The 127,302-nt window shown below is 36.7% G+C and overlaps 9 protein-coding genes and 2 pseudogenes across 10 annotated transcripts; 4 read left to right on the top strand and 7 right to left on the bottom strand.

Moving 5' to 3' along the window:
* Nucleotides 1-810: 810 nt before the first annotated feature.
* On the bottom strand, nucleotides 811-6,410 carry LOC127808662 (terpene synthase 10-like; annotated as a pseudogene).
* A 10,172-nt stretch (nucleotides 6,411-16,582) lies between these two features.
* LOC127807307 ((3S,6E)-nerolidol synthase 1-like) lies at nucleotides 16,583-19,579 on the top strand. The gene is made up of 7 exons (XM_052345024.1): nucleotides 16,583-16,854; nucleotides 16,968-17,232; nucleotides 17,330-17,702; nucleotides 17,795-18,013; nucleotides 18,110-18,248; nucleotides 18,361-18,609; nucleotides 19,158-19,579. The coding sequence occupies exons 1-7, from the start codon at nucleotides 16,669-16,671 to the stop codon at nucleotides 19,446-19,448; spliced, it is 1,722 nt and encodes a 573-aa protein (XP_052200984.1). The 5' UTR covers nucleotides 16,583-16,668; the 3' UTR covers nucleotides 19,449-19,579.
* On the bottom strand, nucleotides 19,373-121,573 carry LOC127807311 (pentatricopeptide repeat-containing protein At3g13150-like). 2 transcript variants are annotated; one of them, XM_052345028.1, is made up of 2 exons: nucleotides 119,446-121,573; nucleotides 19,373-19,492 (listed from the first exon to the last, which is right to left on the bottom strand). In XM_052345028.1, exon 1 carries the CDS (start codon nucleotides 120,970-120,972, stop codon nucleotides 119,785-119,787), a length of 1,188 nt encoding a protein of 395 aa, XP_052200988.1. In that variant the 5' UTR covers nucleotides 120,973-121,573; the 3' UTR covers nucleotides 19,373-19,492; nucleotides 119,446-119,784. The 2 variants fall into 2 exon arrangements, with proteins under 2 accessions (XP_052200988.1, XP_052200989.1); XM_052345029.1 differs by lacking the exon at nucleotides 19,373-19,492 and adding an exon at nucleotides 90,574-90,653.
* On the bottom strand, nucleotides 20,147-21,340 carry LOC127808661 (pentatricopeptide repeat-containing protein At1g55890, mitochondrial-like). The gene has a single exon (XM_052347229.1). The coding sequence runs from the start codon at nucleotides 21,338-21,340 to the stop codon at nucleotides 20,147-20,149; it is 1,194 nt and encodes a 397-aa protein (XP_052203189.1).
* Nucleotides 21,852-23,199, bottom strand: LOC127807313 (pentatricopeptide repeat-containing protein At3g13160, mitochondrial-like). Its single transcript, XM_052345031.1, has one exon. The coding sequence runs from the start codon at nucleotides 23,112-23,114 to the stop codon at nucleotides 21,969-21,971; it is 1,146 nt and encodes a 381-aa protein (XP_052200991.1). The 5' UTR covers nucleotides 23,115-23,199; the 3' UTR covers nucleotides 21,852-21,968.
* Nucleotides 40,019-41,453, bottom strand: LOC127807312 (uncharacterized). The gene has a single exon (XM_052345030.1). It carries the CDS (start codon nucleotides 41,136-41,138, stop codon nucleotides 40,164-40,166), a length of 975 nt encoding a protein of 324 aa, XP_052200990.1. The 5' UTR covers nucleotides 41,139-41,453; the 3' UTR covers nucleotides 40,019-40,163.
* LOC127808660 (uncharacterized) lies at nucleotides 69,029-69,951 on the top strand. Its single transcript, XM_052347228.1, has 2 exons — nucleotides 69,029-69,390; nucleotides 69,483-69,951. Exons 1-2 carry the CDS (start codon nucleotides 69,029-69,031, stop codon nucleotides 69,949-69,951), a joined length of 831 nt encoding a protein of 276 aa, XP_052203188.1.
* LOC127807309 ((3S,6E)-nerolidol synthase 1-like) lies at nucleotides 87,838-90,910 on the top strand. The gene is made up of 7 exons (XM_052345027.1): nucleotides 87,838-87,954; nucleotides 88,075-88,339; nucleotides 88,433-88,805; nucleotides 88,897-89,115; nucleotides 89,216-89,354; nucleotides 89,472-89,720; nucleotides 90,319-90,910. The coding sequence occupies exons 1-7, from the start codon at nucleotides 87,892-87,894 to the stop codon at nucleotides 90,607-90,609; spliced, it is 1,599 nt and encodes a 532-aa protein (XP_052200987.1). The 5' UTR covers nucleotides 87,838-87,891; the 3' UTR covers nucleotides 90,610-90,910.
* Nucleotides 93,208-97,250, bottom strand: LOC127808659 (pentatricopeptide repeat-containing protein At1g55890, mitochondrial-like; annotated as a pseudogene).
* On the top strand, nucleotides 116,647-119,532 carry LOC127807308 ((3S,6E)-nerolidol synthase 1-like). The gene is made up of 7 exons (XM_052345025.1): nucleotides 116,647-116,814; nucleotides 116,928-117,192; nucleotides 117,286-117,658; nucleotides 117,750-117,968; nucleotides 118,066-118,204; nucleotides 118,313-118,561; nucleotides 119,111-119,532. The coding sequence occupies exons 1-7, from the start codon at nucleotides 116,752-116,754 to the stop codon at nucleotides 119,399-119,401; spliced, it is 1,599 nt and encodes a 532-aa protein (XP_052200985.1). The 5' UTR covers nucleotides 116,647-116,751; the 3' UTR covers nucleotides 119,402-119,532.
* Nucleotides 121,574-121,717: 144 nt separating the features above from the next.
* LOC127807314 (DAG protein, chloroplastic) lies at nucleotides 121,718-126,392 on the bottom strand. Its single transcript, XM_052345032.1, has 5 exons — nucleotides 126,017-126,392; nucleotides 122,855-122,952; nucleotides 122,697-122,762; nucleotides 122,424-122,602; nucleotides 121,718-121,993 (listed from the first exon to the last, which is right to left on the bottom strand). The coding sequence occupies exons 1-4, from the start codon at nucleotides 126,358-126,360 to the stop codon at nucleotides 122,442-122,444; spliced, it is 669 nt and encodes a 222-aa protein (XP_052200992.1). The 5' UTR covers nucleotides 126,361-126,392; the 3' UTR covers nucleotides 121,718-121,993; nucleotides 122,424-122,441.
* Nucleotides 126,393-127,302: the final 910 nt, after the last annotated feature.

The following is a 127,302-nucleotide window of genomic DNA, read 5'->3' as shown; positions in this document are numbered from 1 at the left end:
TTTTTGTTATTTAAAAAAATTATTTTTTCAAATAAAAAAAAGTTAAAAATGAGTTTATTTTGAAATTTTAAAAAAAATTATTTTATAATATTTTATTTAATAAATTTGATTATTTAGTAAATTAGAACAGATTAATGCTAGTATATATATTATTAAGTAATATATATATATTTTGAAGTTGGTGAATTTTATAATTTTATTTTCTTATAAAAATAAAATACAAACAAAAAATAAATTAACTTTTGCAATTCGTGGTTGAAGAGACGATCAAAGTAAGGTGGGTTGTTGATGGCCAGCCTAGACGAGAAGCAGAGACGAATAGCATAGGCGAACAACGAAGATGAGGTGAGGCCGCAATTCAAATGGTGGCAATGGCTGAAGGCGGATGATGATGGCCATTCGGTGGTTGGAGGCGATGGATCTGGGTTGTTGGTTGCAATGCAAGATGAGTGAACGACGTTGACGACGGAAGGCATGTGTGGCCAAATAATGGGGGTGATCGACAACTGCTCGCAATGGCAAGCGCGATTAACTGCTGAGTCTTGAAGAGAGAGAAGAAAGAAGAGAGTAGGAAAAGAAGAGAAGAGTCAATCTAGATCTTGGAGAAAGAAGATGAGAGCAATCTTTGCTGTTTTTTGGGTTCTGAAAATTTGAGTGTTTATGATGAAAATCGATAAAATGATTTTTTATTATTTTAATTTTTTTTATTTTTAAAAATATAAAAATAAACACATTTTTATTATTTTAAAAATTAAAAATTAAAAATTAAAAGGGATCTGAAAATTGCATAGAGAAGAGAGCCTTTTCTTTTCACAAGGGTATAGGCTCAACCAGCAATGACAGTACACGATTTTTAGTTTCACCATCTTGATTACTGTACCCATCTCCATACTGATACATATAATGTGCCATTCTAACAAGATTCAACATAATCTCAATGAAAGATTTTTGCAATGGAGAATTTGCAACACGGTACCAATTCACCTTTTTCCATGTCTGCCTCATCAATTCTCTCATGTGCTTGAGAGAAACTTCCTCAGAAGCGCCAATCTCATTTACATGTGACACTCTATTGATTTTGGAACATCCCCTTTCTTCAACTCATCCTGTGCCCATCAAAAACATTGAGAAACTTGAATCATTAGAGGAGTTATTTTACAGAGGGCTCCCAAAAGTACTCCCAGTTGATGCTTCCCATACTGTTGAAGTTCCATAGTCATCACAAAGTCGAAAAATCACTGATGACCAGTATAGTATCTCTGGATTGCTTTCTAGAAATTCTAATGCCTCTGTTTTTATTGGTTTTGTTACAGAGAGGTAAGCCTGAACTGCTATCACAGATCCTGTTATTGAAATCCATCCATTGTTAATGTATTCATCCATCGTTGGTTTATATCGACTGTGGTACCATTGCGCTTCCACCAAGTATGATTTGAATAAACCTATCCACTGAATAAGATATTGAAATTGCATGAGGAAAGGTAAGAAGACATGGAAGGGAAGAATAAATAAGAAAGTAGATACAACACTGCTTTCTTAAGGTGCAGTAAAACATCTGAGTCCTGTTCTTTAAGGATATCATAAACCATTTCATTCACCAAGTTGTAAAGTGCCAGGAAACACATCTTCATGTAGTCTGGTAATTGCTTCATTGCATTGATATCCCATCTGAAAATACACAAAATTTAGATGAAAAAAGATTCACTGGCAGAGTCTTGATGGAAGAACTAGACAATGGTGCATTTCTTTTCTTCTTTTCTTTTTTCCTTTTTTTGAGTTGTCTGCTAACCTCTCAATGGCATCAGTCAAGAGCTCAAGTTCATCCAAGGTACCATAGAGATCATATATATCATCTGTCACTGTAATTAGAGCTATTGCCCTTGTCAACATTCTTCTGCAGTAGCTATGTTGAGGCTGTGAAGTTATCCCAACAGTCCACAGATAAGATTCGACCAACCTATCTCTAGCAAAGCTCATCTTCTCTCCCAGACCAATGTTCTTCCACCACCTGCACTTTGATGGAATTTATCACTGTCAGTCAAGGTAAAATAGATTTGAGAGTCTTTGCAACTAGAAAAATGGTCTTGAAGACTACTTTTCTACCTTAACATATCTTTTAGTTCTTCCTGGTGCAATCCTTGCACAATATTGAAATCCAGCTTAGCAAGCTCAAGTAGAACAGGATTCATGTCATCCTTTTTCCCATATGCATCTATGAAACCATCTTGTCTCTAATCTTGGCATCCTCCAATGTAGTGGAAGCTCCATTGCATGGCTTACTTCCATGGTGAGATTTCGATCTTCATCCTTTTCAAGGCCTTTTAAGTGCTTGCTAGTGAAGAGCCAAGCATCCTCCATGATAGTTTCATCTTCTAAAGAGAAGTAAGAGGCTTCGTACAAACTCAGCATTCCTTTGATATCTCCAGAAATGCTATCCTTGAAACTTTCCATCTTCTTGAACCTGTCAAAAACCTCTGTGCATACAGGAAAGGACAAAAGAAAAAAGGTCATCCTCTATGCTATGCTATTTCTCCATGTGGTTTTTGTTTATGCTCACGTTACCTTCTGGGACATGGTAGCCATGTTGCCTAAGAATTCAAAATTCTATTGTTGTCGCATACAAATCACCTTTGTTCCAATTATTCTTCATGTTTCTGTTGATGTTCTTCAATGTATTCGTTATCTCCTCCTCAAAATGATAAGCCAGTCCAAGTATTTGGAAGGTATCAATAAACTCCAGTTGATCCAGTGGCTTGACCATGCTGCTTAGAATCTTCTTGGCATCTTCCTTTAGCTTATCTGCTTTTATTTTGTATGCCTTTCCCTGCGGAATTATGTTCTTAGCTGGTGATCAGGATATTAAACCGAGGATATCCAGTAATTGACCTAGACAAAAACAGGTAGTCTAATACTTGCAATATCACAAACATATGTGTGTGTGTGTGTATATATATATATATATATATATATACTTACCGCATAATTGTTACATAGAGACAGCGGATAGTTGTAGTCCCAAATGCATGGTTGGTAGTTACCTGATCGCCTTACAATTGGTGCAACCATTTTTATACGACTGTCACAAGGGACAATCTTTGTAACCTTGAAATTGAAGCAAGCTTCCAGTGAGCCAAATCTAGTAGCTTGTAATTTAGGGGAGAAGTTTAGAGGGATTGAAGTAAGGAGACAAGCAGCCATAGAACTAAGCTTCTAGCTTTAGCTGCAATACTGTAAAGTCCCCTTGGGCTTTTCTAGAACCAAACAAACAAACTCAACTGAATGTTCCAGATCTCTGGATTGCAGTCACTCATAAAACTACATAGTATATGACTGTAGATATAACTACATAATCTGAGGCCCATATCTCAATTTTTATACTTGTTTTAATTTTAAATGGGTAATTGGGGATGCATTGCCATCCCTGAACATAGATAATTTAATTCATTGTTCTTAACATAAGATGGTGTGGCGAGTTATACTCTCAATGCTGTTGCTGACTTGATACAAATTTTGTAGGAGCCAACAATGTTCCTGTGGCACAGCAAACTATGAGGGCCTGATATGTTCGATTTCTACTTACTTCTAGGTGCCGAGTAGTGTCATTACTAAATGCTTTAATCCCAAGTCTTGGAGCTCCTAATGGAGGAAGTTCAATTGTTAACTCTGTAGCATCTGATGTATCAGAAGATCAGATGATCCTGTTCCCCAATGCTTCAAACATTGTGTTTTGGTTCTTGGTTTGCCTCTCTCGAGGCATCATGCGCACTGGAAGATGCCTCTCTCGAGGCATCTTTTAGTGTGAAACTATCTGGTTTGGTTTTTTAATTATCTATCTTTTGTTTTGCAAACTAGCAAAACTCTTTTCCTATTGAGTAATGCTATTCATCTAGATTGGAGATAGATTTTTACTCTAGGTGGCACCTTTTCATTGGACAATGAACAATGCTATTCATTATGCACCTTTTCATTACCTAATGAAAAAGTGTCACCTAGATCCATCTCTAGTTTAGATAAATAGCATTATTCTTTCCTGTTGAATAGAACATAAATTTGGTTGGAACTATAAAGCATGTGCTCGTATGATTCGAATTTGGATTTGAGGATGCGGGCTGTATTTTGTTTCACTTTCTTATGTACATCTTGAATTTGTGGCTATTTTTACCCATACCATTGGAACTCCTTTATATTGATTGAACCTGTTGTTGAGAAATAACACCGAATTAGAGTAAAGTCGTAACTAATAATTTGAGAAAAATAATTGGACACACAAATTTTACATGAAACTCCCTCAAATAAATTAAGGTAAAAACCACAGGCAATGATAGAAGAATTCTCTATAAAAAATAATAAGAGTTACAACTTTCTCTTTAAATTATAAAAAGATAACAATAATATTCTCTCTTAAAAATAAGAGAAAATACTCTTTAATTTTCTCTCTCTATTTTTCTCTCTCTCTGCAAATGGGATATTTAGAGACTTGGGATGCTCAACAAATGAGTTGGGGAGCCAATTTATAGGCCTCCCTTATGCATTAAAAATGTGTTTGGCAGTAAGGGGCACCGCATTCCACCAATTTTTATTGCTACACCCACTTCTTTTGATTTTCTCTTTTCACATTTGGTAAACATTTCGGCGCCCTCCTCGTCCACTGTTAATTTCTTTTTCAGAGCTTCCAATTTTTCTTTGCTTATTTTGTGGCTGGGCACCTTTCACTTTTTGACTTTTCAACAATCTCTCACTTGAAGATTTGATTGAGGATCAATCAATCTTTATACCATTATTTTTCCTTACCATTCCCTATTGCTTATGTCTCTGCTAGGCCACTAGAGGGTCGACACCAAACAAACTTGTCAGTATTGATTGCCCTTGTCATGAAATCTGTTAGGTTATCTTTAGTATGAATTTTCTACATATCCATTATTTCCTCCTCCACTTTCTCATGAACGAAGTGGTATTGAACTCGAATGTGTTTTGTCTTTGAATGAAATAATGGATTCCTTGCAAGATGCAAGTCACTCTGACTATCACAAAATAGATAAATCTTCTCTTGTTCGTGCCCGAGTTCCTCCAATACCATTTTCAACCATACTACTTCTTTACTAGTTCATGTAGTTGCTATATATTCTGCTTTTATTGTTGACATAGCCACAACTGACTATAGTTTTGAAACCCAACTTACAGCTTCGCCAGTAAAAGCAAACACATATCCTGTGGTGGATTTGATTTTGTCAATATCACCTGCATAATCTGAGTCAACATATCCTCTAACAATAAATTTTGATCCCCTATAACACAATGCAACATTTGTGGTCCCCTTAATGTATCTCATGACCCTTTTCACAGCATTCTAATGCTCTCTACTAGGATTCGCGCTATATACCAACTAACCACTCCCACTGCATGTGCAATGTCTAGTCTTGTACACATCATAGTGAATATTAAACTTTTTACTGTTGATGCATACAATACTTGAGACATATCCATCATCTCTACTTCACTACTAGAGCTTAAACTGGAGGATAATAATTTGAAATTAACAGGAAGTAGGGTAGAAATTCATTTACAATCTTGTATATTGAAGCGCCACAAGATTTTCCTTAGGGAGTTCCTTTGAGAAAGCCAAATCTTCCTGCTATTTTTGCCTCAGTGAATTTGCATCCCTAGAATCTTGTTTGTCGGTCCTAAGTCCTTTATTTCAAACTCCCTAGCCAACTATACCTTCAATTCTTTAATACGATCTTTTTTGGGGACTGTTACCAACATGTCGTCTACATATAATAGTAAAATAGTATAATTATTTTCACCAAACCTCTTGAAATATGCATAAGGGTCTACATTAAGTTTGCTGTATCCAAGACTCATAATGAAGGAATCAAATCTCTTATACCAACATCTTGATGCCTATTTGAGACCATATAAAGATTTGTTTGACTTGTAAACTAAGTTCTCTTTTCCTTTTTCTTCAAAACCTTCTGGTTGAAGCATATATATTTATTTTTCAAGATCTTCGTGAAAAAAAACAATCTTCACATCTAGTTGCTCTAAATGTAAGTCAAATATAGCACACATTGCTATGACTACTTGAATTGTAGTAATTCAAACAACAGGAAAAAATATCTCATTGAAATCAAACCCTTTTTTCTGAGCGTATCTTTTTACCACTAGTCTTGCACAATGCCGCTCCACTTAATCATTGCTATTATGCTTGATCTTATACACCCATTTGTTACCAATAGGCTTTCTTCCTTGTGGTAACGACCCAAGTTCCCAAGTTTGTTCTCATGAAGAGCTTCAATTTCTTCCTGCATTACTGCCATCCACTGAGATGCATCTGAATTGCTCATTGTTTCTTGAAGAGTTGATGACTTGTCATTCTCTGTTAGAAGACAGTATGCAACATTGTTCTCCATAATATAATCCGAGTGTCAACCTGACCATTTTGTCAAGTGACTTGATAGACGAATTTTTGGTGCCTTTAATACAATTGGTTCTTATTCCTCATGCTTTGGTGCTGTTTCAGAAGAATCCTTTTGTTTAGACTCCTTTTCTACTTATACCACTATAATATTTGAATTTTCTTTTACTGTGCTATCATCGCCTTCTTTCTTCTGTAGTTTATCTTTTACAAAGATAACATCTCTATTGACTATAATCTTCCAGGTAGTAGGATCCCACAAACGATACCCCTTCACTTCGTCAGGATACCCCAAGAATAAGAATTTTCTGGATTTTGGATCCAGCTTTATAGTTTTTTGGGCATTATACATCACGCACACTAGACTTCCAAATATATGGAGGTTTGAATAATCAACTTTCTTCTCAACCCACATCTCTATCGGTGTCTTTAACTCAATTGTAGTTAATGAGGCTCAATTTATCATATAACAGGCAGCATTAACAACTTCTTCCTAGAAAAACTTTTCTAAACCTACAATTCCCAACATTGCTCTTATTCTTTCTAACAAGATTCTGTTCATCCACTCTGTCACTCTATTTTTTTGAGGAATGTATGCCATAATAAACTATTTTTTGATGCCTTCTTGATTACAGAATTCAATAAATTCATTGGTAGTATATTCTTATCCGTTATCTGACCTCAAACACTTGATCTTTTTTTCAGATTCAAGTTCCACCCATACTTTATATACTTTGAAGACTGGAAACATATCTGTCTTCATCTTGATAGGATACACCCAACATCTCATTGAATAATCATTTATGAATAACACAAAATACTTTACTTTTCCCAAGGAAAAAATTGGTGCTTGCCATACATCAAAATGAACCAATTTGAGCATTTATTTGCTTTTAGAATTCAGTGTTGAACTTCAACCTGTGTTGCTTACTCATAACACAATGCTCATAAAAAGGTAATGATACCTTTGTGAGACCCAGACGTAGATTTTGCTCTACAAGGATTTTCATTCCTTGTTCAGAAATATGTCAAAGTTTTTGATACCATACTGTTGTAGATCTTTCACTTTAATTACTTGAAGCAATTGATGCTTCTCCTTTCAACAAAGTCTCTCCTTTTAACATGTATAACCTCACAACCACATTTTCTCCCTTCATTAGTATAAGTGCTCCTCAAATCATTTTCATGATCCATTTTTCAACCACAATTTTGCAGTCAAGTTCATCCAATTGTCCTAAAGACAACAAATTCTTCTTCAGGCCTTCTACATGCCACATTTCTCGAATGGTGTGAACTGTACCATCATGGAACTTCAACTTGATGGTTCCAATACCGATAATCTTTAAGGCATGATCATCATAGTTGTACACAGATCATTTAGATATTAGTTCATAATGATGGAACCATTCTTTTCGAGATGTCATGTGAAATGTGGCTTCAGAGTTAATGAACTATACATTCGTAAATCTTTTTCTGCTTTTATAAGTCGTCGCTGCTTCATAACATAGTGTATCACCTTCACCTGAGGTACTTGCTACATTTTCTTGAGGATTAAATTTTTTTTTGTTCAAACGTGTTCTTTCTTGCAATAGTGGTAGCACTTCAGGTTCTTCTTACATCTTGACTTTGACCTACCATGATTTTGACTCTTATTTCACATTCCGTCGATCTCCCGCTCACCACCGTTAATGGCTTTGCTTGTTGTAAACTGGTCAATTTGTCTTCTTTGTTTTTGTGCCGATTTTTTTCTTCTAGAATAGCAGCTGTAATATCATTAACAACTAGGATTTTCGTAATGGAAGTATTTGTTAGATGATGAATTAATCATACGAATCTAGTATACTTTAAAATAAAAGTTCAGCATGTTCATTTGTCTCTATGTGAGTTAAGAAAATAGAGCATTCAAAGTGTTGATGTGCTCTATCACCAAATTAGATTCTGACATCCGTAGAGTATATAATTTTCTCTTAAGAATTTTTTTTTTGTGAAGTGTTTTGGGTTCGTACAATTTTGTAAGATGATCATAAATATCATTTGTCATTTTCTTATTTTCTATGCTCAGTATCTCATTTGCTAGTGCCAGATGAATATTTGCAACAACATTTTTGTTCATCTCATTTCACTCGTCATTATCTATGAAGTTACTCAGCCAGAGCTGGCCTTGGGCCAGGGCTACAGCCCAGGGCCCACAACTAAGGGAGGCCCAATTTTTTTTTTAAACTTATGTATATATGTGTATAAAAAATTAAAAAAAAAATTAACAAAAGAAGTTGTCGCTTGCACCCTGTCAAAAAAAAATTTCATTGTTATTTTTATTTTGTTGGTACATGTGATGATTGTTTTCGGTTCAATTAATTGTGGAGGATGAAAGTAGGGGTGCCAACGGTTCGGATTGGTTTGATTCTATAGGAATCTAGTAACCGAACCATTTTTAACGATTCTAAAAAAATAAGAATCGTAACCGAACCATTACATATATAAAACCAAACCATGACCAATCCGTCTCACCGGACCGATTTCGGTTCTATCTAATTAACATTTAGCTTCTAAATATTTTTGCAAAATATGAAATTACAAACAAATTTGTTAATTAAAATAAACCCATAACTTCATTAATGCTTCAAGTCTTGAAGTAAAAGTAGAACAAAATAATCCATAGACTATCTTATCAAATGAGATTACATCGACCTTTTAGTTTAGCAATAAAGCATAAAAGCCTAGAAATAAAAGAGTTCATGAATCTTGCTAGTTTAATAAGAAGTGATACTATTTATGCATATGTACATATATATATATATATACCAAAAAAATTATAATATATATATATAAGTATAATATCGGTTCCGGTTCGATTCGAACTATGGTTTGAAAAAAAAAAATCAGTAACCAAACCAAATATATCGGTTCTTAATTTTTTAGAGCCAAAACCTAACCATTGAACCATAGAACTAATCCAAAAGGCACGGTTCAGTTTGATTTGGCCCGATTCATCGATTTTCAGATATTTTTTGACAACTCTAGATAAAAGGAAGATTGATCAAATCAAGAAATACTTACGGAGATTCGGTGTAACACCCGAGAATAATTTTGAGGATAAAAATTATATTTGATAAAGGGCATAATTGGAATTTTGGGAAAAATAAGACTATAGGTCACACTAACACAACTTTGGACCACCGAATTAATCAGATGGAGTACCTCGGACCCTAGATAGCCAAGGAAAATGGTATAGTATCGACGAGAAATTAAAATTATGATTTTTAGTGATAAAAGAGATGAGATCGGGAACAATTTTCGGTACAACAAAAATACAGCTGCCAATTAGGTCGTATTACCGAATTGTTGTAAACGACAGCCAAAAAGTCAACGGAGAGTTACAAGGACTAGTATTCGATGTATAGAACAACCCTTAAGTGGTTTCAGGTTGAATCGAGTGGATTTGAGGTCAAATAAATCAGTTGGGCCTAAGTATAATTTCCAAAAATTGCCCGAGGGAGGTCTAAACGGCAATTTTTCAAAAGTTTCAAGGGAGAAATGAGAAGTACTAATCTTGAGGGTCTTAGTGAGGGTGTTAGAAAGATCAGGGGCTTGAGGTTAAGGGCCAAAATGCAAAAGAAAAATTTTAGGGGGCTAAAGTGCAATTTTTAGAAAATTGCTCAGAAATGGCAGATCTGGCCGAGATTTTGGCCGAAAAATCCGGCCATTTGGACAGCCTAGGACCGTCATGGAATGGCCTAGGGTGGCCTAGGAGGCGTGGGGAAGAAGGCTTGGCCGGAAATCGGCCACGTGGGGGTTATTTTTGGCTATAAATATTGAAGGTATTCGATCGAGAATGAAGCACCAAATCGAGCTCATTTTTGAATGATTTTTGGAGCTTTGATAAAGGGCTTTTGGTCTCTAGGCATCAAGGATCATTTTGGGAGTATTTTGAAGCATTTTGGTGAGCGTTTGAGGGGGTTTCGAGTTTGGCCAAGGGTTTGAGGCGGTCCGCCTAGCCGGACCTGTAACCGGCCATTTGGGCCATTTTTCGGTGGCCTTTCGGCCTGATTTTTGTGGCATCGTGATCGATTCTCAAAGAGATTTTGAACGGCATCGGTTTCATGGCCATCGGAGCAATTGCCGGCGACCGGCTAGAGGTAGAAGACGGTGGCACGTGACTGCCACGCGCCAGCAAATTTTGTCCAACCACTCACCCGCGCGTGAGGGCGCGTGAGGCTTCAGGTAATTTTGAAAATTTTTATTTATTTTAAGAAAAATAAAATAAAAATTATGGTGGAAGAAAATTTTGAAAAATGTTAGAGAAAATGGTCATTTTGAAATTTTCAAGGTAAATAAGGCTTATGAAAAATAGGAGGAGATATTGAAATTTTTTTAGAAAATTCCAGAAGTTAGGAAATATTTATTTATGAATTGTTATGAAGAGAAATCAAGGAAAAATCTTGAGTAGGCATTTATTAGAATTTTTGAGGAAAAATATAAAGAAAATAGGAAGAAATTATGGAAAAATTGAAAAAATAGATATTGATATGATTTTGAACAAACGTGATGACTAGGGTATCGTTGAAGCTCGAGGTTGAAGTATAAGAGCGTCAGGCGCAAGAATCGAGGTCAGGCACGCAAATCGAGGCGACTCGCGCTCTTTAAGAAAGTTGAGTTACAAGGTGAGTGTTCACCCCCAACTTTGTTTTGACTTGTGAGTGGTTCTACCCAAAAAGACTTTGAGTGACATGTGAATGGTTTACTGTGAATGCTCATCCCTATGGTTTGATTTATTATGGTTGTCCAAACAGTTATTTACACATGCATTGAATTTCGTACAGTAAATTGCATACATTGAGATGTTGATTTTATGCATGTTATGATTTTTTGGCATTGGCATATTGTGTGGTCCACGTGGGGCGTGGGTTGTTAACTTGTGACGTAGCCCAGAGTGATAGCACTCGGGATGCGTACCTAGGATTAATGCTAGGTGACCTACTTGGGACGGGACTGAGACGGACTTCACCCTACGGGACCCAAGTGGCGGGGCTTAGAGTGGACACCACCCCGGTTGTTGGCTCAAGTGGTGGGGCTAAGAGTGGACACCACCCCAGGTTCCTTTGAGCAATAGCATTAATGCCGAGGTGACGTCGATTCCGAGGATAGTGCTGATGTGACACACTTGGGGCTAGGGTTGCATTGGGTTTTGGAATGCTTTTGAGTTGGAGCGTAAAGCCTAACAATGACAATGGGGTGATTCCCGGGTTCATATGTCGAGATTGTCCCTCTTAAGCATGATTGTGTTTGCCAATGGGTCGATGGGATCGTGTCGCCTTTAGAGAGATTACATTTTCTCCGGTTAGGGTTAAGTGGTATGCGAGATTCTCTTAGGCTGGTGCATGTCGGGACTTGTCGGTTTATATATGATTTTGCATATCTGCATGAAAATGTTTTGAACTCTCACTTAGATGATTCAGCATCTAATTTGGACTATGTCCCTGGAATATTCAACGTTCTAGGTGAATGCAGTGGCGCCAAGGGAAAGAATGTCATCGAGATGTAGCTGTTATGATTAGTTTTCATAGGTTTTGTCTATGAATACGATGTTCAGAGGTTATGTAATATTTTGATATTTTCATGTGAAACATCGATTCGGTTATTATCTGTAAAGGAAATTGTCAGTTATATATCATTGAGGTTTCGATCTTGCTTCCGCTGATGTGATTGATATTACTTGTCTTAGTCTATTAATTATTCAATTTTGATATATTAAGAATGTACGATCGGGATTGTCGGGAAATGATTATGTCGAGGGTATGTATATCGAGGGACTTATGTTGTGTGTTTGATGTTGAAAAAAAAATATATTCCCTAAATCTCGAGTTAACGCACGCTTGGGGAAAAGTGGGGCGTTACATTCGGGAGGAAGCATGTAGACTCAAATATGTAGTTTTTATTTTTTAATGCAATATTTACAATGCTGGATACTCTTTTTCCTTTGTTTGAGGTTTTGTCCCATTGGGTTTTCCCCAAACAAGGTTTTAATGAGACCCCAAATTATTCTTCTTTTATCTTTTATAAATTCTTAAAATTTTAATAAAATTAATTAGTTGATAATTTTTATTTTTTTATTTAATTTGTATAAAGGGGTATACCTGAAAAAATTTGCCTTAGGATCTCAAAAAACCTAGGACCGACTCTGTATTCGGCCTATCGTTGATGGTTGCTAGGTAATTATCTTTTCTCAAGATAGCCTTGTCTTCAACTTCCACACTAAGAAATTTTTTTCGTTAAACTTTTCAATCTCAAATTTTGAGCCATTGCTTTTATCACGAACTAGTCTAAGCACAAAATTAACTCTCACTATTTTAAGTGAACAGTAATTGTATGGAAAAATTTTCAAACAAATCAAGGTAAAAATTACAGGTAAGGACAGAAAAATTTATTATAAAAAAATAATAAGAGTAATAAGTTTTCCTCTAAATTATAATAATAATAATAATAATAATAATAATAATAATAATAATAATAATAATAATAATAATAATCTCTTAAAAAAATATTCTTTATTTTTTTCCAGTTGCAAATCAGATATTGGGAGACTTTGAAATGCTCAACAAATGAGCAGCTAGAAAAGTCAATTTATAAGTCTCCCATACGCATTAAAAACATGTTTTTGGCAACAAGGGGCGTTGCATTCTACGAATTTCTGCGGCTGCACCTCCGCCTTTTGATTTTCTCTTTCACATTTGGTAAATATTTGGAACTCCTTCGTATTGATTGGACATGTCTCTGTCCTTTTCTTTTCTCCTGTTCTGCGTTCGGCTTTATCATTATAGATCTTAAATAATGTAAAAAGGTATTATGATCAAAATATCCCTTATCACTAGTACGGAGGGGAAGAAGCCGCAAAAGCCTTGATTTGAGTGAGAAGGATCGACGTTTGATCAATTGCAAGCAGCAAAAGCATTGCCAGAGTTGTCCACCATCCACGTGTTTCCCATGGATCTAATAAGTTCACTTTATTATTTATATATATAAGTGTTTATTAAAGTAACAATTTTATGAAGAATTTTGTTATAAAGGAGCATGAAAAACTAAATATTCACTAATTAAAGTGATTTATAATTAATTACAAAAATAATATACCATTTTAAAATCACTCTTTTCATATATATATATATATATATAAGTTTATATAAATTGTCATCGCAGCATAACACCACCAATCAATCACATAAAAATTTGTGATAGTTGCTTCAATCAATCACTGGATTGGTAGTTGCTTCAACAAAATTTGTGGCTCACTGGATTGGTTCTGGGTGGTGGGGTTGGGGTTGGTGGAATTACTATTAACATGGGGCAGCTTTATGATCGACATTATTTTAGTCAGTGCTTCGGCTTGTTAGAGTACTGTAGTACCAAGCAAATTGCTATCAATGATTGTACTTCTATACGCGTTATTTTTTTAAGTTTAGACTAATTCTAAGATTTATTTTTTATATTTAAAAAAAATATATAATGAGTATTCTTAAAATTTAATGTTATTTTATAATTCAAGTGGAAGAATTGAGGAGATTGTTGGATTGAGAAAAAGAATTCAATAACTTTGAAAGAGTTGAATGAGGAGCCCCATGAGTAGAAAATCTCATTTATGATTTTGTAAAGTTTTTCATTATCGTAGTAAGCATGGTTAAATATTTAAAATTAATTAAAATATTTTTATATTTAAAGTCTTTATTCTTAATTTTTTTCTCATGGCCAATGACGATAACGTTGTCTAATTTTCTCTCTCTCTTCTCTAAGATGAACCTAAAAAATCTAGATTCATTCACGATGAATCCAAGTTAAGCATTTCGATTCTCAATCTCTCTCTCTTTTTGAATAACTTAATAGTTGGGGTAAACAATCACTAGTTGTTTGTTTGTTTTTTTTTTAATCAAAGGTGAGAAATGCGAGAAAGAGAAGAATGGAGAGAGTGAAGGAAAGTTAAAAATTATTATTTGATCTTTTAATTTATTAGTAGAGATGGTTATTTTGATTTTTTTGAATAAATTCATATTTTTATTCTTATACTTTTATGTTTTGTTCATGTGACTATTTAAATTTTTTGTTATTTCAATCACTCATGTATCTCTATTTTAAAGTTAATTTAACTCTTGTACATTGATATTTTTTTCATGTGGCAATTTAAGTTTTTTGTTATTTTAATTATACTATTGTATCTGTATTTTTGAATTAATTTAATCATTGTACTTTGACATGTAAAAAAAAATTAAATTAACTCATCTCACTTTATTTTTTTTAACATATCAAAATAGAGAGTGACATTAAAAATATAGGTACATAGATATAATTAAAACAATAAAAAGGTTGGATTGCAACAAAAAAAAAAAAAATCAAAATATAAAAATTAAATTAACTTAAAAATATAGATTTAAGGGTGTAATTACCTTAACTTTCGGTAACTCCTTGCAAATGGAAAGAAGGGAAAAGGCCATCAAATCATCTAAAAAATCCATTAAGTATGAAAGAATTAGGTATACTTACCTTAACTTATACGGGCATTGATAATGGTTGAAATTGATCATAAGATTTTTTTTAAAATGAGTATTTGTAAAACAAGATAAGGTTGAGATTCTGAGTTAATCTCTAACGTTCAAGTTAGTAAAGTGATATTAGTAAATAGTATGTAATGGGTAAAGACGAGTTAGGTTCATATATTTTTACCGTGAGAGTTTTCTTTACTCTTTATATAAACTTAACGAGATTGGATATTCAGTGGTAATTTTTAGATTTCTAAACTCAACAAATAGCTAATGAAGGATTTGTGGGACCAGATTTAGATAACGACAAATCTATCTTAGATACTCCACAAATGATGTCCACGAGTTAAATATTGATTTTTCTCTTAAATTTAGGTTAGATACAAGGACATGTGTCATTTTTTATTGTCAATAATATATCCCAATGATATGAGATTCATTATTTTCAAGAATAACTTAGTAATTTTATTGTTTTGGTATTCTCTAGTCAAGCATGTATATAATAATTTGGCATGAAATAATTGTAATCTAAAAAGAAAAATAATTCAAACATGATTTTTCATAAAACAATTATATGTTAAATTTGTATTTTATTATATAAAGTTGAATATATAAAATTTAACATGTCATTTCTTTTATTAATTTAAATTTTATGTTATTTAATCTGACAAATTATCTATATAAAGTAATTTTTGACTTTTATCTTTTTGTTCGAACTTAAAATTGACTATATATATAAATTTGCAATTGGAGTTTCATATCTGATTAGTTACAGTTTATAATATCCAATGATTGATTGATAATTTAATTTATATATGTGTGTTCGCGTACTACCTTGTACGAATACAAAAATAGAAAATAGAGACAATATGAAGTGAAAATAAAAAAAATGACATTTTTCAAAATAGTAAAAACTAAAAACATAGGAGAAATATATAAATAAAAACTATATAGGAACTTTTTGTAAATATAAATTTTAATATAAAAAATTATGAAAAATAGTTATTCAATCTAAAAATAAATATAAATTTTAAATTTGTGAAACAAATTAACTTGGTTAGAGACATAATTTTTCTCCTTTTTAATCTATTTGTGGATAAAAATATTTTTTTAATATTACGAGATGGCCCCAATTTTTTTTAAAATGACCCAAAAATGTTTTTTTTTTTCTTTTTATCCTTTTTAACTTTTCAAAGATGAAAACGTATTGTCAAAAAGAAACATCTTATAAAATGATCATAGTGTGTGTATTATATTATTTTTACGATAAACTACAATGAGTGATGAAAAACATAGGATATCGCTAACAAAATATGAGCAAAGGACAAGTTTACGAAAAGGTATTATTTCATTGGGGGCCCTCATAGGAGGCCCATAGGCAACCCTAGGGGCGAGCAAGTCGAATCTAATCAGTTCATTGGATTAACCGGCCAAATTTAAATTAAAATAGATGAAGAAGAAATTAACAATGGCATATATGGAGTTGAGACACGTTTAAAATAAACATATAATTGAAACGTTTAAAACATTCCACAAAGGGCTCCAGCCCTGCTGCATGGATTAACCAACTAGAGGATCAAACCTCTCTATAAATAGTTCACCCTCGTCAATTTACTCGCTCCATCCTTCGCTCTATCAATCTTCTGTACAAATTGAAGGAAGAAGAAGAAGAAGAAGAAGAAGAAGAAATATACTTTCATTTGCTTAAATCAACATATATTGTCGAACATGGCTATTTCTCATCATCACATTTCTGCTATTTCTCATCATCACATTTCTGCTTCATCCCGTCCGAAAATCCCACAAAACAGCGACACTTACCAGCGCCGCATTGCAGTTGCTTCATCCATTTCCATGCCGGCCAAATGGCACCTCTCCGGGGATAACTTTCTCACTGGAAAAGGCAGCATCACCGTTAAGTGTTCTCGTTTCTTCTTTCTTTAATTATCATTAACAAAACGAAATTCTTGCATAAAAATTCTGTTTGTACGGCAATATATACTGACAGAATTAAACATGCTTTGCAGGAGGAGCTCTCAGTTAAGCATGAGCGGAAGTTGAAGGAAGCCAGGCAAGTGTTGGAAAAGATCGGCCCTGACACGTCAGAAGGTCTGGTAATGATCGATACCCTCCAACGCCTAGGCATCGACTATCACTTTCAGAACGAGATTGAAGCTGTTTTGCAGAGCCAATACATGAATCCTGGCAGTTTCAGCCATCCTGAGGGTAATCTTTACGACGTTTCAACACGCTTTCGGCTATTGAGGCAAGAAGGTTACAACGTACCCACCGGTAGGCGTATTCAAATTTAAGCTACGTACGCACATTATAATCTTTGTGATTATGCAATTAAAATGTTGATGAAAATTTGACTGGTTAATTCTCACAGATGTGTTTAACAACTTCAAGGATAAGGAGGGAAGGTTCAGATCGGAACTAGGAGCAGATATCAGAGGGTTGATGGGTTTATACGAAGCCTCACAGCTAAGCACAGAAGGAGAAGACATTCTTGTTCAAGCTGCAGACTTTAGTAGCGAACTCCTTAATGGGGGGATAAGAAATCTTGATCATTATCAAGCCAGAGTTGTACGTTGGACGTTGAAGTATCCTCATCACAAGAGCGCCAGCCGATTCATGGTTCAAAGCTTCCTCGGCGAGTTCAAGGGGGCAAATGGATGGGCAAATGTGCTGCACGAGCTAGCGAAACTGGACTTCAATATGACTCAGAGCACGTATCAGAATGAGATACTCCGAGTTAACAAGTAATATTAAAAGTTACAACAATATGCTTAATTTTGTAGTACCTGAGGTTTGAGATTATTGCTCTCTAAATGTATGCTTTTTGTGGGCTCAGATGGTGGAAAGACACAGGTTTGGCGAAGGAGTTGAGACACGCGAGAGACCAGCCACTGAAATGGCATATGTGGTCGATGGCTGCTCTCACAAATCAGAGCAACTCGGAGGAAAGAGTCGAGCTTACGAAACCCATCTCTTTTATCTACCTGATAGATGACATATTTGATGTTTACGGCACATTAGACGAACTTACTCTCTTCACAGAAGCTGTGAATAGGTATTGCCTCATGGCTTTGATCATCTTCTTCTTCTTCTTGCTTACTCGCAACAATATCGCCACCGATAATATTTAACTAGAAATCACTGCAAGCAGGTGGGATCTTGCCGCTGCAGAGAAACTACCTCACTACATAAAGATCTGTTTCAAGGCCCTTGACGAGGTCACAAACGGAATTGCCTATAAAGTCTACCAAAAACATGGATGGAACCCCATAGATTCACTCCGAAAAACGGTATCTATATATTTGTGTGACGAACCATTGATATTACTGTTGAGAACTATATGAACTCAAAAGCATGTCAACTTGGAATGAGCAAGTTCGTATATGATTGCTGTTGTTGCAGTGGGCGAGGCTGTGCAATGCGTTCTTAGTGGAAGCAAAATGGTTTGCGTCGGGGCAGCTGCCCAAGGCGGAAGAGTATTTGAAGAATGGGATTATCAGTTCGGGCGTGCATGTGGCTTTGGTTCACATGTTCTTTCTGTTGGGGCATGACATCAACAAGCATAGCGTCAATCTTGTCGATGATAATCCAGGGATTATGACTTCTACAGCCGCGATTCTTCGCCTTTGGGATGATTTGGGAAGCGCCAAGGTAACCCACATATATATACACTTCATCGTTTTATCATTATGAAACGAGGAGGATTTTAGTTTTAGAAATCTATGAACTCAGATAAAAGAGATGAAAAGTGATGACGAGTGGTGTAACATACAGGTTGTATGTACATGTTAACTTAAAAAGCGTTGTCGCAGGTGTCTAAGAGTGTGATATTTGAAAATGGGTAGAAAACCTGTCCCCTCCCGAATGACTGATGATAATGGTCCCCGCTGTTCTTATCCAACAGAAACGATTGGCAACGGTGTAGACCCCATGACAAATACAACGATGATCACCACAAATGAGAAGGAAGCGACGGGCGACCCTATAGACTTTATGTCCATTTGCTCGCTCAACCACAATATTACCCAAACAACAAGAATAGTGTCGTAAATGCCCCCACAAAAATACTAAAGCAGCTAATAATTAAGACATGTACCATTAGATTAGCAGAGATTTTCTTCTCTCTTCCGCATGCAGGTGCAGCATGACAACCTATTGTGATTTCAGCTCTAAAACAAGCTTTGGGCTTGAATTTTCAGGATGAGCTTCAAGACGGCCGCGACGGATCATATGTAGTGTGCTACATGGAGGACCGCAGAGGCACCTCGGTTGAAAGTGCAAGAAAGCAAGTCGTGCAAATGATTTCAGATTCATGGAAAAGACTCAACAGGGAATGCCTGCGTCCAAATCCATATTCAGCAACTTTCACAAAGGGTTGTCTTAACATGGCCCGGATGGTTCCTTTGATGTACAGCTACGATGACAATCAAAGGCTTCCAATCCTTGAAGATCACATGAAGTCAATACTCTCTGGCAGTGTTTCCTTCTAAGGATCCAGGAAAAATACGAGCCTACATTAATTACTAATTAGAACCTGCAACTGTTTCCCCTTTAGAGTGTACCAGCAGCATGGTGAGCAATGCTATATAATGAAAAGAAGCAATGAAGAGCAACTTTATTAGATTGCAGAGTAAATATGCTCCCTTCCCAGTTCATTGACAGTAATTATATTGATGCTCTAGGTGAAAAACGATTCAGGCCGGTAAGCGTGAAATGTAAATCTTAATCGAGTAAGTTGGTTGACTGCTCAAACATAATTACCCAAAAATATAATCTTTTATGGCTAAGGCAAAAGAAAAACCACTAACAATCTATTGATAGACCAAAAACATAAGTCATTTTCACTTTGTTATTTTCAACTCATTTTTAGTTTTTAATTTTTTAAAATAGTAAAAACGTATTTACTTTTCAAATTTTAAAAAACGTATTTTTGAAAACAAGAAAAATGTTTATAAAAAAAAAGTTCAAAATGACAAAAAATTATTTTGATTGTTTTCATCATAAACATGTTCAAAGTTCTCAAAACACGAAAAACACTACAAATAAAAAGAACGCCTTTTTAGCCACCTTAAAACAAACACTTAAAATACAAAATTTAAAATAAATTTAAAATTCAAAACAGAAAATTAAAACACAAAGATAATAGCTCCTAAACTTTTATAGTTAAGGTACGAGAAAAATGACTTGACTACTTCTCCATGGATATTTGAAGCTTGCCAAGCTCCACAAGCTCCTTTGCATCTTCTATCTTGGACTCTTTAATCAATCCATGCACAACAAGTTGCATCATCGTCTTGTAAGGAATACAGCCTCCACTGATAGCCTCTTTGCACAACTCGAGAGCAAAATCAAAGTCACCCATTTTACAAACAAAATAACCAAGCATAGAAACTGTCGCAATATCTAGTTCACAACCATCTTTCGCCATTTCCTTGTACCACCTCTTGGCTTCCTCCAAATTCTGACTATCAACAAATCCTTTGATCACTGCATTGTAGGAAAACACATCAGGATTGGATCCCTTACTCCTCATTTCTTCAATCAGCTCAACTGCTTCAGAAATTCGATTAGCAGCAACCAGTGCTCGCAGCTTTGGATTGTAAGTTCTCACATTAGGAACAATTTTCTTGTCTTCCATCAATGTCCACAGCTTATCTGCATCAGCAAACTTGTTATTCCGATGAAAAGCACCTAAAAGGATATTGAAGGTTATTACATCAGGCTCCAACTCGTTCTTCTCCATCTCATCGATCACTGATAAAGCAGAATCAAAAGCACTCAATTCACAAAACGATTTAATAACCGTATTGTACGAGACCCTGTCGAGCTGAATAGATAGTTTCTCTGGTACCTCGCTCAAAAGCTCCCGAACTTTGTCAAATTTCTTCGCTTTTACGCAAGCAGAGAGGAGGGCATTGAATGATCTGACCGTGCGCTCACAGTTCAGTTGGGGCAATTCGTCGAACAACTTGCGCGCATGATCGAACATGCCAGCCTTCCCATACAAAGAAATGAGACGAATGGCGAAGCCTTCATTGGTGATGTCTTTGTACTGCTTTTGGTGCTCGAGGATATCCTCAATGTACGAGAATTTCTGAGCGGCAGAGAGGCGCCTAACAATGAATTGATAGGCTCCGTGGCCGGAAGGACGGCGAAAGCGGCTGGAGTCACAGTCTTTCTTGAATTTTTTGACTAGGGCTCTGAGTTTTCGGTCCTCGGATGGTGATTCAGACGGATCAGACTGCGGTGGGCTGGGAGCGGTAGCTGCTGCTTCCGTGGCGGTGGCGGTGGCAGTGGCGGGTTTGGGAGATTTGGGTAGAGTTGCGGTGGTTTTCCGGGCGATAAAGAGACCGTGAAGACGGCTGCATACTGTAGAAGGCATGGCCGTTCGCTATTTCAGATCGTGTATGGCAATCGCAAACAAAGGGAGGGTTTTTACAGAAGGTTAACGGCATTTGGAGCCAAGCCCAATGCACAAGGTCCAGGCCCAACCAAATAGGAGTTTATCCCAAGCAAGTATCTGGCCCTAATTCTTTACTTCGTTTTCTATTTCCAGCGACGATTCTGATTAATTTATACACTATACAGCCGTTCATTTTTCGGTTCTCTCTTTATGTTACTTCGTATTGTGCTTAGCTCGTGTTCACCAACAACCTCAACTTATTTGCTTTAATGAACAAACACGAACAAAACAAATTTTTGTCGAACCGAGTACCCGAGCTATTCGCGAATGGCTCGGTTGATTTGCTCATTTTAGACGCTAGTAATGGGCTGGAAACCCAACAAAGAGAATAAGCTCAGTGGAGTCATTCCTCCGAAGCATTCACCTGAATTCCATTAACAAATTTGCAGAAAGAAAAAGAAAAAACAAACCAAATTTTCAACCAACAATGTCTGCAGAATCCCTCGCCTCTTAAAAAGTCAATCACAGCCAAAGAAGGGCATTTCAGTTGCCAGGAAGGGCATACCATACAAAAGACCAAACAAGAAATATAGCATAGAGAAGAACACTACTTCTCCGATGACAATTTCAGTTTATACCGAGAGTAATTGTTTGACTTTCCCAGCTGCACAAGCTTCTTCGCATCTTCAATCTTGGATTCCTTCACCAACCCATCCACCACAAGCTGCAGGACCGCCCCATCAACCAGGCATCTCCGATCAAAGATGTCCTTGCACAGTTCAAAAGCCCATTCAAGATCATCCTTCTCACAGGCAAATTGAATCACCGCCCCAAAAGTTGCTCTATCTGGGTGACAATCGCCTTTTGCCAATACTTCAAACCATCTCTTAACCTCCTCCAGATTACCATCCTTGCAATAGCCCCTAATCAAAGCACTGTAGCTAAAGACATCAGCTTTCAACCCCCTGGCTCCCAGTTCTTCAACTAAGCCAACTGCTTCTGACATCTTCTTCTCAGAAACCAATCCAACCAGCTTTGCGTTGTAACTCCTAATGTCAGGAACTACATTCTTCTCCATCCGAGCCCAAATCTTCTCACCCTCCGGAAACCGGCCATTTCTGTAGAATGCACCGAGCAGCGTGTTGAAAGTAATCAAATCCGGCTCCAAACCCTTCTTCTCCATCTCATCGACCATAGAAACAGCCATATCCAGCGAGCCCATCTCGCAATATGCCTTGATCACCGTATTATACGAGACCGCGTCCGGCTTAACGGCCAATTTCTCCGGCAACTCGCGGAAATACCCATCAACTTTGTCGAATTTCCTCGAATTCACGCACGCCCCGAGAAGGGCATTGAAGGATTTGACCGTTTGGTCGCATTTGTGCTCGGGCATTTCGTCGAACACCTTAGAGGCCTGATCGAACATGCCCGATTTCCCGTATAGAGAAATCAGCCGCACAGCGAAGCCTTCCCTGGAAATGTCGCGGTACTTCTTTTGGTCCTCGAGGATTTCTTCGATCCAGCGGAAACGCTTGGCGGAGGCGAGGCGGTGGACGGTGGACTCATAGATGCCAGTCTTGGTACGGAAGCGATCGAACTCGGAGAATTTCTTGAATTTCTGGACGAGTTTCTTGAGATTGTGTTCTTTGTAGAGGTCGGTGGATAGAGATTTGATGGGGTCAGGGTTCGATTGGGTTTTTGTAGAGAGAGAAGAAAAGGTTCTGTAGAGAAGGCGATGCAGAGAAGACATGGTTGCGACGGCAGAAGAGCGATCGCAGAGAAAGGAGCACAATATTGCTAAAATGGGTTGATGAGCAGAGCGGCTGCGGGGTTTAGGGTTTTGGGTGGGGTGGGGGGGGGGGGGGGCGGGGTTGGGAGGAGGGGGAAGAGAAGGGTAGTTTTGTAAATAAGAGTAACGCGAAGGCCCTTTTCAATCAAGAAATGGGAAATTCTATTCTATTTTGGGAAAAATGTATTGCAATCACATTTTTTACTTTCCGCAACTTACTTTTAATATTTTCGGGGGGGGGGGGGGAAGAGTAACGCGAAGGCCCTTTTCAATCAAGAAATGGGAAATTCTATTCTATTTTGAGAAAAATGTATTGCAATCACATTTTTTACTTTCCACAACTTACTTTTAATATTTTTAAAATATTCTAAAATAAAAACTCATATTTATCCTTCATTTAAATCGTTGATGATCAATAACTCACCATTACTCCTTAAGCGCTGATGAGGAGAACGCCTTCGATCCCATAATTATGCCAAGACGGATACTTAGTGGCGGTCAAAAGACACATGGCAGACAAGCATCGCCACGTCAATCGGATAAGCACTCAGTAAAGAAATCTCCGAGACCTCAGGAACAGGCTAACCCACCGAAGATCACGGAGGCAACAGCTATCCCGAACTCCTCGGAGACGGATATTATCGCGAAATCTCTATCGGGAAAGTTCTGAAGAAGGCGGAAGGGAGATCCCGAAGATCTCTCCATGATCCCTATCCCGAGAAAAGGTAAGAGAAAAAGGTGGGAGATTCTTCTTATCCTTTTCTGAGAGATATAGTTTAAAAGGGACAATTAATCCTAGATCAAGGACTAACTTAATCATCGGAGATCGACCGGGGGAGCAAGCCCCGTCTCCACTATAGGTACCTTCGGAGAGGCAAGAAGGGAACGTGCGGCTACCACTTCAGAAAATCTATCATCAATTGGCGCCCACCGTGGGGCCGACATTCTTCTCTTCTATCTCTCCAGTGCAGCAGACAACCTTACCTTTTTTCTCTACCTTGAATGGCAACCAGAAGACAGACGTCTAGGGCCGTGGGGAGCAACCCCGTTCCAGAGCCTAGTCAGCAGAATCCTCCCCGAAGCCCGCCGAGGAGAGCTCGGAGTCCGGAGGGCCCTCCGCCTCCCCCCCGATTGGATAGCACTCCTGGAGGGTCAAGTACAGCGATTGGCGGAGTTACTCATGGGTTTTCTAGATCGCCAGCATCAGCAAGCCCAGCATTCTCGGGCGGAAGAAAGGCGCGAGCCCCCAAGAGAAGAGGAGTCCTATCAACGGGATGAGAATCCGCCGAGGCCGGGACAAGATGATGGTCATGGCGAGGCGGCAGAGTTTCTTGACTTGTCGTTTGTGCAGCAGCGGCAGGAAAGAAGATTGCAGCAGTTAGAGGAGGAGATGGCCGCCCTAAAACCGAAGGCCGGAGAAGCTCAGGGACCAAGGATAAATCTGCCCCTTAGCCCAGAGATCATGGCGGTCATACCACCAGAGCGTCTCCGTATCCCAGCCATTAAGCCTTACGCAGGGACCTCTGACCCGGTGGATCACCTTGATCTCTTCACCTCGCATATGATGGTACAGGACGCCTCAGACGCGATGTGGTGTAGGGTTTTCTTGGCCACCTTGGAGGGGCATGCACGGGCTTGGTATTCAAATCTGGCTCATCATTCCATCGTAAGTTTTGCGCAACTCCGAGGTAGCTTTCTGGCGCATTTTGCACCTCTCCGAAGACACCGAAGGTCCACCATGGCCTTGGTAAGTATGAAGCAGAACCAAGGAGAGCCCTTGAAGGATTTCGTTTCACGATTTAATATGGAAGCCTTGAGCATTGAGAACTTTGACCACAGCGTAGCTATGGTGGCATTCCAGAACGCCCTGAGGCCCGGCCATTTCGCCCAATCGTTAGCCAAAACGCCTCCGAGTACGTTCACGGACATATTGGGCCGGGCCACGAAGTACATAAATGCCGAGGAGGTCATGCAGGCTAAGAGGGCGGAGCATGTGGAAAATAAGGATAAAAAGAAGCATCCCGAGGAAAGGAGGAGCGACGACCGAAGGGAAAAACATCGCCCTCGGTGGGATTTGGGGGGCTTCACTCCTCTGAATGCCCCGAGGGCAGAAATCCTGGCTACTATTGAGGGAAAAGACTATTTGAAAAAGCCTCGGCCGATGAAGGCACCATCCGACAAAAGGAACGAAAGTAAATATTGCCGATTTCATCGAGATCATGGTCATGACACTGAGGAGTGTCACCAATTAAAGAAGGAGATTCAGGAACTTATCAATCGGGATTTCCTGAGGAGCTACGTGGCTAAAACAGGTGATTCTCGGGGGAGAAAGGATCGACGGTCGCGATCGAGAAGCTCCCCCAAGAGGGACCACCCGGAGGATCGAAATCGGGCCCAGCGGGAGAGATCACATCGAAGAGAAGACGATCATCCTCAGCCTCCGATATTTCATACACTCGCAGCAGGGGAGGTCCCAGTCATGAAGGATGAAAAAAGTAGTGCGGTCTGGCTGAAAAGATCGAGGAATGTGGATCCAATCTCTTTTTCAGATAGTGACCTCCCGGGATACCCGACTCGAAATGACCCACTGGTGATAACAGCTGAACTCGGGAAGTGGGAACTTCGGCGGATCCTTGTGGATCCAGGAAGCTCTTCAAAAATCTTGTATCGGCAAGCCTTCTTGGGCATGGGGTATGAAATGACACAGTTGAGGGCAGCGAAGGTCCCTTTGGTAGGATTTGATGGTGAAGCCGTATACTCAGAAGGGATCATTCAGCTCCCATTGACGATAGGGAGAGGTTCCCGGACTTCTCGAGTTATGCTAGACATCCTGGTAGCAGACGTGCCTTCGGCTTACAACATGATTCTAGGAAGATCTGGTCTCAATGCCCTTCGAGCCATCCCAAGCACATATCATATGATGATAAAGTTTCCCACAGATAGGGGGACGGGCGAAGTGCGGGGAGATTTACGCTTAGCCCGTGAATGTTACATGGCCTCTATAGGCATTGCGAAGGGTAAAGAAGCAGGGTCGCAGAAGGACGCTGACCCCCCGAAGGAGGTCAGTTTTCTACTAGAAGGACCCGAAGATCCCAAAACAGCAGAGCCGGTGGATGAATTGGAAGAAGTACCTCTGGAAGAGGATTGCCCAAGCCGATGCGTAAGAGTGAGTATGGAGTTAAAGGACCCGCTAAGGAGTCAAATAATATCACTCCTTAGACAGTATGCGGATATCTTCACATGGACAGCCCGGGACATGCCAGGAGTAAATCTAGAAGTAATGACACACAGGCTGGGGGTCCGATCAGTTTTTCAGCCCATCAGGCAGAAGAAACGAAGCTTCGCCCCAGATAGGGCTCGGGCAATTGAGGAGGAGATCGCAAAGTTAGCAGATGCGCGCCACATTCGGGAGGTGGATTATCCAGAATGGTTAGCAAATATCGTGCTGGTTCCCAAAGGGCAGAGCAAGTGGAGACTTTGTATCGATTTCACCGATCTTAACAAAACCTGCCCAAAGGATAGTTACCCACTCTCGAGGATTGACGCCCTAATTGATGGAACTGCTGGATGTTCGCTCATGAGTTTCCTAGATGCTTTTCAGGGATATCACCAGATTCCATTGCACCCGGAGCACCAGGAGAAGACAGCATTTATCACCAACAAGGCAACCTACTGCTACACCGTAATGCCTTTCGGTTTAAAGAACGCAGGAGCCACTTACCAACGCTTGGTAAATAAGCTTTTTCACCAACAGTTCGGGAGAAATATGGAGGCATACATCGACGACATGCTGGTGAAAAGCCTGGTAGCCGAATGTCATCCGGAGGATCTGGAGGAATGCTTCAAAACCCTTCGTAAGTTCCATATGAAACTTAATCCTGACAAATGTGCTTTCGACGTTTCTGCAGGAAAGTTCCTGGGCTACATAGTACACCACCGAGGGATCGAGGTAAACCCTGCGAAGGTCAAAGCTATCATGGATATGCCGGCCCCGAGGAATGTGAAAGAGGTACAGAGCCTTACGGGCAGGATGACAGCCCTTGGCAGATTCCTTTCTCGTTTGGCAGAAAAAGGCCTTCCTTTCTACAAGGTCTTATCGAAAGCAAACAACTTCGAATGGAATTCTGAATGCCAACGAGCTTTCGAAAAGCTGAAGGAGCACCTAGGGATTCTTACCAAGCCGAAGCCCGGAGAACCATTATACATATATCTGGCGGTGGCCAATGAGGCCGTAAGCTCGGTATTGATACGAGAGGAAAATAAGATCCAGAGGCCTGTTTATTATGCGAGTAAACGATTATCGAGAGCCGAGGTTTGGTATCTTCCTATGGAAAAACTGGCTTTCGCCTTAATAACATCGGCGAGGAAACTCCGACCCTACTTTCAAGCTCATACGATTATAGTGCTTACTAATCAACCTTTGAAGCAGGTTCTTAGCAAGCCAGAGCTTTCAGGTCGGATGTTGAAGTGGGCAGTGGAGCTCACCGCCTTCGACATTGAGTATAGGCCGCGACCGGCCATTAAGGCGCAGTCGTTAGCAGACTTCATCGCCAAAGGGATAGGAGCTCCCGAAGGCCCCGAAGAAAATCAGAGACCATGGTTGGTAGCGGTAGACGGAAGCTCGACCTCGGGCGGTGGCGGAGCAGGATTAATGATAAAAAGTCCCGAAGGGCAAATATGGCCTTATGCGTTACATTTTGAATTCCGAGCATCTAACAATGAAGCAGAATATGAGGCCTTATTAGTTGGGCTGAGATTGGCTGAGCAATTGGGGGCTCAAAACGTCGAGGTGAGTTCAGATTCTAACTTAGTGGTGCAGCAGGTGAATGGAGAATATGAAGCCCGAGAAAGTCACATGGCGCGATACTTGACCATAGTCAAAGAGCTGATGGCACGTTTCCAACACGTAAAGGTGGAGTACGTCCCTCGGGCTATGAATACAGAGGCAGACTTGTTGTCCCGAATCGCTTCTTCCTCTTTCCCTACGAGCTCTCGGGAAATTCGGATCGAATCTCTTCCACAAAAGAGTATCAAAGAAGTCGCGGACCAGTTATGTGTTGATGACGAGCCTAGCTGGATGGACCCCCTGTTGTTATATTTGAGAGAAGAGAAACTCCCCGAAGACGACTCGGAGGCACGGGAGGTCAAACGAAAAGCCCGAAATTTCGTATTAGTTAGTGGGGAACTATACATGAGGTCTTTTTCACAACCGCTACTCAAATGTATCCGACCTTGCGAAGCAGATTATATCCTGTGGGAGATTCATGAAGGAATATGTGGAAACCACATCGGGGCTCGGGCTCTTAGTCAAAAGGCCCTACGACAGGGATATTATTGGCCAACGATGGTACGAAATTCTGAGCAGCTAGTCAGGACTTGTGATCGATGCCAGAAAATGTCTAATTTGGTCCATGTGCCGGCAGTCGCACTAACTCATCTCGCTACACCATGCCCCTTCGCTCAATGGGGTATAGACATCCTGGGGCCTTTTCCCCCAGCAGCTGGACAAGTCAAGTATATCATGGTTGCTATCGATTACTTCATGACTGCACTCTCACCCTGCAATTAAAACACAATAAAAACAAATCATAATAAAACTTTTATATATTTTTTTTTATTTTAGTGAGAGGTTTATACTCGCCAGTGTACGAGTGCAGTTGTAGTCCAAATTTAAATTTATATTTTCTGGATGATTCCAGGTCGTCCACTGAGAGATTTATTTATGGCAAAAGAAAAAGAATGTCACACACACACACACACGCATTTGGACAAATTGACAACAAGATTTTTTATGATTTTGTTTTTAGACAACAGATACTAGAAAATAAAGTAAGGCAAAAATTGAAATAAACATTAAACGTAAAAATATGAATTTGGATAGTGCTTGAGTTAAGACAATTTCAGTACCAACCCGTTGATTCCCAAATTTTAGCATAAAAGATTAGCAACATTAATTTAATTTCAGATATGAGGGTTTGTTATTAAATGCAATTAGAGATGATGATAGTTCTAGGTTAAGCAATCCCCATACATGATATGCGGGATTCTAATTTAAGCAACTACCATAAATCCAATTACAATTAATATACAAAACAACTAAATTAATCATCCGGGTTTGGGTATGATAGCGTTTCTAGTTCTAGTAACTCTCATACATGGCATGAAAGCTCTAAGTTAGGCTTACGCTCCAATCCAAATCTAGTGATTTTTCAATAATTAATACACACTCATACTGAAATTTAAATTAATGTTACTTATTTAAAACGCAGCTTTCTTTGGGAATCATTGGCGTTGGACACTGTCCTTGCCTTAACCCAAGATTAGATTTAGCTACTCATCTCCATTAAATTAATTGACAGGAATTTAAATGACATAATTTAAATAACAGAATTTAAATGACAGGAATTAAAATAGAAGAAACTAACCAGCCATTTAGGCGGTAGATAATTAAAATACAAGAATTTAAAGGCATAAACTAACCGTCCATTTAGGCGGTGAACAATTAAATGATAAGAATGAAAATTGCAAGAATTTAAAGGCAAAAACTAACCGTCCATTTAGGCGGTGAATAATAAAGTAATAATAAATGACATAAGAATTTAAAAGAAGAAAGGAAGGAAGTAAGATCACAAGAGAAAATACTAAAGAAAATGAGAGAGAACAAAAGCAATTCTCAAAGAGAGAATTCTAAGGAAATAACTAAACTTTTATTCAAGAATAATAATCACACTTACAAATGCAATCAACTGAGCTATTTATAGGCCACAAGATGCAATACAAACCACACAATTTCAATTATTCAATTAGACATAATTATATCTAATGGGCACTCATACACTTAAAGTTAAATGGATTTTAGCTATAATACACACCTAATATTAAATGGATTTTAGCTAAAATACATACCTAATAAAGCACTTATAAAGTTAAATGGATTTTAGCTATAATATCCACCTAATAGTTAAATGGATTTTAGCTAAAAAAACACACCTAATAAAGCTCTCACATAAAAAATAAAAATAGATTTCTATAAATTGGTTTTTAATCTTCATTAGGATTAAAAATAATCCTTGGGCCTTCTCCAAATAATATTTTCCATGGGTTGCTCAAATTGGGCCTTAATTCTTCATGGGCTTGAATTCTTCATGGACTTGATTTCTTCATGGGTTTGATTTCTTCATGGGTTTGAATTCTTCATGGACTTTAATTTTCATGGGCTTGAATTCTTCATGCCTAAAAAAAAAATAATAATTTAATGTTATTAATAAATTATATATTATATATATGTATTACACATGGCACATATATATATTAGATTATATTATATTATATATATATATATTACATGCATGCATATAATGATGTATATGTATTATATATAATTTTATATATTATTATTATTATTATTAAATTTTACTTTAAAATTTTATTTCATTCATTTTTCAATTTAAACTTGCATATAACCATAAAATATATATTAATATCTAATTTAAACCATTTTTAAGATCGAAAGAAGGGTATAATTATAACAAAATTTTTACAAAATTAACCACTAATCACTTCACGATGTGGGTCGAAGCTGAAGCAGTGGCCTCTATTACTTCTCGACGGGTGAAACAATTTCTATGGAAGAATGTAGTCTGTCGCTTCAGAGTTCCTCGGGTGCTGATCTCAGACAACGGCACCCAATTTTTTGATCGGTTTGTTCGGGAATGGTGCCAGGAGTTAGGAATCAAGCAACAATTCACCTCTGTAGCTCATCCACAGGCTAATGGCCAAATTGAACTCGCTAGCAGGACTTTGTTGCGCGGTTTAAAAACAAGAGTAGATAAGGCGAAGGGTAGCTGGGTGGAAGAACTATCGAGTATTCTATGGTCCTACCGAACCACGGCGAAGGTCTCCACGGGAGAAACTCCTTTCAGTCTATGCTACGGCTTAGAAGCGTTAATCCCAGTTGAAATTGGAGTGCCTACGCTGCGAGTAGAGCTGTTCGACCCCGAATCCAATGAGCAAAGTTTAAGGGACAACCTAGACCTCCTTGATGAATTTCGTGATCAAGCGAGGATTCGTCAAGCTGCTTATAATCAGCGCATAGAGAGATACTACAATCGACGAGTAAGAGCACGAAATTTTCTACCAGGAGATTTGGTATTAAGGCGAGTAGATGTTCAGGGAGCCCGAGAAACAGATAAGTTAACACCAAATTGGGAAGGTCCTTACAAAGTAACAGAGGTTCTCAGCCCGGGGGCATACAAACTACACACCCTCGAGGGTACACCGGTGAAAAACGCATGGAACGTGTAGAACTTAAGGAAGTTCTATCAGTGATAACTCTTTATTATCTTCATATGATCTGTTAGTAATAATTTTCCATTACATGTCTTGGCATTTTTTCTTTTTGTTGCTTTGCGTATGCTATCCAGGAATAAATTCATTTTTTCTCCTATGCGTAAAAACTCATCATTTCCAAAGATCTGGGAAGGCACATCAGAGCAAAGGGAAAGAATTGACATACCCTCAACGGGGCTAGACCCCTCAACAATAACAAAGGATCAGATGTGATCCTCGGGGGATCCGAACCCCCGACAAAAGCAAAGGATCAGATATGATCCTCGGGGGGTCCGAACCCCCGACAAAAGCAAAGGATCAGATATGATCCTCGGGGGGTCCGAACCCCCGACAAAAACAAAGGATCAGATATGATCCCCGGGGGGTCCGAACCCCCAACAAAAACAAAGACAAGGAATCAGATATGATCCTCGAAAGGCTTAAGATTACGGGGATCAGGCGCGATCCTTGGGGGGCCGGAGCCGAGCCCTTTTGAGCAAGCGACAGCAAGCGACGAAGACCAAGTCCTGCGATAAGCAGGGGTGGTAAAAAAGGAAGGATCAAGCCTGATCCCAAACGGCCTTCCTTTTCTTGTTTTCGACAAAAAACAAAGGAAACAAGAAAACAAAAAGGCGGTAGCGAAAGAAAATTGTGTGAAAAATCTAACACTTTTATTATTACGACAACAGGTTTGAATACAAAAATGTCTACTCTAAAGAGGACAAGGCGGCGACAACATCGAAGGGGATGGAGTCTACATCCAGGTTCGGGAAGCGCTCTTTGATAAGTTTTCTCATATGCTCGAACCCGCCCCGAAGAACTCCTTTTAGTTCCGCGGCATAAGCTTCGGAACTTCGAAAATCCTCGCGACCATTTTGAAAAGCCACTTGGGCATCCTTGAGGGCGGATTGGAGTTGGACATGAGCAGTGCGAAGGTCTTCTTTGCACAGAGAATAAGACTCCAACGCTTCGACCTGTCCCTTCTTGGCTTCCTTCAGCTCTAGAGTAAGTCTTTTTATATCCTCCTGAAGCTGGTGATTAACAACCTTAGTGGAGTCCAGCTCCTCCCCAAGTCGGGAATTGGCCTGATTAGCCTCAAGCATGTTTTTCTGGACCAACTCCAAATCCTCGCGCACTTGAGCTTCGGCTTCGTTGGCAAGTCTGGCATCTTCTTGCGCCAGCTCAACAGACTTAGTTAAAATATGAACACGGTGCTCGAGACTCGACAGTTGGGAGGAAAAAGACTCAAACCCTCGAAGCCTTTCGACCTCAGACTCCAGGGAAATGATCCGGGCTCGAAGTTCGGATTCTCGCCGAGAGACCAGACCTTGGAACTCTGTAAGGTTCTGAGGAAGTAAAAACAGAATATAGATTAAGACCTACTCACATAGAAAAATGGCAAAGTCAAAAGAGAAAGGAGTACAGTCGCACCATCAGAATCTCGGCGCAATAGTCGGTTTCGTTCGGAGTTCGTAGGGTCTCCGGTAGGACTAAAGCTGTTGAAGGAGCATTGGTGGCTTCAGGAGCCGGAGGCTCGGAGGGAGTAGCAGCCGGGGAGGTGGCCTCCATCCTACGACGCTTCGTCCGGCGTGCTAAAATCTCCTTCGTCGACAACGCCGAAGCCTCCTCCAGCGAAGCCTCCCCTGTCAGCTCCGAACGCCCCGCTGGTGCTAATGGCGTTAAAATTCGTTTAAAAATCGAACTGATAGGGATGCTGGGAGGCGTAGCACTGGACTCCGTACCTGTCAAGGTTTGCCTTTTCTGGGCCTCTGCGCGAGCCACAGCAAGCACCTGTGCGATGGTCGCTGAATCGTCTTCGTGAGAGATCGGCAAGGGCGCAGGCATGGTGGAGGCTTCTCGCCGCGCGGTCGGAGAGTCTCTGGTCTGAGAAGTGAGGAGCTAGGAAGATGGGTCCCCCGAACCCCCAGCAACGCCCCTCTTGGAAGCCTCTTGGAAAGTCCCAGGATCTTCCTCCACCGCTCTTCGCGACCTGGACAGTATTGAGTTTTTCTTATTATTCTTCTTGCTCTTTGGAACTCGCTCAGGAGGCGCAGCCCTCTCCGACACTCTCTGGTTGTTGGAAGATGCCGAGGGGCCCTTACTCCCAGGGAAGTCCAAAATCATTCCTCTGGTGATAGTAGAATACGATATCTCCCAGACCTCTTCAACTAAGAAAGAGATACCAACGAAAATCAAGTACAGACAAAGGAAGAAGAGAGGGTAAAAGAAAAAGATGAAAGAAGAAGAGCTCACAGTTCTCGCCGTCCAAACCTGCTTGGGTAAGGCTGGGATTGGAAAGCCATCCTTCTTCCCAGTTCCGACTGTTCTTCATAAGTCGGCAGGCGAAATCTTCAATGGTCTCGACGCTCGGACGCTTGTGCTTAGTGTCTAGAGTCCACTCGTTGCAGACAGACCAGATCTCTTGAGAAGAGCTGGATGGCCTGGGGCGGACGAAGACGAAACGCTCCTTCCAATCATCAGAATCTTTCGACCCGCCAGATTGCATGAGAGTCGAGGCAGAAATCTCAAGTCTGGAGTATCCCTTGCAGGCGAGGAGACGGCCATCTTTCACGATCCGAGGGGAGATGGAGATCCACCCCCCGGGGTCGTGGTTGGTTGTGAAGAAATAGTCGAAGAGGTCCCCAGTTGGCTCAATTTTGCCAGAATGACAAATAAGGAGGAACCCCATCAAGTATCGCCATCCGAAGGGAGACAGCTGGGCGGGAGCGATAGTGAGATGTTGAAGTAAGGACATCACTATTCTTCGGGGAGGAAGCCGAAAGCCCTTGTCAAAAGCACACTTATAAATGCAGAGGCGGCCGGCAACGGCATGACATGCTCGTAAATGGCTATTGAACTCTACCTCCCACTCTTCGGGGACGTTGTACTTTTCTCTGAACTGTTGGCATTCCGCCTGGCTCATCCATTGGCATGGAATCGAGGCAGCAGGGTATTTTTCCCACTCAATAAGCTCTGCGCCGGTAGGATTAAACCTCCCAGAACCAATTATCGCCATGGCAAAGAGCTAGAAGAAAGAGAGGCGGAAGTAGCGGAAAACGCTTGCCGGCACAAGAAAAGCTAAAACTGAAGGAAAGTCGTGCGGTAAGAGAAGTAGAGGGACTAAGGAGTTCCCATTTTAAAGGTTCAAACTGTGGGAATAAGAGACCAAAGGGCGAGCAATAATGAGCATTGATCACCCCGCACTGACAGAGCTCGAAAGACGAAAAGGCCTCAGACAATGCATAGGGAAGGGATACCGTCGTCAAAACCAATCGATTTTCGCGTCCGCCAGACACACAAAAAAAAAAAGAAGAAGAAGAAAGGAAAAGAAGAAGTTAGATGGAAGAGCCTCAGGAGCTTTACTATTCCTCGAGCCCTTCAAGCCGAAGAGCTCAAGGAGTGGGGGGGCAAGTGATGAGGAGAACGCCCTCGGTCCCATAATTATGCCAAGACGGATACCTAGTGGCAGTCAAAAGACACATGGCAGACAAGCATCGCCACGTCAATCAGATAAGCACTCAGTAAAGAAATCTCCGAGACCTCAGGAATAGGCTAACCCACCGAAGATCACGGAGGCAATAGCTATCCCGAACTCCTCGGAGACGGATATTATCGCGAAATCTCTATTGGGAAAGTTCCGAAGAAGGCGGAAGGGAGATCCCGAAGATCTCTCCATGATCCCTATCCCGAGAAAAGGTAAGAGAAAAAGGTGGGAGATTCTTCTTATCCTTTTCTGAGAGATATAGTTTAAAAGAGACAATTAATCCTAGATCAAGGACTAACTTAATCATCGGAGATCGACCGAGGGAGCAAGCCCCGTCTCCTCTGCAGGTACCTTCGGAGAGGCAAGAAGGGAACGTGCGGCTATTACTTCAGAAAATCTATCATCAAGCGCGAACACCCACTTTCTCACCCACTATCACCACAACCACTTTACTATATTATTCAAATAGCAACAATTATAGTAGATCAATATAAAATAGTGAATAATTATTAATATTTTTAAAAATTAAAATAATTTCTTAATATTATCAAATAACATACATCTATATAATTTATATTTAAAAATAAAATAATTTATAACATCAATCACTAGTTAAATCACATAATTTACATATACTACGGATAAATTAAATCACATAATTTACCTACACGATAGATGAATTAAAAAAATAAAATTAATTAAAAAATAAAAAATACCCTTTGAAGGTGTCTTGAAGCCCTAAATCTTGGGGTTTGGGGCCAAGGAGATGTCTCGAACCTTGGGGTTCGGGCGATTTGGGGTTCCTTGAACCCTGAGATTCAGGGCATCCCCCAACCCTCGAATCCCAAAATTTAGAAAGTTAAAGGAACCCCGAATCTATGGATTCAGAGAAAATCAATTCTCCTAAAAATATATACATTTTTTTATATATTATAATATGTATGTATATAATAGTTTATGTATATATATATAATATATAATTATAACTATACATATTATACATATAATATGTATGTATATATATAGTTATAATATGTATGTATATATATAATAAAATTTTTATTTTTTCATAAAATATAGTTATAATATATATATATATAATTTTAATTTTTGATACTAATAACTCAACCTAATTTGATCCAAATTTTAGTGTGCAAAATCAGGTAAATTAGAAAACCCCTTAATCCCTGAAAGGCGAGATTTGGGGAACCCCATATCCCCTGAATCTCGTTGTTTGGGGGGGTTAGGGGTTCCCGAACCACGGGTTTCAGGGAACCCCTGAACCTCGTTATTCGGGGGGTGATGGCTTCCCCAGAAGGGCATTTTTTGCGATTCCAGCAAACTCCAATGAAGAAGATGGGTGAGGCAAGCAAATTAGGCGATGACGAGAGGTTGGCTATGGTTTATGAGAGCGGTTTGAAGGAGAAGAATAACAGGGTTTGATGCATGAAGAAGGAGAACAGGAAGAAGATCAGGGTTTGATGCGAAGAAGAACAGCTTGGATGCACGTGGGGTGTGTTTTTTGAGAGATGATTATTTGGAGGGTATATTTGGTATATAAATGGTTGGCAAAGTAATAAATGTGGCTATGGATAGTAAAATTTAATATTTTACTTATAGTGATTGTGAAGAGTGAAACTCATGGTTGCAAATAGAATTTTCTTTTGTTTTGCTCTACACGAATACTTTAGTGGTTATTAAAATTAAATATAACTAAAATAACCTAAAAAAAATTATTTTTATCCTTTTAAATATGCAACTTGGGAACTCCATTTTATCTTTTTCGAATAACTAATGTCGGAAACAACTTATTTTCCCACACTCTAGAAATTGAAAATTTTAATGCATCTCTAACTCTATAGTTCAGGAAGTCTTCTTCCTAACGCTAGAGTTTGGGAGTTTTGCTTTCTCCCTAACTTTAGAGTTTGGGCGGTTTGCACTACAAAAAATTAGCATTTAGGGGTGATTTTTTTTTTTTTTTGTATTTTGCAATGATTAACGTAATTTAGAAAACTGCTGCTAAATCAGGCGTCGCGAAGCATTTAGCGGCGGTTTTCAGCAACTGCTAGAATAACCGTTACAAAATGCTATTTTTTGCAACGGTTTGTAAATCGTCACAAAATAAGTGATTTAGCGACAGTTTTAAAATATTTAGCTGTAGTTTCGAAACTGTTGAAAAAAAGTTGTAAAATATTGAATTTTCAAAAAAATTCAAAATTTTTGAATTTTAGTGGCAGTTTTAAAACCGCCGCTATTTACTACACCAATGCATAAGCAAGGCTGAGTGCCCCGTCGCTCGTGGGACCAGCTGATCTGTAAAGCCTCCTTATTAATTATTCACGCATATAATTTATATACTAAACCAATCCCATTTTCTAGAATTATATTATATATATTTTTAATATAAATTAAAAATAAATTAATGGATTATTTTTTAAAAGGATAATGGAATAAATTTTAAATAAATTAATTAGATTAAATTAAATAAATTAATTGATTAAAAATAAAATAAAGATTTTATATATTTTTTAAACTTTCATTTTAAAATTATTAAAATTTTGCTGCATGTTTTTTTATTTTTTTTTAAAATTAAATTTTTAATGAATTTTTATTTTTAATTATTTAATAATTTTAAATTATTTAATTATTGCAGCAATTTTTCAAAATTGCCGCAAATATTAATTAAATTTTATATAATTATTTAATTTTATTTGAATTTAGCAGTGATTTTTCAAAAATCACCGCAAAATTTAATTTAATTTTTTAATTAATTATTTATTTTCTAAATTTAGCGACAATTTTGTGGTAAAAAAGGGAAATAAACCCAAGGGTTCGGGTGTCCTACCTCTTGTGTCTTTGTGCACGTTTTTATTGTCCTCGCAAATCACCAACGAATGGGCAAGATGTTTAAAGGTGTGTACATTATACAGACAAACGAGCGATTCGATTGGGTTGTTAGGGTTTGAGGGAAAAAGTAGTTGTGGGATAACTGTATATGGTTACTGATGTACGAAAATCATCAACCGGAGTTCGAGAGCCCACAATGCAATAACAAGTGCCGTTGTAAGGAACAGAAGCAAAAGAACAAACAGGAAGCACACAAGATTTTTACGTGGTTTGGCCCGAATCACGCCTAGTCCACGACTGTTCTCTGGTTATTCTGGCAGAGTCACAGTATGTAATTCAGTTATCCATCATTTTACAGTGGCGTATCCTCCTCTATAAATAGAGTCGTGTGGTTTACAATTCGAATCAGTTCTAAGTATGGAAGGAGTCTATTCCGTTGATGGCGTTTTCCCTATCGTTCGGAATATCAGGGATATGTTTCTTGTCTTCAAGGATTTGAATTACTTCTGATAGGCAGGTGTATATCGCTTCCGATTATCTCGCGGTCTTCTGGCGCGTCTTTCGGCGAAGCTGAAGTCGTGATGTTGTGATACTGGGATGTTGTTTTGAGCTCGCTCGCTTAGGGCAAGCTCGTTGTCTTCAAGCGACCTGATTTTTTACCATGAGACTCTTCATTGGTGGCCCTCGATCTCTGGGCCTGGCGGGCCTCTAAGGAATTTCGGCCGGCCTATTGGGCCTTGGGTATTTTGGGTTCGTCTTACGGGACCGAGTCCAGCCCGTTAGGACACCCAAGGGTTCGGGTGTCCTACCTCTTGCGTCTTTGTGCACGTTTTCATTGTCCTCGCAAATTACCGACGAAGGGGTAAGATGTTTAAAGGTGTGTACATTATACAGATGAACGAGCGATTCGATTGGGTTGTTAGGGTTTGAGGGAAAAAGTAGTTGTGGGATGACTGTATATGGTAATATGTGAAAGGGTATTTTGGAAAAATAATAGCTGCAGAGAATAGTTAAATGTTGCTACACAGAACAAATGTAGAAAGTGGCTATGGAGAGAAAAACCCGTTACTGCAAATAGAATTTTCCTTAAAAAATAAATTGCTTAGGATAGAAGATAATTTTTCGTCTCAACTTCGAGGACTAATGCGAAAGCCCATTAGTAACTGTGCTAGCAAAATGAATTGAGATGTTGGGATTTGAAACTCGGTAATTTATTAATGATTGTGATATTAATATATGAGTGTTATTAAAAATATCAAAATTAAGTGTTTAAATAATATTTTTATTTCTTCATGTCTTTATCATGACAGAATGTTGGTACATGTATAAACATGCTTGTTTTTGTAAGTCATGCCACATGAATAATCGATTGGCAATATTTAATTAAGTTGATTGGTTTGTTGTATTCTCTCAATAATTAAGGCATTTGGTTCTTGATGTGTAATATCAAAATTTTACATTTCAACTATAAAAAATTATTGCCTTAGGTTACTTACTTGAGACACAAAAGGAGATATAACAAAGAGAGTAAAAGAGCAATGAAATTAAGTTCAATAAAAAAAAAATGATAAAGATTAGTTCTATCACATTTTGTGATTAAGAATAAAAGAATGTAACATCTTTTGAATTAGTGATTAAGAGATTTAGGTTTTTTTTTTTTTAAATTATGTGTAATTAATTTAGTTTTTTTTCATTAAAGTAAATTTTAATCTAATGTATCTTGTAATTTTTTTTTGACATGACACTTTTTATTTTCTACATATATTTCTTATTTGATCTAGATAACAGTTCTATTGACTTTCAATAAGGATAAGAACTTAAATAAATAATTTTTAATAATTAAGATACAATATCTTGATGTTTTACACATTAGAGATCAAACATTATATTTTTTTTTATTTGTTGAGGGAGCACAATAAACTAGTCAATCTATTTAAATACAATTAATTGATCATTCACTCGACATGCTACTCACAAAAATGAGTACATTTATACGCAGACTAACATTCCATCACCATATAAATTTAAAACAATAACTTTTAATAATTTAAATACAAAATCTTAATATTTTACATATTAAAAACCAAATCTCATATTTTTTTTAATTATTAAAAAGACACCGTATGAATTAAGGCATTAAATAAGATTCGGCCCAAGCTGAATTTAACGTTTCTTTTAATCTTTTTGGGTCTTCAGTTGTTTCACGTTTTGATGGGACTAATATCGTATCATATTCTTACCAATTTTTTTGCATTTGAGTATTACAATAATGTGCAAATTGATGAGCATGGTAGCAACAGTAACATAAATCTATAAGGTACATTGACGAGGACTCAACTATATATCTATAACTAACTCGATTGCTGATAATGATAATGGCCTCCATAGTTGTATCCATATGGACTTCCAAACAGATAATCTGCAGCACTGTTCTTCCACTGGTGGTCTTGGCCTACTTCTCCACCACTGCCAAATTCTTGACAACCATAATACTTCTTCTTCCTGGACAAACACGGCCAGTACCCAAATAGGCTTTCACACAGGTCCATGGCTTCCAAGCCATACCCATATGGGAGTTGATGAGCCACTTCCTTGTGATCATACCCATTTCCTGAACCATAATCATAGCCAGGCCAAGGTGGATCGCAGCCTTCAGAACCATAACCATCTCTTTGATCTTGATCACCTTGACCCGAGTCTGAGGGCTTCTCAGGAGGGATTTCCTCGCCAAGGAGGTGTCCATTATCCCCGGTACTGGGATAGGTTGGTTCGGTTTCTTCTCGTGGTTTGACCGTGTTCCTGGGGTCAGAATCATCTTTCCCATAAGGTGAAGGAATGGATCCATAAGAGAAGCCATCTGAGGGGTGGCCATTAGACACGTGCAGGGAGCGAGGATAGCAGATTTCATCGGAGGGTGGAAGAGGTTTGCCGTAGGTAAGAACAGGGTCATATCCACCACGGAAGGGCGTCGGATCATACTCCACAAAATCAATATCAGGATCATCAGGCTCAGTGGTTTGAGAATAGGAAATCACATACTGTGTTTCATATCCATAATGAGCTGGGTTATGGTACTGGATGAGTTTCGGCTCGGTTGGATTGTAGGTAGAGTAATTGATCAAAGATTGAGTTGGAAAAGGATCACAAGCATCGGAATAAGCAGTTGAATCGTATTCAAAGAATTTAGGCTCACTAGGGTCAGGTACAGAGTACTCTACAGTGTCATGAAATGGAACAATATCATAATTAGAGGTGCAATAAGGGGTACTTACATAGTACTCATCTTCACAGCCATGATAGAAGTTGGAGCTGTAGAAAGAATCCATTGTAGATCAAAAAACTACTCTTCAGGAAGAATCCCAGAACGTGTTCATCGTGCCGGCTAGCCAGGAAGAGGAAATTTCAGATACAAGACGATAGAGATGAACATGGCATGAACGGCGTCCTTGGTTTATTTCGTCACATCACATGGGTGTGGAAACCACCCAGCTCTTATCCGATTGTAAAAGATGAGACAAAAGACTTTGACACTTTAGCAATTAAAGTCAGTTGGCATGTCAAATCATATGATAAGACCGCCTACCTTTTTCGAGCACTCACATGATTTGATGAGTGCTACCATGACTAAAGGTTGGGCAATTCTGGTAGTTTGTTCAGGTTCAAAAGGGTATCGTCAGCTCAACCTTGATATTCAGACCATAGAAGAACAACTTTATCATTGCAACTAAAGCTCGTCTTAGTTAAATTATGGCTTATAAAAGAAAGAATGACTCAATTCATTAAGGAAAACCACCATTTCTGGCCACCGATCGCAGTCTAATGGGCCACCGATCGCAGTCTAATGGGCAATCGATTAACATATCAGAGGGTGATAAAAGTAAAACTGCTTTAATTAAAGCAAACCGCCATTTCCGCAACGAAAGCTTTCCCAGGTGGTCCAATAATAAACAGAGTGAAAGGGCATATTTATTGTCAAAATTAGGCTTTCACAGGTTATCCAAATAAAAGCACAGTGGAAACCCAATATAACTGGCACAATTATCATGAAAATCAAGAACTTTATGAGCATGAACAGTTACCCAACATTCACCATTTCTCTATTTCTAGATTGTTGTGGTGTTCACGGGGGCTGGCCCTGAGGGTAGGCAACCAAGGCAGGTGCTTTGGGCCCCCACTAAGGCCAGTTTTGGCTTTGTTAACATGGGTCCATTTTATATTATATATATATAATATTAAATAATTTTAAGAGCCTGAGATGCTAGAAGATCCATATAAAATTTTACTTAAGACCCCTAACATCTCAAGGCCGACCCTGAGTGTTCATCCAATGAGGTAAATTACTTCACCTACAAATTGAGTAATTATCTCAACACTCCTTGCGGTTGGATATATATATTTTTATTTTAACTTTGTGTTATTTTTTTTTATTTAAAGTGTGAATTTATATAAATTTTACATAATTTAAATTTTGTTAAAAAATAAATAAAGAAATTAATTCAAAAAATTAAGGGTAAAAAATATTATAAATTAATATTATAATACAGTTAAAAATTAATAATCAATTATAGAGAAATTCGAAAGATAAGCAGGAAGAAATCAAATCAAAGTTGGAAATTGAAGCAGGAGATAAAGACAAGGGAGGTGGAGATAAGGAGATTAAAATAATTGAAGTTAAAGGAAGATTGGGATTGAAGCAGGCAGCCAAATAATATAAAAAGGGAGGTGGAGATAAAGAGATAAAAATTGGAGGAGAATTGGAGCAGCAGGAGGGCATCACAGAGAAGGACGGAGCAGCAGCTCACGCAAGCAGCGGCCGCACGGTGGAAGAAAAAACACGGCAGAAGCCTCAAGGGGTTTACCCAGATCTCCAGTCAACATTAATCTATTATTTATTTATCTTTTATGAATTTCATTAAATTTTATCATGAATTAATTTTATTTATTAGGGTTTTTTTGATTGAACTTGAATAGTTGACAATTTATATTTATTATTATTATTAAAAAAATAAATAATAAATATTGATCAGTATATTTGATATCATTCGAGAGAGAATATAAATAACAATTACATAGATAATTAAAATTAAATTATTAGTTAAATAAATTAAATAATTATATCAAATATACCTTCTAGATGTCTCTTGCTGTTGCTAATATTGATGAGTTAATATTGATTTTTTTACTACTCTTTGATCTGTTGAAATTAAATTAATTAATTTTATTTTAATTACAAATTTTCAGAATAATTTAAATAATAACAGGATTAACAAAATTTCAGTAACTAATATACCATCTCAGATATTGACTACTTTATTCCTTGAACAATTTCGTATACTTGTGACCAGCAAGCATCAAAATTCATCAAACTTCTTTCTCATGAATTCTGGACAAACTAACCCCCACCGAATGCGATTAGGCATGTGATTGTTATTGTATGAAGCAATTGCTCAAAATAGGGTATTCTGTTGCTTCCCTTCCCAATCCAGACATATATGGAACTAAGCTGTTAAACTATCAATAAGCTTTAAGTAGATTCAGTCTAGAAGGCTCAGCTTTGCTGAATCCAAGGACTAGTTCTAGTAATTTTACAGTTATTTATTTTAGTAGTCATCTATTCATCTCTAACGAGCTCAAGAACAGCAGCAGCATGAAATGATCGCCAAGCCACGGTAGCACATAGCTGGAATGAAAGCACAAGGAGTGACTTCAAAAGGAGGCTATAAAAGATAGATATGTGCTAAAAATAGTCATTAATAAATGTACAAGTTCAGATACTTATAAATCATTTAAAGTCATAACTTCTTGTTCAATATTGCTGTATGCTCATACATTAACATTGCATACCACTCAGAATCAGGATGGAACTCACCATTGGTCTGAGATATAGCATACACAGCTAGCACTCCACCAGATTGAACAGTACTAGAAGCAAATTTTTGTAACCCAAAGCTATCTAGGCATCGCTACATATGACAATAAATGGCTAATGTTGTTTTTTGCTTCCTAATAAGCCCCAAGGCTATGATGATTTTTCGGGTGGGTTTATCTTCATAGGCTTCACCCCAGGATTGAAGAACCCAAGACCGTCACTACTTTTAGGTAGCCCATTTTAGAAGTCGGGTCACAAGCCCACTCCCTATTTTAGAGGAGAAATGGGTCTCGGCCCATTTGCTCAAATGGGGGGGGGAAGCCCACTCACCTTAGCTCATTAGCCCTCATATAAAAAGGGCACTTTTTGCCCTCCTTTTGGCGTCTTTCTCTCTCGTGGCCGAACCCTAGCCTTTTTCTCTTTCTCTCTCTTTCTCGTGTTTCCTTTTCTTGGCCGATAGCTCAATATCTCTTTCCTTATTCATCCGATTGCGATAGGGGTTTTCTTGTTTTATGTGGTTGATCCTTCTTTCCATGTATATAGCCGCCTTTCTTTGTGTGTGAAAGGCAGTCCCTCTGATGTCCCTAGAAGCCATTACATATTCGGGTTGGGATTATCTTTTTCGGGTAAGCTGTTCTCTCTTTGCTTTGTGTTTCTACCATTCGTCTTTATGATTGATCTATTTTCTGTGGTAACCTACTATGAGTGGTTTTGATCGCTTGAGTGAGAGAAAGTTTCGTTGAGTTTGGCCGAGAGGTGTTGGGATTTTTTGGGCTTACAGTTTGAGAGTTTCGTTTGTGACTTGTGGTTCCTATTCGTTGGCATTACCAAAAGAGGTGATTGGTTCTTTCAGATCCGAGCCTTGAATGCTCTTAAACAGGGAGTTTACATTCTCTTTCTTGCATTATTTACTTTGATATATTTTCTGGTTCGATTTATCGCACTAACCCCTTTCTGTTTTGAAGAGATTTTTCACAACAGCTAACAAGGAACAATCAGCATTTTCCAAATGGCTTCTCTATTACCAAAATATTGTCAGACTACGAAACAGAAGAACACATGAAAACATTGAAATAGAACAATGGAATTGTTTTATGACAGAGAATAATTCACTACAAAAAGAATTAATTTTTTACAGCAATTTTTTTAATATTTTGCGGTGGTTTTGAAAAACTATCGCTAAATTTAGAAAATAATTAAATAATTAAGAAATAAAATCGAATTTAGGGGCAATTTTTGAGAAACTGTTGTTAAATTCAAAATAATTAAATAATTCAAAATTAAAATTTAATTAACATTTGCAACGATTTTGAAAATTGAATTTTGCGACGATTTTTTAAAAATCACTGCTAAATTAAAAAATAATTAAATTAACATTTGTGATAGTTTTTCAAAATCGTCGTAAAATTCATAAAAAAAAAATCGACTTTAGCGGCGGTTTCTCAAAAATCGCCCCTAAATTTAAAAATAATTTAAAATTAAAATTAAATTAATATTTGCGACGATTTTGAAAAACCGTCGCAAAATTCATTAAAAATTTAAATTTTACTTAAGAAAATAATTAAAAATTAAATTAATAAAAAGAAATATAAAATCTTAGAAAGAAATTTAAAATTTAATTTAAATTAATCGTAAAATTATTTTAAAATTTTAATTTAAAAAAATAAAAATAAAAAGTAATTTAACAAAATTTTAATAATTTTAAAAAATATATAAAATCTTTTTTTATTTTTTAATCAATTAATTTATTTAATTGAAATCAATTAATTTATTCCTTTATTCTTTTTAAAATAAAATTAATTAATTAATAATTTTCAATTTCTGACATCGCCACATGGCGTGTGGACATGCGGCCACGTGGCACACAATAATAGTTAATTCATTTTTGTACAGTTCCTTGCAAAGTGTCCGATTGCTCGCACTGGAAGCATACACCCTTCCTAGTGTTTCCTTTCGCTTGAGACTTTTTTTTTATGTGCCCTTCCTCTCCACATGAATAATAGTTAAGAGGTTTCAGTTAAGTATTTTCTCCTTGGATGGTTTTTCTTATATTTGGGGCATCACTTACTACTCTAGGGATTCTTATTTCCAAACTTCTGCTCCATGTTCCCCTTCGACTCTTCAAACCTTATCAACTTCACTCGTAGGAGATTTCTCTTCGTTGTTAGTGTAATACCTTATGTTTGTATGAGTTTGCCACGTAATTTCGATGAGTTTAGAATACCGAAAAATTGGATTGATAGTAGTTATAAGTACCAAATCAATTGCAAAGAATATTTCGGAGCGAAATTGTCTAAGGAAAATTATATGGTCTCAATGAACGTTCCGAGATAGGATTTATGGTATCGAAAGAAATCGAATTGGGAACGATTTTCGGTACAGCTAAAATGCAGCTATTATTTAAGCTACAAAATCGAATCATTATAAGAGACTCCCGAAAAATCAACGGAACCCTAGGGGGGCTCTGGTTTTATGTAACGAACAATCCTTCAGTGGTTTCGGGATGAAACAACAGCCCGGTGAGGACATTGGGACGAAATCGCCAATATCAAGTAATCTTGAGTTATTAATTTTGCGTTTTTGGTATTATAATGCAAATTAATTTGAGGTTTAAGGGCATAATTGTAATAAAAGAATTTCTCAAGTGATATTATGAGGAAATTGAGGATTAATGTGCAATTTTTATATCTAATAATGTGATATAATATATATATGTATATATATAAAAATATGGGCGTGCGTTAGGCCGTTCATTGGCCATGCCCTGCAAATCTATCCCCATGCCCTGTATATTAGCCGTGCTTTTGCATCCGTGATTTGCGCAAATCTCACGCCTCTGCAAATCCATGGCAGCAAGTTGAGTGCCAGACGGCATGGCAATGAGGGAGCAGCGGGAAGCTTATAAATAGCAGCCAGAATGAGAGTGAAGGGGCAGGGAGCTTGGGCTTGGCCGAGAGAGAGAAGGAGAAGGAGGGAGATCGAGAGGGAGAGATCGAGCTTGGGCTAGGCAATCTGAGAGAGAGAGAGAGAGAGAGAGAGAGAGAGAGAGAGAAAGCTGGAAAAAAAGGTTGGTTGTGGCCATGGCAGCCGCGGCAGTGAGCTGGGCATCGCAAGGTAGGAGGCGTGGCCGTGGTGCAGCATCACAGTGGCGTGAGGAAGCTCGAGGAAACGTGTAGCGGTAGCCGAATGGGGCGAGCGCGGCCATGGCAGCCATGGCCGCAGCCAGCTACAGCAAGGCTGCAACCACCCGCGGCCATCAGCGACCACGAATGGCTACCAGCCGCAGCGTAGGGGCCGGGGAGGTCGGCGGAGGCGATCGTGGTGGCCGGTGGTGACCGGCAGGAGCGGGAAGGAAGGGCGGCGAAGCTTGGTTGTGTGCGCATGGCGGAGGCCCTGTGCGCTGGAAGAAAAAGAAGGAGGAGAAGAGAAGAAGAAGAAGAAAAAGAAAAGAAAGAAAAGAAAAGAAAAGAAAAAGAAAAGAAAATAGGAAAATGATGGAAAAAATTCTAAAAAATAGGAAATTATATTTCAGTAATATCTCGGAGATTTTGGCAAGAAAAATGGCTCAGGCACGCGTTTTGAGGATATGACACGCATACCGAGAAAGCTAGAAATGCTAAGTTAAGGTAAGTAAAATTTTTTAGAAAATTTCAGAAATTTAAAAATATTATTTTATGAATTTTCGTAGTGAAATATTTGAGAAAATATTTTAGAAATATTTAGTTTGGATTTATTGAGGAAAAATAAGAAGAAATAGAGAGAAAATTAAAGAAAATACAAAAAATTATGAAAAAAATAGGTTTTAATGCTTACTTAAATAAATATGGTGATTAGGATACTTTGAGGCTAAAGGTGAAGAGACTTGTGCAAATTTTGAGGTTAGCACGCAAATCGAGGTGATGCACGTATTTCGAGGGAATGCGTGAATATCGAGGTAGCTTGATAAGTTTAAAAAGATAAGTGATACTTCCCAGTTAAATTTAGTTTTGTGAAAAATGCTTGGTTTGTAAAAATTCCGATCCTCGGGAATGCTTTCATCATATTGACATACTCTAATATGTACCCATCACGTAGACTACATACATGACATGATTATAAAGTGCATAAATACATGTTGAAATCATTGGTCACACGTATTGAGGCCGTAGGGAGTACGAACTAGCACCGCTACTTTACCAAAGGGTGCCCCCAGACACCCCGGCTTCGAAAGAAGTGGCCGTAAGAACGGTAGGTAGCATGAAGGGTACAGTTGACACCTACAATAAGAGACATTGCATACACACATGATATAACATTATGTACCCTTACTTAGATGATTCATCATCTAACTTGGGCTTTGCCCCTAGAATATTCAAACGTTCCAGATGGAGAGTGTAGCAGATACGAGAATGAATGAGACATGAAATGGCACTTAACAGAGTGCATAATAAATGAAATGTATGTAACGTAACCCCTGTATTTAAATTTTGTTGTTTTAGATTTTGAACGTTTTGAGGAATGTTGAAGATGTAAGAATTTATTTATGATTAATGTTAAGATATTAGGTTTTGATCATTGCTTTCACATTTGATGTGTATAATGATTATCTTTCGAGATAAATGAATGAGAATTGTGGGACGAATTCGGGGAATGATGTGGTTTAGCATTAGTTTGAAAGAAAAAATTTATTGTCCCAAAATTGTCCCAAGTTATAACGCGCTTGAGAAAGCGAGGCGTTACAGTTAGAGCCTTGTTCGGGGCTTCCTCATATGAGTTAACATACCAAGTACTTAAGGCCTGCTGTAGTTCTACTCGTAGTCCAAACAGGAATTTCTGTGCCTTTTCCATTCGTTAACGTCGTACATCAGCACGTACTTGATAAGCTTGGTGAATTTGGTGTCGTACTGGGCTATCGACATTTCCCTAGTCTGCTTCAGGTTCATAAATTTCCAACTCTTTTCCTACCTACAGCTCAGAGGGAAATACTTGGCGTTGAAGACTTTCTTGAATGCCTCTCAGGTCATCACCGGAGCCTCATTGGATTCCGACCCTTGCCTTGAGCTGGATCGCTGCATAGCTCGCTCCGTTGTCTGCCACCATTTTTTGACCTCTTTCTCTAGCATAAAGGTGGCATAGTTCACCTTATCCTGATCATCGTACTGTAAGTGTCAAAGCAATTTCTTTGTTTGCTCCAACCAGTACTCAACCATGCTAGGGTCGTCGCTAGATTTTCCCTTAAAGGTTGGCTGCTATTGTCGCCGGTACTACTCCAACACATTATCAGTATGTCTATTTGGTTCTCCCCTAGTTGCATAGGTCAGGAGGTTCTTCATGACCCTCTCCATTCGGTCCAATCGCCCTTCTAAGACTGCAGACTCCGTTTCTTGATCCTTACTCCCGATGCTACTTGTAACGGTCCGCCTCTCGGAGCCCCTACCACGGATAGAGGATCCGTGAGAGGGTCATTATTAAAATGATATCGAACAATGACGCACCTACAACACACACAATCCCTATTAAAATCATAATCTCTTTTTATTATAACATCTCATAAACATCTTTACAAAACCATTCATCTCTTGGGCCCACCTGGGCTTACACAACATACGACAATCTTAAAAAAACATAAACATTAACCTTAACAGAAGTGCAACGACACCCAGGATCTAGTTTCGGGAGAGCTCTGCACTTGCTATCATGACACGACGGTCTGGACCCAAACCATGATAAACGTACCTGGAATGATGTAAAACAACATGAGTCGCGAGACTCAGCAAGCTCATGAAAGAAAGGTTACAGGTTTAGGATAAGACCCTTCCCATGACACCCCATGCAACTCATGTCAATGCAACCACACCATGCCATGATCCACATGTACCTTACTTCTACATGCATAACATAAAGTTAACTGCACATAAGGAACCAGGGGCCCACATAAGTCACACATTGGCACCCGAGTCACGCATACATACCTGTTGGCAGCCTTTTATAGGCTACCATTTCATTTCCCTTACATGCTCATTCCTGTCACTCACATCATAATCTGTTGCCATGGGTCTCACCCCAAGGTCTTACTGTTGCCGTGGGTCTCACCCCAAGGTCTTTATGTCGTCATGGGTCTCACCCCAAGGTCTTATCGAGTCGGTACTCCCGACACCTGGCACGGTACTCCCGACACCTGGCACGGTACTCCCGTCCAGAATAACAGTAATAATAAAATCATGCAATGCAACACGTAAGAAATGCAATGGCCATTGTAGCATAAACGTGATGTCAAGGCCCCCATAAACCAAGCATCAGGCCCTGCTACGCCTCACATAGGAATACACACATGCAGCATGCTCTAAATGCATATGCTCACATAGGATATCTAAATTGGCTTTTAGACCAACCGGGTCATGCAAATGCTCATACATCCCATCACACACGAAACATGTCCCTACGTGAACGCAACCCAGCCCTTTGTAGCACACACATCATGAAATGCACAAACCAAGGCGGGAATCTAGAGTACCAGCTCTTCTGGCCGTCTAGCGCTTATCGTAATAACAGATGACTGACGCCCATACATCCAGCCATCAACTGCCACGACCCACGGTCAACAGTCAGTGGCTTTGTACCCATACCCTTAGACACACTTACTGACACTATTAACTTTATATCTTTCCAGCTTAACTTTACATAACATCTCTCCATAACTCATAACCCTTCATGTACATATCCACATATCATCACAATGCCATTCTCATTCGTTTTAATTCACATAAAGCCATCTTAATATACATAATAAATTATTAATAAAACCCCATTAAACCATAAACAACTTTTCTAAGAACCTAGCCCAACGGGTACGGCATCATTCCCAAGGGAAGCGGAGTGATACGAAGCTCCGTAACGGACAGAAAGAATGACACCAAATCATCATTTTCCTAACTCATTCCATTAATAATAATCCCATTTAATAAAACATAAGTTATAGGGTGGTTGCCACGCAGAATATTATTATTAATGCATGACACCGAATCAAGGTGAGTGAGGGTTTAGAGTACAAGAAATCTCAAAGACTTTCACGAGAAATAAATAACGCGAGGAGAGGGTTAGGAGCTTGCCTGAAAATAGCTGTTTTCAGCCTCTCTTGTGCTCCCGATGCGAATTAAATCATTTCCTAGCAAATAACACAACCGGGACTTAAATTAATTATTTCTAATCGCGCAAAATTTATAATTTACACATATCACGCTTCTACTAATTTTTACCCACGTACTTAATCACTTTCTATGCCGAAAAATTCCAAAATCCTTTTATTTTTCCTTATTTTCTTTTCTTTCCTCTCTTTTCTTTTCTTTCTTTCTTTCCTTCCTTTTCTTCTTCTTCTTCCTTTCTTCTCCTCCTTTCCGCGCCTACTGCTCCATGCGCGCTGCTTCTTCTCCCTTCTTTCCTTCTTCTCCTCCCTTTCTTTCCTTTCTTCTTCTTCTTCTTCCTCTCTTCTTCTTCTTCTTCTTCTTCTTCTTCTTCCCCGCGCACTACTCCTCCCAGCTTGCTACCCAACTTATTCCATTTGCACACAATTCAATAGCATTAAAGCCATAAAAAGACATGGCCAAGACAAGGCCACACCATGCATACATACATATAAATATATATATATATTAAGTAATTAATTTAATTTGATTTACTTTCTTATTATTACTATTATTATTGTTATTATTGCTACTATATGTTATTTTGTTATTTTCATAAATACATCCAATTAATTTAATTAATCATCTTAATTTCCTATTTCTTCAAAATATCATAAATAAATATTTTCTCAAAAATTTTCAAATATTCTAAAATATCCTCAAACACTCAAATTAATTATTTTTACTTGTCTCCAAATTTTTGGGATGCTACACTACTACTACCAATACGACTATAGTGACGACTCCCACTATCTTCGACATCCTTTATTCTTTAGTTGGGGGTGATAGGAGTCATGTTCCTTTGTCGCCTAGTAGTCACCATTTGAAAGGGAAGAAAAGACAACATCTCATTTTATAAGAAATTCTTTCCAAAAAGGGGATTTCGTTTCATTAATAAGCTGAGGTACAGCATATGACATTGCTAAAGGAAAAACAACAAAAAGCACAACTAACACACTACTACGAGAAAAGAAAAGTCGTCCGAGACTTCTTCTAGGGACTGTCCAACTTCCAGACCCAAGTATCATTGTCCATCGCGTCGTCTCCAGACTCGACCTCTGGACCATTAGGGTCTTCATGTACAGTTGTCCCATCTTCCTTATGATCTGAGCTAAAGTAGTCAACATCCATTACTTTAGCCTCGGCTGTCTCGTCAGTATCCCAATCTCTACCTGAGTCAGAATTATTTGCTTTTTTTTATTATTATTATTATAGCCTCCTCGTAAATATTAATGGCATGATCGCGAAACTGTTGACAATAGAAATATAAGGACACATAGTTTCCTTGATGGCGAATCATTTCAGCTAGGGCTCTCTAATCTCCTTCCAAGTGATTGATCAGGAAATCCACATGGGCATGCGTCAGGCTCGGTCGTATGTAACTATTTGGCAGCACGTCTCTTAAGATACCCTTGAGAACATCTAGACGGTCAAAGATGTCTTCCACCATCGGTTCACTATCCACCCATCGACTGGTCCAGTAAGTCACCCAAAATTGCTCGACGTAGTCTCCTTCCATTCTGACATTTCAATAATTGATTAGATTTCTTAACCTAAGTTTTTTCTAAACCTTGGGTTCATAGATCCCTAATGATCTCTTCTAAGTCTCCAAGTAAAATTTGCTTTGATACTAACTATAACGCCCCACCTCTTTAGGGCGTTATATTATGCTATTTTTTTTCATATACATGAATCATACTAAAATCCTCAACATACCCATATAAGAATAGCATTCCCAAAATAAAACTAAGGAATGGTAAACTTAATCATAAATGGAAGCAAAATCAGAACCTAATGATCTTGTAAATTAATACATAATAGATTCATACATTCATATCACTTCATCCAACATAGTGTACAATAACAGTTAAAAACCAAATACAAAACAAACTAAAAAATCGGTTCTAGACTTCGCATAGGACTCACAAAAACTTCCACCACACTCACGTTTAGATCATCCCTTTGCCCTTCTAGCCGCTCATCTCGCCTGAAACGTGGAATATTCTAAGGACAAATGTCCAACATTAAAAGATGAATCTTCTAAGAGAGAGATTAAAATAACATGAATGTATAATGCATGGACATGTAGAAACAAATACCTTAGTATAACTTCCCTGATAAACCAACTCGGCACGGAACCCTAGGCAGTAATCTCGACTTGCACACAAGACAACATGATACTCCTATATGTTGTTTCAGTAATACCCTTGGGGAATTCTAGCTACACTATCAGGGTGACATTCCATCCCATGCACGAGTGTCAATATGCTAAGAATATCACGTCATATGAAGAATCAAGTTTATCGATGCAATAATATATGTACAAATATGAAAAAATTCTCACAAATTACATATTACTTAGCAAACCTCAGGAATAACATGCATAATATAGGAAACCTTATCACGTATAAGATTTTGGGGTAAAATCACTCACCTTTCGAACAAAATTCTGTACACCTCGAAAAATGTGCCCAACCTCAATTTTCGTGCCAACCCTCAAAAGTCACACAATCACTCAACCTTGACTCTCAAAGTACCCTATCCATCAAATTTATTCAAATAAATATCAACACATATTTTTTCATAATTTCTTCATATTTTTCCTTATTTTCTTCCTTTTTTATCTTGAAAATTTTAAAATAAATACCTACTCAAACATTTTTTCAAATATTTCTATACCATAATTCCTAAAATAATTTTCTCAATTTTTTTAAAAAAAAAAAATAGAAAAATACCTATTGGCCACCCGCCCTGCGCATGAACTAAGAGTGAAGGCTGGCGAGTATGTTTCACGCGCCGGCATCTTCTCTGGCTCTGGTACACCGACAATATTGGTTTTTACTATTGGTTTGATCTAACCCCTAGTCAATCACAATGGTTCCTAGATTGGCTTGAAAGGAACACCGAAGGTGGCCCAACCGACAGATCAAAGACTTGGCCAGAGCTTTCGCCTAGGATTCTGGCGAAGCTTCGATTCCCACTCAAACCTACACGAATGCTCTTCAAACTTTCTAGAAACACTCTTCAACCTTCAAGGAACAAAATTCACCCTCTAATGTCTTCAATTTAAGTTTGAAACTTGTAAAAACCCTCAGCCCCTTTAACTCCTATTTATACCTATTTCTTAGCCTCCAAACATCCATTCATGTCTAATCCAATGTCATTAATACTTCTACTTGTCCTAGATCGATCCATAGCCCTCGATAAATGGCTCCACAATTATTTTTCAAAGGCCCAAAATTTCGGCCATTTCACGGCCAAAATTTCAGTCCCATTAGCCGTCGAGTTGGCCAATTCTCGATCAAGAACCGGCCATGATGGCCTAAGCCTAGCTCTAAGGCCCCCAAACCACTCCCCTCGAGTCTCCCATTGCCGAAATCGGTGATGGTAGAGGTGTGGTCATTGGCTGACAGTGTTCACTGATATTTTACTCTTGAAAAATAAAATAATGGTTTTGATAATGACTATATGAAAATCAATCTCTAAATCTTTATGAGTAAGTATATATATATGGTCAAAGTTTTTTTAATCAATCTATATGAATGAGAAAAGCAATCTTTAAATCTCCTTGAGCAAAGTTATGAAAATTTATATAGGAGATATATTGAAGTGTGGTTGAGTGTATTTAGACTAAAAATAAATATATTTTTAATAATCTCAACTTGCTTCAAAAGAATCGAAATGAGAATTTGTTTAGTTTTTATTTTTTCAAATTGGATAGTCGACTATGTGATTTAATTTTGTTGACTATGCCTGAGAATAGTCGACTATGCTGTTAAGGATAGTCGACTATATTTAAGGATAGTCGACTATGCTGTTTTCATCTGTCGACTATTTTTCAGTCTGTCGACTATCATGTAAGGATAGTCGACTATGGCTTTTCATCTGTCGACTATTTTTGTTCTTAGAATTCAAAAATTTCTTCACATTTTTACAATAGTCGACTATGTAAAAGGATCTGTCGACTATGGAATTTTTGTGTTATAAGATAGTCGACTATGCGTTTTTGTCTGTCGACTATGTTCTGTTTTATTTGTAAAAATAGTCAACTATGCATTTTCTTCTGTCGACTATATCTTTTACAGAAAGCTTCCAACGGCTAGTTTTTCAACTCCAACGGTCACAAACGGCTACATTTCTCTTCAATCTCTTGGGAAGCTTATAAATACAAGTTGTAGATGATCAAGAGAAGGCTAATGGATGGGAACGAGTTGATCTAAAGAGTTAAAATTATTTTTACTCGAGCTTATAATATTTGCGCCTTCACTGTTGTATTTTCTCTCTTCAAGGTTTTGATCCTCACTTGTATTTATTTACTTCAAGCCTTGTATAATTTTTTTGAGAGACATTGTAACTAAGAGATTTATCTCTTAGATCCTCTCTTTGTTATACTTGTTGTATTTCCTAGCTTGTGTAGCTAGAGGGCCTACTTGGTTTAAGTAGGAGGGTGTATTTCCTAGCTTGTGTAGCTAGAGGGCCTACTTGTGTAAGTAGGAGGTTTTAGTGAATTGGTTTAAAATCCTTAGTGGGAGCTAAGGTAGTGGATTAGGCTTGGTTTAAGCCGAACCACTATAAATTCTTTGTGTCATTTATCCTTCTTGCTTTTACATTCATTGAGTGTTACATTTTTCATTTTATATGTTCTATGTTTTAAATCACTAAAACCTCAATTGGGTCAAAAAGTTTTCAAGTTCTATCAAGATTTTTTAAAATATCCAATTCACCCCCCCTCTTGGTGTGTGCCATAGAACCTACTGTTCTAACATTCACACTGTCCGTCTTTTAAAAATTACATTTCTACCCTCTTAAGTTTCAAAATTTCATTTCAACCCTTTCCACATGGTCCTTGGGCTTCCAAAAATTTCTATTGAGACCCTCTAGTTCTAAACCCTTCATTTACACTTCGAAGATTTTAAAAATAACGCCATTTCAACCTCATTCAATCAATTTTAAGAAATTACACTTTGGCCCGATTGAATGATTTGACTGCTAGCCTTTTTGTTTTGACTTGAAATCGCTTCAGCATTGTTTCTCATGCAAAATTTGATTCCTTTAAAGTTTCATTGACTTTTCAAAAGTCTCTTATGACAATTCAATTTTTCAACCTAAACCGTAACTGTATTGAAAACTGATTCTGATATGATTCCTTTAGATGCTAAAAATCATGTCTTGAGACACTCATTAGTAACATACATATTTTCTTAGGTATCTAAGCTCTAGGGAATTCTCTTCGGTTAATTCGATCATTTTTTTGAGCTATTCTGATACTAATTTGCATGAAATTTTATATTTTTTTCTAAATATTTATTTCAAAAGCAACGCAAAACTTCTCGGTGTTACAACAAATCAACATCAACCAATGATTTAGGTACCCATCATGGACTTGTCACCATATCTGGCAACACGACTCACTCATTGACTTCATAATATAAAGGGTATCCTTGCCGTCTCAAAGTTATTGACTATCACGTTGCTGTTTGTCAAACATGTGTTTGCCACCGTTGAGTAATAGACAATTCACTACCTTAGTAAAGAAGGGGGAGCTGCTATTGACTTGAGTGAGGATGTTTGATCAATTGCAATTACCAAAAGCATTGCCATAGTTGTCCACCATCCATGCGTTTCCCATGGATCTAATAGGTTCACTCTCTCTCTCTCTCTCTCTGTATATATATATAATTGTTTATTAAAGAAACAATTTTCTGAAGAATTTTGTTATAAAGGAGCATGAAAAACAAAATATTCACTAATTAAAGTGATTTATAATTACAAAAATAATATACCATTTTAATAGCACTCTTTTCATATATATATATGAAAAGTTTATACAAATCGTCATCGCAGCATAACACCACCAATCAATCACATATAAATATATTGCCACCACAACAAAATTTGTGGTTCACTGGATTGATAGTTGCTTCAACAAAATTTGTGGTCCATTGGATTGGTTGTCTTGGGGGGGGGGGGGGGGGGGGGGGGTGTATTAACATGGGTGATTGACATTTTAATTAGTGCAATGGACGGACCGCGAGTGATAGGGTGAGGTGGGCTGTGGTGGTGGGTGATCGACATTTTAATTAGTGCAACGAACAGCGAGCAATGAGGGTGAGGTGAGCTTTGGCGGTCGGTCAGGCAAGAATGCAGTAAAAGCGACTAGCGACGTCTGGAGAGAGAATGTGAGAGGGAAGAGAAAGGGGTAAAATGGTCATTATAAGAAAGAAAAAAGAGGAAAAGAAAATTTTATTTACAACCACGTTTTTGCTCTTCAGCTATTAAAAATTTATTTTTTTTTTCAAAAATACTCTCTTTTTATCACACCTCCAAAATACATCAACAAATAAAATCACACAAATACATATATTCATATATATACACATAGACACACACACATATATATATATATGCACACATATATATATAGGAAGCGGCGGCCATGGCCGTCGGAGGTGCCGAGCTTCAAGTCATCAAGTAGGGGAAGGAAGCTTCTGACCATTGATTTTCGCCTGAAGAGAGTCTATGTTAGGTATAACGGACATTAATTTTATGTTGATATAGATGAGATGCATAAATTACTTCATGTTTAGGTATAAGATTGAGCCACATGACCAGCTAAGCATTCAATCTGTCATGTGATATAGCTCCCGTCTTCATTTATTTTTTTAAATAACATCACCAGCAACTAGACTTTTCAGTACATGATGATAAATTGTTTTCCAACCACCAAAGGTTTATTATATATATATATATTTGTATATATATAAAGAAATTAAGAGAGCATTCACAGCTAGCTAGCTCTCAAAAATCACCAAGTCATTTGGTGGCCAATTTTTTAGAATTGTTTCCACAATCATGGATCAGATAATTTAACTATTTATTACTCTAGTTGGAGAAAGCTGCGGGCTTGTGGCTGTGCCGCTGTGGGAGAGCCAAGAAAGAAAATGGCTCATCCCACGAAGAGGAAAAAAGCTCAGATCTCTTGGAAGAAAATACAGGGATCGCCCCTTAAACCGTTGGAGGCCTCCCGAACCCCAGTGTTTGAGGCCTTTAGTGCGCCCCAAACCCTAGGGTTCGGGAACCTTCAAGCACCCTGAATACCAGGGTTTGAGGGCGTGAAGCTCGGCGGCCATGGCTGTTCCCATGACCGCTGCTTCCTTCCTATATATATATGTGTGTGTGTCTGCATGTGTGTATATATATATATATTTATGTTTGTGTATGCGGTGTATATGTGACTGTTAATGTATATATATGTGTGCTTATGTATGTATGTGTGTTGTTCTATTGTTATATTTTCATCTATTTTTTCATTTTCGACTGCATTAGATCTGGTATTTTTTGTTGTATTGTCTTAATTATGAATAGGTGAGTGGCAGGTAGGGGTGTCAACGGTTCGGATTAATCCGGTTTTATAAGAATCCAGTAATCAAACCATTTTTAACGGTTCCGAAAAAATACGAATCGTAACCAAAACATTACATATATAAAACCAAACCATGACCAATCCATCGCATCGGATCGGTTTCGGTTCAGTTTCGGTTCTATTCAATTAACATTTAGTTTCTAAACATTTTTGCAAAGTATGAAATTAAAAACAAATTTGTTAATTAAAATAAACCCATAACTTCATTAATGTTTCAAATCTTGAAATAAAAGTAGAACAAAATAATTCATAAACTATCTTATCAAATGAGATTACATCGACCATTTAGTATAACAACAGCGCATAAAAATCTAGAAATAAAAGAGTTCATGAATAACAATAACCAACAACAAAAAAGAAATAAATAAAAACTAGCAGATTAAAATTGCAAGTAATAATATATTTATGCGTATGTATATATATACCCAAAAAATTATAATATATGTACAAGTATAATATCGATTCTGGTTCGGTTCAAACCACGGTTTGCAAAGAAAAACCGGTAACCAAGCCAAATATATCGGTTCTTAATTTTTTAGAACCAGAACATAAACGTTGAACTATAGAACCAATCCAAAAGGCACGGTTCAGTTCAATTTGGTCTGGTTCATCGATTTTCGGATATTTTTTGACACCCCTAGTGGCAGGTAATTGATTGAGGGAGAAAATGGGTGTGAGGGTAAAAATGAGTTTTCAAGAAAGGGTATTTTAGATATATTAAAATATGGCTGTGAAGAGAAAAAATATGACTACGAATAGAATTTCCCAAGAGAAAAATAGTCATTTAAACACCTATATTGCCTGTCGCGAGCCCCACTTCCCCCAAAATGCATGCCCCGCCCATAATTGGCCCCCCCTGAACATACCCCCTCCCCCTACCCTACCTTCTGAATACACCCCCTAAACATACCCCCCAAGTCACATCAAAACTAATACGAGCATTTTATAAAAAATAAATTAATATTATTTAATAACTTAATAAATTAATATAATTTATAAAAAATAAATTAATAATACACTTAACAATTGATTTGTTAAGGACGTCCCTTTATGTGATTTAAGACTCATAAACAACCCTTGTCCCCAATTTCACTCAATGTAAACCCCTCCCTCAAACAACACATGCACGCAAATAATTGTCTTTCCTTCCCCTTCCCCAATCACCCAGCCAGGACCCCCACCCCCAAACACCTAGCCAGGATCCCCCCGACACATGCGCACACAAACAAATAATTGGCCCCCATCCTTATTGTAATACCCGAGAAATTTGGGTTAATTAAGAAGAAGTAATTTATTAGAGAAATGGGATTTCAAAGAAAATTGGTATCTGAATAGCCCAAAAAATTGACCAAATTGACTGCTGGGAGTGTCTTGGAGCCGATATGCCAAAGGAAAATGATGTGGCATTAACAAGCACCCCAAGATAGGATTTATAGTGCTAAAAGAAATTGGATCGGGAACAGTTTTTGGTACAGCAAAAATGCAGCTGCCAATTAGGCCGCAATACCGAATTGTTATAGACGACTTCCGAGAAGTCAATGGAAGCTTGAGAGGGCTTCGATTTTTCATAAGAAACAACTCTTTAGTGGTTTCAGGAAGAAACAAAGAGGTTTAGGGCCAAAACGAAGATTCAGACCTAAGCGCAGTTTTTGGAAACTACTAGAGGGAGGCCGAAACGATATTTTTTCGAAATCCTTAGGGGTCAAATTAATGTTTTAGGATATGAGGGCCTTAAAGGAAATTATGAAATGTTTAAGGGTTAAGCGAAAAGGGCTAAGGTGAGATAGCCCAAAAGTTGAGGGGCCAAACTGAAATTTTTCGAACTTGGCCAAAGGCAAATCCGACCAGCCATTTTTCGGTCACCAAACATTGCTTTCAAGCACAGGGATCACATGGGCAGTGGTCGGGAAAGGCTAAGGAATCATCATGAGTCGTCGTTGGGCGTCGGGATGGCCAGATTTTCAAGAAATTTGACTGAGAAAAGTTGGCCGCGATGTCAGCCCTGCAACTTGGTTTTGTGGTCGGCTAAAGCTCGCTTGAGGTCGATCCAGGGGAGGTCAAGCCTCCTAAGGTGATGGGTAAGGCGGCCAAGGGCATTTGGTCGTTCGATTTCGCCTATAAATAGGCGTTAGTGAAGGCCGAAAATAGGGGGAGAAAAAGCTTCAAATCGAGGGCTTAAACGAACAAATTGGAGCTCCAAATTAAGGGGCTTTTGTTTCCCATGAGGAGAGGAAGCTTTCTGGAGAATTTGGGGTATTTTCATGGAGGTTTGAAGGTGTTTCGAGGGTCGCCGAAGATGGGAGGCAGACGCCATGGCCGAGACTTCAAACGGCCTGTTGACGGCCCTTCCGGTGCTCCTTTCAGCCTCCAAAGCATGCCATCGTGATCGACTAAGCAAAAGGAAGAATCAAGTGGAGTCGAATCAGATCGCCGGCACGGCCGTCGCCAGAGAAGATGACCGGCGCGTGCCGGTCACGCGCTGCACCTCAAGCGCCCCCAATCGCCCTAGCACTTGCAGACGCGTGGGGCTCGGGAAAATTCTGAAAAAAATTATTGAAAAATCAGGAAAAATATATTATGAAGGTCCGTGTAAAAAGATTTGAATTTGAGATTCCCGATGTCTCGATTTTTGCACCAAAGAGCCTCGTTTTGTGTGAAAATGCAACATCCGAGTAAGTTCAGTATTTTTCTTTTGAATTTCATAGCCTATAATAAATTTTTGTGAAATTAGATTTGAGAAAATAGTCCTGAGATATTTATTGGAATTTTTAGAAAGGAAAAATGAAAGAAAATGAGGGGAAAATGAAATAAATTGAATATTGAGGATATTTAGTGATTAAACATTATTTTATGATTGAGGAGATTGAGATGATGTGATGGTGCAACTTTTGAGAGTTGGCACAAAAATCGAGGCTGGGCACGCATATCGAGGCGATGCACGCTTTTCAAGAAAATGCAAGTTTATCTCAAAAGGTGAGTAATTTTATACCAAACATGGTTTTTTGAGTTATCCTACCCTATATGATAGTCATGAGATGATTGTTTATATGCATGCTATTTATGAATACAATATTAATTTTGTCATATTACATGGAAAGTCGTGATAATTGCATGGCACGATATTATTGCCACTTTGATATTTGTGCATGGGAATGGGATGTCGCCCTCAGAGTGTAGCCGTAATTCCCCAAGGGTGTTAAGGGAATAACGTTAGGCTTATTCTACAGAAGTTCGGGATTTGCCTAGGATTCCTAGCCGGGCTTGCGGACTAGGGAAGTTACACTAAGGGAAAATGTTGTTCATGTTATTACATCATGCATTCGTATATATGTTTTGGACTCTCACTAGAAGTTTCATCTTCTAATGGGTTATGCCCCTAGAACATTCCACGTTCCAGTTTAGACTTGCAGCTCAGGCAAGGAGCAGGTTGAGATATGATGGCACGTGATGGCGTGGCCGATGGATTCAGCGAGCTGACTCGGATATATTTTAACTGATACTTTATTGATATTTAGCCTTGTTAGAATATTATGGAATCTCCATGTATTTATGTATTTCAATATTGAGGATATGATGTTAATTATGGTACGAATTCTTATGTTATAAATAAAGTGATTTGATTATGTAGCATATCAGGTTTCGATTATCGCTTTCGCATTTTTAATGATTTGCTGGGGATTTTGTTCGGGACTCGGTACTTAAGGTTTAAGTTATGTACCGGGAAAGAAAGAAAAAAATAAATTATGTATATTTTGGGCCCCAGCATAGTGACACGCTCGGTAAGAGAAAAGCGGGGTGTTACACCTATTTCCCCTCGCCCCGTCCCCATAAAATCTTCCAATAAATCACTCCCTATCTCCCCTTCCCCCTAGGTAGCTGCAAATCCCTCTCATCTTTCTGCCCACCCTATTTTGGCCCCCCTTCCCCATGAACACCCCCCCCCAATTAAATCCCTGAACCACCATTTCTCTTTCCCCATTTAAACCCCACCCTTCCGATGAAACTCTAAGCATCAAAATCTCACTTGCAATTTACATTCATTATGTTCCTTTCTTAATATAATTTACTCCACCATCACCTTTGGTATGTTGCTTATATTTTTTCATCTCTTAAATTTTACCTTGCTCATTTTTTCTAATGGGCATTGTCATTTACTAGTAGTATTAAAGACATACTTTGTAGTTAATTTATCGATATATCTTGTGTTGTCCTAATGTGTTATTTTTAACTGGAGGGTAACTTTTTTTGTAGGGATGGAATCACAAAGTTCTGATAATGTGTATCTTCCTCAAGTTTTCATTGGTCGAATTTTGAATTTTGGCCAGGTATTTGAATCACACGAGGAGGCTTACACTTTTTACAATGTATATGCACGAGAAGTGGGTTTTAGCACTTGAATTGCAAATAACAAAAAGAATAAGGAAACGGGTGAAACTATATGGAAGTTATTTGTTTGCTCTAAAGAGGGAAAAACAGACGAGACCTATTAGATATCTTGTAAAAATGTTGTGCCACGGGTTGGCGAAAGAAATCGCAGACATACACGGCTTGGGTGCAATGCTAGATTGTCGGTGGTGAAGCAACAAACTGGCAATAGTTGGGTGGTTAGCCATTTTGTGGAGGAACACAACCATGGTCTAAGTACTCCTAGCAGAGTACATTTGTTAAGATCACACCGAAAAGTCTCGACGACAAAGAAGGCACTTGCGTAACAATTTTTTGAAGCCAATATACCAACATGTCAACAAGTGCGACTGATGGAGATAGAGTCGGGCAGTCTATCATCGATGGGTGTACTGAGAAAGATATCAAGAATCATGTTAGCTTGTTGCGTCAGGTTCAAATAGGTCATGACGCTGAAACACTAATCTAGCATTTCACATTTGAGAGAGAAAAAAATCCAAACTTTTTCTTTGATTACGATACGGAGTCGGACAATAGGATGCTTCGTTGTTTTTGGGCTAATTCTGAGTCAAGAAGATCATATGCCTTCTTTGGCGATGTCGTGGTGTTTGATACAACCTACAACACCAACAAGTACTCGATGATATTTGCCCCATTTGTTAGTGTAAACTATCATGGCCAGACCATTATTTTTGGTTGCGGATTGTTAAATGATGAGACAATAGAATCATTTGTTTGGTTGTTTTCGAAGTTCTTAGAAGCCATGTCAAACCAAGTGGCCCATATTGTTATAATCACTGATTAAGACGCTGCAATTTCAAAGACTATCTTGATGTTATTGTCGTTCACTTTGCACCGGTTTTTCCTGTGGCATATTTTGAACAAGTTTTCAGAAAAAATCAACGCCATGCTGTATAATGAGCAGTATCACAGGCTGGTAAATATTATTAAATAGTCTGAATTTCCTGAGGAGTTTAAACAACGGTGGACTGAGATAATGGAAACCACCAATTTAGGCAGCAATGAGTGGTTGATCAACATGTATGAAATACGCAATCGATGGGTACCAGCGTATGTCAACCATGTATTCAGTGCAAGAATGTCTAGCAGCCAAAAGGTTGAGAGCAATCACTCATTTTTGAAGAGATATGTCAACAGAAATAACTCATTGATGGACTTCATCACACGTTTCAATAGAGCGTTAGCTCATCAACACCACGAGGAATTAGTTGCCAACCATATTGATCTCAATGAACAACCGAGGCTGACCTCAGTTGTTATGTTGGAGCAACAGATGGTACAGAAATACATGAAGCATATATTTTTGTTGTTCCAGAAGGAAGTTGAACAAAGCAACTTCTACATTTGTTCAAAGAGATTAAACTCCATAAATGCTAAGGTGTACATCGTGGAGCGTTTTGAGCAAGGAAAAAATTTTGATAGGCATCGAGAATTGATTTATCACCCAGAGTATGATTTCATATCATGCAGTTGTAGAATGTTTGAGTTCGACGGTTATCCATGTCGACACATGCTATGCTATTTGAAGAAAAAACAAGTCTTGTTGTTAATTACCAGAAAAATATATTTTAAGGAGATGGACAAAGAATGCAAAGATTGGACTTGCACACAAACCTTTAACTGGTTCATTAGTCAATGATGGTTCTAGTCAATCCTTAATGGCAAGGCATGGGTTATTATCACACAAGACTTCATTGTTGATCAATGATACGTCTTTAACAGATGCTTGCAACACCTTTCTATTAAATGAATTTGAAAGTTTGCACATTAGGGTTCAAGATATTGACAATGGCAGAAATATTGGGATGAGTAGGAATATGAGCAAAAGCCACGAGGAGACCCAAGTGGTACATGATTCGAATGCCGGTAGAACGAAAGGGTGCGGGAAGCGATTAAAGTCATCTAAAGAGAAAGCAATGTCCCAATCTACCATAACATGCCGCATTTGTAATGTTACTGGCTACGACAAGAGGACTTGCCCAACATTGCGTGATAGGTAATGTATTTGTTAAATTATTTCTCCAAACTAATTTAACTCATTTTACAAGTTGTGTTGCGCATCTCATATTACAATTTTTTCCAATCATTTCAGGTCAAATGGGTTGGATGACCCATATCACCCCCAGTTTCATTTTGATGGTACGCATAATGATGGGTTCACTAGTATTACCAATAACAACTATGAAGATGTGAACGTCAATTTTAACAATTATTTTTCGTGATAGTTCAATTTATTTTAAATCGATGTAAGATTAGTAATTTCCTATTTCAGTTGTTATGGATGTTAATATTGTTAGTGATGCATTTTGAATATTGTGTGACTATTTGATTAATAAGAACTATTATTCTTTAATGTAATGGTTGTTAAGTTTAGACCTTAATTTATTCAAGTTAATTAGTATTGTATTAAAAATAATTCAGTCACATAATTTAATTTGAGGGTGGTTCACGTGAGTTCAATTTTACTTGAGGAATGAGGGTTGACGTGATTTAATCAATAGAATTGTATATAAAATCACACGTAAAATAATATAAAATTAAGATTTTAATTATACTTTAAATTTTAAATATCATATTTCAATGAAAAATAATAATTAATTTATAATAATTTTAAAATTACATAAAAGGACGCCTTTAACAAATTATTGTTAAGTTTATTATTAATTTATTTTTTTATAAAATGCTCGTATTAGTTTTGATGGGACTTGGAGTTATGTTCAGAGGGTGTTTGTTCAGGAGAGCCAATTGTGGGTGGGGCGTGCATTTTGGGGAGGTGGGGCCTGCGACGGGCAACATAAGTTTACCCACCATGGGTAACATAGCAATTCTATATTCTTCCTTGTCCAGAAAATTGTTGCTTGTTGCATAAAAAATAGATTTGATTGGATCCATAAGCATGTGTTCATATGATTTTAATTTATGGCTATTTTTTTTTTAATTCATCTGAAATTTTTTAATTTCACCCGACTGATCGATCTTAAGAGCAGACTATTTTTACCCATGGTGCTTTTTATCAAGGGAAAAATTAAAATTTTAAAAATAAATTTTCACTATAATTTCAATTCACTCCCCCCTAACTTCAATCCAGTCTAATTCAATTTTTTCAGTCTACCCCAAGCCAAATTTTTGCATCCCATCCGCCCGCCCCTGTTCTTTATATTGATTGGACCTGTCCTTTTCTTTTATCCTGTTCTGCTTTTTACGTTGGCAAATTCTGCTTTTTAGTGAAGTTCCACCACACATTCAGATACACGGACGAGGTCCTCGAAAATCAGCACCTCCTCAGATTTCCCTGTCTGCTGATTCTTTAGGGTTTAGGGTTTATAATTAATATAAATGAATATAACAGATTTGTTTTTAGTCACTTCACAGGAAAAAAATGTTTCTGAACTCTTAAACAAACTAATTGCACTATCTAGCCACTTTTATGTATAATACCTAAAATATCCTTAATGAGATTTTAAAATGGAAAGGCCACATTACCCTTAGCCTCATTTACCAAAATACCCTTGTCTCTTTCACTTACCTTTCTCCTCTCTTCCAATATTCACACTCCTACATTCTTTTCATTTTGTCGACTTTCTTCTCCATTGGCGAAACCATCAAACTTAACCATTCTTCCTACATTCAATCTTTTGCTTGTTGGGTCATTTAACTTCTTCATCAATCATCGCAGAGACCTCATTGAAGCCACATTCACGAGAAGTTTTCCTTTCCAAGAAGCATTCAAGGTATTGATTTTGATTTATATTTGTTTTGTTTTTCAAAAGTACTTTTTGTGTTGATATTGCTTATTTAAGTTGTGTAGAATAGTTGTGGTTGTGAATAAAATATTTTTGGTAGATATTCATTCCAGATCTATGTGAAAAAAAAGAATTTCAGAAAAGGCACACAGCCATCGAAATTTTCAGAAATGAGACACAGTCATCGGGCTTAGTTGGAGGCACAAAGCCTGATGAGATCCCCATCGGGCTTCGTATTCATCGGGCTTCATTGCCCTATGAAGCCCAATGGAAAATCCATCGGGCTTCATTGCCCTATGAAGCCCGATGGAAAATCATCGCCGACGAAGCCCGATGGGACAAGTCCCATCGGGCTTCCGTAGAGCGATGAAGCCCGATAGTCCGTATATCCCATCGGGCTTCATAGCATACAAAGCCCGATGGGACCCCATCGGGCTTTGTCAGGAGATGAAGCCCGATAGGACCAACTAAGCCCGATAGGCTTCTCATTGGCCTCTGCCCCACGAGACTTGATGGGTTGGCAATAAAGCCTGATAGGACTTTTTATCAGGATTAATTGGCCAATGAAACCTGATAAGAAGCCCTCAGACAGAACTCTCATGTGTGCAAAAATGTGATAAAATAATTTTTTAAAAATTATGTTAAAATCCTCCAATATTTTTATAAATTTTTTTAAAAATTTTCATAAACTTTATTTTAGTTATAATTAGAGAAGATTATAGTAATAATAAAATTGTTATTTTGTAAGTAAAAAAAATCATGTATTTATGTTGTATAAATTCTCTTTATGAATTCGTCCCATTAAATAGTCTAACTTCTTACTTTGAATCTTGTAGCAATGGATAAAGTGCCGTTGGTAATTATGTGGAACGGAGAATGGAACGATGATAAGTACACTGGGGATAATAAAACGTGTATGATGGCTAATAAGAATGCGACTTTTACTCAATTAACTGATATTGTTTACACAGTAACGGGAATTGATAAAACAAGGTACGACATCAACATTCATTTTTTAATGGAACCATCATGCAGTCTTCCAGCCACTAAGCTCCCTATCAAGGACGACTATGGTGTTGAGTTTGTTATGTACGAAGGAAGTAAATATAAGGTGATCTATGTTGATATGATTCGTAGAGATGCTAGAGTTTGTAACATACATAGTGAGCCGCAATACCAATTTCCTTCAAATAGTGGTGGTAATCAGGATTCAGGTGTTGACGTTCCACTTACATCAGCACGTAGTCCACTGCGGAACGATGATTTTGGTATATATGGTATGGCTGATTTGTCAGATGATGCTTCACACACAGATAATAATGGTGATAATGAAACAGATGATAATGGTGATGATAACAGTGGTGATGACAGTGGAGGTGGTGGTGAAGGAGGAGCCAGTCCAGATTATCCAGAAGTAAGATTTTCAGGTTCTCAATTTGAGGACAACCCTTTACATGGAAATTGGGTTGTTCCTGGTGTAGAAAATTATGCAATTGAGGCAACGCGACCCGAAGTGTTGATTCCTTACCAGGGTGATATTTTTTACCAAGGCGCATTATTTAAAAGTAAACAAGAATTGATTTTGGCATTTGGAAAATATTGTGTTGATGTGAAAATAGACTATCGAATCAGACGTTCATGCACGGTTCGATTTGAGGCTGGTTGCAAAGATGTGAATTGCAAGTTTTTGCTTCGTGCAAGATGCAGACCTGGTTGTACATTTTGGCATGTGGTGAAGTTTATGCCGGGTCACACATGTAGTCCGGACATCTACGATTCACATTTTCGGAGTGTGAAGGCTATTGTCATCGGGAGTTTGTTCTCACAATGAGTGACAATTAGTGAATATACACCTGGAATGCTAATGGGAGAGCTGCTTGAGCAGCATGGTGTACAGATCATGTACACTAAAGCTTGGAGGTCTTTACAACATGCAAAGAGACTTACTTATGGCAATGCAGATGAGTCATTTCAGCAGCTACCTTTATATTTTCACATGTTGAAAGAAACAAATCCAGGCACTATCACGGCAATAGAGACATATGAAAATAATCGTTTCTTGTATTCATTTTTTTCTCTTGGAGCTTCACTTCAGGGTTTTCGATCTTACATAAGACCGGTTGTTGCTGTTGATGCCACCCATTTGAAAGGTAAATATAAAGGCGTGATTTTTGTTGCCACTTGCAAAGATGGAAAGGAGATGATTTATCCCATCGCTTTTGGATTTGGGGATGGTGAGTCTGACAGATCATGGATTTGGTTTTTAAGAAAATTGAGAGAAGCTATTAGCGTGCCGGAGGATTTGGTAATTGTATCCGATCGACACCAAAGCATTGGGAACGCGATGAGCCTTGTTTTCCCTCATGTCCCACATGTATTTTGTTTCTTCCACCTTAAGCAAAACCTAAAGAAACGATGTAGACAACGAAAGGATGTGATGGAGACATTCTACCGTGCAGCATACAGCTACACCCAAGTAGAGTGTGATACACACTTGGCAGAAATTCAATTGATGCATCCTCAAGCGCATCTAACATTAGTGGAAGCAGGAATGGAAAAGTGGTCGCGTGCATATTGTTTGAGAAGAAGATATTCCATGATGACCACCAATATTGCCGAGTCTCTCAATAAATGCATGATGAAAGCACGTCGGTTGCCTATAACGAGTGCACATGAATTTTTGAGACATATGCTTCAAAAATGGTTTAGCGACAAACGTGCTACTGCTGACAGGATTGTAACTGAGATTACCTCCGCTGCATTGGCACATGTTAACTTTGCCCATAGCAAAACATTAGATCGAGGATGTAGTGTAGTTCCTATAATACACGGAAACAAGTTCCTCATGAAACATGCAAAGGAAGGTGATGGGATCGTTAACATTGATGCAAAAACATGCAGTTGTCGTAAATGGGATCTTGATCAATTACCGTGTCTTCATGCAGTTGCTGCTGGCAGGTATCATGGTTTGACTTTATTGTTCTTATTACATTCGTTGTTTAATGTGATATATTAACACTCTATCTTGCTTTGTTTATCATACGTGACAGTTTCATGCGGGTGCACTATAATTCGTTTTGTCATCCATATTACACTGCAAGCTGGGTCAAAAAAGCATATGAACTTCCCATCAATCCGCTCCCTAACAAGTCTGCTTGGGTTATTGCTGCACATGTTAGAAGGGTGGTTGTACACCTACCCGTACAAAGAAGACAACCGGGTAGACCAAGAGAGGGTCGGATTCCTTCTAGTGGGGAAGCTCGTCGAAGGAAAAAATGTGGAAAATGCGGTGCACAAGGGCATAACCGTCTATCTTGCCCTAATGAATGGTCTTCTTCCATTAGAGAGTCGAGCACAGCCGTTACTACTATAGAATCAAGAGATGCTGCCGTGGCCACTGCAAGAGCAAATCGAAAATGCAGCATTTGCAAAGAGGCTGGACACACTCGTCGTCGGTGCCCTATACAGTTGAGCAATCAAGGTGATGATAATTTTGGCAATGATCTAAACAATCAATAGAGATGAACTCATTCAGGAATGATAATGTCGTCACTTATGTTAATTGTTAGATTGTTTGAAGAATAATGTGATTCCTTACTTGCATTTACAGTGTGAATGGATTTATTACTGACCATATCCTTCATGTATCAGCAATGCTCAAAAATCACTTCCACAATCAAAACTAGTTTTTGTCATTCTCCACCAGAAATGAATGTTGTGTTTTACATTATTATTTGAATTCAAAATATTTTAGCAATTGTAATCTTTCGGTTTCCTTAATTTAAACTTGTAATTGATGATTGAAATGTGGTTGTTTGTTGATGGAGAGAGAGACTGAGTCTCTAATGTAGGTTGAATGGCCTGAAAACAAAGGAGATTCTGCCAAAATTTTCTAAAATTAAGTGATTTACTTGTTTTCAAACTATTGGGAAACTAGGAAAAAACACCAATACAAAAAAAAAAAAAAAAAAAAAACCTATCGGGCTTCGTGCACCTACAAAGCCCGATAGGGCATCATCAAAGCCCGATAGGCTATTTCTTCAACTTTTTTTTTTAAAAAAAAAAATTCAATTAATTTTTAGGTTCAATTACCACTAAAATGAGCTCTTCTAAGGTTTTTCGTATTAATTAAACACAAAATGCACATCAAACAACTCTATACATCACATTGGAACTAAGGTGGAATGGATGGATGATTAAGTGTTCCTCCTTCTATCTATCAAGTGTTGTTTAAATTGGACCAAAGAGATCTTAGCATATTCTATAAATTAAAATTTGGAATAATGAGTAAGTGATTTACTTGTTTTCAAACTATTCTAGAAAAAAACACCACTACAAAAAAAAAAACCTATTGGGCTTCGTGCGCCTACAAAGCCCGATAGGGCATTTTCAAAGCCCGATAGGGCATCATCAAAGCCCGATAGGCTATTTCTTCCCCCTTTTTTAAAAAAAAAAAAATTTCAATTATTTTTTAGGTTCAATTACCACTAAAATGAGCTCTTCTAAGGTTTTTCGTGTTAATTAAACACAAAATGCACATCAAACAACTCTATACATCACATTGGAACTAAGGTGGAATGGATGGATGATTAAGTGTTCCTCCTTCTATCTATCAAGTGTTGTTTAAATTGGACCAAAGAGATCTTAGCATATTCTATAAATTAAAATTTGGAATAATGAGTAAGTGATTTACTTGTTTTCAAACTATTCTAGAAAAAAACACCACTACAAAAAAAAAAAAAAAAAAAACCTATCAGGCTTTGTGCGCCTACAAAGCCCGATAGGGCATTTTCAAAGCCCGATAGGGCATCATCAAAGCCCGATAGGCTATTTTTTCCCCCTTTTTTTAAAAAAAAAAAAATTCAATTATGTTTTAGGTTCAATTACCACTAAAATGAGCTCTTCTAAGGTTTTTCATGTTAATTAAACACAAAATGCACATCAAACAACTCTATACATCACATTGGAACTAAGGTGAAATGGATGGATGATTAAGTGTTCCTCCTTCTATCTATCAAGTGTTGTTTAAATTGGACCAAAGAGATCTTAGCGTATTCTATAAATTAAAATTTAGAATAATAAGTAAGTGATTTACTTGTTTTCAAACTATTCTAGAAAAAAACACCACTACAAAAAAAAAAAAAAAAAAAAAAAAAAAAAAAAAAAAAAAAACCTATCAGGCTTCGTGCGCCTACAAAGCCCGATAAGGCATCATCAAAGCCCGAGAGGCTATTTCTTCCCTCTTTTTTTTAAAAAAAAAAAAAAATTCAATTATTTTTTAGGTTCAATTACCACTAAAATGAGCTCTTCTAAGGTTTTTCGTGTTAATTAAACACAAAATGCACATCAAACAACTCTATACATCACATTGGAACTAAGGTGGAATGGATGGATGATTAAGTATTCCTCCTTCTATCTATCAAATGTTGTTTAAATTGGACCAAAAAGATCTTAGCATATTCTATAAATTAAAATTTGAAATAATGAGTAAGTGATTTACTTGTTTTCAAACTATTCTAGAAGAAAACACCACTACAAAAAAAAAAAAAAAAAAAAAAAAACCTGTCGGGCTTCGTGCGCCTACAAAGCCCGATAAGCTATTTCTTCCCTCTTTTTTTTTTTAATTTTTCAATTATTTTTTAGGTTTAATTACCACTAAAATGAGCTCTTCTAAGGTTTTTCGTGTAAATTAAATAAATTAGCCTATCGGGTTTCGTGGTCCTACATTTTATCGTTCTTTACATTTAGTTAATCAAATTTTTAAAAAATTTCGACAGAATCTCCCCTGTTTTTTGACAATAAACCTGCATTAGAGAAGTCTCCCTGTCCAACAACAAACTACCTCCACAACCACTTATCTCACCAACAACACAAAAACACATATCATCAAGAAAAATAGCCACATCTTAAGTATACACTAACTACTTCTATCTAGTTCAAATCACACCACTTTACAAAAGAATACATTGATATATCTATACAACAGTGCTATGTCTATACAAAAAAATTCCTATCTGCCTACGAAGGGTACGAATATCTGGAGTTGGTTGCATCTGCCACTGATCCTCATTATGCGTCAAGATGTCATGGGCGTATTTTAAAATAAGGCACCCACAACTATCCCTGTATTAGACATAATAATCAATTGAAAAATAATCATATTGAAAAATTCAATTGACTCTATAATAAGATTTTAATTAATTAATTTACCCGTCCTATTGTTGAGGCACCTTCTGAGGATCAATACTCTCCACCTCCCATTCACTATCTGAAGTGGCAGTTTCAATTGCTTGGGAGTAATATGCACTGCTCTTCAGCATAATAGGTAGGAGGCTTGCCAATGGTTGTATAGATTCTACTCGGATCGTCCGGCTGTCTTTGTTAGTGGCGTTGGAGTCATATATCACAACTTTTCTATCCTTCAAACAAATCTTGACCAGAAACCAATGATAATTCATGTAATTACACGGGACCAAAACCTGCATTTTTAAAGATGTGTTAGTCATACAGAAATAAATACATCAATGATAACATTATTAACACGTACGTAGTCGACCGTCCACCAAGGAAGATTTCCATCAATGCTCCCATCAACGAAACGTGCCCACTCTTTCGGGACAGTCCCCGTAGAAGGCACGAAAACTGTCCTAGTGTCCCCGTATGTTTTTTTCCAAAAATCTGCTATAGACACCTGCAACCAAATAAAAAGAAAACAGAACAATAACCCGGTCGACACACTAAATTGAAATGCAACAAAACAAAAAATACAAGAGTAATTTAATATGCTTGGAGAGCTCACAAATAGCCCGGTCGACATGATAGCATAATTCCTATCGTATCGTGGATGAGATTGTGCACGTCTTAAGCAACACATGTAACTATCAATGTGTTCCTCCCCCAACCATTCGGTTTCCTTCTCTATGCGCTGGAAGTCAACCGGGGATAGATTGAGCACGTAACCAGTGTCACAACTACAATAAGCAAGAATTAGAATTTCTAAAGTTAATAACGTATTGTTGTTGTAAATAGAAAAATAATACAAGTTACTTACCAAATATCTTCTTTAGAGGTTATGAACTCAATGTAGCCTTTAGGGGGGTTAAGACCATCATCCCCAACTTCATCCCCCACTTGGTCAGGAACTGATGACACTGCCTCCAGGTCTGCCTCATTCGCTAGGACATCTTTCTTTCTCTTCTTCGGTCAGATCGGATCAGTGTAAGGAGATTTTAAAAACTGCGATGGTTGTTTCTCTCGCATAGTACTTTTGCTGACTCGAACCGTTTCATCTTTTAACTGTACGATATGTGATTCCATATAAATAATTAGTTATTACAACATGCATTTTTAAAACGATATGTAAAACGTATAAATAAAAGTGAATTAAGAACTTACCACAGATGTAGATGTTTGGCCCTGGAAATCGTGATGATCAAGATCTATCTGATCAGCTCCCAAGTGCTGCTCATCGCCATCGTCATTGTGAGATGGGGAATCCTCAATAGACGGGACACGTAAATGAGTGGATAGTGTTGTAATCTGTTCTCTCATTTGACCCATTTCCTTATCAAATTGTGTCCTTATCTGACTGATTTCTTGTTGCATCCATGTCCTCAACTGATAGATTTCCTATTGCATCCATGGCCTCAACTGGCAGATTTCCCCATCTATCCTCTGCAGCGTTTTTAACGTTAGATCAAGCCTCTCGGTTAACTACAAAAGGCAAAAAAAAAAAAAAACTTACTACAAACAATTACAAAAAATAAAAAATAAAAAATATTATTATAATAAATATACCCCATCCTCATACTGTGCGTGATGCGGACTGTGCTGCCCAAATCTTGGCCTCCTCTCTTCATGTACAACCTCTTCCTCTCTCTCATCATCTCTATGTATCTTACCCCCCTCTTCCTCATGCACGCCCTCCCTACCTCTACCCTCCTCCTCCTCATGCCCGCCCTCTCTACCTCCACCCTCCTCCTTCTCATGCCCTCCCTCCCTACCTCTACCCTCCTCCTCCTCATCCCTACCCTGCCTACCTCCACTCTCATCCTCCTCATGCCCTCCCTCCCTACCTCTACCCTCCTCCTCCTCATCCCTACCCTGCCTACTTCCGCCCTCCTCCTCCTCCTCATGCCCGCCTTCCCTATCTCCACCCTCCCTACCTCTACCCTCCTCCTCTTCCTCATCCCCGCCCTGCCTACTTCCACCCCCCTCATCCTCCTCCTCCCCACTCCCTATTTTGTAGACATCAACTCCAACTGAGTGTCGAGGGTTGTATGACCTCCAAAAATCAGTCTCTCGCTCAGCATCGGTGGGATCTAGTGTCGTAAACGATCCTCGTGCCTATAAAATTGTATTTTTTAGATAGATATTACATAAATAAAAAGAAATGACACATTCTAGATCACATTTACACTTACATTCATCAAACATTCCTCGTAATTTTTTATTTTTGGCCTTTTATTGCACAACCATTTCCTGCACCTAGGAATGGTGACTGATTCGGGTAATCTGACGGCCCATTTATTTTCAATATATGGGAATGTCTCGATCAACCACCACTGTAAAAAGAGCAAAAAAATTTATAATAAAAAAAATATAAAATAAATTAAATTAAACAAACGTTAGTAAATTCAAATTATATACAATGTATAATGTAATGTAATATAATACAAAGAGACCTATTAGTGATTGTACCTGAAATGCCCACACAAAATCATAAAGGTTGATTTTCTTCTCAACCTCACTAGTCAGCTTCTCCTTCTTTGTGGCCAAACGAATGTAATGTAGACTTTGACTATAGATGTACGTCCCCCAAGGGAACGCCTCAAATGCATGTAAATCCTCGACCAGAGTCCACATGAAATCCTCAACATATGCGCGCTCATCATGGCCCAACAATAGTATATTGATCATAACGATGTAAATTAGTTTCAGGACATCCTCTGTTCCCAAGTCATTTCTTGTAAGTTGTAGTTTTATGTTGTGCCCAGACACAAATCGCTCTCGTGGAAATAGGTGTGCCTGTAAACTATTTGCCTCACACGGTCCTGCTTTAATGCTTTCTTTATCAATGCGGCCAAACCGAAGTCCACTAATAAGGATGAATTCCTGTCTCCCATACCTATATGGTGCGCCGCCAATCTCAAACCACATTTCATCGTGGCGGACACCAATAAGTGTTACCTCCCGAACCAGAACTTGAAGTAGCAGTTGTGGTGTAGTCATCATTTGTGATAGAGGCATCTGCAAGAAGTGACCTAATGGGCTCTGCAAAAATCTATCCAACAATGCATACTGGTTGAGAGCCTCACGAGATGCTTGATCCCACAATGAGTAGTGAGTCGCGTTCCCTACGGTATTACTCGGTGAGTGTGAACATAAGTAAATTCTCTAGTTTGTGGATAAGCCATCTGTAGGAAAAAGAAAAAAAAACAAAACATAAAAAATTAAAATAAATTAACAAAGAATCAAATAAAGAATTTGAAAAAAGCTAAAACTAATATAAGAAAAAAAAATAATAAACTAAAACATACGTAAACCAATCATTGATGCCATTAGTTTTATTAATTATTTGTGGAGATCCTTTTTTGGAATTAGAAAAATAAATTCAAATATTTGTATGACAAGACAAAGAAATTAAAACTTGGAATTAGATTTTTTTCCCCGTTATTTTCCTATATTTGTATGACACTTTTTCTTTTGTATTCAAACTTGTATTTGTATTTATTTATTTTTGTATTCTAACATGTATTTTAAATTATTATTTTTTTCTATTTTTCTTCTGTATTTGTATAATTCTTACAAGTTATTTGTACTTGTATGAATTATAAGTTATCTGTATTTTATCCAATTAATAATTTTTTTTTAATTTTCTTCTGAATATTAAATTTTTGACATATATGGCCCTATCAGGCCATATCCGAGCCTTATCGGGCCATATTCGGCCCTATCGGGCGGCTCGGATATGGCCCGATCGGGCCATATCAGAGCCCTATCGGGCCTTATCTCCGAGCCTTATCGGGCCATTTTTCCCGATTAGGCCCGATAGGGCTCGAAGAGATCCCTATCGGGACATATCTCCAAGCCCTATCGGGCTCTGCTCGACGATATGGCTCGATAGGGATCGGCCTATCGGGCACTATATGGCCCGATATAGGGCTCGGCCGAGCCCTATCGGGCTTATAATTGAAAATGGCCCGATAGGGCTCGAAGCCGAGCCCTATCGAGCCTAATTGAAAAAGGCTCGATAGGGCTCGAAGATGAGCCCTATCGGGCGGCTCGAATATGGCCCGATCGAGCCATATCAGAGCCCTATCGGGCCTTATCTCCGAGCCTTATCTGGCCATTTTGCCCGATTAGGCCCGATAGGGCTCGAAGAGATCCCTATCGGGACATATCTCCAAGCCCTATCGGGCTCTGCTCGACTATATAGCCCGATAGGGATCGGCCTATCGGGCACTATATGGCCCGATATAGGGCTCGGCCGAGCCCTATCGGGCTTATAATTGAAAATGGCCCTATAGGGCTCGAAGACGAGCCCTATTGGGCCTTGTCCCGATAGGGCTTAGGGTGGAAGCCACCGTCTTCCTCGTAGAAGACGGTGGCGGCGCCCGATGTCGGCCGTGTTGCCCGACATCGGGAGTGACGCCCAGACGAAGCCCGACGATGGGCTTCGTCGCAGACAACCAAGCCCAATGTCGGGCTTCGTCGCCCTTGTCGGGCGAGATGCCCCAACGAAGCCCGACAGTGGGGCTTGGTTGTTTGCGACGAAACCCACCGTCGGGCTTCGTCGCGAACGAAGCCCACTGTCGGGCTTTGTTCGAGACGAAACCCAATGACCAGTCTTCGTTGCCGGCAACACAGGCGAATCGGCGACCATGTCCACCAGCCCCAGCGTCAACAAATCTTCACCAAAATCACACAAAAAAGCATACCTTGTTCAGCGATGATGAGATCGACGTCGTTGGTAACGATGGCAGTCGGTCACGGCGACGGTAACGACAGCTGTCAAGCGACAGTCAGGCGGTTGTAGTGAGAGAGAGGTCAACTGGTTGTAGTTGTGAGGGTTGGGTACGGTAAGGGTATTCTAGTATATTCCGAGTTTTGTGGGTTTAAAATTGTGAGGATATTTTGGTATTTTATTTTTTTTTAATTTTTTTAATTTTTTAAACAGAATTATGGTCAAATCTGGTCAAGTGGCTATATGATGTTATTAGTTTGTTTAAAATGTTAAAAATGTTTTTTTTCAGAAATGTGACTAAAAAGGAACTTTGTATTTGAGGGGTTGTTATTTTTTTGCAATTTCCACATTCTTTAGTTTGTTTTCTGCCCACTTCATATAAATAATGATAATTCAGCCAATGATTTAGGTACCCGTCATGGACTTGTCACCATATATTGTAATTAAGACGACGACTGAGTTATTGACTTTTGCGATATATTTGTCAAACATGTGTTTACCACCGTTGAGCACTACATTAGTACGGAGAGGGGGAAGCTGGAAAAGCCTTGATTTGAGTGAGAAGGATCGATGTTTGATCAATTGCAAGCACCAAAAGCATCGCCAGATCGTTGTCCACCATCCATGTGTTTCCCATGGATCTAATAAGTTCACTTTATTATTTATATATATAATTGTTTATTAAAGTAACAATTTTATGAAGAATTTTGTTATAAAGGAGCATGAAAAACTAAATATTCACTAATTAAAGTGATTTATAATTATTACAAAAATAATATACCATTTTAATAGCACTCTTTTCATATATATGTGAAAAGTTTATACAAATTGTCATCGCAGCATGACACCACCAATCAATCACATAAAAATATATTGCCACCACAGCAAAATTTGTGGTTCACTGGATTGGTAGTTGCTTCAGCAAAATTTGTAGTTCACTGGATTGGTAGTTGCTTCAACAAAATTTGTGGTCCATTGGATTGGTAGTTAGTTCTGGGTGGTGGGGGTGGGGCTGGTGGAATTACTATGAACATGGGGCAGGGTGATCCACATTATTTTAATTAGTGCTTCGGCTTGTTACACTGTAGTACCAAGCCAATTGCTATCAATGATTATACTTCTATACAAATTCTAAGATGTATTTTTGATATTTAAAAAATATATATAATGAGTATTCTTAAAATTTAATGTTATATTATAATTGGAATGGAAGAAATGAGGAGATTGTTGGATTGAGAAAAAGAATTCAATAACTTTGAAAGAGTTGAATGAGGAGCCCCATGAGGAGAAAATCTCATTTATAGTAAGCATGGTTAAATATTTAAAAATAATTAAAATATTCTTATATTTAAAGTCTTTCTTCTTAATTTTTTTTTTTGCTTGGCGAGAAATGACGATGGTGCTATCTTTCTTTCTCTCTATCTCTCTTTCTCCTCTATAAGATAAACTTAGAAAATCTATATAGATTCATTCACGATAAATTCAAGTTAAGCATCTTAGTTATCTTTCTTTCTCTTTTTTAATAACCTAATGGTTGGGGTAAATGATCACTAGTTGCTTGTTTTTTTCAATTTTATTTTTTTTTAAATCAAAGGTGAGAAGTGTGAGAAAGAAAAGAAAAATGAAATGTGAAATGATTATTTGACCCTTTAATTTATTAATAGAGATGGCTATTTTTTTTTTTTTTGTTAAATTCATATTTTTGTTCTTGTAATTTTATATTTTTTTGAATGACTACTTGGATTTTTTGTTATTTCGATTACAACCATATATTTCCATTTTCAAGTCAATTTAACTCTTGTAATTTGATCTTTTTTTCATGTAACAATCCAATTTTTTGTTATTTCGATTATACTCTTGTATCTGCATTTTCAAGTCAATTTAATCATATAAAAAAATAGTTAAATTGTCTCATTTTACTTTACTTTTTTTTACACATCAAAATAGAGAGGGTGTGTAATTGAAACAACGAAAAATTTAAAATACCACAAAAAAATTCAAAATATTGGTGTTAAATTGATTTAAAAATGTAAATTCTTGAGTTTAATTAAAATAACAAAAAATTCAAATAATCATACTAAAAAAACGTAAAAATACAAGAACAAAATTTTAGGTTGCGTTCTCTTTACTATTTTCAAGTCATTTTTAATTTTCAATTTTTTAAAATAATGAAAACGCGTTCTCTTTACTATTTTTAAAAATGCATTTTTGAAAATAAAAAAAAAATTGTAAAGAAAACTCAAAACAACAAAAAGTTGTTTTGAGTGTTTTCATACAAAACAAACTCAAAACTCAAAACATATTTATTTATTTCTATTTTATTATTATAATAAAAAAATATTATAAAATTCATTAACTTTAAAATGTAGATATTTTTTTAAAAATTTATAAACATTAAATATTTCTAATTTACTGAATAATCAAATTTATTGAATAAAATATCATTAAAAAATTATTTTCAAAATTTCAAAGAGAACCCGTTTTCTAATTTTTTGTTTTGAGAAATAATTTTCTAAAATGACAAAGAGAACGCGTTTTTAATTTTTTAAAAACAGACTACCAAAATAGAAAACTGAAAATTGAAAAGTAAAGAGAACGCAGCCTTAGATTTGGCAACATAAAGATAATTCTTGCACATTAGTCAAATTTCCAAGGGTGATGTAACGGCCCGCCTCCTGGAGTCCCTACCGCGGATAGAGGATCCATGAGAGGGTCATTATAAAAATGATATCGAACAATGACGCACCTACAACACACATAACCTTTTTTGAAATCATAATTTTTCTTTATTATAACATCTCATCATAATCTTTACAACCATTCATCACTTGGGCCCACCTGGGCTTACATAACAAGCGACAAACTCTGAAAACATAAACATTAACCTTATTAAGACACGATGACACCCAGGATCTAGTTTTGGGAGAGCTCTGCACTTGCTACCATGACTTGACGACCTGGACCCAAATCCCGATGAACGCACCTGCGATCTCAGGATATGCTGACCTGGAATGATGTAAAACAAACATGAGTCGAGAGACTCAGCAAGCTCTAGAAAGAAAGGCTGAGGGTTTAGGATATGACTCTTCCCATAACACCTCATGCAATTCATGCCAATGCAATCACGCCATGTCATGAGCTATACGTACCTTACTTCTATATGCATAACATAAAATTAACTGCACATAAGGAACCAGGGGCCCACATAAGTCAAACATTGGCACTCGGGTCCCACATACAAACCTGTTGTAGCCTAACATAGGCTACCATATCATCATTCTCTTAGACCAGCCTTTTCCTGACATGGTCGGCTTTTCCTGACATTCAACATTTGTCTTTTCCTGATACTTGTTACATACTTTTCCTAATTCCCATCATATTCTCATGTGTTCATCATGTCATACATCACATAATCATATACTTCCACGATCTTGGTCTTCCCTCGGGCCAACCCCGAGCTAATATCTAAGACAAGCCGAAGCTCACATAAGTCGGTACTCCCGACACCTGGCACGGTACTCCCGCCCAGAATAACAGTAACAATAGAACATGCGATGCAACACATAAGAAATGCAATGGCCGTTGTAGCATAAACGTGATGACAAGGCCCCCATAAACCAAGCATCAGGCCCTGCTACGCCTCACATAGGAACACACACATGCGACATGCTCTAAATACATATGCTCGCCTAGGATACCCAAATTGGCTCTTAGACCAATTGGGTCATGCAAATGCTCATACATCCCATCACATACAAAGCATGTCCCCACGTGAATGCAACCCAGCCCCTTGAAGCACACACATCATGAAATGCACAAACCAAGGCGGGAATCTGGAGTACCAGCTCTTCTGGCCGTCTAACGCTTATCGTAACAATCGATGACTGGCGCCCATACATCCAGCCATCAACTGCCACGACCCACGGTCAACAGTCAGTGACTTTGTACCCATACCCTTAGACACATTTACTGACATTATTGACTTTATATCTTCCCAGCTTAACTTTACATAACATTTCTCCATAACTCATAACTCTTCATGTACATAACCACATAACATCGTAATACCATTCTTATTACTTTTCATTCACATAAAGTCATCTCAACATACATAATAAACTCTTTAACACATTCTCCTAATTCTAACCATAACCAATTTCTCTCAGAACCTAACCCCAATGGGTTCGGCATCATTCCCAAGGAAAGCAGAGCGATACGAAGCTCCGTGATGGTTGAAATAAAAGACGCCATGACATCCTTACTTAGCTTATCCCATTAACAATAAACTTATTAATAAAATAAAAGTCGTAAAATGGTTACTACGCAGATTATTATTATTTATGCGTAGAACCGAGTCACGGTAAGGGAGGATTTAGAGTACAAGAAACCTGAAAGACTTTTACGGGAAATAAATAATGCGAGGGGAGAGTTAAGAGCTTGCCTGAAAATGGTTGATTTCAGCCTCTCTTGTGCTCCCGATGCGAATTAAATCATTTCCTAACAAATAACACAACCGGAACGTAAATTAATTATTTCTAATCGCGCAAAATTTATAATTTACACATATCATGCTTTTACAAATTTTTACTCACGTACCTGATCACTTCCTATGCTAAAAAATTCCAAAATCCTTTTGTTTTTCCTTATTTCCTTTTCTTTCCTCTCTTTTCTTTTCTTTCTTTCCTTCCTTTTCTTCTTCTTTTTCTTCCTTTCTTCTCCTCTTCCCCGCACCCGCTGCTCCCTGTACGCGCTACTTCTTCCTCCTCCTTTCCTTCTTCTCCTCCCTTTCTTCTTTCCTTTCTTCTTTTTCCTCTTCTTCTTCTTCTTCTTCTTCTTCTTCTTCTTCTTCTTCTTCTTCTTCTTTCTTTCCTTCCCCGCGCGCTGCTCTTCCCACCTTGCTGCCCAAGCTTATCTCATTTGCACACAACTCAATGGCATTAAAGCCATAAAAAGACATGGCCAAGACAAGGCCATGCCATGCATACACACATATAAATATATATATATATATATTAAGTAATTAATTTAATTTAAGTTAATTTGATTTACTTTCTTATTATTACTATTATTATTATTGTTATTACTATATTTTATTTTATTATTTTCATAACTACTTTCAATTAATTTAATTAATCACCTTAATTTCCTATTTCTTTAAAATATCATAAATAAATATTTCTCAAAAATTCCTAAATATTCTAAGATATCCACAACATCCAAATTAATTATTTTTACTTGTCTCCAAATTTTTGAGATGCTACATTTCTCCCCTCCTTATTGAAATTTCGTCCTCGAAATTCGCGCTCACATCAGCTCCTCAAGACACACTCGTAACTCTCATGAGATTACTCAACATCACTTCTGGAACATTCCATATAATCATTTTCCAGTATCTCACTGGGCATCTTGCGTCACTAAATCATCCTTAAGGTCTCGCTTTTTTTTTTGTACCGAGTCAACTATCAACCTCAATTTTCTCATAGCACTAATGACTTCCAAATCGTCTTATTACTCACTTCAACTATAAGGTTGACCCTAATTTGGCTAGCACCATTATACACCTTGCCCACCAAATTCCCATTTGGGAGTCCTTATTGACCGCAAATTCCCTTAGGTGGGTTCTAATATCCAACTTTTGCTTATTGGCTCACATAACACTTCCTATTATAGCTTTCTACTGGCAATCACTTTTGCTACCATGAAACCACCCAAGCACATCCTTAACATCCTGTAACCATTTATCATGCTCCTAGCCTCTCACTTATATCCTATCTTCCATCAAGGCCGCAAGCTAACACCAATAGAGACACAAACACCTTGATCAACCTAGACATCGGGCACGTACCTTGAGTGGGGTTTATTCCTACCATTTACTCGTGGCTAACCTCAATATCTACAGAATCTTGACCCGAGTCACTAGCCTTCCATCATGCGTTGCAACATTTAATTCCTAAACACCCACGAATCGCCAAACTCGCAACGATGGCAATTGGAAATCTATTCCTTGCATTTCTAGTACCTCTGGCCCTCAAGCCGGTAATTTTCTTTCCTTAACATTCACTTCCTTATATAGCAACCATATTCAGAAGTCCAGATTATAACTAATCGCACCTCGAATACCATTCTAGCCATACGACCCATGACACGCACCTAACTCTACTCGATCGTCCTATGTGTGCAGAGTCACCTCCCTTAACCCTTAACTTGCTCTGATACCAAACGTCCTGTAACATCCCGTTCGAACGATAGGAAGATCCGGAACAACTTATCCTAATGGGCCTACACGAACTTCACAGGGGGGTCACCCATCCCTGGATTACCCCAGGTCAAGCACGTTTAACTTGGGAGTTCTTTGCCAACATTCAGCCCAAAAGGTATCCAGCTGGTGTTGTTTCCTTTCTTACACTATCCTCGATATATACTAACTTTTCTAGGCTATCGGGGTATTACATTCTCCCCCTCTTAAGCACATGACGTCCTCGTCATGCGACCTTACAACTGGTCCCAGATCTCTCTCCCCTTACATGGCCGATGTGGGATTCACCTAAGGTGCCTACACGCACCCCCCATAGGGGCCTCACGCCCCCCTCGGGAGTCAGCCTCCTCGCTAAGGTTTGCCCCACCATCGCGCTCAGAGGCTCGGGGGTCGGCTCTGATACTACCTGTAACATCCCGTTCGAGCGATAGGAAGATCCGGAACAACTTATCCTAATGGGCCTACACGAACTTCCCAGGGGGGTCACCCATCCTTGGATTACCCCAGGTCAAGCACGCTTAACTTGGGAGTTCTTTGCCAACATTCAGCCCAAAAGGTATCCAGCTGATATTGTTTCCTTTCTTACACTATTCTCGATATATACTAACTTCTCTGGACTATCGGGGTATTACAGGTGATTTCTTGCAACTTACTCGGCACTAGTGTTTGGGGAATTAAAAAACAAGTTTCAAGTGATTAGAGGCAAATTAAATAGCAAGCCAACCATTATCATTTAAAATTTAATTAATCTTTGGGTTTCACAATGAGCAATGTAATTGTAAATATAATTGTGAGGTTCATTGCCCTTTATATAGACTTGGTGAGAAGGGGATATTTAGTGTTATTTTCAAGATTTTTAAAGTCGATAATGACTAGTTAATGATGGATTTGTGGGACCAGATTTAGATAAAATCTATCAAATCTATCTTAAGTACACCACCAATGATGTTCAAGAGTTAAATCCTAATTTTTTTTTTAAATTTAAGTCAGATATAAAGACATGTGTTATTTTTTTATTAGTTGTTAATAACATCATCTCATGATACTAAATTTGTTAATTTCAAGAATAACTTAGTAATTTTATTGTTTTGGTATTCTCTAGTCAAGCATGTATATAATTTGGCATGAAATAATTGTAATCTAAAAAAAAAAAAAATCAAACATGATTTGTCATAAAACAATTATATGTTAAATTTGTATTTCATTATATAAAATTGACTATATAAAATTTAACATGTCATTTCCATTATTGATTTAAATTTTATATTATTTAATTCGACAAATTTAAGAGAGAACTAGCTATCTAAAGTAACTTTTGACTTTTATCTTTTCATTCGAACTTAAAATTGACTATATATATGAATTTGTAATTGGAGTTTCTTATCTGATTGATTGATAATTTGATTTATATGTGTGTTTCTGTATACTAGGTTGCACGAAAATAGAAACAAAAAATGCAGACAATACGAAACGAAAACAAGAAAATAAGGCTGCGTTCTTTTTACTGTTTTCAAGTCATTTTTAATTTTTAATTTTTAATTTTCTAAAATAATGAAAACGCGTTCTTTTTATTGTTTTTAAAAATGTATTTTTAAAAATAAAAAAAAATTATAAAGAAAACTGAAAATAACAAAAAGTTGTTTTGAGTATTTTCATTCAAAACAAATTCAAAACTCAGAACATATTTATTTATTTTTTTATTCATATTTTATTATTGTAATGGGAAAAAATATTACAAAATTCATTAACTTTAAAATGTATATATTTTTTTAATAATATATTAACATTAAATATTTATAATTTACTTAATAATCAAATTTATTGAATAAAATATCATTAAAAAATATTTTCAAAATTTCAAAAAGAACACGTTTTCAAATTTTCTGTTTTGAAAAATAGTTTTTCAAAATGACAAAGAGAACGAGTTTTTAATTTTCTAAAAACAGACTACCAAAACAGAAAATTAAAAATAAATTCAAAACTAAAAACTAAAAATTGAAAAGTAAAGAGAACGCAACCTAATATTTTTCAAAAAAGTAGAAACATAAATGTGGAAAAAAGCGTAAATAAAAAATATATAAGAGCTTTTTGTAAATATAATTTTTAATATAAAAATTATGAAAAATAGTTATTCAATTTAAAAATAAACATAAATTTCAAATTTGGGAAACAAATTAACGTCACTAGAGACAAAATTTTATTCTTTTCTAACCTCTTTGTAGATGAAAAAGCATTTATAATTTTTTTCAATATTACAAAACGGCTCTAAACATTTTCAAAATGACCTAGAAATATTTTTTTGACATTTCGAAAATGGAAATGTTTCAAAAATGTCAAAAAAAGACACTTTCAAAATGTTTATGTAGATCATAGTGTGTGTATTATATTATTTTGACGTTAAACTAAAACATGAATCACTCAAATTTACACTTGACATGGATATTGGCTACAAGTGTAGTGTATGTAGAAAGAATCATTACAAAACAATCAGCATTTAGAGATGATTTTTTTTGTATTTTACGACTGTTTTTAAAATCGTCGTTAAATTAGACATTGTGAAACATTTAGTAGCAGTTTTCAACAATCACCGCAAATTATATTTTTTGTAGTAATTTTTAAAATATTTAGCGGCAGTTTCAAAACAGCCACAAAAAATTAAAAAAAAAATTAAATTTTAGCAACGGTTTAAGAACCACCGTAAAATTTTAAAAAAATTAAATTTGAATTTCTCGCCCCCATGCAAGAGTACCTGGCCGCCCATGAGCCTGGCCCTGCCCATCACGTGGTGATGTTGAAAATTTAATTTTTAACCATCTCCAATTTCGAACCCGGGACTTCCCTTACGCATGAGCGGGCACGAAACCATATAATATGCAAAATCTTCTTATTATATATCGTCGCAAATAAATTATATACTAATTCAACTACAATTTTTTAGAATTATATTTTATATTTTTTAATATAAATTAAAAAATATTAATTAATTGATTATTTTTAAGAGAATAAAGGAATAAATTAATTAAATTAAATTAAATTAAATTAATTAATTGATTATAAAATAAAAAGAAGATTATATATATTTTAAAATTATTAAAATTTTGATAAATTTCTTTTTATTTTTTAAATTAATTTTTTTAATAAATTTTGTGATTAATTTAAATTAAATTTCAAATTTATTTTTAAGATGTTATATTTCTTTTTATTAATTTAATTTTAATTATTTTCTTAAGCAAAATTCAAATTTTTAATGAATTTTTCGACGATTTTAAAAAATCCTAACAAATATTAATTTAATTTTAATTTTAAATTTAATAGAAAATTCTCAAAAATCGCTACTAGATTCAATTTTTAATGAATTTTGTGACAATTTTAAAAAATTGGTGAAAATGTTAATTTAATTTTAATATTAAATTATTTAATTATTTTTAAAATTCAACAGCGATTTCTCAAAGACCGCCACTTAATTTTAATATTAAATTATTTTGAAAAAATGCTGCAAATATTATTTTAATTTTAATTATTTTTGAATTTAGCAACAATAGAAACCATCGTGAAATTTAATTTAACTTTTTAATTATTTAATTATTTTCTAAATTTAACAGTGATTTTTTGAAAACCATTGCAAAATTAAAAGTTTATTGAATTTTGCAATGATTTTGAAAAATCATCGCAAAATGTTAAAAAAATCACCGTAAAAAATCAATTTTTTTTTTGTAGTAAATTTAGTATACCTTTAACCTTTTTAATGCTAAACATTCTAAGTTAATCAAGCTGTTAAGTTAAGCAATAACGAACACACTGTTGAATAAGCTGGTTTCAATTTGTGCTTGCTTTCTTTCTTTTTTTTTTTACTGTGTACCAATATTGGTTTTATGTATGCCCATGAATATTGAAATTGATGCCAAAGGACAATCTGAATTTGTGCTTGCAATCCCTCCATATATACATTGCCACCTTGCCAATATTAATAAGTTTTACAATAAAAGACTAAATTAGAACATCTAATTAGCTAATAAACATATACAGCCCTCCAGCCGCCCAAAGTCTGAATTCCATATAATTGAAACGTTTAAAACATTCCACAAAGGGCTCCAGCCCTGCATGGATTGACCAACTAGAGGACCAAACCTCTATAAATAGTTCACCCTTATCAATTTACTTGCTTCATCTTTCGCTCTATCAATCTTCTGTTCAACAGCGCCGTATTGCAGACTTCGCAGTTGCTTCATCCATTTCCATGTCGGCCAAATGGAACCTCTCCGGGGATAACTTTCTCACCGGAAAAGGCATCAGCATCACCGTTAAGTATTCTCGTTTCTTCTTTCTTAATTAATTAATTATCATTAACAAAACGAAATTCTTACGTAAAAATTCTGTTTGTATGGCAATATATACTGACAAAATTAAACATGCTTTGCAGGAGGAGCTCTCAGTAAAGCATGAGCGAAAGTTGAAGGAAGCCAGGCAAGTGTTGGAAATGATCGGCCATAACACGTCAGAAGGTCTGGCGATGATCGATACCCTCCAACGCCTAGGCATCGACTATCACTTCCAGAACGAGATTGAAGCTGTTTTGCAGAGCCAATACATGAATCCTGGCAGTTTCAGCCATCCTGAGGATAATCTTTATGACGTTTCAACACGCTTTCGGCTATTGAGGCAAGAAGGTTACTACGTACCTACCGGTAGGCATATTCAAATTTAAGCTACGCACATTATAATCTTTGTGATTATGCCATTAAAAAGTTGATGAAAATTTGACTGGTTAATTCTCACAGATGTGTTTAACAACTTCAAGGATAAGGTGGGAAGGTTCAGATCAGAACTAGGAGCAGATATCAGAGGGTTGATGGGTTTATACGAAGCCTCCCAGCTAAGCACAGAAGGAGAAGACATTCTTGATCAAGCTGCAGAGTTTAGTAGCGAACTCCTTAATGGGGGGATAAGAAATCTTGATCATTATCAAGCCAGAGTTGTACGTTGGACGTTGCAGTATCCTCATCACAAGAGCGCCAGCCGATTCATGGTCCAAAGCTTCCTCCGTGATTTCAAGGGGGAAAATGGATGGGCAAATGTGCTGCACGAGCTAGCGAAACTGGACTTCAATATCACTCAGAGCACGTATCAGAATGAGATACTTCGAATCTCCAAGTAATATTAAAAGTTACAACAATATGCTTAATTTTGTAGTACCTGAGGCTGAGATTATTGCTCTCTAAATGTATGCTTTTTGTGTGCTCAGATGGTGGAAAGACACAGGTTTGGCGAAGGAGTTGAGACACGCGAGAGACCAGCCACTGAAATGGCATATGTGGTCGATGGCTGCACTCACAAATCTGAGCAACTCGGAGGAAAGAGTCGAGCTTACAAAACCCATCTCTTTTATCTACCTGATAGATGACATATTTGATGTTTACGGCACATTAGACGAACTTACTCTCTTCACAGAAGCTGTGAATAGGTATTGCCTCATGGCTTTGATCATCTTCTTCTTCTTCTTCTTGCGTACTCGCAACAATTATCGCCACCGATAATATTTAACTAGAAATCACTGCAAGCAGGTGGGATCTTGCCGCTGCAGAGAAACTACCTCACTACATAAAGATCTGTTTCAAGGCTCTTGACGAGGTCACAAACGGAATTGCCTATAAAGTCTACCGAAAGCATGGATGGAACCCCGTAGATTCACTCCGAAAAACGGTATCTATATATTTGTATGACGGACCAGTGATATTACTGTTGAGAACTATATATATGAACCCAAAAGCATGTCAACTTGGGATGAGCAAGTTTCGTATATGATTGCCGTTGTTGCAGTGGGCGAGGCTGTGCAATGCGTTCTTAGTGGAAGCAAAATGGTTTACGTCGGGGCAGCTGCCCAAGGCGGAAGAGTATTTGAAGAATGGGATTATCAGTTCGGGCGCGCATGTGGCTTTGGTTCACATGTTCTTTCTGTTGGGGCATGACATCAACAAGCATAGCATCAACCTTGTCGATGATAATCCAGGGATTTTGACTTCTACAGCCGCGATTCTTCGCCTTTGGGATGATTTGGGAAGCGCCAAGGTAACCCACACACACATAGATAAAAGAGATGAAAAGTGAAGACGTCTGAGGATTTTATGAAACGAGGATTTAGTTTTAGAAATCTATGAACTCATAGATAAAAGAGATGAAACGTGAAGACGGGTGGTGTAACATACAGCTTGTATGTACATGTTAACTTAAAAAGCATTATTGTCGCGGTGTCTAAGAGTGTGATATTTGAAAATTGGTAGAAAACCAGGCCCCTCCCTAATGACTGATGATCATGGTCCCCGCTGTTCTTATACAACAGAAACGATTGGCAACAGTGTAGACCCCATGACAAGTACAACGATGATCACCACAAATGAGAAGGAAGCGACGGGCGACCCTACAGAATTTATGTCCATTTGCTCGCTCAGCCACAATATTAGCCAAGCAACAAGAATAGTTTACTAAACAGGAACAGTCTTCCACATGATCTTTATACTGCCGTAAATGCTCCACAAAAATACTAAAGCAGCAAATAATTAAGACATGTACCATTTGATTAGCAGAGGTTTTCTTTTCTCTTCCGCATGCAGCATGACAGCTTATTGTGATTTCGGCTCTAAAACAAGCTTTGGGCTTGAATTTTCAGGATGAGCATCAAGACGGCCGTGACGGATCATATGTAGTGTGCTACATGAAGGACCACAGAGGCACCTCGGTTGAAGGTGCAAGAAAGCAGGTCATGCAAATGATTTCAGATTCATGGAAAAGACTCAACAGGGAATGCCTGCGTCCAAATCCATATTCAGCAACTTTCACAAAGGGTTGTCTTAACATGGCCCGGATGGTTTCTTTGATGTACAGCTACGATGACAATCAAAGGCTTCCAATCCTTGAAGATCACATGAAGTCGATACTCTCTGGCAGTGTTTCCTTCTAAGGATCCAGGAAAAATACGAGCCTACATTAATTACTAATTAGAACCTGCAACTTTTTTCCCTTTAGAGTGTACCAGCAGCACGGTGAGCAATGCTATATAATGAAAAGAAGCAATGAAGAGCAACTTTGTTAGATTGCTGAGTAAATATGCTTCCTTCCCAGTTCATTGACAGTAATTATATTGATGCTCTAGGTGAAAATCGATTCATACCAGTAAGCGCGAAATATAAATCTTAATGGAGTATATAAGTGGGTTGTGTTAGGTTTATGTGTCTCAAATGGGTTGCTTTATTTTATCCATGTGGCATTTGAATGTGTATATAATATGTTCTAATGTTGTTGTTAAGTAGGCTGAATTATTATGTGGGCCACATGTTTCATTCTTGATTAGTGTGTTTCTTGATGTGGGCTGAAAGCCCATGTTTCTTGGCTCATGCATTTATCTCTTGCGAGCTGGCCCGATTTTGCCTGCTGCTATATAAGGGCTTGTGTTGCCCTAATGTCATCAGATAGTCTTCTTCTCATTTCGCACATCTGAAATCCTAATTAGTGTCTCTTTGAATGGAGACACTTCTCTGGTGAATCCATTGTTCGATTGATCGACTTGTTGGTAAGATTTATTGGTAAGTGTTGGTATTGTTTAATCTATGTTGGAAATCACCTGAGGCGTGAAGGATTGAAACTGATAAGAACGCAGATACTTATCTTAATCGTGAGATTAGGTTAAACAAATTCTCTCTTGTTCTTGAAAGTGCATTTATTTTCAGTTTGTATTCAATACCATTGTACTTGTATATTGATCTTGATTTCTTTATTGTAAGCCAATGTAATATCTTGTAATCAAAATCATTCATAGTGGATTGACTAGAGGCGGAGCCTCTACCGTGAGTAGGATTCGTTTGGATCCAAACACGTAAAGCTTTGTGTTCTTGTGTTTCTATTTTTTTGTGCTTGCTCTTGGTTAGTTTGGCCGATTGAACAGGGTTGCAATATATTAACAGGTCGATTGCTCAAATATAATCACCCAAAAACATATACTTTTATAGTTAAGGCGCAAGAAAAATGCCTAGACTACTTCTCCAGCAGTAGACTGAGAGCGATTTTTCGTAAGTGTACAAATTGTACAAGTAATAAAGTAGTGAGTAAGATTATCATTCTCACAAAGATCGGTTAATAATTATCAAAATTATATTAATTCAAATGTTATTTAAACAATTAATTAATTAATTTAAGAAAATAAAATGCAATAATAACACAAAAAATAAATATGAAGAAGTTCAAGTTTTGGAAAACACTAAAGTATTTCAATTTCACCTAAATAGTCTAATTTAATTTAAATGGTTGATGATCCAAATTTAATTATTCATGCAAAAATAATTAATCACACAAGTTAAATTTTTACTTCAGTTCCAATTATATTCTTGTGGTGTTTATTATCTAGATCAAGTTATAGATTTTTCCTTATAGTCTAAATTTATATTAACATATCAATCAAATATTGATAAAGTATTTGATAGCATTAGGCACAATAATAAACACTTGTTTGAATAAAGAAAATCAATCCATGAAAATTAAATTATCATATTTAAATTACATCAAAACACCCTAGTTATAAACTTTAGTTCATAATACAAATGATAAAATCTATAACAAAGCAAATAAACATAAATACAGAATTTAAAGGAAATGGAAGAAGAGAATAAAACTCTTTTGATGTGTAGAATTTTCTTCTCCAAAAATGTTGTCACCAATTATTGAAGAAAATACAAGAAATCTTCCACCAAGAATGCTCCAATTCTTCAAATTCTCTCACCTCCAACTCTCCCAATTTTTTCAGCCTTCATTTTCTTTTTAAACTCATCACATTCTTTTTTTTTTTTCTTAATTTCTTCCTTAAAACATAGATCAAACCAACCTCTACTTCCCTAATTTTCTCCTCGATGTTTTACTTCCTAATTTCTTCTTTCTAATTTTTCTCTCCATGTTTCACACTAAAAAAAAAAATACAAAATAATCCCTCAAAATATCAAGAATTACAATTTAAAGATTTTTGTAATATATGAGCTTAATTTGATTAGACTTTTGGGCTAGGCTTCTTTGGTCAATTTGGGCCTAATTCTTTATGAGATAGGCAGCTCTATCAACCCTTAAAAAGACTCTTTAATTCATCTACAAATTAGCCCAACTTAAAGAAAATGGAATAAAAAATTCATAGATAATATTGATTTTTTTGATAACTTTGACTTTCTGTCATTCCAATAGCCATTACTGTATGTAAAAAATTCAGATTTATGCACCATTTGAAGCATAAAAAAGTAGGCATATAAAGATTTCACATATATTTTTTTGGAATTTCAATTAGTCTCATTTTTATTTTTAATCGGACCTTTAAATAGCGAAAATCCATAATTTTTGCTCTTCTTTCTCACTTTTTCTTCAAATCCTGTCAATATGATAAATTACCTAAAATTAATATAAAAAACATAATATTTAAGTATAAAATTAAGTAAGAATAGTATAAAAAATATATAAAAACTTTTAGCACACCATAGACCAAAAACATAACTTCCATGGTTAAGGCACAAGAAAAATGACTACACTACTTCTCCATGGGTATTTGAAGCTTGACAAGCTCCACAAGCTCCTTTACATCTTTTATCTTGGACTCTTTAATCAATCCATCCACAACAATTGCATCATCATCTTGTAAGGGATACAGCCTCCACTGATAGCCTATTTGCACAACTTGAGAGCAAAATCAAAATCACCCATTTTACAAACAAAATAACCAAGCATAGAAACTATTGCAATATCTAATTCACAACCATCTTTCACCATTTCCTTGTACCACCTCTTGGCTTCCTCCAAATTCTGACTATGTACAAATCCTTTGATCACTGCATTGTAGGAAAATACACCAGGATTGGATCTGTAACAGCCCGCCTTCTCGGGCGTGTTATGCCTCAAGAAATTTGGTTAAATTTTTTTTTTTTGAACATTATTTTAAAATTCCCTAAGATCGTGTATAGTGCCAGATGAGATATCTAGACTAGAAATAAATGTAAAGCGGAAGCTGAATCGAACCTGCTTATGGTAATGCATAATTTAATAATTGTACATGGCATTTAATACAAGTTAATACATAAAGCGTTTGATGATGGAACAATATACATAAATCTTAAACTAATCATATTATAACATGGTACATTTACTCGTATCTTGATGTCTCGTGTCACTACACATCACCACTCTCTGAATCATCTCTGCAAGTCCCGGCTGGAACGTTGAATGTTTCAAGGGCGAACCCATGTTAGATGATGAATCATCTAAGTAAGAATACCAAATGCAATGCTATGAGTGTATGCAATGTCTTTCATCGTAGGTGTCAACTACACCCCTCATGCTGCCTATCATTTTAGCGGCCACCTCTTCGAAGCCGAGGTGTATGGGTGCACCCTTGATAGGCCAGCGGTGTCAGTTCGTACTCCCTACGGTCTCATATGCGTGTGATCAACAGTATCATTGTGCATGTATGCATTTCATAGTCATGCCATTGATGCAATCTACATGATGGTTTCATATCATAGCATGCCAATATGATAAAAGCATTTACATTTATAACTGTATTAAATTCAAGCAACATACTTACGGCTAATTTGTCTCACAAGGACCCCTGCAGCAGAGATTTATTTTTAGAATACCATTTGCTAATTTTTCATAATTTCTTCCATTTTTATTTTATTTTATTTTATTTTATTCCTAAGCTTTATCTCTTCCAAAATTACATAATAATTATCTAGGCTTCATAAAAATTTACTTTCTTTTTACCAATATTCCTTAAATAATATTCTTAGTATTCTGGAATTTTTATTGTAATTTTCTAACTTTAATTCCTAGTTTCCCTTATTTCATAATAGCTAAATATGTAATTATTACATAATAATTACCTAATCTTTCAATTTATTAAATTTCTCTTCACTAATATTTCTTAAATAACACTTATAACATTCTGAAATTTTTTCTTAGAATTTTCAGAATTGAAATCCTATTTTTCTTTATTTCTATAATAGAAAAATCTACTTAAATTACATAAAAATTACCTAATATTTCATTTTATTCAATTTCTTTTCACTAGTATTTCTTAAATAACACTTATAACATTCTGAAATTTTTCTTGAAATTTTTCAGAATTAGAATCCTATTTTTCTTTATTTCCATAATAGAAAAATCTACTTAAATAATTAATAATTTTGCCATTTTCAGAAAATTGCTTTACCAATATACCATAAACAACATTTCAAATTTAATAAATTTTTTCCAAAATTTTACTCTCTTTTTTTTTTTAATTTCCTGACGGGCGCGTGAGCCGCACGCGCCTTCTTCCCACTCGCGGGCGCGTGCAGCTCACACAAGCGACTGGTTCTTCTTCTCCGGCGAGAGCTTCGCCGCCGGCCGGCCATTTGACCTCTAAACTCGATTTTTCTACTCCTAATATCTAGATCTCGACATTACGAACACATTGATACAAAAATTACAAAAAAATAGGATCGAACTTACCTCGAATCGGCCGAATATCCCTCGGCTCCGGCGAGTAGCACGTTTTCCGGCGAAGCTTCGATTCGCCTTCTCCTCTGCTCCGTTGGCCTCCAAATTCTCCAGAAACGAATCCCACGACTTGAAGATCAGAACCCTACTCTCAAATCTCTCAAACCCTCTCCCAATCGACCGATCTAAGCTTTGCAATTTTCGGATGGATTGGCTTGTGCGAACTGGGCTATTTATAGCCGAAAAAGTACGCCACTCATGTCAAATCGAAGCTCACGTGGCCGGGAAGGCCATACCACTGATCAATCGCCATTAAAAACCCCCCTAGCCTTATTAATTCCCGGTTGCAGGCGGCCATGCGCGCTGCCTGCAACTTCCAGATTTTTCGGATTTTTCTTGATTTTTTTTTTTTACATATTTATACATACATACATACGAATTTATTACATATTTATATTTATTTCTATTTATATAGCTATACATACTTATATACATATTTATATTTTACATACTCAATTACATGCTTTATATAAAATAAATATACTTAAACTAAATAAACTAATCATTTAAACTGAATTAATAAACTTAATTTTATAAAATGCAACTTAGGGTATTGCAGGATCCCTTACTCCTCATTTCTTCAAATAGCTCAACTGCTTCTAAAATTCGATTAATAGCAACCAGTGCTCGCAGCTTTAGATTGTAAGTTCTCACATTAGGAACAATTTTCTTATCTTCCATCAGTGTCCACTACTTATCTGCATCAGCAAACTTGTTATTCCGATGAAAAGCACCTGAAAGGATATTGAAGGTTATTACATCAGGCTCCAACCTGTTCTTCCCCATCTCATCGATCATTGATTGTTCCTTTCGGCCCAAAGGGAAGGTCGAACAAGAGCTTGCAACAACAGAGAATGGACTCCGGTCATCGGCATGACAGGGGGTGGCTGGCACTTATAAGCACTCAAACATGTAAGTAAGTAAGAGATTAAAGTGGCAAAGTATCAATAGGTTTGAAAAGAACATACATTGACTTTTGATAGAGCTGGTTTATATAGAAAGAGAAGAGGTCCTCCTGCATGCATGCTTACATCGGGTGGTGCAGGGTGATTGGACTGGATATCTAGTGTCGACGAAACTCCCTAATGGTGGCATGGTACTGACGATACCTTCATTAAATGTAGATAGACTTTATTATTAATGAGGATGAGATCTGGAATTGGCGCATCAGTATCCATCGTATAGAGGTAATGATGGATACTGCAAATTGGCATAAGGCCAAGATTGGGTCGAGATTGAGCCGTGGGCCGAGTTGTCCTTAGGCCTCTTAAACTGGGCTAGGCTTGGTTTGGGCGAGTACGGTCCACTGATAAAGCATAATCAAAAACACCCAATTCATAAAATGATTTAATAACCGTATTGTGCGAGACCTTGTCGAGCTGAGTAGACAATTTCTCTGGTAACTCGCTCAAAAGCTTTGTCAAATTTCATCGCTTTCACGCAAGCAAAGAGGAGGGCATTGAATGATCTAACTTTGCGCTCCCAGTTTAGTTGGGGCAATTTGTCGAACAACTTGGGAGCATGATCAAACATGCCAGCCTTCCCATACAAAGAAATGAGACGAATGTTGAAGCCTTAATTGGTGACGTCTTTGTACTACTTTTGGTGCTCAAGGATATCCTCAATGTACGAGAAGTTTTTCCCGCCAGAGAGGCACCCAAGAATGATTTCATAGGCTCCGTAGCCTAAAAAATGGCAAAAGTGGTTGGAGTCGCAGTCTTTCTTGAATTTTTTGACGAGGGCTTTGAGTTTTTGGTACTCGGAGAGTGATTCCGATGAATCAGACGGCTGTGGGCTGGGAACGATAGCTGCTGCGATAGCGTCAGTGGCAATGGCAAGATTGGGAGATTTGGATAGAGTAGCGATGGTTTTTCGGGTTGTAAAGAGACCGTGAAGATGTCTGCATACTGTAGAAGACATAGTCGTTCCGCTATTTCAGATCGGTGTTTGGCAATCCCAATCAAAGAAAGGGTTTTTACAGAAGGTTAGTAAGGTGTTTGGCTTACTTTTTTTTTTAGAGCTTTTAAACTGTTTAGTTTTAAGTTCTCTAAATTTAAATGTTAGATAGCGTTTAAACTAATAAAGTATTTAAATAAATGTGTTTTAACCTATCAGTTAATAGTTATATAATTGGTTTAAAAGATATAATAAACTATTAGAATTTGACGAAAAAAATAAAAATAGACATATTGAATAATATAAATAAAATTTATAAAAAAATTATTTTTTAATAAAAATAAAGTATAAATTAATTTTTAACTGATAAAATTTTACTATTAAATGTTGGTAAATTATACACAGTTATTAAAAAATATATTAATACAATATATATGTATATATATATTTTATAGTTCTTGATATATATATAGAGAGAGAGAGAGAGAGTGCGATGGCCGATGGGGAGGACTCTAACAATGGAGGTGTGGGCAGCGACAGACGATGATGGATCTGCTAGCAAGAGGCGGTGATGGTAGAGATATGGCGATGGGAGATTTGGTAATAAAAGAGGTGCAAAGGCTGAAAAAGGAAGATAGGAGAAGAAAAGAGCAATGGAGAAGAAGGAAAATGGGAGAAGAGGAGATCTGGCGATCAAAGGTGTAAATGTGAAATGTACGAGGGCAAAATCGTAATTCAATCGGTCAACGCAAAAGGCTCTTGACAGCATTTTTGCAAAAGCGGAGAGAAGGGGGCGGGGGGGGGGGGGGGGGGGGCATTTTTTAAACACTATTGGCTTAGTGTTTAAACTATATAGATTCGTCAAACACTTAATAAAATAAGATACATAGCTTATAAGTTAAACTAATAAATTATAAGCGATCAAAACGGTAAGCCAAACACCCTCGAACTGCATCTGGAGCTTAGCCCAAGCAAGTATCTGGCCATTGTTCTTTACTTCCTTTTCACTTTCCAGCGACGATTCTGGTTAATTTATACACACTATACAGCCGTTTATTTTTCGGTTCTCTCTTTATGTTATTTTGTATTTATTCGCTTTGAGAGAAAAATGGTTTAAGTTTTGGTGTGACTTATCCATTAAAAAGGATTAATTTAAGTACATTCAAAATACTGCAGTAATAAATTAACATTAATTTTCTTATTACTCTTTGATCTGTTAAAATTAAATTATTTTATTTTATTTTAATTTAATTATAACTTTTCAAAATAATTTAAATAATAATAGAATTAACAAAATTTTAGTAACTAATATACCATCTCAGATATTGACTACTTTATTCCTTGAACGATTTCGTATACTTGTGACCAGCAAGCATCAAAATCCATCAAACTTCTTTCTCATGAATTCTGGACAAACCAACCCCCACCGAATGCGATTAGGCGTGTGATTGTTATTGTATGAAGCAATTGCTCAAAACAGGGTATTATGTTGCTTCCCTTCCCAATCCAGACATATGGAACTAAGCTGTTAAACTATCGATAAGGTTTAAGTAGATTCAGTCTAGAAGGCTCAGCCTTGCTGAATCCAAGGACTAGTTTCACTCACATGACAATAAATGGCTAACAAGGAACTATCAGCATTTTCTGAATGGCTTCTGTGTTGCCAAAATATTGTCAGCCTGCGAAACAGAAGAACACATTGAAATAGTACAATGGAATTGTTGAATGACGGAGAAGAGTTGAGATAGAGAGAGATTAATATATATATATATATATATATAATAGTACCTACAGAGTCGAGAGAGATTAATACACCAATCTCTCTCGGAATATGGGTGTGGACATGTGTAGTGCTTACAAAATGAAAAAGGGAATAGAGAAATAATAGAAGCAGAATTAGCAAATTCAGTACTTAGAGAAGATAAAGAATAATCTAAGCATCATACACAGAGAAGAAAATTGTATGCCTGCAAGCACATTATTGATTCTCAACATAGTAAGAATTATACTTCCAAAATAATATACAATTAATTAAGATAACCAGAATCAAAGAATTTTCATAACCAAGTTAACAAAGGAGAAACTTTTCGCTACAAGGGGCATTCCCGGTGAACTTTTTTCGGCAGTTTGAACAACTGTCGAGAAAACACCAGGTAAGAGGTAGATTTTGAAGGAGTTCGTTCTTGTCGTGGCCGCTTTCGTTCTGATGGAGGACCATCCCTCTGTCTCACATACCTTTTACTCTCATATTTCCATCGGTTGGATTGGATTGCTTAGGTTGATAAGTATAGTTAACTTCTTGCTTCCGGTAATACCCCTTCACCACCAATCGAGTTTTAAAGGTTTTCACCTTCCCATTAGCACCAATCTTTCTCTTATAGATCCATTTACGGCCTATATGAACAATTCTTTCAGGCAGATTCACTAAAGTTCAGACCTAGTTGGAATACATAGATTTCATTTATGATTGCATGGTCTCATGCCATTTCTTGGAATCAATATCAGATATCGCTTCCTCATAGGTAGTAGGATAAACTAATTGATCATTATCTCCATATAGGAACACTTCCTGCATCTCTTCCATAATAAATCCATATCTATCTGAAGAATGAGACACTCTACTCGACTTACAAGGTGTCTCAGGGATGACATTTGACAGACCGACCAGCTCAACATCTTGACTAGGCTAGATCTATGAATCGGAAGACATCTCTTCTAAATCTATTTTTCTCCCAATGCCATCTTCCCAAAGAAACTCTTTCTCCAGGAATATAACATCTCTATTGATCAAAAGACTCTAATCTCTAGTAATATAGAAATAGTACCATTTAGAATGATAATGATACCACACAAATCTACCTTTGTTAGATTTAGGCTTCAGTTGATCTATTTTGAGCTTTTTAATAAAAAAAGGACAACCCTAGATCTTAACATGCTTAAGACTAGGCTGTCTCCCAATCCATATCTCATATAGAGTGGTCTCAACAGATTTACTTGGTGTCTGATTCACGAGATATATATAGTAGTTAAAAGCTCATAACCCCACAAAGAGATGGGTAGATTTGTATAAGTGATCATTGAGCGCACCATGTCTAGCAGGGTACAATTCCTATGTTCAGAAATCCCATTCAATTGCGGGGTAGCATGAGGTGTTAATTGAGAGTAAATACCACAAGCCTTAAGGTAGTCACTAAACGCAGTACTCAAGTTATAATACCCTATGTTGGCATGAGGTTGCCACGTAATTTAAATGAGTTTGAAATACTAAAAAATTGCCTTGATAGTAAAATAAGTCACCGAATCGATGGTAGGGAACTCCTCAAAACTTAGATGTCTAAAGAAAAGGGTATGACATCGACGAGCATCACAAGACGAGATTTATTAAGCTGAAAACCATTGGAACAAAAACAGTTCCCGATACAGCTAAGTTAAAGCCTGAAAGATCGAATAATGGTAAAGAACTTCTAGGAAATCCACGGAACCCTGAGGAGGCTCTAATTTTGTGAATAGAACAACCCTTAAATGGTTTTGGGATGAAACAAAAGGGTTTGAGATCAAAACATCCATTTGAAGCCTAAGTGTAATTTTTCATTCTAGTCAAAAAATGTTAAAATGTTATTTTTTCAAATTCATTGGGTCAATTGTGAAGCGTGAGATTTAGGGGGTTCATGTGTAAAATATCAAAATTTAAAGACTTGAGGGAAAGGGCCAAAATGCAAAAAGAAATAATCAGAGAGGTAAAAGTGTAATTTTTTGAAATTTGCTACCAGTAGCATGGCCAACCTACCATCGCACATGGAGCCTAGGAAGTTTGGGGCGAAGCAATGGCCTATGATTGGCCTAGGGGTAGCCAGATTTCACCTATAAATAGGAGAGGGTTTCGACCAAAAATGGGGCATCAATTTGTTCATATTTTTGAAGTGTTTTTGAGAGATTAGATAAGGGGATTTTGTTCCTTGGTGTTTAGGCATCATTTCTAGAGAATTTGGAGTGTTTTCATGAAGATTTAAGTAGGTTTCGAAGGTGGCCGAAAAATCAGGTAGGGTCGCTGGAGTCGAGGTTTAAAACGCTTGATCGAGGCACTTTCGGCCACTGTTTCGAGCATGCAAGGGTGCCATTGTGATCGAAACAAGGAATAGGCCAAGGTCGGAGGAAGAAATCGACCATCGAAGTATCGTTGATGATTGGAAAAAGGTAAAAGACTACCGACACGTAAGTTACACGCGCTAGCGCGTGAGAATGAGGTATTTTCTAGAATTTTTTTAATATTTTTAGAAAAATATTTTATGAATTATGGTTGAGAAAAATTTGGAAAAAAACTTGAGAAGGTATTTATTTTGAAATTTTTAAGGATAAAATAGAGAGAAAATGAGGAGAAATTATGAGAAAATTATGAAACAAAAAATAGATGTTGATATTCTTTTAAATGAATATGATGTTTAAGGATTGTTGGGACTCGAGGTTGAGTAATAGTACGATTATCTAAGACCCGACACAAAAATTGAGGTGGGGCACGAGAATTGAGGTATTCTGAGTACATTCAAGGTGAATGGTTTTACTATCAAAACTTAGATTGTTTTATACAAATGGTTTTGACTTGTGAGGGTTTCTACTTTAAACTTGATTGTTTGTGAGTGTTCGCCCATATAACTTGGTTTATTGTGAGTAGTTATATCCAAAAACTGGTTTGACTTGTGAGCGTTATGTCTAAAACTTGGTTTATTGCGGGTGGTTCTACCCTATACTTGATTTTGTTTCATGCAATGGTTTTGGCATGTGAATGGTTGATTTCATATGGATGGTTCATAAAAAATGTTTATTTACGCGTGCATTGAAATATGTGCATTAAAATGTCATTTTTACATGTCGTGGTTATGGCATTGGCATATGTGTTGGATATGGGTAGTGTTTCCAGGATGTTTTTGAGTAGGAACGTAATCTTTGATGTGATTATGGTGAATCGGGTTCCTGTGTTGATGTTGACCCTCTCGTGTCGTGAGTGGTAACGATAGTTCTTGAGATGTCGGAGAGATGCGTTGATGTTGCCCCTCCCCTCTTAAGCTAGGATTGTGTTATGCCAATGCGTCAATGTGATTATGTTGCCTTTAGAGAAATTGCTCTTTTTTCGTGGTATGGGTTAAGCGTTGTATGGAATTTTCTTGGACTGGGACATGTTAGGATATGTTTGTTGTTCATGGTCTTGCATACATTCACGAAAAATGCTTTGAACTCTTACTTAGATGATTTAACATCTAATTTGGACAATGTCCCTGGAATATTCAAACGTTCCAGGTGAAAGCAACGGCACCAAGGGAAATGAGGTTATCGAGATGTAGCCATTGATTACATTGGAGACATTTAGCATATATTTTGATTGTGTTTGAGGTGTTTAGTTGTTTTGCTGAGGGATTATTCTCTATGTATTTTGTTTTGAAAATGTCATGTCAAACAATGGTATGATTTCTATAATATGAATAAAGAAATTATGGTTATGTATCATTGAGGTTTCAATCTTACTTTCACATTTTATGATGATGTTACTTGTCTTAGTTTATTGATTTTTAAGTTTGAAATATTGAGAGGGGAGAACGAGATTGTTGGGATTGACTTATGTTAAGCATATGTTGAAATATATATATATATATATTCCCAAAATCTCAGGTTAACGCACACTTGAGAAAAGTTGGGTGTTACAGTTGGTAGGTCTAGAGACCTTGAGTTTAAAAAAGCTTAGCAGGACATCATTGAGACTTAAAAACAACCACAAAGTATAGCAGGACATCATTGACTTTAAAGAATGTTTTATCAGCTCTAAGATCTAGAGACCTTGAATTCAAGAAGGAAAAGAAATTGAATCTTGTAGAAGGCCTAAATGTGAGGGGAAAGAAGGATAAGAAATCACACCCTAAAGGTAGGAGTTTATCTAGGTCATAGTCCAAAAGTAAAGGCCATTCAAGAACCTTAACTTGCTAGTTCTGTAAGAAAGAAGGTCACTTATGAAAACATTGTCCCTTAAGAAAAAAATAGATGAATCTAGGATGGATAATCTTGATGTAGCAAACCTATCTGATAGGTATGAAAGTGGGGAAGGTTTAACTATCTCATAACAAAGTTCTAAAGATTAATGGATAATGGATTCAAGATCTACTTTCCACATGACTCCTATGAGAGATTGGTTGTTTAATTTTAAGCAAATTAAGGGTGGAAAAGTACTTATGGGAAATGATCAAACATGTACCATTGCTGGCATAGGGTCTGTTAAACTCAAATTATGGGATGGTTCTTATAGAGTCCTAGATAATGCAAGACTAGTGCCCGACCTAAGAAGGTATTTAATTTCCTTAGGCATGCTAGACTTAACAGGATGCTCTTATAAATCTGAACAAGGCTCTCTAAGGGTTATGAAAGAGTCGATGTAAAAAGAACCCTGAACCAAGGATTATATATCCTAAAAGGAGAGGCCATCTCTAGTGATGCTGTAGTCTCCACTTTAGAAAGAGATGAGACTAGAAAATGGCATAAGAGATTAGGACATATAAGAATAAGAGGGCTTCAGGAACTATGCAAGCAGGCCATATTAGATTCCAAGAAATTCAATTTAGAATTATGTTAAACTTGTGTGATGGGAAAGTCACATAGGTTGCAGTTTGCCCCCTCAATGCATACAACTAAAGATATTTTAGAGTATATACATTCATACCTATGGGGCTCCCCTAGGTACCTGCATCCCCCCAATATTTTATTTCTTTTGTTGATGATTACTCTAGAAAAGTTTGAGTATATTTTCTTAGACATAAAAATGAAGCATTTGGAAAGTGACATAAAAATTAAGCATTTGGAAAGTTTAAGGGATGGAAGACCCTAATGGAGTATCAAACTGGAAACAATGGCTTGGAGTTTTGCAATCATGAGTTTGCTAATTTTTGCAATAAAATAGGAATCTTGAGGCATAGAACCTGTAGTGAAACACCTCAGGAAAACGATATTGCTAAGAGGATGAATAGAACCATCTTAGACAAGGTGAGATGCCTATTAAACGACTCTAGTTTGCCTAAAAGATTTTGGGCTGAAGTTGTGTCAACAGCTTACTATCAATTAAATAGGTCCCCCTCTTCATCCATCCAATTTAAAACCTATGAAAATCTGTAGACAGGCAAGAACCCTAAGTTAGACCATTTAAAACCCTTTGGATGTATAGGGTATGCTCATAAAAGGGAAGGTAAATTGGATCCTAGAGCCAAGAAGATCGTTTTCCTAGGATACCCCGATGGTGTAAAACGTTATAAACTTTGGTTGATAGAAGAAAATAAGATGATCATCAGTAAAGATGCAGTGTTCAATGAAATTGATTTCTATAAACAAAATCAGCTTGGAACAGATAAGCTCAAACAAACTAATAATTTTCAGCTTGAGGTGGAAACAAAAGAGGATAATTTCCCTTAAGGTGAAAATTTAGAGGATGTTTTTTTCTGATAGAACCTCAACAGAGTCAGTTGAGCTTGATGAACATACGAAAACATCTACTGACCACCCTACTCGTGATAGTCAGGACACCTCTCATAGTCAACGTACTCTACCCACCGAGCAATAGGACCTGAGTGATTATATGCTTTCTAGGGATAGAGTCAGAAGAGAAATTAGACTACCTTTGAAATATGCTCATGCAGATGTTATAGCCTATGCCCTGAATATAGGTGATTCAATTGAGTTGAATGAACCTATAAGCTATAATGATGCTTGCAATAGTAAGGACATGGTCCTTTGGCTTAGGGTAATGCAAGAAGAGATTAATTCTCTTCATAAGAATAAAACCTGGTCCCTAGTAAAAAGACCAAGAATTAAAAAGGTAATAGGTTGTAAATGAATTTTTAAGCGGAAACTAGGTATTCCAGGGGTTGAATCGACTAGATATAAGGTAAGGGTAGTTTCCAAAGGCTATTCCAAGTTAAGGGAATTGGCTACCATGATGTGTTTTCTCCAGTGGTTAAACAGACCTCTATAAGATTAGTATTGGCTATAGTCGCTCTTTGGGATTTAGAATTAGAACAATTAGATGTCAAGACGACATTTTTACATGGAACCCTTGAAAAGAACTAGAGGGCTTCATGATAAAGGGAGAAGAACAGATAGTTTGTTTATTGCAAAGGTCGTTATATGGCCTTAAAGAATCCCTAAGACAATGGTATAATAGGTTTGAGGAATTCATGCTTAGAGAAAATTACAATAGGTGTAATTTTGATCATTGTGTGTATTATAAGGAATTAAGAGGAAAGTAGTATATATACCTTCTAATCTATGTGGATGACATGCTCATTACATGTAAAGACAAGGGAGAAATCACTAAGATGACAAAGGCCCTTAAATCAGAATTTGAGATGAAAGACCTAGGTCTAGCTAAGAGAATCCTAGGTATTGATATAATTAGGGATAGAAAGAATGGAAGTTTATTCCTGTCCTAATCTAGTTACATAAAAAGGGTTGTAGAACTCTTTGAAATGTCTAAGTGTAAACCTATGTCTACTCCTATCCTTTCTCACTATAGGCTATGTGTTGTTAAAGGTGAGTTACCGAAAGAAGAGGAAACATACATGAAAAGAGTTCCCTACTCAAATGCTGTAGGAAGTCTCATATATACAATGATAGGAACAAGGCCAAACATAGCATATGGGGTTAGTCTAGTCATTAGATTTATGGGAAACCCCTCTAAGGATCACTGGAATGTAGTCAAGTGGCTGCTAAGGTATCTAAAAGGTTTAGCAAATAAAGAGCTCGTATTTAGCTTAAATAAGGAGATAAGTTGTTGCATAGAAGGGAATAGTGATTCAGACTATGTAGCTGACCTAAACAAAAGGACATCCTTATCTAGTTATGCCTTTAAGGTAGGTGGAAACTTAAAAGGCTGGAAATCTAATCTTCAGCATATAGTTGTTTTTTCCACAACCAAGGAAAAATATGTGGCCCTAACTAAGGCTATAAAAAAAGCCATTTGGCTGTAGGGGATTACCCAAGACCTTGGGATGGCTGAGCATATACCTATAGTCTATTGTGATACACCTCTCTAAAAATAGTGTATTTCATGAGATGACTAAGCAAATAGATATAATGCTTCATTTTGTAACAGATATGATTGCTAAGAAGCAGGTTAAAGTTGAGAAAATCTCAACTAAATCTAACCCTGCTGATATGCTCACTAAACCTATTCCAATAACTAAGTTTGAGCAAGCATTAGAGTTGCTCAATGTTTTGCTGACTTAGCCAATGGGTAATGCAGGAGCCTTTGTCTTTCCACTATAAATGTTGAGTCAAGATGGAATTTGTTAAGAATGTGTGACTCAAACATTTTTTGGGTTTATAAATAAAATAGGTCGTGGGTCATTAATGTCTACAGCTCAAGCTCAAGTCCAATTAATTGGTATTTTTATTAATTCCAGATTTTTCCCTTGGCCCGCATATATATATCTTCAACAGAATTGGGAATGTCAATTTTGATTCTAGTAGAAAGATTGAACGAGACCAAGAAGCTTCGAGAAAACCCTAACCCTGTTTTCTCTTTTATCCCGTTCTTGTGTAAATCACTGTAAATATGGGAGAGAGATTTGTGAGGGTTGAAAGGTTGGGTTGATCCTCTAGGATTGTCCTTGTATTTATTGGTAAGTTCTTATAATTGTTGTATCTCTTGTTGCGCAACATAGTGGATTGACTAGGGGCTTTAACCTCTGCCATGAATATGATTTAATTCAGATTCGAACACTTAAGTTTTTGTGTTCTTGTGTGTGTGTGTGTGTGTGTTCTTTTGTTTTTTGTTAGTTTTCACATTTCTTTTCTATTTGGTGTTGTTTCATTGGATCTGGTTTTGTGTTCTTGTCTACTATTTCTTTTCTGTTCAATTGTGTTTCTCATTGCTATTGGCTTTGTTTTAAATCTTGCAAGGATCTATAGAGGCATACGAACAACGATCAACACTAGGAATTGTCAAAGTCGTGCTTAACGTGCAATGTTGCAAAAGTCGAACCAACTGTCCCAACTTAGACATTTTTGTCTTTGCTCATTCTTTCATTTTTGTGCACTAAATACAAATGGCTCGGGGTCTGAGAAAGAAAAACGGTATTGGTGGAGGAGTAATCGGTTAACTATGATTGCAAACGGTGAGGATGCAGGTCGTGTTCCCGTTTCGCTTATGCAATATATATGCTTTGTGTTTAACTGTGGGAGACAACAACGGTTTAAATAAAATTCGATTAAGACCAAGTTAAGGTTCCCACTATGAGTAACTCAGAGTGGGTGTCTCAACTGGTCGGTTATGGTCAGGATATAAAATATGTTTAAATATGCTTGACTGTTAGAGTATTTTATTGGGCATTTTGATATTTCTTTATTTATTTACTTAAAATTAGATTTATATTTTAAGGGCCTAATTGGGTACGAGAATTGGGTGAATTTCCACTGCCTATGCATTTTACACCCAAGACCTTGGTAGTCGAAGGCAGCAAAGTCTGGACCCCATTTAGGGCGCCTATATTATTTTAATATTTTATGTTGGCAGAGCATGACCGTACTTCGAGATAGGCCGGGATTATAACCGTGAGTTATGGTGTCACTTGGCAATGGGGGTTGGGGCGTCACATCCGCCATCTATGTGTTCCCATGGATCTAATAGGTTCACTCTCTCTCTCTCTCTCTCTCTCTCTCTCTCTTTATATATATATATATAATTGTTTATTAAAGTAACAATTTTGCTATAAAGGAGCATGAAAAACAAAATGTTCACTAATTAAAGTGATTTATAATTACAAAAATAATATACAAATTGTCATCGCAGCATAACACCACCAATCAATCATGTATAAATATATTGCCACCACAACAAAGTTTGTGGTTCACTGGACTTCAACAAAATTTGTGGTTCATTGGATTGGTAGTTGGTTCTTGATGGTGGGGGCAGACGGGTGGAATTACTGTCAACATAGGGCAAGGTGGTCGACATTTTAATTTGTGCGATGGGCGGTGAGCGACGAGGGCGAGGGCTAGGGCGAGGCGGGTGACAACAACGAGCAAAAAGGGCGAGGCTAGCTGAGACGGTCGATTAGGCAAGGATGCAGTGTAAGCGGCAAGCAGTGGTGCTAAAAGGGGAAGGGGGAGAAAGAGGAGAGGAAAAAGTAAAATGGTCATTGTGAGAAAGAAGAAGGCAAAAAAATAGTCATTTAAACACGTTTGTAAATTCACCTATAAAAGCCTTATATGTACAAATAGTCTTATTTTTTCTTGTCCAATAATTATTGCTTGTTGCATAGAAAATATATCTGGTTGGACCCATAAGCAAGTGCTCATACAATTCGGACTTGTGGTTATATTGGGATAATCGTCTTTGTGCGGCTCCCGTCGTTCGTGTTCTCGATTTTGACAAAGGAGATAAATTATAAGTGAAGATTTTATCTCATTGCATAAATAAAGAATCAAATTCACGATCTATTAATATAAATTTTAATTTATAGTGATCAAATCATTTCACCTTTGTCCTTGTGACAGATTTGTGGCTATTTTTACCCATACCATTGGTGCTTCTTTATATTGATTGGACCTGTCCTTTTCTCTTCTTCTGTTCTGCTTTCATCATTGGACATTATGTTGGCAAATTCTTAGCAAAGCTACAAAGTTCCACCACACATTCAGATATACGTACAAGGTCCTTGAAAATCAGCATCTCCTCAGATTTTTTCTTTCTCTGCTCATTCTTTCAGATATTTTAGTTTGTTTTCTGCATACTTCATATAAATAATGATAATTCAGCCATTGCATGTGTTTTCCACCGTTCCCTCCCACCATGGACTTGTCACCATATATTGTAACGACTCAATTATTGACTTATGTTATTTGTCAAGCACGTGTTTTCCGCCGTTGAGTAGACAAATACGATTCACTACATAATTAGTACGGAGCGGGGGAAGCTGCAAAAGCCTTGATTTGATTGAGAAGGATGTTTGATCAATTGCAAGCACCAAAATCATTGCCAGATCGTTGTCCACCGTCCATGTGTTTCCCATGGATCTAATCAGTTCACTCTATTATTTATATATTTAATTGTTATTAAAGTAACAATTTTATGAAGAATTTTGCTATAAAGGAGCAAGAAAAACAAAATGTTCACTAATTAAAGTGATTTATAATTACACAAATAACATACCATTTTAATATTACTCTTTTCATATATATATATATATATATATAAAGTTAACTTAAAAATACAGATTTAAGGGTGTAATTAAAATAATAAAAAGTTTGAGTTACATAAAAAAAAAAAAATCAAACTACAAGAGTTAACTTGATTTGAAAATGTAAATTTAGAAATATAATTAAAATAATAAAAATTTTAAATAATTCAAAAAAAATATAAAAAAAATATATAGATTTTGTCGTTAATCCACTACATGTCACTTAGCCAACTTTTTTTACTTAAATTCTAAAATTTTTTAAGCACTCAATTAACTATATTGAAAGTTAAGTAACTTAATTGGCTTTTAGATTGGAAATTAATCTTTTCCTTAATTAGAGGGTGGTACCTGGACGCGGGATGTGGGCACGGCATGGGCCCATCAGAAGAAACGCCAGTTTTCTTCCAATCACAAGAAATTCCGGCCGACATTCCGTTGCCTTTTGCAACTTTCCCCTTGTCCAAACAAATACGGATGCTCACAGCCATTTGTGGCCTCAATTCTGCAGCCCCTAACCCCACTCTTATCTGTCTTCTTGTCTCGTATCTTTCTCAGATTCGTAGTCTCTTTCCCTGATTCATAAAAGTTTTTTTTTATATATATATATAGCACTCAAAACTTTTTGTGTGTATCTTAAACATAAAAGTATAAGAACAAAATTATAGATTTGGCATCATAAAGATAATTCTTGCAAATTCGTCAGATTTCCAAAGGTGATTTCTTGCAACTTACTCGACACTAATGTTTGGGGAATTAAAAAACAAGTTTCAAGTGATTAGAGGCAAATTAATTAGCAAGCCAACCATTATCATTTATCATTAATTAATCTTTGGGTTTCACAATGAGCAGATATATATAATTGTAAATATATTTATGTGAGGGTCCTTTGCCCTTTATATAGACTTGAAAATAAGAGATATTCAGTATTATTTTTGAGATTTCTAGGCTCAATAATTACTAGCTAATGAAGGATTTGTGAGATCAGATTTAGATAACGAAAAATCTATAAAATTTATTTTAGATACTCCACGAATGATATTCAAGAGTTAAATCCTAATTTTTCTCTTAAATTTAGTGTTATTTTTTTTTTTATTTGTTAATAACATCATCCGATTATACGAGATTTGTTACTTTCAAGAATAACTTAGTAATTTTATTATTTTGGTATTCTCTAGTCAAGCATGTATATAATTTGGCATGAAATAATCGTAATCTAAAAAAAAAAAAAATTCAAACATGATTTGCCATAAAACAATCATATGTTAAATTTGTATTTCATTATATAAAATTTAATATGTCCTTTCCTTTATTGATTTAATTTTTATGTTAATTAATCCGATAAATTTTAGACAGAACTACCTATCTAAAGTAACTTTTGACTTTTATCTTTTTATTCGAACCTAAAATTGACTATATATATAAATTTGTAATTAGAGTTTCTTATCTGATTAGTCACAATTTATAATATTCAATGATTGATTAATAATTTTATTTATATGTGTGTTTATGCATACTTGGTTGCATGAAAACAAAAATAAAAAATAAAGACAATACGAAACAAAAATAAAAAATAAAGACAATACGAAACAAAAACAAGGAAACGGTATTTTTTAAAAAAATAAGAAACAAAAATGCGAAAGAAATGCGTAAATAAAAAATATATAGAGTTTCTTTTGTAAATATATTTTTAATATAAAAATTATAAAAAATAGTTACTCAATCTAAAAATAAACATAAATTTCAAATTTGAGAAACAAATTAACCTGGTTAGAGATAAAAAAAAAAAAAAAAAAATTCCATTTCTAACTTATTTGTGGATGGAAATACGTTTTTTATTTTAATTAGTGCTTGCACTATAATACCAAGAAAATTGCTATCAAAGATTGTACTTTTATACGCATTAATTTTAAAGTTTAGATTAAGTGTAAGATGTATTTTTGATATTTAAAAAAATATAATTAGTATTCTTGAGATTTAATGTTATATTGTAATTGGAGTGGAAGAAATGACGAGATTGTTGAAACAAAAAAAAGAATTCAATGACTTTTGAGAGAGTTGAACGAGGAGTCACAAGAGATGAAAATTTCATTTATGGTATTGTAAAGTTTCCCGTTGTGGATAGTAGGCATAATTAAATATTTAAAAATAATTAAAATATTCTTATATTTAAAGATTTTCTTTTTAGTTTCTTTCTCTCTTGGTGGGCAATGAAGGTGGTATTTTCTTTCTTTTTCTATTTCTCCCTCTAAGATGAACCTAGAAAATCTAGATTCATTAGCAATAAATCCAACTTAAGCATCTCGATTCTCTTTCTCTCTCTTTTTGAATAATCTAATGCTTCGAGAAAACAATCACTAGTTGCTTGTTCTATTTTTTTTAAAAAAAAAAATTGAATGTGAGAAGTGAGAAAGAGAAAAAGGAAGAATGAAGGAAAGGTACAATAATTATTTGATCTTTTAATTTATTAGTAGAGATGGCTTCTTCTTTTTTTGTCAAATTCATATTTTTGCTCGTTTACTTTTATGTTTTTTTTGTATGATCATCTGGATTTTTTATTGTTTCAATTATACTTATGTACTTACATTTTCGAGTTAATTTAACTTTTGTACTTTGATCTTTTTTTCATGTAACAACCAAAAATTTTTGTTGTTTCAATTATACTCTTATATTTGCATTTTCAAGTCAATTTAAGCCATGTACTTTGACATTTAAAAAAAAATAATTAAATTGACCAATCTTATTTTATTTTTTTTACATATCAAAATAGAGGGGAACATTGAAAATATAAGTACAGATATGTAATTGGAAAATTGAAAAGTTCAGATTATTGTAAAAAAAAAAATAATAAAGTATAGGTGTTAAATTGACTTAAAAATATAAATTCTGGAATTTAATTGAAATAACAAAAAATTCAAATAATTAAAATAAAAAAAACAAAATTATAGATTTGGCAACGTAAAGATAATTCTTGCAAATTCCTCAAATTTCCAAAGCTGATTTCTTGTAATTTACTTGGCACTAATGTTTGGGGAATTAAAAAACAAGTTTCAAGTGATTAGAGACAAATTAATTAGCAAGTCAACCATTATCATTTATCATTAATTAATATTTGGGTTTCACAATGAGCGAATATAAGTGTAAATATACCTGAGGGTCCTTTGCCCTTTATATATAGAATTGGCTAGAAGAGATATTTAGTATTACTTTTAGATTTCTAGACTCAACAATTACTAGCTAATGAAGGATTTATGGGACCAAATTTAGATAACGACAAATCTATCATATATACTTCACGAATGATGTTCAAGAGTTAAATTATAATTTTTCTCTTAAATTTAGGTTAGATGTAGAGATATATGTGCTATTTTTTTATTATTTGTTAATAACATCATCCCATGATAGGAGATTTGTTACTTTCAAGAATAACTTAGGTTGCGTTCTCTTTGAATTTTAATTTTTAATTTTTAGTTTTAAGTTTTAAATTTATTTTTAATTTTTAGTTTTAGTAATTTATTTTCAAAAAATTAAAAATACATTTTGTTTATCATTCTGAAAAACTATTCTCAAAACAGAAAATTAAAAAATGTATTCTATTTAAAATTTTGAGAATAAAATTTTAATGATATTTTATTCAATAAATTTGATTATTCAATAAATTAGAACTATTTAATGCTAATATATTATTAAAAAATATATACATTTTAAAGTTAGTGAATCTTTCAATATTTTTTTCTATTATAAGAATAAAATAAAAATAAATAAATAAATTTCCCCATCATTTCCTTGTTTTGGCTGAAAACAATTAAAATAATTTTTTGTTGTTTTGAATTTTCATTATAATTTTTTTTATTTTTAAAAATATATTTTTATTATTTTAAAAAATTAAAAACAAAAAATAGTCTGAAAATAATAAAGAGAATTGGCCCTTAGTAATTTTATTGTTTTGGTATTCTCTAATCAAGCATGTATATTTTGTAAGGCCCTATTGCCTAGCCCAGTTGTTTACCCCCTTCCCGTCTGCAAAGTTCGTGACCTGTCTCCCTTCCTCTTTTTCACTCGTTGCCTTAGCCCTACCTTTATTGCTCTATCGCACCTCGTCCTCTCTCTCGCCCTCGCTACTGCTTCGTCGCTGATCGCTCGCTGCATTTCTCTTCTCTTGCTGATTCGTCGCCCTTCGCCCTCACTCTCTCGCTCTCACCCTCGCTCTTGCTCAGTTGGTAGTCGCTCGTCCTCATCAGTTAGCCTCACCTCGCCCTCGTGGCCGATGGCTTGCTGCTCGGTCGCTCATCCCCTGTCTCTCGCCCAGCAAGCATCACCTCTCGCTACTTTGCTCGATCGCTCGTCCATATGGGTTGTGGCCGGTGGCTCGCTGCCTCTTGATTGCTGATTGGCTCATCAGACCGGTGGCTCGCTGCCTCTTGATTGCTGATTGGCTCATCAGATTTAGTCTTTCAGATCTGTTTCTCAAAAGCTTTAACTCCAAATTTGCTTCAACTTTCAGCGGTTACATTTTGGGGGCCCATTTTTACATTTTGCCTCAGGACCCCAAAAATTCAAGTACGACACTACTCCTTATATATTGCCACCTTGCCAAAATTAATAAGTTTTACAATAAAAGACTAAATTAGAATATCTAATTAACTAATAAACATATACAGCCATTTATAACTGCCCAAAGCTTGAATTTCATATAATTGAAACGTTTAAAACATTCCACAAAAGGCTCCAACCCTGCACGAATTGACCAACTAGAGGATTTAAGAGATAACGACACTCGTCGATCAACTACCAGATATATGTTTACTCTTGGATCAGTCAATGCATGTGTTTTTCACCGTTCACCATGGACTTGTCACCATATATTATACGACGAATCAATTATTGACTTCTGTTATTTGTCAAGATATGAACTTGTGATTTATTGGGATGACACCGACATATCACGAGTAGTCCTTTTATCATTCGAAATATGCCTTGGGAGCATTGTCACCATATATTATAAGACGATGCAATTATTGACTTATATTATTTGTCAAGCACGTGTTTTCCACCGTTGAGTAGACAAATACAATTCACTACATTGGTATTGAGAGGAGAAGCAGTGCTTGATATGAGTGACAAGGATGTTTGATCAATTGAAAGCACCAAAAGCATTGCCGGATCGTTGTCCACCATCCATGTGTTTCCCATGGATCTAATAAGTTCACTCTATTATTTATATATATAATTGTTTATTAAAGCAACAATTTTATGAAGAAATTTGTTATAAAGGAGCATGAAAAACAAAATATTCACTAATTAAAGTGATTTATAATTAAAAAAATAATATATCATTTTAATAGCACTCTTTTCATATATATATATATATATATGAAAAGTTTATTCAAATTGTCATCGCAGCATAACACCACCAATCAATTACATATAAATATATTGTCACCACTACAAAATTTGTGGTTCACTGGATTGGTAGTTGCTTCAAAAAAATATGTGATTCACCAGATTTAGATTTAGATAAGGACAAATCTATCTTAGATGCTTCATGAATGGTGTTCAAGAGTTAAAATCCTAATTATTCTCTCAAATTTAGGTCAGATGTAGAGATATGTGTAATTTTTTTTATTATTTGTTAATAACATCATCTGATGATAGGAAATTTTTTACTTTCAAGAATAACTTAGGATACATTTTCTTTGAGTTTTAATTTTCAATTTTGACTTTTGAATTTATTTTTAATTTTTTATTTTGATAATTTATTTTTAAAAAATTAAAAACGCGTTCTGTTTGTCATTTTGAAAAACTATTTTTTAAAACTAAAAATTAAAAAATATTTTATTTAAAATTTTGAGAATAAATTTTTAATGACATTTTCTTTAAGAAATTTAATTATTCAGTAAATTAGAACTATTTAATACTAATATATTATTAAAATATATATATATATATTTTAAAGTTGATGAATCTTATAATATTTTTTTCCCATTACAAAATAAAATATGAATAAATAAATAATGAGCCTTAGTAATTTTATTGTTTTGATATTCTCTAGTCAAGCATGTATATAATTTGGCATGAAATAATCATAATCCAAAAAAAAAAAAAAAATTCAAACATGATTTGCCATAAAAAAATTATATGTTAAATTTGTATTTCATTATATAAAATTTAACATTTCATTTCTTTTATTGATTTAAATTTTATATTATTTAATCCGACAAATTTTAGACAAGACTACCTATCTAAAGTAACTTTTAACTTTTATCTTTTTATTTGAACTTAAAATTGACTATATATATGAATTTGTAATTGGAGTTTCTTATCTAATTAGTCACAATTTATAATATCCAATGATTGATTGATAATTTGATTTATATGTGTGTTTCTGCATATAATTAGGTTGCATGGAAACAAAAATAAAAAATGGAGACGATATTTTTCAAAAAAAAATAAGAAATGAAAATGCTGGAGAAACGTGTAAATAAAAAATATATAGGGATTTTCTATAAATATAATTTTTAATATAGAAAATAGTTATTCAATTTAAAAATAAACATAAATTTCAAATTTAAGATACATTAGAGACAACATTTTCTCCTTTTCTAGCCTCTTCGTGGAAGGAAATGCGTTTCTAATTTTTTTTCAATATTATGAAATGGCTCCAAACCTTTTCAAAATGACCCAAAAATATTTTTTTGATTTTTTTTGACGTTTTGAAAATATAAATATTTTGAAAATATTAAAAAGGACACCTCCTAAATGTTGATGTGGATCATAGTGTGTGTATTATATTATTTTTACGTTAAACTACAACATGAATCACTCTAATTTACACTTGATTTGGATTCTTGGTACAGGTATATGCAGAAAGAATTTAGTATACCTTTAACCTTTTTAATGCTAAACATTCTAAGTTAATCAAGCTGTTAAGTTATTTACTCTAAGAAATCATGAACGCACTGTTCAGTTGAGCAATAATGAACACACTGTTGAATAAGCTGGTTTCAATTTGTGCTTGCTTTCTTTTACTGTACCCAATATTGGTTTTATGTATGCCCATGAATGTTGAAATTGATGCCAAAGGACAATCTGAAAATATACCCTGCACTTATTTTGATAGCAATGTGCAATCCCTCCATATATACATTGCCACCTTGCCAATATTAATAAGTTTTACAATAAAAGACCAAATTAGAACATCTAATTAGCTAATAAACATATACAGCCCTCCAGCCGCCCAAAGTCTGAATTCCATATAATTGAAACGTTTAAAACATTCCACAAAGGGCTCCAGCCCTGCATGGATTGACCAACTAGAGGACCAAACCTCTATAAATAGTTCACCCTTATCAATTTACTTGCTTCATCTTTCGCTCTACCAATCTTCTGTTCTACAGCGCCGTATTGTAGACTTCGCAGTTGCTTCATCCATTTCCATGTCGACCAAATGGCACCTCTCCGGGGATAACTTTCTCACCGGAAAAGGCAGCAGCACCACCGTTAAGTATTCTCGTTTCTTCTTTCTTTAATTATCATTAACAAAACGAAATTCTTACATAAAAATTCTGTTTGTATGGCAATATATACTGACAAAATTAAACATGCTTTGCAGGAGGAGCTCTCAGTTAAGCATGAGCGGAAGTTGAAGGAAGCCAGGCAAGTGTTGGAAAAGATCGGCCATGACACGTCAGAAGCTCTGGCGATGATCGATACCCTCCAACGCCTAGGAATCGACTATCACTTCCAGAACGAAATTGAAGCTGTTTTGCAGAGCCAATACATGAATCCTGGCAGTTTCAGCCATCCTGAGGATAATCTTTATGACGTTTCAACACGCTTTCGGCTATTGAGGCAAGAAGGTTACTACGTACCCACCGGTAGGCATATTCAAATTTAAGCTACGCACATTATAATCTTTGTAATTATGCAATTAAAAAGTCGATGAAAATTTGACTGGTTAATTCTCACAGATGTGTTTAACAACTTCAAGGATAAGGAGGGAAGGTTCAGATCAGAACTAGGAGCAGATATCAGAGGGTTGATGGGTTTATACGAAGCCTCGCAGCTAAGCACAGAAGGAGAAGACATTCTTGTTCAAGCTGCAGACTTTAGTAGTGAACTCCTTAATGGGGGAATAAGAAATCTTGATCATTATCAAGCCAGAGTTGTACATTGGACATTGCAGTATCCTCATCACAAGAGCGCCAGCCGATTCATGGTCCAAAGCTTCCTCGGTGACTTCGAGGGGGCAAATGGATGGGCAAATGTGCTGCACGAGCTAGCGAAACTGGACTTCAATATGACTCAGAGCACGTATCAGAATGAGATACTTCGAGTTTCCAAGTAATATTAAAAGTTACAACAATATGCTTAATTTTGTAGTACTTGAGGCAGAGATTATTGCTCTCTAAATGTATGCTTTTTGTGTGCTCAGATGGTGGAAAGACACAGGTTTGGCGAAGGAGTTGAGACACGCGAGAGACCAGCCACTGAAATGGCATATGTGGTCGATGGCTGCATTCACAAATCTGAGCAACTCGGAGGAAAGAGTCGAGCTTACAAAACCCATCTCTTTTATCTACCTGATAGATGACATATTTGATGTTTACGGCACATTAGACGAACTTACTCTCTTCACAGAAGCTGTGAATAGGTATTGCCTCGTGGCTTTGATCATCTTCTTCTTCTTCTTGCTTACTCGCAACAATTATCGCCACCGATAATATTTAACTAGAAATCACTGCAAGCAGGTGGGATCTTGCCGCTGCAGAGAAACTACCTCACTACATAAAGATCTGTTTCAAGGCCCTTGACGAGGTCACAAACGGAATTGCCTATAAAGTATACCGAAAGCATGGATGGAACCCCATAGAGTCGCTCCGAAAAACGGTATCTATATATTTGTATGACGGACCGTTGATATTACTGTTGAGAACTAATATGAACTCAAAAGCATGTCGAGATGAGCAAGTTCGTATATGATTGCTGTTGTTGCAGTGGGCGAGGCTGTGCAATGCGTTCTTAGTGGAAGCAAAATGGTTTGCGTCGGGGCAGCTGCCCAAGGCGGAAGAGTATTTGAAGAATGGGATTATCAGTTCGGGCGTGCATGTGGCTTTGGTTCACATGTTCTTTCTGTTGGGGCATAACATCAACAAGCATAGCGTCAATCTTGTCGATGATAATCCAGGGATTATGACTTCTACAGCCGCGATTCTTCGCCTTTGGGATGATTTGGGAAGCGCCAAGGTAACCCACATATATATACACTTCATCGTTTTATCATTATGAAACGAGGAGGATTTTAGTTTTAGAAATCTATGAACTCGTAGATAAAAGAGATGAAAAGTGAAGACGAGTGGTGTAGCATACAGCTTGTATGTACATGTTAACTTAAAAAGCGTTGTCGCAGGTGTCTAAGAGAGTGATATTTGAAAATGGGTAGAAAACCAGGCCCCTCCCTAATGACTGATGATAAAGGTCCCCGCTGTTCTTATCCAACAGAAACGATATTGACAACAGTGTAGACCCCATGACAAGTACGACGATGATCACCACAAATGAGAAGGAAGCGACGGGCGACCCTATAGAATTTGTCCATTTGCTCGCTCAACCACAATATTACCCAAGCAACAAGAATAGTGTCGTAAATGCCCCACAAAAATACTAAAGCAGCAAATAATTAAGACATGTACCATTAGATTAGCAGAGATTTTCTTCTCTCTTCCGCATGCAGGTGCAGCATGACAGCCTATTGTGATTTCAGTTCTAAAACAAGCTTTGGGCTTGAATTTTCAGGATGAGCTTCAAGACGGGCGCGACGGATCATATGTAGTGTGCTACATGAAGGACCGCAGAGGCACCTCGGTTGAAAGTGCAAGAAAGCAAGTCATGCAAATGATTTCAGATTCATGGAAAAGACTCAACAGGGAATGCCTGCGTCCAAATCCATTTTCAGCAACTTTCACAAAGGGTTGTCTTAACATGGCCCGGATGGTTTCTTTGATGTACAGCTACGATGACAATCAAAGGCTTCCAATCCTTGAAGATCACATGAAGTCAATACTCTCTGGCAGTGTTTCCTTCTAAGGATCCAGGAAAAATTCGAGCCTACATTAATTACTAATTAGAACCTGCAACTTTTTTCCCTTTAGAGTGTACCAGCAGCATGGTGAGCAATGCTATATAATGAAAAGAAGCAATGAAGAGCAACTTTGTTAGATTGCTGAGTAAATATGCTCCCTTCCTAGTTCATTGACAGTAATTATATTGATGCTCTAGGTGAAAATCGATTCATACCAGTAAGCGCGAAATGTAAATCTTAATCGAGTAAGTGGGTCGTCTGCTCAAATATAATCACCCAAAAACATATACTTGTATAGTTAAGGCACAAGAAAAATGCCAAGACTACTTCTCCAATGGTAGAGCAAAAACATAACTTCCATGGTTAAGTCACAAGAAAAATGACTACACTACTTCTCCATGGGTATTTGAAGATTGCCAAGCTCCACAAGCTCCTTTGCATCTTCTATCTTGGACTCTTTAATCAATCCATCCACAACAAGTTGCATCATCGTCTTGTAAGGAATACAGCCTCCACTGATAGCCTCTTTGCACAACTCGAGAGCAAAATCAAAATCACCCATTTTACAAACAAAATAACCAAGCATAGAAACTGTTGCAATATCTAGTTCACAACCATCTTTCGCCATTTCCGTGTACCACCTCTTGGCTTCCTCCAAATCCTGACTATCAACAAATCCTTTGATCACTGCATTGTAGGAAAATACATCAGGATAGGATCCCTTACTCCTCATTTCTTCAATCAGCTCAACTGCTTCTGAAATTCGATTAACAGCAACCAGTGCTCGCAGCTTTGGATTGTAAGTTCTCACATTAGGAACAATTTTCTTGTCTTCCATCAATGTCCACAGCTTATCTGCATCAGCAAACTTGTTATTCCGATGAAAAGCACCTAAAAGGATATTGAAGGTTATTACATCAGGCTCCAATCCGTTCTTCTCCATCTCATCGATCACTGATAAAGCAGAATCAAAAGCACCCAATTCACAAAACGATTTAATAACCGTATTGTATGAGACCCTGTCGAGCTGAATACACAGTTTCTCTGGTAACTCGCTCAAAAGCTCCCCAACTTTGTCAAATTTCTTCGCTTTCACGCAAGCAGAGAGGAGGGCATTGAATGATCTGACAGTGCGCTCACAGTTCAGTTGGGGCAATTCGTCGAACAACTTGCGGGCATGGTCGAACATGCCAGCCTTCCCATACAAAGAAATGAGACGAATGGAGAAGCCTTCATTGGTGATGTCTTTGTACCGCTTTTGGTGCTCAAGGATATCCTCAATGTACGAGAATTTCTGCGCGGCAGAGAGGCGCCTAACAATGATTTCATAGGCTCCGTAGCCGGAAAGACGGCGAAAGCGGCTGGAGTCGCAGTCTTTCTTGAATTTTTTTACGAGGGCTCTGAGTTTTCGGTACTCGGATGGTGATTCCGACGAATCGGACGGCGGTGGGCTCGGAGCGGTAGCTGCTGCTGCGGCGGCGGTGGCAGTGGTGGGTTTGGGAGATTTGGATAGAGTGGCGGTGGTTTTCCGGACGGTAAAGAGACCGTGAAGCCGGCTGCATACTGTAGAAGACATGGCCGTTCCGCTATTTCAGATCGGTGTTTGGCAATCGCAATAAAAGAAAGGGCTTTAACATAAGGTTAACCCAAGAAGCACATAGGGCCATTGTTTCGTTTTAAGAGAAAAATGGGTAAGTTTTGGTGTGATTTACCCATTAAATAGGATTAATTTAAGTAAATTCCAAATATTTCAGTGATAAATTAATATTAATTTTTTAATTACTCTTTGATCTGTTAAAATTAAATTATTTTATTTGAATTATAACTTTTCAAAATAATTTAAATAATAATAAGATTAATAAAATTTTGATAAATAATATTGACTGGTACTTTATTACTTGATCGATTTCATATGCCTGTGACCAGCAAGCATCATAATCCGTCAAAACTTCTTATCATGAATTCTGGACAAACCAACCCCCACCTAATGGGATTCGGCAATTGATTGTTTTTGTATGAAGCAATTGCTCAAAAACAGGGTATTATGTTGCTTGCCTTCCCAATCCAGACATACATGGAACTAAGCTGTTAAACTATCAATAAGCTTTAAGTAGATTCAGTCTAGAAGGCTCAGCTTTGCTGAATCCAATGACTAGTTCTAGTAATTTTACAGTTATTTATTTTAGTAGTCATCTATTCATCTCTAACGAGCTCAAGAACAGCAGCAGAAGCAGGAAATGATCGCCAAGCCACGGTAGCTAGGACATAGCAGGAATGAAAGCACAAGGAGTGACAGGAATTCAACAGGAGGCTATAAAAGATAGATATGTGCCAAAAATAGTTATTAATAGATGTACAAGTTCAGATACATATAAATCATTTAAAGTCAAAACTTGTTCAATGCTGCATGCTCATACATTAACATTGCATATCACTCAGGAATCATGATGGAACTCACCATTGGTCTGAGATATAGCATACACAGCTAGCACTCCACCACATTGAACAGTACTAAACCCTAAGTATGACAATAAATGGCTAACAAGGAAATATCAGCATTTTCTGAATGGCTTCTGTGTTGCCAAAATATTGTCAGCCTGCGAAACAGAAAAACACATGAAAACATTGAAATAGAACAATGGCATTGTTGAATGACAGAGAAGAGTTGAGAGAGAGAGAGAGAGAGAGAGAGAGAAATTAATATATATATATATATAGTAGTACCTATAGAGTCGAGAGAGATTAATACACCAATCTCTCTCGGAATATGGGTGTGGACATGTGTAGTGCTTACAAAATGAAAAGGGAAATAGAGAAATAATAGAAACCGAATTAGCAAATTCAGTACTTAGAGAAGATAAAGAACAATATAAGCATCATACACAGAAGAAAAAAGTATGCCTGCAAATACATTATTGATTCTCAACGTAGTAAGAATTATACTTCCAAAATAATACACAATTAAGATAACCAGAAACAAACAATTTTCATAAGCAAGTTAACAAAGGAGAAACTTTTGACGCTTACATTCAGGTAAGAGGTAGATTATGAAGGAGTTGGTTCTTGTCGTGGCTGCCTTCGTTCTGATGGAGGACCATCCCTCTGTCTCACATACCGTTTACTCTCATATTTTGATCGGTTGGATTGCTTAGGTTGATAAGTAGGGTACTTGCAAGGAATTATCTCCCCATTGATATACTTATCTCCTAAAACAAGTAAAAGTCAAAATAATAAAAAACCAGTTCACCATAGCAATGCTGACAGTTTATCATTTCAAAAGAATTCTTCATAAATAGTCACCTCCATAGTCCTTGTTTTTAACATCTATATATGAGTCTGGCAGTACCCATAGAACTCCGGGCAATCCTACAAATGATGAAGCAGCAATCATATTTTGGGCAAAAGAATGATTGTATTCTCCGACATGATTAAACCAAATGCCAAATACGTTCAATTACCTTTGAATTTCTCGGATGTTTCTTCAGATACAGTGCACTGGAATCCAGTGTAAGTGGTGGTACTAAAAGCATACATGTTCTTCTTTGCCTCTTCCATACTGAAAATAGACCAGAGCGAACATATTTATGGAACATATATATTACAAGCGAACATACTTATGAAACATGTATATTACAAAATAATTGGAAAATAGAGCAACCAAGAATGGAACTACAGAAACCTCCCGGTCCCTTCGCACTGACCAATAAGTATACCCCTTGTTTCATAATGAAATCTGCAAATATGTATATTTTGCTTCTTTGGTGTTCTTTTTTTATTTTATTCTGATGTCCTCAAGCTGATACAACCAATAGGAAATTTCCTCATGGCCATTTTCATTACTAGAACTTGTGATGCAACCATTCTTCTTGATGATATCTCTGTTCAGAGAAACACACACAAAGCAATAAACCAAGAATCACAACAAACACATAATCAACACCAGATATTTTTATGTGGAAAACCACCCCATTGTGGGGAGTAAAATTCACGGGCACAAGCCAATCAATCTTTCACTATCAAAATAATAGGCAACATATAAAAGTTCTTCCTTAGCTTAACTAGAGGCCTATCTCGACAATTAAATCTCAAGAATCAAATTCTAGACATCCAGATAGAAGAAAAACAGAGAAATCTAACCAAAACAAGATATATGAAAAACACCCAACAACATACTAAAATTTCATCACAACAACATGCTAAAATTTCATCAAGATCAGAGGTGAAATCACCACTTGATCTTGGCCAAAAGTTTGCAAAATCAAAACCCTTTTTGCTCCTCTTTCTCCATGTTGTCCCACTCTTTTGGCCTCAATCTCAATTGCTTCTTCTTTTTCTAATTACCCTAAAACACACACACACACAGAGCACAGCACAGCACTGTCACAGACCACTCCTAAATTCCCTTACTACCCTTAATTTCTCGTTGTAAAAGCTAGTATAGGAGAGTAACTAACCACACATGTAGCGGTAGTTATAGGGTGGGAGTAATAAGAGCGGGAAGCTCCTTTTCATATTCGAACTTGTAAGTGATCAGTATAAAAGGCTGATCGCTCATGGCAGAAACATGAATAGATTGATTCCAATTCAAAACACACTCATTCTCTCTAAAGTTCTCTTTCCCTCCCTCTAAATTCTATTTCTCTCTCCCTCTCTGTCAATTCTCTTTCGCGTGAGTTCTCGAAGAACCGAGAGTTCATCGCTATCAGGCTGCGCCTGACAAGCACCTTTATATTAATATATATATATATATATATATTAATTCAAGTGGTCCCCAATGGACTGGACCCCACTTAACAATATCCCCATCATTTTCTTGGATCTTGATATTTTTCTCAAACTGTAACTAGAAACTGAGAAAAGCACATCCATAGCACTAATTGCTTCTGCCCATTGTTAAACATATTACAGTAATCTCACCTTATTTATCATCTGATAGAAGAAAAATGCAATGTTCCCCCAAAGAAATGAAACACAAGTTACATGACATAACAACATTCTAAGCCTTTATCACACTATGTGAGGTTGCCAATGTGAATTCTAGCTCACCATTCATTTCTATCCATGACATTATCTTTTATAAGACCCTCATAACTAGTACTATATCTATGTTTCTCAAATCAAACATGACCAACGCCAACGCCAACCCCACCCCCCACCCCCCTCAAAAAAAAAAAAAAAAAGCAACATTGAATGAGCAGGGGAAAAGAAACACGCACACACAGCTAATGTCAAACACAAGATTCCAATTGCTTATCCTTAGTTTTGTATGGGGCCTTACCCTTACTTTAATCAAGTTTCAAATTCTTTGCTTCTTTTTGTTTCTCAAAGTCCGAAGTAGTTATTTGAAGGGAAAACTATAAACCCAATTTGAGAAACATAAACAAGAAGTACAAAATTAAGCCAACAACAGAAAGCTCGAACATAACTGTTGATAGTGAAGCCCCAACTCAACTGAAGGCTGCTGGACGGAAGGCTAGTGGGCTTGACCCACTTAGCAACCTCCAGCAGTCTCTTATAGGATGGATGGCAATTGGGCTTGGCCCATTCAGCAACCTCCTGCGATCCGTTAACTCGATGGCCCATCCAATGCTCTCCCATATATAAAGCTCGGTCTTCGTTTGTTACAACAGCATTCGTCCTTAGCCCTAAATCTGCCGATTTTCTCTCAGAACCGATCTTCTCTCTTGGCTATTTAAAACCCTAGCTGCGACTCATGGAGATACACTGGCGCTCTCAGATCTCTTCCATCTACTGCTGTCAACCTTACCTTTGGTGCTGTTTGTGTCCTACAGATCTTGTGTGTTGGCTCGTTTATGGTTATAAGCTATTTCTGTCACTGATTTACATATTTATCTTGCTGTATTTTGTATTGAGCGTTGAGGAGTTGAGGGTGTATATCTATCATCATTATTATAGTGCAGTGAGCTCCCTTAAACCGGAACTCAACGTGGATGTAGCCCTATTTTAGGGTGAACCACGGTAAAACCTTGTGCCTCTTCTTTTACTGTTTTTATGCTTGTGTTGCTTCGATTTATCTTGTGGGAACAAACTGTTATTTTCTTCCTGTGTTAGAGGTGGTTGGGATATTTTGTATGTGTGTATGTGTACGCCCCAGCCCAACAATAACCATAACAGTCGAGAAACACAAATGGCACAAAGATGCACTCAAGCAATGCGAAATAAAATCATTGAATGAGCATAGTCAAGATTCTTCCTAAAACTCTGACTTTAATCGAATTTTCTCAACAACTACTCAGAACTTCAAAGACAATCCTACGAACCCAGTTCAAGAATTCTGAAATATCAAAACAGTCATTCAACAGAAATGGCACACAGCCGCTACACTTGTATGTTCATGCATTCAGATATTCCCAGGTTACACTGGAACAGCTAATAGGATTGCTTATTTAAAATTGTTTAAGGTCCTTATATGAACTGTAAATTATAAAAGATCCTAATATACCCGTACAAGTAAGAAAAAGAACTAAAATTAAGTACCAGAAAATCTAGAAAAGACGAAATTTTTAGTTTGGAAAAGCTGGAGAAGATGAAAAGAAAAGGCTAATCAAATGAACAGCTTATAAATTTTGGAGAGAGAGAGAGAGAGGGAGAGGAGTAACCTTCCAAGGACAGTGGCGAGAGTGTTGAGGTAGGTGTCAATCATTTGCTCCCTGGTGGGTGCAGGGTCTTTAGGGAACTCCATCACTATCAGCCAGTGGTTATAGTCACAGCCTGGTAGCATTATCGTCTCTCTCTCTTCATTGCTACCGCCGCTGCTCCTCCTGCCATCGCCGGCGGCCCGGACCAGATTCCGATGAGCACTGTGGTTCGACCGCCGCGCGGCTGAGCGGCGAAATGGGACGGGTACGGGGAGTCGATAGGAGGTGAATAAGACCGGAGCGACTATAGGTCTGAAGTGGGTTTTGGGTGTTTTAGAGAGAAGATAGAGATTGACAGCTGCCATTGGAGAAGATAACTCGAGAGAAAGGAGGTGAGAGATGAGGAACACAGACATATTTATCCAGATCCATTGAGTTATAGCCCTCAGATTGGGCCGTTTCGTAGGCTTTGCAGGCCCATTTACAAATTAAACTGGCCCATAAAATAACGTGAAATTAAATAAAATTTCAAACAAGCAAAGATATCCTTTTTTATTTTCTGAAATTAAATAATTTGAGATAAATTATCTGAAAATACTTTCTATGACGTGTTTATCAAATGTGTACTCTTTCTTTAGTTTGTCTAATTTAAAATTAGAAAATAATTACTAAAACCATAGCCTGATTGCTTTGAACAATCTTGGGCCTCCGACCCAACAAAAACATGTAATGCTGGGCCTACACAAACAAAGGAGATTTTAAAGGTAAGAATGGACACTGACTTGCAGGCTGGGCTGGGAATGTAATCGTTTGGGCCCAATTCCAATGAGAAGAGAAGAAACAGGTGGCCCAAAATAACTATTGAACAATATAAAAAGTTGATTAAATTGTAGTCTAGCTTTGACAAATTAAACTAATATTGAGTAATTAAGTCAAATGTGGTCACTCTCACCTGAAACCCTTGTTTTCTTCTACAGGAGAGTATGAATACATATGTTAATTAATTCAATATATATATATATATATTTATGTGTAACATATAGTATTTGAATTCTTAATAGAGGTATCAAGTCAAATTCAAATGTGGTCATCTTCACCCTAAACCCTTGTTTTCTTCTCCGTGATTTGCTAATTCTCGTTGAAAATCTCAATCAATCTTCCCAAAATAAGTCCAAGCCTTTGATTCGTTTTAAGGTGATAATAATAATATGGAGTCGTTATTTTTTGAGTATGCATTAAATAAACTCATAAGTATATATACTTAATAGCTCATATAAATTATGATTTGTGACGATTCGTCTTTAAAA

This window comes from Diospyros lotus, chromosome 8 (assembly GCF_014633365.1).
Source record: "Diospyros lotus cultivar Yz01 chromosome 8, ASM1463336v1, whole genome shotgun sequence".
Lineage (NCBI taxonomy): Eukaryota > Viridiplantae > Streptophyta > Magnoliopsida > Ericales > Ebenaceae > Diospyros > Diospyros lotus.
Note: the sequence above shows the minus strand (reverse complement) of the source record. Positions and strands in the feature narration are given on the sequence as shown.

Excerpts from the sequence above, each read along its gene's own strand:
- LOC127807307 (XM_052345024.1), top strand. The coding sequence starts at position 16,669 with ATGGCTATTTCTCATCATCACATTTCTGCTATTTCTCATCATCACATT. Across the intron at positions 17,703-17,794 it reads GAGATACTCCGAGTTAACAA|ATGGTGGAAAGACACAGGTT; the intron begins GTAATATTAAAA and ends TTGTGGGCTCAG. Across the intron at positions 18,610-19,157 it reads ATGATTTGGGAAGCGCCAAG|GATGAGCTTCAAGACGGCCG; the intron begins GTAACCCACATA and ends TTGAATTTTCAG.
- LOC127808661 (XM_052347229.1), bottom strand. The coding sequence starts at position 21,340 with ATGCCTTCTACAGTATGCAGCCGTCTTCACGGTCTCTTTATCGCCCGG.
- LOC127807313 (XM_052345031.1), bottom strand. The coding sequence starts at position 23,114 with ATGTCTTCTCTGCATCGCCTTCTCTACAGAACCTTTTCTTCTCTCTCT.
- LOC127807312 (XM_052345030.1), bottom strand. The coding sequence starts at position 41,138 with ATGGATTCTTTCTACAGCTCCAACTTCTATCATGGCTGTGAAGATGAG.
- LOC127808660 (XM_052347228.1), top strand. The coding sequence starts at position 69,029 with ATGATGACCACCAATATTGCCGAGTCTCTCAATAAATGCATGATGAAA. Across the intron at positions 69,391-69,482 it reads CATGCAGTTGCTGCTGGCAG|TTTCATGCGGGTGCACTATA; the intron begins GTATCATGGTTT and ends CATACGTGACAG.
- LOC127807309 (XM_052345027.1), top strand. The coding sequence starts at position 87,892 with ATGTCGGCCAAATGGAACCTCTCCGGGGATAACTTTCTCACCGGAAAA. Across the intron at positions 87,955-88,074 it reads GAAAAGGCATCAGCATCACC|GAGGAGCTCTCAGTAAAGCA; the intron begins GTTAAGTATTCT and ends CATGCTTTGCAG. Across the intron at positions 88,806-88,896 it reads GAGATACTTCGAATCTCCAA|ATGGTGGAAAGACACAGGTT; the intron begins GTAATATTAAAA and ends TTGTGTGCTCAG.
- LOC127807308 (XM_052345025.1), top strand. The coding sequence starts at position 116,752 with ATGTCGACCAAATGGCACCTCTCCGGGGATAACTTTCTCACCGGAAAA. Across the intron at positions 116,815-116,927 it reads GAAAAGGCAGCAGCACCACC|GAGGAGCTCTCAGTTAAGCA; the intron begins GTTAAGTATTCT and ends CATGCTTTGCAG. Across the intron at positions 117,659-117,749 it reads GAGATACTTCGAGTTTCCAA|ATGGTGGAAAGACACAGGTT; the intron begins GTAATATTAAAA and ends TTGTGTGCTCAG.
- LOC127807311 (XM_052345028.1), bottom strand. The coding sequence starts at position 120,972 with ATGTCTTCTACAGTATGCAGCCGGCTTCACGGTCTCTTTACCGTCCGG.
- LOC127807314 (XM_052345032.1), bottom strand. The coding sequence starts at position 126,360 with ATGGCAGCTGTCAATCTCTATCTTCTCTCTAAAACACCCAAAACCCAC. Across the intron at positions 122,763-122,854 it reads AACATCCGAGAAATTCAAAG|GATTGCCCGGAGTTCTATGG; the intron begins GTAATTGAACGT and ends CATCATTTGTAG. Across the intron at positions 122,603-122,696 it reads TAAAAACAAGGACTATGGAG|GAGATAAGTATATCAATGGG; the intron begins GTGACTATTTAT and ends TACTTGTTTTAG.